The sequence below is a fragment of the Pelophylax lessonae genome, assembly GCF_965119305.1.
Source record: "Pelophylax lessonae genome assembly, chromosome: 3".
NCBI lineage: Eukaryota > Metazoa > Chordata > Amphibia > Anura > Ranidae > Pelophylax > Pelophylax lessonae.
In genome coordinates, this window is record NC_138770.1 from 90,119,305 (window position 1) to 90,263,483 (window position 144,179).

Consider the following 144,179-nt stretch of genomic DNA (forward strand, 5'->3'; position numbering starts at 1 on the left):
ATATGTGGTGTGGGAGGGTTTTGGAGAGATTTTACCCTTCGGGTGATCAGCCGAATTCCGCCTTGCAAGCCATTACACAGAACTATATTGAAAAAGCCTGAAATCTTTCCTAGGTGTAAATAATATACTAATATTTATAGGCAAAGTTGATCCAGGGAATATCTGATTGCCTCTTGGGGATCAGGAAGGAAGTTTTTCCCCAACTGTAGTAAATTGGATCATGCTTTGCTGGGGTTTTTCGCCTTCCTCTGGATCAACTGCTGGTACAGGATTGTGTATATGAGATTGTATGGTTGTGTTTTCTTAACTGGTTTTTGTTTTTTATAGGTTGCGCCAGATGAACTTGTGTCTTTTTTCAACCCGACTAACTATGTAACTCTGTAAATATTAGTGAATCTGCCCCTTTCAACATTACTTATTTACATGTACATACTGTGCTCCTCTAAGATCTCCAGTCTTCTTGCTGATTTTTTTTTTCAGTAAGAGAAATTTCTGGTAGGCATTCAACCTATTAGTTACCTTATGATTGTCATATTGAGGTAGATGACTGAAATTGGGGCAGGTGTAACGTTAAAAAACCATACCTCTTGAAAATTCCCTACCCTCGTCACTTCCTGTCACATACGTCATGGAACAGTTGAGCAGCTTAGCAGTGCGCATGCTCAGAGCTCCGGAGGCTAGGGAATTTTTACGGTAGTGTGTTGTAACGTTACACCGCATCAGCTGTTGCCGCGGTTACTTTAAAACATATCGGCTGCAACATGAAATCATCTCCGCTCCTACCCCTGTCACTTCCCTGATCTCGGCTCCTAAATGTAAAATCGGCGGGTGTATGAAAATGTAAATCACGGAGATCTTGGCTCCGTGATTTATATTTTCATAGACCTGCCGCCGCTTTTAAATTTAGTAGCCTAGATCAGGGAAGTGACAGGGGTAGGAGCGGAGATGATTTCATGTTGCAGCCGAGATGTTTTAATGTAACCGCGGCAACAGCTGATGCGGTGTAACGTTACAACACACTACCGTAAAAATTCCCTAGCCTCCGGAGCTGTGAGCATGTGCACTGCTAAGCTGCTCAGCTGTTCAATGACGTAGGTGCACCGGAAGTGACGAGGGTAGGGAATTTTCACGGGTATGGTTTTTTCACGGAACACAGGCAATATTTAGGATGGTGGGCAAACAGGGGAATTCAGAAGATAGGGTGAGGTGGAAGGAAAAATGACATACTGTGTGACATTGGAAAAAAGGTTTAACCTTCATGTATGGAAAAACTTCTTCACATGAAGAGCTTTGAAATAGTGCAATAGGTTCCTTCAAGAACTAGTTCTGGCCAGCTAAGTAGAATGTTGTATAAAAGAACAGGATGCATTACTAATGCACAAAATATAACTGGATATTAACAATAATAGATAATATCACTTTGATTGTTGATCCAGGAACATTTGAATGCCTTCAAGAGGTGAAAGTTGGACCAGGCTTCATAGTGTTTTTTTGCCTGTCTTTGGATCACCTGTGAATATAGGATTGATAGGAGGTTTTTTTATTTCTTATTTTTTTTCTATTGCCTGAACAAGATGGACTTGTGTCTTTTTTAAACCTGACTAACTATGTAACTATATGTATAGTTATATACAGTACATATTTTCTATATCTTGTATATATACTATATTATTGTGATTTTTCTTTCTTGTTTTTGCTAAGTTTGTAAAGATGACATAGCCATTTGTTCCTGATGAAGCAGCTATTGGTTACACCAATATTGCGAAACGCGTTGAAACTGGCTTTTTCTACGTCATCATCTACAGCTCATATCAGTCTGTAATTATAATGTCATCTTCAATGATGCATATAGTACTGTAATTATGATGTTATTTTCAATGTCATTAATGCACACTGTTTTTAAGCAATTTGTACCTTAATAAAATGTATTCTTTTATATACATGCTCACCTTTTTTGACAGTCCCATACCCTTAAAAGTCCTATAACTAGGCAAAATCACGATTGGGTCTTAGGCAGTGTTGCTCATCTTACTTTAAAAAAGTAATTAGTTACAGTTACAAATTACTTCTCCCAAAAAGTAATTGAGTTACTGACTCAGTTACCACATTGAAAAAGTAATTAGTTACTCAGCAAAGTAACTGCGACTTTTTTTACTATTCTATAATGCAATTACGTTCTATAAGATCTTTAATAGTGGTGGCGGTGTGGCACACTGTGGGGGTCTGAGTCCTGAGTCCTCCTAACTGTGAGTAACTGTATTTTGTTTTTATTTTTGGTACCTGCTGCCTGAAATGGTGGTGGCGGTGTGGCACACTGGTGGTGGTGGCGGTGTGGAACACTGGTGGTGGCGGTGTGGCACACTGGTACTGGGACACTAGAGCAGGGTCCCCATAGATCCCACTTTAGAGCAGGCCAGGGTCATCATCAATCCCCCTTTAGAGCAGGGTCCCCATAAATCCCCCTTTAGAGCAGGGTCCCCCAAAGATCCCCTTTAGAGCAAGCCATGCTTCCCATAGATCCCCCTTTAGGGAGGGGTCCCCATAGATCCCTGTTTAGAGCAGGGTCCCCATAGATCTATGGGGACCCTGCTCTAAAGGGGGATTTATGAGGACCATTTTCTAAGGGTGGATCTATGGGGACCCTTCTTTAAAGGGGGATCTATGGGGACCCTGCTCTAAAGGGGATTTATTAGGACCCCGCTCTCAAGGGGGGTATATGAGGAACCCTTTATAAGGGGGGTCTATGGGAACCCTTCTCTAAAGGGGGATCTATGGGGACCCTGCTCTAAAGGGGGATCTATGGGGACCCTGCTCTAAAGGGGGATTTATGAGGACCCTGCTCTAAAGTGGGATATATGGGGGACCCTGCTCCAAAGGGGGATCTATAGGGCCCAAGGGCCCGTTCTAAAGGGGATCTAGGGGGACCGAGTTCTAAAGGGGATCTATAAGGGACCCTGCTCTAAAGGGGGATCTATGGCACAGATACCTTTTTAGAACAGGGTCGCCCTAGATCCATCTTTAGAGCAGGCCAGCGTCCCCAAAGCTCCCCCATAGATTCCCCTTTAGAGCAGGCCAGGCAGGGTCCCCCATATATCCCACTTTAGAGCAGGCCAGGCAGGGTCCCCCATATATCCCACTTTAGAGCAGGCAAGGCAGGGTTCCCCATATATCCCACTTTAGAGCAGACAAGGCAGAGTCCCCCATATATCCCACTTTAGAGCAGACAAGGCAGAGTCCCCCATATATCCCACTTTAGAGCAGGCAAGGCAGAGTCCCCCACAGATCTCCTTTAATGATCTTTTTTAAAGTTCTGGTTTTGCTGTTATAGGAGGACACACACTCACAGTGCAGAACGAATGAAGAGTTGACTTACATCTCTCATGAGAAGCTGGGACCCGGGCGGGGTGGACACACTGTGCAATGCTGAGACCGGCGGCGGGCATGGCAGGCACGGGCAGCAGGTTAGAGGAAGAACTTGGAAGTTGCTTCCATTCTTCCTTCAGAGCGGAGGACTCAGAGCCTGGGGGGCAGGGCAACCAATGCGCAAGGTGCAACTTGAGCAGTAGTGCACCTTATTGGCTAGGATACCGGCCGCGGCACGGTCCTACCAACCGACCTTGTCTGAGTCTCCTCCTCTTCTCTTTCCTGTACCACAGACAGCGGTCATAGAGGAGAGGGGGAATTACAATTACATCTACTGCCATCTAGTGGCGGTAGATATAATTGTGGTAACGCAGCCGAAAGTAGCGGCAACGGCGTTACAGGGAGGGAACGAGTAATCAGATAGATTACTCGTTACCCTCAAAAGTAACTGCGTTAAGTAACGCCGTTTACTTAAACGCAGTTACTACCATCACTGGTCTCAGGACCATGTGATTACATGCCTGTGTCATTTCTCTAATCTGTATGTAACTATTTAATTTGTAGATGCTTTTCGAGCATCAAACCTCCATGAAGGACTGAGAGAAATCATTTTGGTTAGATGTGTTACCAGTGCACTCAATCCCCAATAGCTGGCAGTCAGATTCCTCTTGTACTTACTGTACATACCTAACGTGCAAGTCCTTATTTCAGACACTTTAGGATAAGATGTGAATACAAATAATATTAAAACCCGCGCTTAATAAATGAGTGTAAGTGATACCTGCAGCTGCTGTGCACTTAGACAAAAACTAAGGATACAAGGGAATACAATATTAAACAGCGCCACCAGGCATATAGATAAAATGCTTTCATGTAGCCAGGGGGCCCTGTCCCATGCCTATATAAGAAATGTCAAAGCGCAAAGTGGGCACACAGGGAGAGGCCTCCTAGGAGGGGAGAGCATTTTTTTTTGTGGGGAAAATTGATTGATGATTGATGATTGATTGATTGATTGATGGGACACAATTTTTTTATTTTTAGTTTGTAATAAAGGATTTGTCAAAAACCACTATGTACTCGATACCCATTTACAAAGGGGCGGGGACAGAATCTGGGGGCTTCCAGAGCCCCCCCTGCCCCAAAGCACTCATCCCCCATGTGGCCTGGTATAGTTCAGGAGGAGGGGAGGGGGCTTGCTTGTCACCCCCCCTTCCTGACCTTCCTGACCATTCCTGATAAGGGTATGGTATGGATTTTGGGGTGACCCCATTTTTTTTAAATCTTTGACGAAGGGTTCCCCTCTAAATCCATATCAGACCTGAAGGGCCTGGTATAGACTAGGGGGGACCCCATGCCTTTTTTCTCTTTATTTTTTCAATAGCAGGGTCCTGGCAATTGTAACCATGAGTAATTTTAAATGTGATTTGACTCATTTTTTTTTGTTTGGAAATGTAATTTTTGCTGTAGCATGTTTTTTGTAGGCTGCAGATGCGCCACTTTACAGGTACATTAAGGGGACCCCCAGGCACTATTTTTAAAGGAATGTTTCATTTTAATTGTTGCACTTTAGGCATAATTAAAATCACTGCTCCAGATAAAAAGATTGTTTTTATTTATTTTATTTTTTTATTGATACATGTCTCCCAGGGCAGTACCCAGATCCCCATACCCCTTTTATGGGCAATTACTTGCATATAAGTCTTAAAAACGGGCACTGTTGATTTTTCCCATTGAGCTCCCATAGACTTCAATGGGGTTCGCCGTTCCGGTTAGAACATTTCTCCTGTTTGGGAGTTCTGCTGCCAACTTAACGGGGGGGGGGGGGGGGGGGCGTTTGGCTCATTCCTAGCGGTAAGCTCTAAAAAAAGGTATGACAGGCCATACTTCTTTTCAATGCAGTTCAGTGGTTGTTGTTTTGGTCTGTTCAGAATTCCTAGGTTGATATTTGATTATTTCCCCCTGCCTCTGGGAGAGGATTTCAGAGCATAGGGAGACGGATTCAAATGACTAGCTGAATATTTATCATGACCTTGCCAATCCCTGCAAGGGGGCACCCAGAGGGTAGCTGGGGAAGTGAAGAATGTATAAAATCCCTGAGCAGAATGTTCTTTCCTCATCAGGGAGGGTTCTGGCACTCCTGGGGCTGCTGCCCCTAGGAGAAGAATTGCTAAAACAAGAAACCACAGTTTGGGCCTCAGCATTTGCTGCACTAAGGGCCTGCAGTGGACAGCTAAGAGGGATATACCTGTTGAAGGACACTGTTTCAGAGTCCAGGTCTGAAGAAGGACTTTGTAATTTCCTTTATTAAAGATCTATCTGTGGAGATAGGGGTGGCAGACAGCTCTGGGGCTATTTTGAGCAAAGATCTTACTGGGATCTGATTGTTGCACAGAGGCAAAAAGAGAGTAATTTGCTAATGAATGCCTTGTGATCTACAGCTGTGGGACCTTAGATATACTGAAACCCCTAGTTACCTCCAGAGAAGCTGCTATTGGGATATTAGAGGTACAGTAAGCTTGTTATTTTGCTTGTGTTTCTGATCGTTTTTGTAGTATCCAATGATCCTAAATTCTGTCCTCCTGTTAAAGTTCTTTAGCAATAAATCTTAAAAAGACAACCCCTTGACTGATTTTTCATTGTCAGTGTTGTGGTGTGGTTGGCGGCCTGTGTACTATTTGGGAGAACTTGTCTGTTTCCAGTGGCCCCTGCAGGGTTGAGTGCTTCATGTGGGGGCTCGTCCTTGGTATATTCCTGTGTTGCATGCAGTTGTTGCCAATAGCAACCGACAGAAGGCTAGGTATTGGGGTGTTTCCATAGACTTTCTGGTGTGAATGCGCACAGGAGAGGGTCATTGCAGTGTTTATTTTCTGTGAAGAACAGAGTTTGCCCGTCAAGGTATCTGTCTGTACAGGATGCATTTTCTAGTGGGCAAGAAAGAGTTTACTCTCTGTGAGGGAAAAGCTTGCCAAGAATAGAGAGAAGAGAACTTCAGAGCTTTAGCACTGCACAGTGTGGGAGCAAAGGCCAGTGCAGAAGAGAGACAGAGGGGTTGATTTACTAAAGGCAAAAACACTGTGAACTTTGCAAAGTGAAGTTGCACTCTGAAAGTGCAGTTGCTCCAGAGCTTAGTAAATGAAATAAAGTTTCACTTTACAAAGAATACCCAATCATATGCAAGAACAATTTAAAAAAAAAACAGCATTTTTGCTTGCAGACGATTGGATGATGAAAGTCAGCAGAGCTTCTGCTCATTTACTAAGCTCTGGAGCAACTGCTTTTTGCAAATTGCAGTCTATTTGCCTTTAGTAAATTAACCCCAAAGCTTCCATATGGAGTACTGTGCTATTGTTGCGCACTCTTGGTTCTTTTGATGATGGCATTGGAGAGTGTCATATCCCCAAGGAAGTTGACCTGGCTGCCGAGACTCAAGATTGTGCACCAACCACACACCTGTGTCTGTCAAACAGAGGCTTTTTTTGCATGGGGTCCAATGAAGGGATCTATGCCTTGTGTGGCAAACTGCCAAAAGTCCACAACATGTGGACATTGCAGGGAGCTGCTCCTAGAGTTGACACCCAGCTGTTTGCCACTCACCACCTACACAGTGACCTGGAGTACGGGGTCCCCTTTATGGACTGGGCTGTGGTAAGAAATTTTGGGTGCCTCAACCACTGGTAGGCAGGAGGGAGCCAAATCATCTTCAGGGCCAGGACGGAAGACAAGAGGCTAAGCTTGCAGTCATGGACAGAACATTAGAGGCACCTTCATCTGCCAGCAAGGCCAAGGCTGCAGTGGAGTCAGTAACAGATATGCTGGCTGCTGCTGTGATCCTTGTGTCCTGCATTAAAGAAGATCCAGCTGTAACTGCTGAAAAAGGTGAGCCACTTAGGAGGCGAGTGACATAGAGACTGATCCTAGGTCACCAAAGTTTGATCCAGAGCAGAGTGAGGGGGACATATTAAAGGGGGACACCTCAGAAGGTTTGTAATCAGAGTGGTCATGGAGAGATAGAGTGGAGTAGCATAAGGCAGCACACACTCCTGCACCTGACCCTAAAGTGGCAGAAAAAAAACATGCCAGCCAACTTATGCAACATACCAAGTGGTTGCAACTAAATGAGGCTTACTGAGAGCGCACAGCAGATATGTCTCCTCTTCACATCTCTGCCAGAGCTCTAGCTCAGGATAAAGTGCATAGGGAATTGATAAGGGGGCTGAGAATCCCTGTGTTCTTCCAGGAAGAGGGAATGTAGAGCACTTTCCCAGATTCTCCAGGCTTCAAAGAATAGCCCAGAGTCAGGTAGCATTGGAGCACGGGTATGAATAGTTTTATGTTCCCAGCCAATTGATAGAAGAGATCGAGGAACATCATCAGGAATGATGTGACAAAGAGGTTTGGGAATACCACTGTGTCCCCAAGCCTAGCAGGAGCCATAACTTTCCTGCTTTCTGGTGGAAGTTTCTAAATGTCAGAGGCAGCAGAAGCTTGGGGAGATTTATGTTCAAGGACAAACTTGTTATCAAGAAAGCTGGTTGCTGGGATCAGGAGTGGTTTGTCAATACAGTATTTGGGGCCTTGATGGGAGAATGGTGCAGGTCCCTGATCCAGAATTTCATAGACCGAATGTTGCATTCCTTTGTTACTGTTGTTGCGGTCTATACCCCAAAGGGCTTTGTCAGTTTTCTGGCCACCAGAAGGTTGAATTGAAGGACTGAAGAGTTGCTCAAGACAGGGGGCAACCTCCATCTGAACATGTGCTACTTTAAATTACTCATGTTGGAACCTGCAGAGGGGATCATCTGCCTTTCTTACAGTTCCCTGACCCTAGATGGACCATATGATTAATTAAAGTTTTTTTTTTTTTAAAGTTTTATGTGTTAAAGTGCCAGTGCAAAGTACAGTAACTATTATCTATAATTGATGTGAAAAAGTATACTATAAACGAACAGAAGAAAATACCAGCTAGTTAACCTAGCCTGATATAGTACAAAAATGAGGACAGGGTTGCAAAAAATGGAAAATATATGTTGCGTGTAAAAAATGTGATAAAGTGCAAAATATGACAACTGGCCTGCACGCTGGAAAATATATGCTAAAGTGCAAAAATATGTGCTAAAGTGCAAAAATATATTATGAACTGAAACCATAAGGATGACTATCTTCCGCTAGCGTCTATTGTGTGAATAATGTATAATAATATATATATATTGAGGAGTAATGCATAAACAATAGCCAAATTTTAAATATACAGTATATGCCTTGTGTTGTAAACAAACCGACCACTAGATAGCAGTCTAATCACAAAATGAATTAAAGTGACTGCAGTGCATAAAAACTATAAAGGAACTTGTATAAAAATAAATTAATGTGCGTGACCAAATGCAAAGGTGCTGGTGCTGATGCTGAATTAGAGAGCCAAAGGTAGTGTTGTGGGTCAATGTTGTCCTGTAGTTCGTTTGTATTGACTGTCATTTCTCATCAGACTCTAGTATCATCAGACAAAGGCAATCTTATGGGCCAATATTGGTGTCTAATTCATTTATATTGACTGTCATTTCCCATCAAACTATAGTATTATATTCCTTCAAAACATGTTGTTTAGTAGTTACTAAGGAAGTATTTTAAATCAATGTCGATGTTGAGTCCCTGTGGGTGCAGAGTGTCCATCTTATATACCCACTCTGTCTCTTTCAGTGAAATGTATTTTGTTTTGTGTGTTCCCCTCCAATTCTCTTTTATTTTATCTATAGCATAGAATGACAGTAGACTGGGATTTCTGTTATGTTTAAGTTGAAAATGTCTCGAAGCGCTTTGCTTGTCGAACCCATTTTTAATGTTATTGCAGTGTTGTGCAGTGAAGGTTAGAATCGCAGAACACTGCAATAACATTAAAAATGGGTTAGACAAGCATAGCGTTTTGAGACATTTTAAACTTAAACATAACAGAAATCCAGAGCCCATTTAGGGAGAAAGCATGCACGGATGGTGGGATTTCCACGCGTGGACACCAAGAGCACTTTATGATTTATATTGTCACCGTTTTGCACATTTGAACAATTTATCACTTGAAAAAAACTTTCTGTACAAGCATCATATGGACTGATTATTGAAATGTATTGATTCTGATAATAGCTTACGCAATTTTTATATATTTTGATATTATAATTTTTTTGATTGAAGATTGGGCTAAGTGTCTTTTAGGACACATTGTTGTAAAGTTGCATCAGCACCAGCACCTTTGCATTTGGTCACGCACATTAATTTATTTTTATACAAGTTACTTTATAGTTTTTATGCACTGCAGTCACTTTAATTCATTTTGTGATTAGACTGCCATCTATCTAGTGGTCAGTTTGTTTACAACACAAGGCATATACTGTATATTTAAAAATTGGCTATTGTTTACACATTACACCTCAATATATATATTATACATTATTCACACAATAGATGCTAGTGGAAGAAAATCATCCTTATGGTTTCAGTTCATAATATATTTTTCCACTTTAGCACATATTTTTGCACTTTAGCATATATTTTCCAGCGTGCAGGCCTGTTGTCATATTTTGCACTTTAGCACATTTTTTGCATGTAACATATATTTTCCAGCATGCAGGTCTGTTCTCATTTTTGTACTATATCAGGCTAGGTTAACTAGCTGGTCGTTTTTTCAGTTAGTCTATAGTATACTTTTTCACATCAATTATAGATAATAGTTACTATACCTTGCACTGGCACTTTAACACATAAAATTGTAATTAATTATTTGGTCCATCTAAAGAGTTTAAGTAGTCTATTTCTGCTAGATTGGGGTGTAATAGAATTTGCGCTAGTTTTTTCTTCCCTTCATATATATATATATATATATATACCGTAAATACATATCTATCTATCTATCTATCTATCTATCTATCTATCTATCTATCTATCTATCTATCTATCTATCTATCTATCTATCTATCTATCTATCTATCTATCTATCTATCTATCTATCTATCTATCTATCTATCTATCTATCTATCTATCTATCTATATATAAAATGTGTGTGTGTGTATATATATATATATATATATATATATATTGTATATACAGTATCTCGCAAAAGTGAGTACACCCCTCACATTTATGTAAATATTTTATTATATCTTTTCATGTGACAACACTGAAGAAATGACACTTTGCTACTATATAAAGTAGTGAGTGTACAGCTTGTATAACAGTGTAAATTTGCTGTCCCCTCAAAATAACTCAACCCACAGCCATTAATGTCTAAACTGCTGGCAACAAAAGTGAGTACACCCCTAAGTGAAAATGTCCAAATTGGCCCCAAATTGTTACTATTTTGAGTGGCCACCAATATTTTCCAGCACTGCCTTAACCCTCTTGGGCATGGAGTTCACCAGAGCTTAACAGATTAAAGTGATGGAGTGATGGTTACTGGAAATGGGCCTTTGTACACCTATGTAGATATTCCATTAAAAATCTGTCGTTTCCAGCTAGAATAGTCATTTACCACATTAACAACGTCTAGACTGTAGTTCTGATAATTTAATGTTATCTTCATCTTCAATCAATCAATTATCTTCAAAAATAAGGACATTTTAAAGTGACCCCAAACTTTTGAACGGTAGTGTGTGTGTGTGTGTATATATATATATATATATATATATATATATATATATATATATATATATACTGTGTATATATATATTTTTTCTTTCTATTGGTTGAACTAGATGGACTCATGTTCTTTTGCAGCCAGACTAGTTATGTATCTATGTAACTATGTAGGGCTGTATGGCAGATGGGATGTTATAAAATGCCACTTTGTAAGAGTATTTGTTGCATGGTGGCACATTGCATACCAACAGTCTCCTTCCTTATCCATTATTGTAAAGGGATACTCCATGGATGGGGTTTCCAGTGGCGTAATTTAAGATATCTGCAGCGCGTGCCACGACAGCGTTTCCTGGTTACACTCGATCTGCTTTATCAGAATACACGATAAGAATATCGGACGAAAATTTCCGTTCAGCCAGCGATCGGCCGATATTCTACTTGTTAATGTCCAGCCATCAATGAGCGATATCGATATTATGAACGAAAAATACCGTTTGAAAAACCCGAAAAATTCTGTTGTCTCGTTTGCGAAAGAACGATATTCTATACGTTGATGTTGAGGTCGTTCAATTCAACCTCATCACGCATGTCCGAAATATTTCCCCGGAAATGTTTGTTGACCCGGAAGCATTGTACCATGTCAAGAAGTTTCGTAAACACGAATGAAAAAGCTAAAGAAGTCCTCTCAGCCAAGATATAGCATGAAATGTCAAATAGACATATGTCATGTATTTTTTTTAGCAAATCTATTGGTAAGGTATTCCCTATTTAAATTGTTAAATGGACTTTTTAAAATAAAGCATTAATCAACATTGTCCGATATATATTAAATGCATGATAAATTCCCAAAAGAAAATGTAAAGAAGACACCGTAAATGCGTAAACAAATTTTTTTATTGATTTTGTAATCAAATAAAAATATATATTTATATATCATAAAAAACATAAAGATGTGTGTTTTGTATAAATAATACAAAAAGATATTTGACAGATGTTCACAGTGCCAATGGAGATACAGAAGATATGTAGAGGGTTTGACAGTAGGTTAATATCATAAATGTGTATTACCTTTATGTAATCCTTTCGCACGTGTGTGATATAGAGATATATATGTATATATACACACGGCTATATTAAATTATGCCTTTTAACGTTGGTCCCACGCTCGTTCGTGCTAGGCAGTCGTTGGTGCTCGGAGGAAGTGCGTGTCTCTAAAAAGGTCACACGCACATTACATCACTTCCGCTTTAACGTGCAACGTGCGGATTACGTATCTAATCGATTGGTCTGTAACGTTTTTTTTTGGATCGTTGATGTTGGCAACGTTTTCGACCGACGAACGCTGTTTCGATAGTCGGCGGGCACCGGTCGGGCGATATTCGGGCCGTGTATGTTGGCAACGTTTTCGACCGACAAATACTTTTTCAAAAGTCGGTGGTCGAATGATCGGGCGATATTCTAATCGTGTATTCACACCATAAGTGTATTTATTTTGGCTTTTATCAACAATAAACCATATTTCACCATGGGAAGCTTTATCCTGTTTTCTCTTTGAGCCTAGTACACATAACTCAGATTGTTATATGAGCACATTGGAGTTGTCTAGGTAAAGGATTGAAGGACAAAGGATTTAAGAGACTATTCACCCCTGGGAGATAAAGGTGCACTGCTGACTCACTTGTTTGTGCAGGGGGGGGGGGGAGTATGGGAGAAACCAGGGGGTAGTGAACACTATACATGAATACAGAGTATTATCATTTAGAATATCTTCACCCACCCAACAGTGAGCACTAGAAGTATGGACTTTTATGGGAACTTTAAATGTATTTATTAACAATTCTAAATTATTATTTTTTTGCAGTGGTGGAGTTCTTATGTTTATGCTTTAATGGAGTTATATTAGCATATTGTTTTTAAATGGGTGGATAAGCGTTGTTCCTGTTGAACGTTATTTGTGCAATCTTCAAGTTGCTTTTTGTATCTTGTATCAGTGGCTGTCCAAAATATTCATGTGGTATGTGTTACCTTACTTTACATCATTATGCAGCCAAGTAGGTTCTATGTACAACACTACATACAGTGCCTTGAAAAAGTATTCATACCCCTTGAAATTTCCACATTTTGTCATGTTACAACCAAAAATGTAAATGTATTTTATTGGGATTTTTATGTGATAGACCAACACAGAGTGCCAGATAATTGTGAAGTGGAAGGAAAATGATAAATGGTTTTCAATTTTTTTTTACAAATACATTTGTATTCAGCCCCCTTTACTCTGATATAACTAAAATCTAGTGGAACCAATTGCCTTCAGAATTCACCTTATTAGTAAATAGAGTCCACCTGTGTGTAATTGAATCTCAGTATAAATACAGCTGTTCTGTGAAGCCCTCAGAGATTTGTTAGAGAACCTTAGTGAACAAACAGTATCATGAAGTCCAAGGAACACACCAGACAGGTCAGGGATAAAGTTGTGGAGAAGTTTAAGGCAGGGTTAGGTTATAAAAAAAAATATCCCAAGCTTTGAACATCTCAAAGAACACTGTTTAATCCATCATTCGAAAATGGAAAGAGTATGGCACAACTGGAAAAATACCAAGACATGGCCATCCACCTAAACTCACAGGCCAGGCAAAGAGAGCATTAATCAGAGAAGCCGTGGTAACTCTGGAGGAGCTGCAGAGATCCACAGCTCAGGTAGGAGAATCTTTCCACAGGACACATTAGTCCTGCACTCCACAAATCTGGCCCTTATGGAAGAGTGGAAGGAAGCTAAAGGAAGTCCTGTTTGCAGTTTGCGAGAAGCCATGTGGGGGCACAGCAAACATTATGAAGATGGTGCTCTGGTCAGATGAGACCAAAATAAACATTTTGGCCTAAAAGCAAAACGCTATATGTGGCAGAAAACTAACACCGCACATCACCTTAAACGCACCATCCCCACTGTGAAATAGGTGGTGGCAGCATCATGTTGTGGGGATGCTTTTCTTCAGCAGGGGAAGGAAAGCTGGTCAGTGTTGATTGGAAGATGGATAGAGCCAAATACACTGCAATTTTAGAAGAAAACCTTTTAGAATCTGCAAAAGACTTGAGACTTGGGCAGAGGTTTACCTTCCAGCAGGACAATGACCCCAAACATACAACCAGAGTTATAGTACAATGGAATGGTTTAGATCAAAGCATATTCATGTGTTAGAATGGCCCAGTCAAGTCCAGACTTAAATCCAATTGAGAATCTGTGGCAATACTTAAAAACTGCTGTTCACATACGCTCGCCATCCAATCTGACGGAGCTTGAGATATTTTGCAAAGAAGAATGGGCAAAGAGCTATTTTGCAAAGAAGAATGTGCAAAGCTGGTAGAGACATACCCAAAAAGACTTGCAGCTGTAATTGCAGTGAAAGGTGGTTCTACAAAGTATCTCAAGGGGGCTTAATACAAATGCACACCATACTTTCACATATTTATTTGTAAGCAATTTTAAAAAAAAATTTATCATTTTCCTTCCACTTCACAATTATGTGCCACGTTGTGTTGGTGTATCATATAAAATCCCAATAAAATACATTTACTTTTTTGGGTTATAACATGACAGAATGTGGAAAATGTCAAGGGGTATGAATACTTTTTCAATGCACTGTAGTATAGAGCTAATTAAATGAATATGACAGCACACCAGTGCATTTTTACCTGCGTATATAAATTTTTCTATAGATCCATTACTAATGATACCAGTCCACTTGAGCGCTCCAATTTTGCCCTGGACATCTCTTAACATCTTCGACTAGCTGATGTAAATTTTGCTCTATCTGAGCTAGTATGCATTAGTGGACTACTCCTTGCTAATTTCTAGCTATTTTGAGTGAGTTTGTTCCTTTAAATATTTACTAATATATCTAGAGCCTACATTCAAGTATCACATGCATTCATTTTAATACACTCTATATTTAGAATTTCAGGTTCTAACGCATTTTGTCATTGAGTAGACATTGTCAGAGACGCCTCTGATGATGGCTACTTGATGACGAAACGTGTTAGAAGAAACCTGACGGATGACGCAAGCATGCTACAAGTCACGGCCTTTTTGATTGATCTTATTCTGATGCTTTTATTGGATGTTTGTAAATACAATTTTAATAAAATATTTGCCATTCATGAACGTGCTTCACTATGCGACCTTTCATGTTTATTACATTGCTGAATGTCATGTGATAGGGAAGCTGAATGCATACATGGTCGTGGTACCAGCTGTGTGAATTGGGAATTCCTACATACAGCTCTAGAAATTTTGATTGGAGCTACTTCACCTGCCGCTTGATGCTGTGGATTGGGACAGTCTTGTGGTATACGCTTATTTGACCACTCTATTACACAGTGTTTCTAAAATTGTGTCCTGAGAATTGCGGTTTTGCCGTGGGATCAGTGGTGTCAGGAGGGGGGGCTCTCATAGTCAGTGGCATTAGGAGGAGGGGCTAACCCAGGCTATAGCCCTGAGTGGGCCCTTAAAAAGCCCCAAGTCTCAAAGTGCTTGTTTTACATTATTAGCCCCGAGTCCAGGGTGGCAGGCAGATCCTCCAGTGGCCGTACTGGTTGCTAGGATCACCTGGCATCTAGCAACCAGACACCAACCACATCGTCACAAGGAAAGAGAGCAAGGTGAGGCCCCAGCATTTAGAGCGGAGGATGATTTAAATTTATCCTCCTCTGTTCCACACCTAGTTACAAAGTATTGGCTCCAGCTCCACCCACCTCTTCCCTCCATCTTCTCCAGTGCTGTGCGACTCAGAGCCTGAGGGAAGGGAGCACCGCACCGCACGTCTGAGAGAGGAGCCTGTCCAGTGTCCACCTGCACCTGCCTGAGGTGAGGCAGTCGCGCTGGCCTGTAAGAAGTTCTGCGGGAGAGGGAGGAGTAAACAACCCTTATCCCAACTCTGCCCCATGCTGCTAACTACTTTGGTAGGGGTCATGTCCAGGCTTTTGGATAGGCTGTACAATTTATAGATGTGTGACATAAGATTTCAGAAAGTGCTGATGGGAGTAGAATGAAATATATTTTTAGGATTTGACTTGCTGTGACTTGATTTTCAGATTATCTGTATGTATATGTACTGATCCGGGTGTCAGGGGCATTCTTTGGATGGGGAGGGGCCCTCAGTACACCTGGATGCTAAATAAGTTATTCACCACAAAAATTGTAAAAGGGTAACTCCACTTTCGTGGGGAAAAAAAAATAGCAAATAAAGGAAAAACAATATAGCGTATACAATTACGACACAAATCATATTGTGATTGAATGTTATTAAAAATGACCTTTCCTTTTCAACCTACAGCTGTTGTAATTTTCTGAAAATGCAATGCAATTTGGCTACCTGGAGCTGTTCTGTACACAGAATGTATACTGACCACACCCCAGAAACATCATTTCCTGCTTGTGTGATTGGCTCACCAATTTTCCTAGAAGTCTGCACTAAGATACAAGTCAGATTTCTGGCATCCCCTGCAACAAAAATGTCATTTTTGGTGAGATACTCCCAATAGGAACACGTCTAAATGGAAGCAGGCCCAGGAGATTTCCTCATTAATGCTCTGCAGCTGCCACAGCTGATAGATAATTGGGAAACCACTCCAATTTGACCCACTCAGCACAGAGGAACAAACAAAGATTTCTTCGGAATAACAAAAGGTAGGAATCTGAAACAAAGTTTGTTACCATCCTTGTAATGTACATAAATCACGCAGAGGGGAATTGTTTTTTCTCAACAAAAGTGGAGTTAAGCTTTAAATCTTTTCATGTGTGCCGCAAAACATTTTTTAGATCGTTTTGGTGCGCCGCAAGACAAAAAAAGTTTGAGAAGCACTGCTAAAAAATGAGGGCCCAAGTCCTCTGGTAAGGAGACTTGCTGGAAACACCGTGGCGTGGTGTGTTTCAATCTTCATACTGAAACCGTTGCGGAACTTTCATCTGTTCTCGCTATTATCTACCATATGGACTCTATTCACCCATATTAGATTAGCGCTGCATATTGATATTAAAAGTTTTTTTTTATGTAAGAAATAAAGTTGAGCCTATGTGGTGCCTTTCAAGTCAAACTATAAGCTCAGTATATGTTGAAATAATGTACGGATGTGGCACAATTTGAGTGTCTAACTTTTGTTGTTCATCCTTTTTGCATCTTAGTGCTGCTAATCTTGTGCAGCTTCTTTGCAGTGGCTTCCTCTCTATATACAATCCATGTATGGCAACAGTGGGCTATAGGTGTAAGTTGTAGTGAAATGGCAGTCTCCATTGGAAGCCAGTGTGGTGACAAAGCAGGAGCACAATTGGGGATGGGGAACAGAAACAGAGCATTGCAACCCTGCAACAGTAAGTTGCGCTAAATTGTGATATAGTGACAAAGAATGTCAAAAACACAAATAGTTGATGATGTAACCATAAATGAATAGTAATGAACACAAATAAATGTCCACACGAATTGTCCAAAAATTAATTGTCCATATATCAAAGGTGATCCAAAGATCCGGAATCCCCAAATCAAAGGTAGGATACGCCACCAGATAAGTAGTCTCCTTACCAGATAGATGAAAGGGATTCACCAATTGGGGATTCCGGATCTTTGGATCACTTTTGATATATGGACAATTCATTTTTGGACAAATCGTGTGGACATTTATTTGTGTTCATTACTATTCATTTATGGTTACATCATCAACTATTTGTGTTTTTGACATTCTTTGTCACTATATCACAATTTAGCGCAACTTACTTATCTTTATGTTATCTAGTTGCTTGTCACAATTTAAGTTGCTGCTTGGTCTGAGTAGTTAGCGCAGTTATTCTCTTCTTTTTACTGCAACAGTAAGTGCCTAAACAAGGACATTCATTTATGGCAGGGTTATTGAGTATTCTTTTTATTGAAAGCTGCAGATTTTTAAAAAAATTTAAAACTGATTTTGAAATGACATAAACATGTTACCGATTAAATGAGATTCTAGCATTTAGTGTTGCATATACTTTAATCACATCACATACTAAAGGCAAAACAATCACACAAATTGAATCTGACATTGAACTTTATTTTTATTTTTTTATTTCCCATGTAAATTTTATTGCCTTCTGCTTTGACCGTAAGATATGTCTAATCCTTTTTCCTATTGCAGCTACAAGTTTCTTTACATATATTAACCACTCTGAGCTCCTCCTCCATGCTTTCTTCTGGATGATCACACATATCCTCTAATTCTTCACACTGATCGTAATCATCCTCATAAGGGCAGTAATTGGCTGAAATCATTGAAGCACAGTTTTATTTCTGATGTACATTTGAAGCAGAACTAAACTCTCTTAATAAACATTAACTATTTGTAACCTATTTGTAGCCAGCATTAGTAAATAAATGTTACTAATTATATATTTTGTTTTATATAATTATATTTACTCGTGTTAACCTTTTTTCTTTTAGATTTCTTTGGTTGCTTACTGCTTTCTTGGCCTAGGCCAAAATGATGTCATACACCCCTGGAGTCTACATGGCTATTTTGTCTTTCATCTGGAGGAGGGGCTTTCATAGCTAAACACACCCTCATGCCTGCATGCCTGAGCTAAGGGCAGCTGGATTCCAGGAAGTAAATGCCAGGAAGGTTTGGGACTCCATAATGCCCTGTCTTAGTGCATGCGTGGGTAAAACTCACTCATGCACAGGTGTTCCATAGGGCTCACTCGTGTCTCGCAAACATCATTCTCACTTAGGCGAGAAATACAGAAGTGCTGCTTTGCAGCACAAATAACTTTTCCTAAATAAAAATAAATACATAAATAGGTATACTGGGATGAAGGAGGAGGCAGGGCACTATGAATAGACACCAGGGATGAAGTTCCGCTTTAAAGCGGAGTTTTGGCCTCAGATACGTTTTTTCACTAAAAATACCCCCAGGACAGTCAGGGCTAGTGCATTCCACAATGGATAGCCTCTGAACTGTCCCAGGTCGCAGTTACCTTTTAGAAGAAATATTTACCTTGAAAATTTCTTCTCCAGCGCTGCCATCTCAGGTGTGGGCAGCTGAAGCCAGCGCGTCCTCTTCTGTGTCCTCTTCGGTGACGTTGGAGTCCCAGAATGCCCTGCACCGGCCCTGCTCGTCACTTCCGGAGCAGGCATGCCCAGAAGCTGTTTAGCACGGAATGACGCGCCTGCACCGGAAGTGATGAGCGGGGTCGGTGCAGGCGCATTGACTCCTGGGAGCGATGAAATTCAGCTCCCAGGAGTCATCGCAAGCCGTAAGAGACGGCGCGGGCGGCAGCCACAGAGGGAGGAAGTGGAAGGAAGTTAAGTATATTTTTTTCTATAACAAGGTAAGTGAACAAAACAAAAAAAATCGGGAGTATTCAGTTGTTTTTTAGATGACACTCAGCAAGCGGATGGCCCAAAGTGGATTTTGTGGCCGGAACTCCGCTTTAATTACTTCCACGCAGACATGGGAGTAAGTCACACATGTGCAAGTCACAAGCAAGTCTCAAGTCTTAACCTTCATGTCTCAAGCAAGTCCCAAGTTACTGTGGCAAAAAAGCAAGCAAGTCAAGTCGAGTCCCTGCTAGAGGTCAAGCAAGTCAAGTCAAGTAATTTATTTTGGTCAAGTCACAAATCAAGTCAAAATACTGATCTACCCCAATTTTCACCTTTAAATCAGTTAAGAGTCAGTGGTCAGGAAAGGTATTGTTTTATTTTCAACATTAAAGCGGTTGTATCCCGCTTTTTGACACTTTTACCTACAGGTAAGCCTATAATAAGGCTTACCTGTAGGTACAAATAATATCTCCTAAACCGGCACGGTTTAGGAGATATTTACAGTGCATGCAGCCGCTCGCGCGAGCGGCGCATGTGCTCTGAAGGTCCGGGGGGACCTTCAATTAAGTTGCCCGGGAGCTTGCCGGAAAAATCACTCCCGCGCGCATGCGCGGGAGTGACGTCATCGCGGCTCCGGCCAATCAGCACGCTGGAGCTGTCTCTTCCGGCCAATCAGCGCGCCGGAGCCGCCGAACCCGGAAGAGACGACGAGGGATCATGGCAGCGCCTGCATCGATGTCCGGGGGTCCGTGTCGGGGCTTCGTTTTAAGGTAAGTTACACATAATGGGCTAGTATGCGATGCATACTAGCTCATTATGCCTTTGACTTGTAGGTTTTTTTCTTTTATTTTTTTTTTTATAGGGTTTACAACCGCTTTAACAAAACTGCTTAGTGCTTTTTTCTTGGCATATTAAAGAAACACTTTGAATGCCCAAACAGCCTAAAATCCTTCGTCCGGTCATGTTTCAACACCACAGTCACTAAAAACATGTTTAGTATTTCCATTGTTAAACATCCAGTGTCCTAAAAATCCGAACACACTGAGGTGTTTTAAGTGACTGTGGTGTCAGAAACATAACAGGCACATTCATTTTGCTTTAACACATCTTGAGAAAATGCAAATATTTAATAACTTGAAAAAGTAAAGTCATTTCGAGTCATATGTCTCAAGTCTAAGTCAAGTCATGAATACCAAGTGAAAGTCAAGTCGAGTCTTTTATTAATTTTAGTCAAGCAAGTCTCAAGTCCTCAAACTGGTGACTTAAGTCTGACTCAAGTCAAGTCATGTGACTCAAGTCCCCCACCTCTGCTTCCACATTCCTTCTTAACAATATGACAGTATTTCCTCATGAATTTGCTGTAGTCGTTGCGACATAATGTAGAAGTGTCGCTAATAAGCGCTACCTGGATGTGCTGCCTTTGTCGGTAACAGCAATAACAACTGTATCACAGCCTTTATGAATTTGGCCCAGGGCTTTCTTAGACAACCACAATGGCAGAAATGTATTGCAAATGTTACATTGAATTGTCCCCATTATCTCTAGTGAAGAAAAATGACTTACTGCATAAACCTTCAGCTGTACAGTCACCTGTACAGTTGGCACATCTTTGTCCTGGAGTATAAGGAATATTGATACGTTTCTGTTCATTTCCTCTGTAATAAAAGAAAATAAAAAAAAACTTCAAACAACATATGTAACAATTTGTTGCACTGGGTTTTCTTATTTCCTCTCTGTAACCAGTAGCTACATTACACGTTAGCACCTATCATTATTATATTGATCTCATCACTTTTAATATATTTGACATATAGATTCCTAGAGGGACCACTAGATATACCATCACACAGCTCACAACAGACATGCACAATTATCCTGAGGTCCTTTCATGTGATGCGTGACATCCACGGTGCAGACATCCTCACACCATCCCCACCTTGCAGCACCACAGGTTGATCCTAGTCAACCATGAGTATAATCAGGTTAGGGAATCCCACCAATTTTATGTTTTTTTTTTCTCCTTTTTGCCCTACCCTGCTCCTTTTGTCTAATAATGTTATGATCTATTGTTTGTTTCCACATTTCCTGTAGATAAGCATGCATTTGCTCCTGATGAAGTGGAGTGAAGTCCATGAAACGCGTTGAGACTGTTGATGAAAATTTGCCATACAAATATGCGTTTCTATATTTTTTGTGTACATATTTTTGTTTAACATGTACTCCTGTTTGTGGATATCTATAATACACATATGTTCAATATGTTATGATCGGGTCATAGCCTAGGGAAACCAATCTATCTGGGATTCATTTCTCAACTATGTGATCATTTTACTATTTGTTGATGAATTTTTTTTTTAATAAATTTGCTCTCAGTATTAACATCCCCTATATTTTATTATATGGTATCATTCCTCTTACATGGATATATGAATAATCTTATGTCACGCATCTCATTTAAAGTCACAATTTCCCTTCTCTTCCAAAAGAAAAAAAAGGCGATTTTACTTTGGATTCATTACAAAAGTATAACACACAAACACAGATTAAGAGAAATATCACCCCAAGCATGGCAACGAGGGCTAAATAATAATTAGTCAACTCAAAACAAAAAGTGCCCACAATTAGCTGCACTACTATAATCAAATCTCATAATTTGTTATTGGTCTTGGTCTGTGAAGGTTCTCATTTATCCAGGTCATGGTATACAGTATGTAGGAATAGAGGGTTTCATTCGAATAGATTTGTTCTGTAATGCTGAATAGAGATAAGATTGGGCGTGTTCAAGTTCTCACATGCCTGAACCCACCAAGGAGCCAACACTGCACACGGCTAATCACAGGCTGTGAGACATTTCCTGGTCTGTGAAGGAATCCTTATCCTCCATTTTGTTCCCTCTGCTCCATTTTGTGATTACAACTCTAGACTCAGCTTAATTTAAAAAAACCTATCCAAGCAAATGCCCTTGAAGGTGATTCAACAAGAACATTCTGCTTTTGTGGTCAAAACTACCCTGAGAACACACTTGATATAGTGTCAATTATATTTTATATTTTTTTGGCTTGCATACAAGTACATGACTTGAACCGCATGATGAAGAGTCAATAAAAACTATTTATAATTGTATGTATAATACTGAAAAAGAGACTTCCCCTTTTTTCCTTCTATAAAAACCATTTCATCTTTTGAATAAAACCGAGCATTCTGTGACATCGTACCTGCCATCTCTGTGTCTCATTAAGTTCTCCCAGATATCTGAAGGCACTTTTGTGCCTAGGGACATGCGAGTCTAAATTATTGCCAACAGTCTGCAGTTGCACAGATCGGGAAATTTCTCACTGCTTGTGATTAGTGGTGTGAAGTGTTGGCTTCCTGGGGGTTCGGACACAAGGGAACTCGAACACGCCCGAGCCCATCTCTAATGCTGAAAGCATATTGCAGCTTGTCTAAGCAGCTTGTGCAGTTTTTAGTGTCAGGAACGTTCCCCATTTATAGCAACACATGCAACACAGTCTCCTCATGCTGTATGTAAAGATAAAACTTTCTGTCCTCATCATACAGTACAGGATACAGGAATCAATTCCTAGATGACAGGTCATAGGCCGCTACCTTCAGGGGAATGGACACTGGCAAAATCTTTTGCTGGGTCTGCGTCATAGTATATCCAAATAACCCTTCCCACTCCGCTAGGCTTCATTTTTTTTTGCTAGGTTTCTTAGGTGATGGACCTCTTCTTCTCTTGGAGAAGACTTTATTCCAATTTTTTTTTACCAGATTTCTTTTACTATACTTTGACTGACACTTCTTTCAAAATCTAACTGCTTAGGGCTCATGCACACAGGGTAGCTGAAAACCTTTTCTGAACGCTGGAAAGTTGACAGGTGGAAACCTATAGTGACAAAAGTCCATTTTACAGCTTTTACATATTGAATTTATGCAAGTTTAGCAGCGGTTATGAGCATTTGAGGTTAGAAGCGTTTTTTTAAAGATAACCTCAGGAGACCCTCCCAAATGCTCACAATGCATGCAGAACAAGTAAATGACCTATTTCAGCCAGTCTGTGAAAGAAGGGAGAGCAGCAGCAGGGAGAGCAGTGTGCTTGTAGATAGCTGTCTGATTTTTTTGTGTTTTCACTATGGATCTGATCATGATGAACATGTGTGATGAAATGTTCCCGATGTTGCTGTTGCTGAGGCTTCAAAGACATAGAAAATTGCATAAGAGGACCAGATTTTGTCGCTGCTAGACTCATCCATTGATGTAGGCAACAGCATGTGGTGAAATTTGTGTTTTTTCAACATTTTTATATGTTCAAAAAGTATCAGAAATTTTTCCCCTTTAAAAACGTTTATAAACCCAAATGCTCATACATGCAGTTTACCGCAGTTACACACCTTTACAAGCATTTGAAATGCCAGTAAACTACAGTCCTGAATGCGATTTTTCTGCTTTCAAAAAATGCCAGTAACTTTAACTGCTTCTAAACTGATATAAACGACTGAGTGTACATGTACACGTAAGATAACATAGAGGAGAGTTCAGGGGCTGCTGAAAAAAACTGCATTTAGCAGCTGTAGTGCACATGAGGCCTTATACTTTTATGGCTCTTCAGCTGTTAACAGATTGGTTCTCCCTAATTATACCTTGAAAACCATACCCGGAACTCCCAATAGGTTATTTTTTACTGCACGTGTCCTACAGAGAAGATTGCCCTTTGATTCCTGTCCTGGAGAGGCAACAGGAAATTAAAGGATATCTCCCTAGCCACTTGCCGACTGCCTAACGCCGATCTACGTCGGCAGTCAGCCCCTCACAGGCAAAGTGACGTAGGGCTACGTCACTAGCTTGTGAGGGTCTAGGGAGCGAGCGTGCGCCCCCGGAGGCGCGCTCCTGCTCCCGTGTGGTCACGGACCCCCCCGAGCGTGTGACCGGCGGACCCGATGTCCGCCGGTCACTCGGCGATCGGCGGGGGAGAGGGAGAAAGTCAGGCGGCCTGTGTAAACAAGCTGCCTGTCATTCTTCCCTGTGTATGAAGGATGATCATACGGTTCTACTATGTAGAACCGTCGATCACTCTTCATACATCTGAAGCCACAGCCAATCACAGTAGAAAGCACGCCCCTAGGGACACACACAGCCCCTCCCTCTCAAATAAAGTTAACCCCTTCACTACCAGTGTATTTTTACAGTAACAGTGCATATGTATAGCACTGATTACTGTAGAAATGTCACTGGTAACCCCAAAAGTGTCAAAAATGTCAGTCAAGGGTCCGATCTGTCCGCCGCAATGTCGCAGTACCGCAAAAAAAATCGCAGATCGCCGCCATTACGCGTTAAAAAAAAAAAACAACAAAAATTACAAAAATCTTTCCCTTTGTTAGTAAACGCGATAACTTTTGCGCAAACCAATCAAAATACGCTTTTTGCGATTTTTTTTACCAAACATAGGTAGCATAAAACAAATTGGCCGAAAATGTTAAAAAATTTTGATTTTTACATTTTTTTGGGGGGAATTTCATATAAAAAAATGTGAAAAATATTGCTATTTTTGCAAAATTTACGCTCTTTTTTTGTTTATAGCGCGTGATCAAAAAATCGCACAGGTGATCAAATACCACCAAAAGCTCTGTTTGTGGGAAAAAAAGGACGCCAAATTCGTTTAGGTACAGCGTCGCACGACCGCGCAATTGTCCATTAAAGTCACGCAGTGCCGAATCGCAAAATACCCCCTGGTCAGGAAGGGGGTAAAATCTTCCGGGGCTTAAGTGGCTAGAGTAAGAGGAAATTTCCATCTTAGACATTTGTGACCAGAGCATTTATGTCCATTGGAAGATTTCCCCTTACCTGTTGTTCTGGTGACAATTTAAATTTTTTTATTTCTGTTCACTTTCTGTCCCACTGACAATGGTCACCAGGACAAATAGAGAGGTGAATCTCCCCAGCTAGAAAACAGAAAGCAAAAAGAGGATCCAACTCTTTCCTTTTCCAACCAAAATGCATTTAAAAGGTTTTGCCTCTTCCTCTTCTTCTCCTCTTTTGCCTCTTCTACACTTTAACCCGATTACCATGGAATGAGTCACTGTAACTGTTGATTGTCCAAGAACATTAATTAAAGGAAGTGTAAAAGATTGAATAAACATTCTAGAAAATTCTAGAACAGTGTGGTTTCACAAACTTTCATGCCTCATGTTGTTTTTGGACAACAGCATATGTTTTATCACATTTTATGATGAGAATGTGTTACCCATGTTACTATAAATACTAAGGTATGCACCTGTCACTCATTAGACCTGAAAAGGTTGCTTGGACAAACAGCAAAACAATTTCAAAATTAGAGAACCAGTTCATACTGATCCAATGGGAATTAATGTACAAATACATGACAAAAAGATGAAACAAGAGAGCTCCAAAACATTGTGGACATCTGACCATCACACCTATATGAGATTGTTGGACATCCCATTCCAAAACCATTGGCATTAATATGAAATTGGCCTCTACTTGTCTGGGACGGCTTGCCAGAAGATTCTGGGGAATGTAGAAATGTGTGCCCATTAAAAGCGAAAGAACATTTGTGAGGTCAATTACTAATGTGGAATACGAAAATCTCCTGCTCCTGTTCATCCCTATGCTGTTCAGTGGGTTGAAGTCAGGGCTATGTGTGGGCAACTTGAGTTCCTCCTTGCTAAGCTAGGTATACAATTGAAAGATTGTATTAACATGCCTTATTATATTTCATATATATTTCAGCTTATGCTCATTCTATGATGGAATGTGGGCCCTTGCATTTACATAGTAACGAGCCAGACTGACACTCATTCATACAACCCTGGACATCAGACAGCTGCATTTTGCATTTAGATGACATGTTAAACACCTTTCCATTCATTCATTTGAACACTTGACAGTTGGATATTTTGCATTTTGACAACAAGTCATTGATAGGAGTTTACATGTCAAACATCTTTTCATTCATTCATTTGGACACTTGACAAAGTTAAGTCTGCGCATAGAGATTACTGACACCACCTAAACACATTTGACAATTGCTTACATTAACACATGACAGCTAAACACAGACGGAGCGGCTGCCCCACAGACACAATCTCCAACACACGACACCCCACACATACACAGGTGTATAGGAAACAAAAGCCTTTTATGTACTGTTTCTGTGAGACATGTTCTATTGTCAAATTGACCGGTAAATTGTAAACCAGTTTAAAGCAGTTTTTTCCCGCTCAAACTTGCCTTAAATACGAGCTAAACTTGCAATAAAATCAGTTGTGTCTGCGCTAAGTTTGAGTGCTATGTGTCGTCACAATTCCTGGCCGGATGAGGGAAAATTCACTATCTAGGGGGGGTTAGCAACTGAAGGGCCGTATATCATCATGAAATTGCCTCCTGATGTGATTTGAGCTAACAGTTTGGTGTCAGAAAAGTGGGATCTGCCATAACACAGTATGGGGTAAGTAATTATATTTTTTTATTATTATTATTACCACCCTATACTGTCAAGAGCAGATAAACGGTACCCAGTTAACCACTATTTTTAGCGCCTCCCGGGAATCTGATATTCCCAAAGATAAGATGGGGTCTGATACTCCAGGGCCTGAAGTCCCGAAGATAAGATGGGGTCTGATATCCCAGGGTCTGAAACCCGTTTACAAAGCGGTACTGTGTGTGATAGTGAATTCTCCCTCTAAAAACTTGTATATTTGTATAGACATTTAGGTGTATTTTTAGTCGTTATATAAGATTGCATGCCATTGTATAGATGTATGTGGAGATTGTATGTGATATTAAGATGAGCTTGAAGGTATAAACTTGCCCACCCAGGATAGTTAACAGAAAACCATACATCGGGTGTATATAAATCTGGTTAGAAAGACGCAGGAAACCACATAAGTTGGGAAACTAGGTTTTCCAATAAAGTCTAAATACTGACCTCACCATCCCTATATATATATGTATAAACCTTCAAACTCAGCTGATCTCACTTTGTATTCTGAGCTTAGATAATGGGCAATTCTCAAGGTAAGGAGAATCTCAAAGGAAAAAAAAAATGATGAAATTTACGTTTGGGAAAATTGTATGAAAATTGTATCGTGTATGGGCAACCTTAGATCCATGAATTGTTATGTGTTCGTTTTAACACTGTTCCTAAAGGTGCTGTATCAGAAAAGCATTTCATAACACTGAATGAATACTGGTTGCATAATAATTTGTTTTGTGTTTATTACTTATGTTTTAAAGTGATGTGATGTTGCCACGAGTACAACAAAAAAAAAAGGTAACAAATCCGTACTATGATGGTCATGGCAGCTTTTAGAAGCAAGAAAATATATTTGGTGTGTAAAGTGTGACCTTAAGGACTAAAATTGTATTTCTATCCTTAAAAATCGTAAGCAATTTTGAATTTTTATCATTGAGGTTTGTGTCACCGACTTTTCTTTCTTTATCACTGACTTTTTAAAAAAATATATATATATTTTCTGGTGCCTTTTTAGCAAACAAACCCCCCCTCCCCCCTCTCCTGTCTGTGACACAGGTAACTGCAAAAGGGATTGTAAAGAGTTGCATTGTCATACAGATTGACTGAGCTGGGTGAACTTGAAGAGGAAGTACAAAATAATCTGTTAATTGTATATGCAAATGTATATTAACTATCAGTGTTGCTTTTGTAGAAAAAAAAACAGTTTTGAAGGATGTTCCAAATGGTTGAGAAGAATGGTGATGGTGACGTATGGGTTCTTGTATCCAAATGGGAAATTGCTAATGTTTATTTTTGAGCTGCTCATTTTTTAACCATGGTGAACAATAATAATTTTTTCTTTAAGTTTATGGTATACCATAACATAAAAAAATATATAGAAATCCACGTAGTATTAATTAATTTGACGTCAACAATTTTGGTATTAGAGAAGTGCACTGTTAGGAAGGAAAATGTTTGACATGCTTACTGTATGCTAAATTCCTCTAACCGTTGGTTTATTTTTAGGAGAAAAAGTAAAATGTTTTGTTACTAAACCTTTCTTGATGCTTATTCCTCAGATAAGTTTAATTTGAGACTTTCAGAGCGAAGGACGTAGATATGCCTTAGATAATTAAGCATCTCTTATAAAGTTTTCTTTTATTATATTGAAAAAAAAAAATAGGATGGATAACTTGTTGATAGTGTGCTAAGAATTATAACGAATTTATGCCAGCGTTACTACTTTGAGATGTTACTATTTGGTATTGAAAGATTTAAACTTTAAAGGCAAGGTAACCTCCTGCGGTGAATTCAATTAGTTGTCAAGCCATCTATTTTCATTCTAAGGTCATTGCCCAGGTTTTGAATATAAATGGTCCTTGAAGTCAGATCCTGTGTCTCCAAGGCTATTTGGTTTCAATTTCCTGTTCGGTGTCACCGAGCAATTGTGCAAACCCGTATAAATTTATGTTTGCATGAGTACTTACTTCTAGCTGTTTTGTGTGTCTCTATGTGTCCATGTACACAAGACAGCTTGAATTTTACTCCCTGCTGCTCAGTGATCACAGCATCTTAGCCATGCAAGGGATTCTCAGTTCTAGGTAGCTGCCTGCTTGGGTGAGTCAGAGGACTGCAAGTTAACCCATCTCCACCTTTGGAGGAATACAAGGCAGTTCAACCCCTCCAAGGGCCCTCACCATTGTTGCATGCGTAGACATGCTGTGTTCTCCCAAAACAGTGCCATTAGGTATCCTTCCTGTCTTAAAATTACCTGCCTTCTGTAAGATTCTGGTACCTCTGGTACCCTTATTTTCCACTTTTCTTTCAAATATGCGTTCCACCTTTCTAATTAGGTGGTACGCATACACCTTTAAGACGCATGACGTCATCGCCGAGCGCAGCAGAGCGGCTATTTCAACCGCCGGCGTTCTCTCTCACATCGTTCGTTCAACCTGACGTGTGTCCACATGCTTACAAGCTTACCTTGCTACCGGAACCTCCAGCTATTCCCTTTTACTTGGAAACAGACCGGAACCTCGCTACAGATCCCTGTATCTCGCTACTGGATCACTCCCTTACTACTGGACCCTGCTACTACTAACTTTACTAGTGATAAGTACCCCACAGGGGAATCCTCCATAACCTTACTTACACTATCTACCTCTGCACATAAGGACTGTTACTATCTATGCATACTAATTCTATCATCTGCACTGTTACATAGATTGCTAGCTCTTGAGTCTACTACCATCTATCCTTGCACTGGGTTAGTCTATCCTGTATTTGTCATCTGCTGTCCTTACCACCTGTTACCATACTCGATTACTAACCTATCTGCATTCTACCTAATACCATCTAATACTCTCCTGAACATTTCTATCAAGTGCTTGCCATCTCTGTCACTGTTCACACCTGTCCCTTCAGCACATCATCTCCATACTGTTATATACATCCTATCACTCCAGGAACATCTTATTGAGTGTGTATATCTGTATGCTGAAGCTGACAAGCCCACAGTGATGAGTCTGGAGAGTTGGATCTGGTTATTCAACACATCTCTACATGACTACTGAGTGGAGATTCTGCAGCTGCAAATCCAGCCTACTACAAAAACGCAGGAGCGTTACACCTTCCTGTAGGCCCTAAACCCCAGTGCTGCGAGTAGTTTTTACTAGCATTTATTTTTGCTGCCTGCCTGTAGGCCAGAAGCCCAGTGCTGCAATATACTCCTGCCATTCTTGTAAAACTTGCATTCTTGTCTCTGTACTTACCTGCTATTCTTGCTGAAGTCAGAATGACTCCAGACCAAGTACCAAGCGATCTCCCTTTGAAATTTTGATGGGGAGACCCGTCCCAACCCCATAAGTCCATTTATTCTCATATCTAGAGATTTTGCAAGAGGAATATGTGGCAGAATTAATTGAAAAAAATTAAACAGTGATTATGGTGATATTTCGCTCTCGTTTCGTTTGCCAACAGGTGCACCAACCCACCCATTCAAGCCTGGAGACAGACGGAAGTCCCACCCCTGGACCCCACAACTGCGGACCGGAGATTGTGACAAGCACCAGACGAATTCCAGTTGAATCCAGACAGACGGAAGCCCCACCCCTGGACCCCACAACTGCGGACCGGAGATTGTGACAAGCACCAGACGAATTCCAGTTGGATCCAGACAGACGGAAGCCCCACCCCTGGACCCCACAACTGCGGACCGGAGATTGTGACGAGCACTAGACGAATTCCAGTTGGATCCAGACAGACGCATTGGTACAATACCAAAGGACACCCCTACTACTGGAAGACTTCGCATTCGTGCGACAGTGGTACTCTTTGTAGCAAGCTTAGCACTAGTAGCCACTGTCTGGTTACTTGCATCATGTGCTCACCACCCCGAGAACCTCTCCTCATTTTGCCCTTGCTCACCCCAGCAAAAGAGAGAGACACGAGACATTCATGTCTCCACTTTACAGTCGAAGTCAAGCCTATTGGACACAAAGGACATTTTTTTTACGTTGTAGCCGCCAGGGACTTAGTCTGACCGCTCTGATGACACGAGGGTCGAAAGGGAATTTTTTCCTCCCATTTGAACGTGGGGGTTTATTTTTGCCCTTTCCTGGCAAAGGCTTTAGGAGATGTTGAAAATTCACATGCTATAGTCAACAGGTGGTATGTGCTGCCATGGTCTATTTGTAGTGACTTTATTGCCATAATATGGAGTTGGATTTTTCAGGCCATGGATTCTTCCAAGCTATGACCCTCCCCATTGAACATGTCTGTTTTTGATTTGATAGAATTCTAAGAAGTTATATCCCTATGTGCACACAACCAAGTCACCAGCCTACATACACTTTAGAATATAATATCACCTGTTCTATGCAAGTCAGTTACCAATAATATGACATGCACTCATACAAGAACACAACCCAGGTATGTCAAGAATGTCCAGCTCATTCATAGTTGGACATATATCCCAGGAGGGTACATAGTGCTATTCACAGACTCTAAGTGATCCCACCGTTATGAATAAAGTTGGGATCAAAGGTTGGGTTGAAAGATTGTATTAACATACCTTATTATATTTCATATATATTTCAGCTTATGCTCATTCTATGATGGAATGTGGGCCCTTGCATTTACATAGTAACGAGCCAGACTGACACTCATTCATACAACCCTGGACATCAGACAGCTGCATTTTGCATTTAGATGACATGTTAAACACCTTTCCATTCATTCATTTGAACACTTGACAGTTGGATATTTTGCATTTAGACGACAAGACATTGATAGGAGTTTACATGTCAAACATCTTTTCATTCATTCATTTGGACACTTGACAAAGTTAAGTCTGCGCATAGAGATTACTGACACCACCTAAACACATTTGACAATTGCTTACATTAACACATGACAGCTAAACACAGACGGAGCGGCTGCCCCACAGACACAATCTCCAACACACGACACCCCACACATACACAGGTGTATAGGAAACAAAAGCCTTTTATGTACTGTTTCTGTGAGACATGTTCTATTGTCAAATTGACCGGTAAATTGTAAACCAGTTTAAAGCAGTTTTTTCCCGCTCAAACTTGCCTTAAATACGAGCTAAACTTGCAATAAAATCAGTTGTGTCTGCGCTAAGTTTGAGTGCTATGTGTCGTCACAATTCCTGGCCGGATGAGGGAAAATTCACTATCTAGGGGGGGTTAGCAACTGAAGGGCCGTATATCATCATGAAATTGCCTCCTGATGTGATTTGAGCTAACAGTTTGGTGTCAGAAAAGTGGGATCTGCCATAACACAGTATGGGGTAAGTAATTATATTTTTTTATTATTATTATTACCACCCTATACTGTCAAGAGCAGATAAACGGTACCCAGTTAACCACTATTTTTAGCGCCTCCCGGGAATCTGATATTCCCAAAGATAAGATGGGGTCTGATACTCCAGGGCCTGAAGTCCCGAAGATAAGATGGGGTCTGATATCCCAGGGTCTGAAACCCGTTTACAAAGCGGTACTGTGTGTGATAGTGAATTCTCCCTCTAAAAACTTGTATATTTGTATAGACATTTAGGTGTATTTTTAGTCGTTATATAAGATTGCATGCCATTGTATAGATGTATGTGGAGATTGTATGTGATATTAAGATGAGCTTGAAGGTATAAACTTGCCCACCCAGGATAGTTAACAGAAAACCATACATCGGGTGTATATAAATCTGGTTAGAAAGACGCAGGAAACCACATAAGTTGGGAAACTAGGTTTTCCAATAAAGTCTAAATACTGACCTCACCATCCCTATATATATATGTATAAACCTTCAAACTCAGCTGATCTCACTTTGTATTCTGAGCTTAGATAATGGGCAATTCTCAAGGTAAGGAGAATCTCAAAGGAAAAAAAAAATGATGAAATTTACGTTTGGGAAAATTGTATGAAAATTGTATCGTGTATGGGCAACCTTAGATCCATGAATTGTTATGTGTTCGTTTTAACACTGTTCCTAAAGGTGCTGTATCAGAAAAGCATTTCATAACACTGAATGAATACTGGTTGCATAATAATTTGTTTTGTGTTTATTACTTATGTTTTAAAGTGATGTGATGTTGCCACGAGTACAACAAAAAAAAAAGGTAACAAATCCGTACTATGATGGTCATGGCAGCTTTTAGAAGCAAGAAAATATATTTGGTGTGTAAAGTGTGACCTTAAGGACTAAAATTGTATTTCTATCCTTAAAAATCGTAAGCAATTTTGAATTTTTATCATTGAGGTTTGTGTCACCGACTTTTCTTTCTTTATCACTGACTTTTTAAAAAAATATATATATATTTTCTGGTGCCTTTTTAGCAAACAAACCCCCCCTCCCCCCTCTCCTGTCTGTGACACAGGTAACTGCAAAAGGGATTGTAAAGAGTTGCATTGTCATACAGATTGACTGAGCTGGGTGAACTTGAAGAGGAAGTACAAAATAATCTGTTAATTGTATATGCAAATGTATATTAACTATCAGTGTTGCTTTTGTAGAAAAAAAAACAGTTTTGAAGGATGTTCCAAATGGTTGAGAAGAATGGTGATGGTGACGTATGGGTTCTTGTATCCAAATGGGAAATTGCTAATGTTTATTTTTGAGCTGCTCATTTTTTAACCATGGTGAACAATAATAATTTTTTCTTTAAGTTTATGGTATACCATAACATAAAAAAATATATAGAAATCCACGTAGTATTAATTAATTTGACGTCAACAATTTTGGTATTAGAGAAGTGCACTGTTAGGAAGGAAAATGTTTGACATGCTTACTGTATGCTAAATTCCTCTAACCGTTGGTTTATTTTTAGGAGAAAAAGTAAAATGTTTTGTTACTAAACCTTTCTTGATGCTTATTCCTCAGATAAGTTTAATTTGAGACTTTCAGAGCGAAGGACGTAGATATGCCTTAGATAATTAAGCATCTCTTATAAAGTTTTCTTTTATTATATTGAAAAAAAAAAATAGGATGGATAACTTGTTGATAGTGTGCTAAGAATTATAACGAATTTATGCCAGCGTTACTACTTTGAGATGTTACTATTTGGTATTGAAAGATTTAAACTTTAAAGGCAAGGTAACCTCCTGCGGTGAATTCAATTAGTTGTCAAGCCATCTATTTTCATTCTAAGGTGACTCATTGCCCAGGTTTTGAATATAAATGGTCCTTGAAGTCAGATCCTGTGTCTCCAAGGCTATTTGGTTTCAATTTCCTGTTCGGTGTCACCGAGCAATTGTGCAAACCCGTATAAATTTATGTTTGCATGAGTACTTACTTCTAGCTGTTTTGTGTGTCTCTATGTGTCCATGTACACAAGACAGCTTGAATTTTACTCCCTGCTGCTCAGTGATCACAGCATCTTAGCCATGCAAGGGATTCTCAGTTCTAGGTAGCTGCCTGCTTGGGTGAGTCAGAGGACTGCAAGTTAACCCATCTCCACCTTTGGAGGAATACAAGGCAGTTCAACCCCTCCAAGGGCCCTCACCATTGTTGCATGCGTAGACATGCTGTGTTCTCCCAAAACAGTGCCATTAGGTATCCTTCCTGTCTTAAAATTACCTGCCTTCTGTAAGATTCTGGTACCTCTGGTACCCTTATTTTCCACTTTTCTTTCAAATATGCGTTCCACCTTTCTAATTAGGTGGTACGCATACACCTTTAAGACGCATGACGTCATCGCCGAGCGCAGCAGAGCGGCTATTTCAACCGCCGGCGTTCTCTCTCACATCGTTCGTTCAACCTGACGTGTGTCCACATGCTTACAAGCTTACCTTGCTACCGGAACCTCCAGCTATTCCCTTTTACTTGGAAACAGACCGGAACCTCGCTACAGATCCCTGTATCTCGCTACTGGATCACTCCCTTACTACTGGACCCTGCTACTACTAACTTTACTAGTGATAAGTACCCCACAGGGGAATCCTCCATAACCTTACTTACACTATCTACCTCTGCACATAAGGACTGTTACTATCTATGCATACTAATTCTATCATCTGCACTGTTACATAGATTGCTAGCTCTTGAGTCTACTACCATCTATCCTTGCACTGGGTTAGTCTATCCTGTATTTGTCATCTGCTGTCCTTACCACCTGTTACCATACTCGATTACTAACCTATCTGCATTCTACCTAATACCATCTAATACTCTCCTGAACATTTCTATCAAGTGCTTGCCATCTCTGTCACTGTTCACACCTGTCCCTTCAGCACATCATCTCCATACTGTTATATACATCCTATCACTCCAGGAACATCTTATTGAGTGTGTATATCTGTATGCTGAAGCTGACAAGCCCACAGTGATGAGTCTGGAGAGTTGGATCTGGTTATTCAACACATCTCTACATGACTACTGAGTGGAGATTCTGCAGCTGCAAATCCAGCCTACTACAAAAACGCAGGAGCGTTACACCTTCCTGTAGGCCCTAAACCCCAGTGCTGCGAGTAGTTTTTACTAGCATTTATTTTTGCTGCCTGCCTGTAGGCCAGAAGCCCAGTGCTGCAATATACTCCTGCCATTCTTGTAAAACTTGCATTCTTGTCTCTGTACTTACCTGCTATTCTTGCTGAAGTCAGAATGACTCCAGACCAAGTACCAAGCGATCTCCCTTTGAAATTTTGATGGGGAGACCCGTCCCAACCCCATAAGTCCATTTATTCTCATATCTAGAGATTTTGCAAGAGGAATATGTGGCAGAATTAATTGAAAAAAATTAAACAGTGATTATGGTGATATTTCGCTCTCGTTTCGTTTGCCAACAGGTGCACCAACCCACCCATTCAAGCCTGGAGACAGACGGAAGTCCCACCCCTGGACCCCACAACTGCGGACCGGAGATTGTGACAAGCACCAGACGAATTCCAGTTGAATCCAGACAGACGGAAGCCCCACCCCTGGACCCCACAACTGCGGACCGGAGATTGTGACAAGCACCAGACGAATTCCAGTTGGATCCAGACAGACGGAAGCCCCACCCCTGGACCCCACAACTGCGGACCGGAGATTGTGACGAGCACTAGACGAATTCCAGTTGGATCCAGACAGACGCATTGGTACAATACCAAAGGACACCCCTACTACTGGAAGACTTCGCATTCGTGCGACAGTGGTACTCTTTGTAGCAAGCTTAGCACTAGTAGCCACTGTCTGGTTACTTGCATCATGTGCTCACCACCCCGAGAACCTCTCCTCATTTTGCCCTTGCTCACCCCAGCAAAAGAGAGAGACACGAGACATTCATGTCTCCACTTTACAGTCGAAGTCAAGCCTATTGGACACAAAGGACATTTTTTTTACGTTGTAGCCGCCAGGGACTTAGTCTGACCGCTCTGATGACACGAGGGTCGAAAGGGAATTTTTTCCTCCCATTTGAACGTGGGGGTTTATTTTTGCCCTTTCCTGGCAAAGGCTTTAGGAGATGTTGAAAATTCACATGCTATAGTCAACAGGTGGTATGTGCTGCCATGGTCTATTTGTAGTGACTTTATTGCCATAATATGGAGTTGGATTTTTCAGGCCATGGATTCTTCCAAGCTATGACCCTCCCCATTGAACATGTCTGTTTTTGATTTGATAGAATTCTAAGAAGTTATATCCCTATGTGCACACAACCAAGTCACCAGCCTACATACACTTTAGAATATAATATCACCTGTTCTATGCAAGTCAGTTACCAATAATATGACATGCACTCATACAAGAACACAACCCAGGTATGTCAAGAATGTCCAGCTCATTCATAGTTGGACATATATCCCAGGAGGGTACATAGTGCTATTCACAGACTCTAAGTGATCCCACCGTTATGAATAAAGTTGGGATCAAAGGTTGGGTTGAAAGATTGTATTAACATACCTTATTATATTTCATATATATTTCAGCTTATGCTCATTCTATGATGGAATGTGGGCCCTTGCATTTACATAGTAACGAGCCAGACTGACACTCATTCATACAACCCTGGACATCAGACAGCTGCATTTTGCATTTAGATGACATGTTAAACACCTTTCCATTCATTCATTTGAACACTTGACAGTTGGATATTTTGCATTTAGACGACAAGACATTGATAGGAGTTTACATGTCAAACATCTTTTCATTCATTCATTTGGACACTTGACAAAGTTAAGTCTGCGCATAGAGATTACTGACACCACCTAAACACATTTGACAATTGCTTACATTAACACATGACAGCTAAACACAGACGGAGCGGCTGCCCCACAGACACAATCTCCAACACACGACACCCCACACATACACAGGTGTATAGGAAACAAAAGCCTTTTATGTACTGTTTCTGTGAGACATGTTCTATTGTCAAATTGACCGGTAAATTGTAAACCAGTTTAAAGCAGTTTTTTCCCGCTCAAACTTGCCTTAAATACGAGCTAAACTTGCAATAAAATCAGTTGTGTCTGCGCTAAGTTTGAGTGCTATGTGTCGTCACAATTCCTGGCCGGATGAGGGAAAATTCACTATCTAGGGGGGGTTAGCAACTGAAGGGCCGTATATCATCATGAAATTGCCTCCTGACGTGATTTGAGCTAACAACAATGTTTTTATGGAGCTGGCTTTATGCACAGTGACACAGACATGCAGTAACAGAAAAAGGCTCTCCCCAAACTGGTGCCACAGGTGTGAAGACAAAAAATAGTCTAAACCAGCCTTTCTCAACCTTTTTCTGCAGTGGAACCCTTGAAATATTTTTCAGATGTCAGGGAACCTCTACTAGAATCAATTCATTGAGGGCCAATAGAAAAATGCCCCTCTTTTAGTGATGGTCCGAGTTCCCCCTTATAGATAACTAAAAAGATCATTTGGGTCATGCATCTGTCTTTGCCAAGTGGCATTTATCCTGGAAGTATGCACCATCAAATAGGAGGTCAATCAGCCACAACCTGGGGAACCCCTATTAACCTCTAGAGCAGTGGTTCTTAACCAGGGGTTCGGTGAGTCAGGCTCAGGGGTTCGGCGGCGGGGCAACAGGGCAATTGCTCCCCCCGAGAAAATATTACTGATTGTGAGGCCAACAACCCCCCCCCCCCCGGGAAATCAGAGCTGCGGTCGGGACGACTCACAGCCATTACACATAGACACTTGACGCTCTGCCCCCTGTACCTCCCCCAGCAGGTTTCCAGTCCATCTCCTGCAGGCTGCTTGCTGCTTGAGTCGGCGGGATGGGGATGTACCTGACCACGGAGATCGCGTCCCCCTGGAGGAGGGAAGTGTGAGCAGCTGAGCAGAGGGAGCCGAGTGAATGTTCCTGGAGGTAGGCTCAGCTAGCTGTACATGGTTGATTAGTTTACAAGCACCTCTATGCTAAGTCTGCTGAGTTACTGCAGCTTAGCATAGAGGTGCTGTTAGATGACAAATGGAAATGCATGTCCTTTTCATTTAGCTCAATAAGCATTGTGAATGCCCCCTAGTGTGCCCTCCTGATACCCCATGGTATGCCCTCCCAACACCTCCCCCCCAGTGTGTGTCCTCCTGACACCCCATGGTATGCCCTCCCAACCCCCCCCCAGTGTGTGCCCCCCTGACACCCCATAGTATGCCCTCCCAACACCTCCCCCCAGTGTGTACCCTCCTGACACCCCATGGTATGCCCTCCCAACCCCCCACCCCAGTGTGTGCCCTCCAGACACCCCATGGTATGCCCTCCAACCCCCCCAAGTGTGTGCCCCCCTGACACCCCATGGTATGCCCTCCCAACCCCACCCCAGTGTGCCCTCCTGACACCCCATGGTATGCCCTCCCACCCCCCCCCCCAGTGTGTGCCCTCCTGATACCCCATGGTATGCCTTCCCAACTCCCCCCCCCATTCTTCTGGCAGTGCCCCTCCCGAGACTAGACTCATAAAATCATATTTTATTTTTCCAATTAAGAAGGGTTCGGTGAATGCGCATATGAAGCTGGTGGGGTTCAGTACCTCCAACAAGGTTAAGAACCACTGCTCTAGAGGAACCCTAGTTATGAATGGCTGTTCTAAACTGTCTCTGTACTCTGCAACATTATCAGTCCCCTTTACTGGATACTCTCGACCTCAATAATTTGGAGCGGTGTCTACATACTTTTCATCATATAGTAGAAGTAATTGTCAGGTGTTTCTCTCCCATCTATCCATTTATCATGAACATATATTATATATAATTAGACATTGGGACTTTTTTTCCCACAGTAGCCAGTCTGCTTCTCCCTTTAAGCACCTGGTTATGAAAAAAAACCCCTCAGACCTGTTGTCATAAAATATTATGTTAACATCATTCAGGTAGAAGACAAAATGAGTTTCACTTACGCAGGGCAGTAGTGGCACACGTAGACATAGCTTAAAGCATTCTGGGGGCAAAAATGTAAAGCACAACCCAATTGCCAAGATTTGTGCCAGACAAACTGCAATGGATAGAAAAAAAAAAAAAAAACATATTATCATAATAAACAGATCACCATCACTCTCACCCTAAAGAATCAATTGACCCTTGTCAATTTAACATAGGATGTTTCTTACATCTGTCAGGGACTCATGGTGGTGAAATGTCTTGGCCTGAGTTTCCAGAACCTTCTCCGCTACTTGGTGGTCCCACTTTCCCTCTTTGCTGAACACCTTATGAAAATCGTTATTGTTCAGCTATTATGCGGACCCACTGGCGTTAAAGTGGTAATGAAGTCAAAAGTTTAACTTTGCCCTGGAGGCAAGCTTTTAAAAAGTCTTACCTGTAGGTGCCTTTGAAAAGACCTAATTGGCTCCGTCTGATTATTTTACTGGCACGTGTACACTACTCTCTGCATTCATGGAATACTGAGTGTGCTGGGAATGCAGAGAGCATTGTGTCGCAATGGTGACTCCTGTGCACATGTGTAGGAGTGACATCATAAAAGGCCGGCCATTCAAACACCTGGAGAGCGAGTACCTGGATCGAAGACCAGGGGAAGATGGAAGTGCTGGGAGTAAGCACATTTAAATGGTAAGTCTGTCAAATTGTGCTAGTACTGTATACAGCATTTTAATATACAGATATTCCTTTTGTGTAGAGTTTACTACCGCTTTAATACTTAAACAGGAACAAGCATGTAAATTTGGAAAATCAGTCTTTTGCCTTTGTACCACTAGGACCTATGGCAGAAAACCCTTACTGGAGTCCCCAACAGATTTAAGAAGTTAGCAAGTGGAGACATATAGAAAAAGTCTTTAGAAAACCAAAGGCTACCAAATCTGCATCTAGGCCAGAACAGCCACAGTAAAAAAATATATTTCACAGTTTTTGCTTAAGTTTTAGGTTTTTCTTGACCACACTTTCAGTTTGAAAAAGCATATCTTCATCATTTGAATAATCTTTATTGATCCAGAACTAACACATTGTTGCACCATTCCTGCCTCCAGGGCTTACTCGTAGAGGTAGGAGAAAATGAAGGGATAGCATTAGACAGGAAGGCAGGGACTAGTGCCCCTTTAACTGAGTTCCCCTCTCTGGGTAATGCTAGTGGGTGGAGTATGTGCCCCTTTATAAAATAGGGTGGATGGATTCTTGGTCAGAAGGAGGATGGAAACAGGCTACTCCTGATATACACTATGTAAGCCTGTAGCCTAGATGGGAGACACACTGCAGGGGGGCTCAGTGAATATGTGGGAAGATGGGTTGACTTTTGGATTTCATGTTTTTTTGTGCTGTTGTCAACTGTACTACTAGGCTTAAATGTGGAAATTAAGAAGCTGCTGTACAGAGTTGTTAATATGTTTCACAGTAAAATCTTTAAAGGTTACTAGTGTGGACAGCTCATGAAGATAGGCTTCAAGTGAGTAGAATGTGAGTGCATCATGGTGGAGAATCTCCCTTGACAGATGGATGTGTGCCCTATTCCAAGAACAAGGGAGGTGTCCTTAGCCCTTGGAACTGGCAGCAAATTAGGGCAGCTCGAAAAACAGTTTTGAGTAGAAATGGGTTTAGGTTTTATCTGTAATACGCTTTAAGGTTCTGCTTATATATTGGTTATTGCATTTAGACATGGGAGAACTCATTTGTCCAGACTGGGCTAGTATATATAGTACTGAGAATGTTCACTCAAACTAAGGGAAGGTTCACTTGAATAATCAAACCATGTGTAGATGAAATAAAAAAAAAGCAGCAATTTGCTTTTTAGATTGGCCTCATTATTATTCATTATTTTCATCCACCTTACACAGTATTGTAAGCTCCAATTAGGGGTATGGTTTTAGCCCTCGAAATGCATTGGTTTGTTTTTATGATGGAATAAAGGATTTTGGAATTTAGGACTACTGGGGTGATGTCCTTACTTCTCCTTAGGTTTCTACTGCTGCTTACCTCTTGGGTAGATTTTCGCATTTCCTGTTCTAGCAACACATCCTTTAGCAGAAAGGTTAAAGGTCGGAAAGTGGGGTCTGCACAAAACTGCTCATTGTTCACTGACAGTGAGGATGTCAGCAACGCATTACACCCATTTGGACCAGCTTTTGGAAGTGGGATATAAACTCCAAATAGGTACATGTATATTTTCACAGGTTACCCACTGACTTACTGAAACATTAGTCATTATTCTTTAAAGTAATTGCAATGACGTTTTTGAGAAAGTTAATAATAGATCAATGATTGCATGAAGATGTGAAGATGTTCAAAAGTGTGTTCATAATGAAGTGAAAAAAATTGTAGAAGATACTATATATACCTGGGTATAATGGCCAATAACTTTGTTGCTTGCTATTGCTCCTTTTCCATATTCAAAGTCATTCTTTTCATCCCACCAGCCTAGCAAAACTCTAAGCCAGCTGATCAGTCTGCTAGAAAAGTATAGGTTCTCTCCGCATCCCCAAGCTGAAAAGAAAAAGTATAATATGGATATAAAATTATTTATGTATCATTTGTTTATTACAGTATGTTAGTATCCACCACGCCCCAGCAGTTTAGGGGTCACACAAGCCGGTCATTCTCAGATACTATCTACATGGCCCCAAGCAGCTTTCTTTTAGCAGGTATTTAGGTGCATGTCTGAAGGTTTGCTTTATTATGCGCAGTGATGAGCTGATTTTAAGAAATTCAACTCAGTGAAAGTTTGATAGTGTGTAGACCAGCCTTTCTCAATCTTTTTAATATGGAGGAAATCTTGAAATAACTTTCCGGTCTCAGGGAAACCTTGCTAATAATTGCTCTATCTAGTGTTGACAGCAAAGTCGTGTCATGGTCACTGGGAAGTAGTGTTGGGCGAGCAGTTCGGACCAAACATAGGTTTTGCCTGAACATAACCTAACAATAAGCGGGTGCTTGGTGGGTTTGTCGCCCGCTGGCCCCACAATGCACTACATGCTGCACGGTGCATTCTTTTTTTTTTTTTTTTTTTAAACAAGATTTTTTTTTTTTTTTGAATAATAAAAAAATGCTTTATTGATAAGAAGTCTCGTATTTTGTTTTTAAATATAAGCATATTTTTGTGTACATCATCCATACAATATTCACTACAAGGGGTCAGAAAGTGTCCTCATGTATTTGTGACATGCTGACACCTATCTAAAGTGTGTCCCCATGTAGCCTTTTTCTTGTTCAAAAATTTTATTTAGAATAAAGGGTGTACAATCAAGTGTGGCATTGAGCACTACATATGGCAGTAGGTACCAAAGATATGGAATCAACAACAATGAAGCGTTCAACTGTGGTATGAAAATAAAAAGTGGAACAAAATCGTTAATAGTAACATCGTTTAATAGGGATGTAGATTAACAAGCAGGAGGAAGAGTGCAAGTCATTGGTGAGATTAATTTGCGATGTCGTCCCCCACTAGAGACGCGAAACAACAACAAAAACAAAGCCCCTTGGCACCCCAACGGGGGACAATGCCAAAGAGCATGAGGAGTCTGGGAGACCATGATGCATGGGTGGGTGGGAATAATCAAGGACAACCTAAAAGGCGGGAAGGGAAAAGCAGAAGGGAGAGGGGGTTTAAACAAGATTTTATTGAGGTTCATATTGAAATAAACAAAGTATGCAAAACAGTGTTTCGGGTCATATACATCAAGTAGGTAGACCATAAAAACAATTCACTAGGCTGAGTGAAAAGAGCACAGATAAACTTTAGGGTTTAACGAGTAACCAGTACTGAACTCGAGAAATACAATAAATACATAACATTTTTTTTTTTTTTTTTTAAACTGAAGACAGGGGGAGGAGAGAAGGGAATCGGGGAGGGAGAAGGGAAGAGGGGGAGGGTGCAGATGCATTTTCGGAAGAAATCAAGCAGTTAACAAACCAAAGCAAGGTTGCTGAGCTAGGAAAATGACAGCAATCAAAATAGAGTAAGGGACACATTGCGGTATTGACAGCCCATAACATAGTATGCAAAAGTATGGAAAGTAAAATCTTGCTGGGGGGTAACCGTAGAGGAAGTCTGTTGGTTCTCAGGTACGCTGCATAGGGCAGTGTTTCTCAACTCCGGTCCTCAGGGCACACTAACAGGCCAAATTTTAAGTATTACCTTGGGGAGATGCAGACTAGAATACTGCAATCACTGTGCAGTAAATGATATCACCTGTGATGTATTTCAGTTTTCTTGCAAACCTGGCCTGTTAGTGTGCCCTGAGGACTGGAGTTGAGAAACACTGGCATAGGGGATAAATTAACAGTGCTGATAAAGCAGTTCCATTTTCGAAGGAAGGCCTCTGGGCGAGGATGTGGGTGTAGGGTGAGACCTGTTTGTTCCTTCTGCAGAAGAGCATGAAGATCAGACCGTAGTTCTGCAATTGAGGGGGGGGGGTGGATGTAGGAAAGGGCCTGTATAACCCAGTTTTGCGAGGACCAGATCCAGTCACTGAAAGCTGACATTGTCAAACGCATTTTCGGCATCGAGAGTAATAATCGCGACGTCAGTGGCGGGATCTGCCATCGCAACCTCCAGTGCCACAAGTACCTTGTGGATATTAGAGGTCGCTGACCTACCCTGGGTAAAGCATGTCTGAGCCGGGTGAATGAGAGATGGAAGAATAGAGGCCAGCCTGTTCGCCATGATCTTAGAGAGTATTTTGGAATTAATGTTGAGTAGTGAAATCGGGTGATATGATCCCGGATCAGTGGGGTCTTTCCCCTTTTTCGGTATGAGCTTTACATGTGCTTGGAAACCTGTGGGCAGGTAAGGGTTACCTGAAAGAATATGATTGAAAATGGTGAGCATAGTGGGGGCAATCGATTCTGATGCTAGTTTGTAAAATTCTGGGGTGTAAGCATCAGGGCCGGGGGCCTTGCTTGAGGTTAGTGATTTGATAGTGTCAGTGACTTCCTTTAAGGGTATAGGGGCATTCAAAGGGTTAAGTTGGTCCTCCGCAACCATAGGGAGCGGAATAGACAACAAGAGGGAAGAGGCAACTGAATTGTCTATGGGGTCAGGGCCATACAATGATTTGATGCCGGTATAATCAGTAGCAGTAACCGATGAAGCACAGTACTTTGTAGGTTGAGCAAAAAAGTGGATAAAGGTTTAGGTCACAAAAAAGGAATACGAGATGTTACAACCAGAGGGACTAGTCGGTGATTGAACATTCCGATCAGGGAATGGTCGAGTACCCCTCATGTAGGGGCCTGGTGCCCAGATGATATAGTATAGTAGCAGTCATAGGGCAAGGCGAAGAAGGCTCAGATGTGTTTAGAAAAGTGGACCATTTCCTGAGAAATGTGACCGGGCGTGTCAGCCTATTTTGGTATAGTTCCACCAAGTCCCTACGCAGTAGGATGTTTAATTTGCCAATAACCTCAGTGAGGGTGGGGGGATTTGTCGCTGTCCATTGTTTCAGGATAGCTCTCCTGGAAATCAATAGGCAGTTCAGGAGCCAGGGTTTGTAGTGTATCAAGAGTTTCTTTTGAGACTTAGGCATGTGAGGAGCTATGGATTGTATCTCTCTCCGAATAATAGAACAAAGATGTCCTTAGGGAGTACAAGACCTGTGGAGTGCGAGATGAATCTGATGAGCTTGTCCCAGAACAAAGAGATTTTCTTGCATGACCAGAACTTGTGCAGCAGGGATGGTTGACTGTGACCACAGAGGGAACGATGGAGTTGAGCAGGATCTGTGGACCACTTCAGGCATGGTAAATAAGCACCATGTAATATTTTAAACTGCTGTTCTCACCAAAATTCATTTTGTACGAATAAACATGTATCATTATATCCTTTAAATGCACGGATGTGAGCTGTTGGAGAGGAGAGAGCGGTATTCCATCATACTGCGACTTGTGCAGCAGTAGGTAAGTAAAGTTTCTGGCATAGGGAAGAGTAAATATAGAAGATTCTGTGCATGTCCCTTGTCACCCATAAGTCCATTATTGAATGTTTGAAACTCACAGCTTTCTCTTTAGCAAAGGATTTAACAAAACTGAGATATTGTTGTACGTATAAGTGATGTGATATAGTGCATAGAGCAGGGATCTCCCTAGGGGAGCCCGTGAGTGGGTCATACAATTGGGAAAAAGTTGTCAGACCATGGATGGCCCAACAGGCAAACATGGCTCTGCTGCCCCTGGGGGAACAAAGGGTGATGGCAAATAGGTATATATCGCGAGATCCACTGGGGAACCCCCAGTTTCTTACGCACCTCCCTCCATCCTAGAATCATGTCCCTGATCAGGATGTTAGTCCTCAGATCGGGGGGGGTCTCTGTTCCCACAGAGCAGCAGGGCCACCAGGTCAAATGGAAGCGCCATATGTGATTCTAGTGTATAATTAATATATCTGGACTGTTGTGATATCCAGTCTAGCCCGCCCCTGAGAAGACAGGATAGATTGTACATTCGTATGTCAGGGGGAGCCACTCCCCCTTCCCGTTTGGGGAGGTATAATTTACAAAGGGCGATACGCTGGCAACGTCCCTGCCATTTGAATGTAGATAATGCCTTATTAAGACGTTGGATATCCTTGTGCTTTAGGAGGAGGGGTATGGTTTTAAGAGGATAAAGAAGTTTGGGGAAAATTGACATTTTAAAAAGATGACATCTGCCTCTGAAGGAAATTGGGAGTTTCTGCCAGTTGTGTAATTGGGTAATCATTTTGTCCAGGATAGGGGAGAGATTTAGATTGTATAAAGAAGACGGGTGTCTGCCCACCTTGATACCAAGGTAAGTTATGTGTGAGTGTACTACCTTTAAATTAGAACAGTAGGCCCATCGTGGATGATGCAGATGATGTAGCGGGAGGATTTCATTTTTAGCGAAGTTGATGCGAAGCTCCAAGCAAGTGAATAGGTCCTGAATGATAGGTAAATCTTGAGCAGGGTCAGAAGTAAAAATAAGTACATAATCTGCAAATAATGCAGTGCGTACTTCCTGTGTGCCTATCGGGATCCCATGGAGGTGTGGGTGATCAGTCAGATCAGTCACGGTTATGAGTAAGCGGCTGTGTGTGCCGTGAAACGCGTTAACCTTGGATTACCTGTTCCCTGCACTGTCTGTCCATATATGATTTGAAGAATAAAAAGTATTTCTTTTACTTTCATTTACCTGAGTGCGGTTCCACTACTTCCTTGCACTTTATCCGGATGACGGGTCTTACCAGCACCAGGTCGGACTGATACACCTGAGCGGCTCTGTCTTTCCTATTACCCTTGATCAGTCAGCGTCCTCAACAGAGGTTCTAAGGCCAATTTGAAGATGGGGGAAAGAGGACATCCCTGCCTCATGCCTTTGTAAAGTCGGATGACATCAGATGTGTGGCCTGCCACCACTACCTGGGCCGTGGGGGCCAGATACATTGCCAGGATCAAGTGGAGGAAGGCACCTGAGAAGCCCAATTTAGTGAGAACCATATCCAGCCAGCGGAAATTTACGCTGTCAAATTCTTTTTCAGCGTTAAGCGTGACTATGGTTGTGTTCGCCACTGGATTGGTTCTTGCATATTCGAGTGCTGTAATGACCTTCCTTATATTAGAGGTGGCTGATCTCCCCTGGGTAAAGCCAGCTTGAGCTGGGTGAAGTAGAGATGGGAGAATTATAGCCAGGCGGTTGGCTACAATCTTGGAGAGGATTTTTGCATATAGGTTGAGCAGGGATATTGGGCGCTATGAGCCGGGGTTTGTGGGGTCCTTGCCTTGTTTATATATCAGTTTATTAAAAGCCTGGTAGCCGGTAGGCAAATAGTTTCCACCTTGATATATGAGATTGTACATGTCAAGAAGGGCGGGCGCTACCGTGTCCATGGCTAATTTGTAAAATTCTGCAGGGTATCCATCTGGGCCTGGGGCTTTTCCCAGGCCCAGCGTTTTGATTGTGGTGGTAAGTTCCTTGTAAGTGATCGGGGCGTTAAGATTCGCTAACTGTTCCTCCGTAACAACAGGGATGGTGACTGAGTTCAATAGAGACTCAGCTATAGGTTCGTCGATAGGTTCTGGGCCATAAAGTGATTCATAAAAATGTTCAAAAGTGTGCACTATGTCTTGTGGGGAGTCCACCAGAGTGCCCTGGGAGTTTGTCAAGGCTGCTACATGTGTAGGGGTATAAGGGGGTTTGCATAAAGAGGTGAGCAGTTTTCCTGGTTTATTTCCAAATTTGTGGTACCTCCAGTGCTGGACAGTAGCATGCATGTTCTCCTGTGCCGCAGCCCATGAATCAAAGTTAGATTTTGCCTGTTTCCAGCGGTCCCTAGCAGCAGGGGTATTTGAGAGATTTAAAAGCCGCTGCACCTCCCTGAGCGACACGCTGGCTACCACATATGCTTTAGCTACTTTCTTCTTATGGGCTGAGGCATAGGAGATGATCTCACCTCTAACGACAGCTTTACCCGTTTCCCAGAGAAGTGTAGGGGAGCAGTCAGGGGAAGAGTTAATTTGCAAGAAATCCGTCCATGTGTCGCGTATGAGTTTTTGAAGGGCTGTATCTTTGGCCAAGTATAAAGGAAAGCACCAAGAAGATTTCATAGTCGGGGGTGAAAATTTTAGGAGATCGATCGATACTGGTGAATGGTCAGATACTGCAATATCATGTATATGGGGGTGGGTCGTACGAGAAAGCAAATTATCATTGGGAAAAATATAGTTTATTCTCGTCAGAGAATTGTGAGGGTGAGAGTAGAAGGTAAATTCCCATGCAGAGGGGTGAGCGAGGTGCCCTCAGTGAACGCCAGGAGTGGAGAGTTGGCCATAGGAGGGCGAGAGAGAGAGGGCACTTGTCACCCCCTGACTTGTCCTCCTCCATGTTCATAGTGGTATTGAAATCACCTGCTACTAGAAGTGGGAGATGTGCGGAGTGAGCTAGGTGGGAGGTGAGCGTTTGGAAGAATGCCTTTGTAGGATCATTTGGGGCGTATATGCCGCCAGGGCCCATGCCTTTGCCATAGTGGCCAGATGGAGAATTAGAATGCGGCCATTTTCATCAGAGTAAGAGTTATTTAGGGTACACGCCAGTTTTTTGTGTATGTGTATAGCTACTCCTGCTTTACCTTTTACTGCGGAAGATCCAAACACCTGGCCCACCCAGAGCCTGCGCAGGCAAGCAAGATCTGGTTCGGCCAAGTGAGTCTCCTGTAGGACAGCAATGTCCGCCCTCAAGCGGCGCAGGTGCCTGAGGACAGCCATTCTTTTATGAGGAGATCTAAGGCCCTATACATTCCAGCTGACTACTTTTAGTGTCGTGGCGTATACCAGGGGGGTAAAGAGGCTCAAATAACAACAGTGCCTTTGTATAATGGATAGTAGTGTGACTCAACTGGAGATTAAGTACCTTCCAATATGGATATAGAGGTTCAGGGGAGTGCATCCTTTGGGATGGGGGAGGAAGAATCTGCTGAGACGGGAGCATGGTCTGAGATGGCAATGTCGTGGATGCTGGAGTGTACGGTGAAGGGTAGCATTTTATCATTGGGAAGAATATAATCAATTCTGGTAAGGGTATTGTGTGGGTGTGGGAAGAAAGAGTACTCTTTCGCATCAGGGTGGGCCAGTCGCCATACGTCGAGTTAGCGCAAGCCTTCTGCAAAGGTGGGGAGGAGTAGGGATCGGTGAGGTGGAAGAGGGATCCCTTCCACCGAACCTGTCCTCACAGAAGTTCATAATCTGATTGAAGTCTCCGGTCACTAACAGAGGTGAATGTATGAATGGGGCTAAGAGGGAGGTGAGGCGTGGATAGAAAGGTTTAGATGGTGAGTTGGGAGCGTATACCCCTGCTATCGTCCAGTCTCGAGCCAGGGTTTTAAGATTGAGGATGGCTATACGACCCTCGTCATCGAGGCTCGACGAGCGCAGGTCACTTGGACAGCATTTGTGTATTAGGATCAGGACACCTTCTTTACCTCTTACTGCGGGAGTGCCAAAGACTTGCAATGACCTCGCTATAGTGAGTAGAATGTCATGTTGAAGGTTTCAGCGGGGTTTGGAACGAGAGGTAGGGCCAGAAAGGCGCAGCTTTTTGGCTGGATCTTTTCTGGGTCTACGTTGTTCCCTCGGGCCCTGGGAACGGTGAGGTGAGGGACCGGGAGAGACATCTAGGGAAATGTGGAGCTGGTTTTGGAGATAGTGGCTGGCCTCTTCTGGATGCGTGAAAGATTTTCGCTCACCAGAGGTGTCAGTAAGGCGCAATACAGCCGGGTAAGCGAGGGTAAACTTGACAGCCTTGTGGTACAGGGCCTGCCAAATGGGTTGGAAAGCCTTCCTACGTCTAGATGCTTCCTGCAAATAGTCTGCAAATACTAAGAGCTTGCGGCCATCAAGCTGCAATGATTTGGAATTCCTAAAGGACTTAAGAACATTTTGTCTGTCCATGTAGTTCAAATATTGGACTATAACGGGGTGAGGAGAGTGTCTTTCATTAGAAGGGGCCCCCAGTCAGTGTGCCCGCTCAACCATGCAGGCAGTAGTGATCCCCAGGGCTGAGGGGATACGTGACATGCAGAGATCAATCAGTGTGTTAGCGCTATAAGTCTCTGGGAGTCGTATGATCTGGAGATTATTTCTCCTGGAGCGATTCCCCAGGTCATCCAGTTTGTACAGAATATACATCTGTGTTTGCCTGGCTGGTTGGTCCATGGAGAATGAGCCTTGTAGCTCATCCTCCAAGTCAGACATTCTATGCTCCAGCTCTGTCAGCCTGCCAGAGTGTTCGCCCAGCTCCCTCCTCAGCTGTGCAATGCCCTGTGAAATGGCCTTGTCCACGGCATCTGTGATTGTGGGTGACAATAGGGCAGCTACCGCCTGGGCTAGTGAGGTGACCTGAGCCTCTGGAATCACTGAGGCAGTCTGTCCCTGTATGGCTGCGGCAGGTGGGGGAGTCGCATCCTCCATGTCTGCCTCATGTGAGGCCTGGTCAGCAGGAGCGCCTCTGGGTGGTGGATTGTCACAACCCACCTGGGGTCTTGCAGTGGAGAGGGAACCCAGTTGCAGTGGAACAGCACTCCCTTACAATCACGACCCTTAGGAGTCCCTGGAAGTGGGAACAGGGCCCCGTAGGGACTGTGGTGGCACGGGGACCTTTAATGAAGAGGAGGAGGTAAGGTCGACAACTCTGGAGTCAGGTCTGGCAGGCAATCAAGGAGTATCCACCTGAGGGAGAAAGGATCAGGAACACAGACAATGCAATTAGCAGACACACAGGAGCAAGGAAAATAACCAAGCACTGACTGGAAGGTGTGCTTGGTTTATATAGGGAGCCAGGATCACATGACCCGCCACCTCCCACCAGTAGTTGGGGCTGCCAGGGGCTATAAAGGGAGGTCACAGACCCAGCGCCATCTTGGTTTGCTTCATAGAACCTGATCTTACCAGATCTTCAACTCTCCTCTCTCCCTCTGTGTAAAACACTAACTGCATGGCGGCCGCCATCTTGCCATGACAGTGTGCTGCTGCAGTCCTCAGAGGTGAGGGGAGGAGAAGGAGCCACCGCAGACCCGGAGGGGGTGTCTCTGTGACCGGCAAGCACCGAGACTCTGTTGCGAGAACGCCGCAGGCGCCCAGACGCAGGTGAGTACGCGGCAGTGCCGTGACAGAGCCCCCTTCCTAAACGCGACCTCAGGGCGCGAAATAGGGTTGGTCGGCCAGGGTGTCTTCTGTGGAAAGCTCTAATCTTGGCAGGTGCATGAACATTCTTAGCTGGCTCCCAGGATCTCTCCTCTGGGTCATACCCTTTCCAGTGGATGAGATACTCCAGATTTCCCCTACGACATCTGGAATCAAGAATCTCTTGGACTTCAAACTCTTCAGAGCCATCCACCACCACTGGAGAGGGTGGAGCCACAATACGGGAAGGAAATCTGTTGGGTTTCCAAGGTTTTAGGAGGGATACATGAAAAACCGGATGTAACCTGTAGGTGGAAGGGAGGTCCAGGCGGACGGCCACAGGAGATAGGATCTCGGTTATAGTGAAAGGCCCTATGTAACGTGGTCCCAACTTCCGTGAGGGGCAAGACAAACGCATATGTTGTGTGGACAGCCAGACTTTGTCTCCTGGCACATAGGTGGGTGCTGGTGACCTTTTTTTGTCTGCATATCCTTTGTAGCGTTGTTGTGCTATTTTTAGGGTCTGGTACAACATAGGCTTAAGATGTCTAAGTTTGTTCAGTTGTGAGGCTACATCAGGCACTGTGTTTGGACAAGGTAGCTCTGGAAGGGCACATGGATGGAAACCATAGTTGGCATAAAAAGGTGTCATCTTGCTGGAGTGGTGCATGTGGTTGTTGTAGGAGAACTCTGCTGTGGGAAGCAGAGATAACCAGTCGTCTTGCAGATGTGTAGTGAAACAACAAAGATATTGTTCCAGAATCTGGTTGGTACGTTCTGTTTGGCCGTTGGTCTGAGGATGGTAAGCCGAGGATAAACATCGTTGGATCCTTAGATGACGACAAAAATGGGACCAGAAACGGGAGGTGAACTGGGACCCACGGTCAGTGATGATGGTTTGGGGTAATCCATGTATATGAAAGATGTTTTGCAGGAACAAGGAGGCAGTCTTTGAAGCAGATGGAAGTCCTACAGAAGGAATGAAATGTGCCATTTTTGTGAATCTATCCACTACCACCATGATGGTGTTGTGTTTGTGTGATAAGGGTAGATCCACAATAAAGTCCATGGCTATGTCGGTCCATGGCCCTTGAGGAACTGCAGGAGGTTGGAGAAGACCCACAGATTTTATCTTTGGGGTCTTTGATCGAGCACATATATCACAAGAAAGGACATAATCCCTGACGTCCGATTTAATAGAAGGCCACCAATAATAACGGCTAATGTTTTCAAATGTCTGGGTAATTCCTCCGTGACCTGCTGAAAGGGTATCATGGAACTGGCCAATTACCTCAGACTGGAGTGAAGGTGGTATATACAGTTGTTCACCATGGTACCATAAGCCTTGTTTCTGGATCAGAGGAGGTATCATCACCGGTGGTTGGACCGATGAATTGCGTATACGGTCTAGGAGTGATACCTGTATTGCTAGGAATTGGTTTGGAGGTAGGATGGTGTCTTGGGTTTGATCTGTTGGGTTTGTCTTTTCATACATGCGTGATAGAGCATCTGCCTTTTGATTTTTTGAGCCAGGGCGGTAGGTGATCTGCAAATTAAATCTGGAAAAGAATAAAGCCCAGCGGGCTTGACGGGGACGCAGTCTCTTAGCAGTACATAGGTACTCTAGATTACGGTGGTCTGTATTTACAGGTAAGGGTGCTCCTTCAAGGAGATGGCGCCATTCCTCTAGAGTGTTTTTGACAGCAAGAAGTTCCCTTTCGCCCACGTCATAGTTAATTTCAGCGGGCAGGAGTTTTCGTGAGTAGAATGCCACGGGGTGAAGTCGATCATCCCTCTCACCTCTTTGGGACAGGATACCCCCAATGGCAATATCGGAGGCATCAACTTCAAGGAAAAAGGCCTTTGTAGAATCGGGCTGGATGAGAATAGGAGCCTGGGTAAACAGTTCTTTTAGTTTCTCAAAGGCCTCTTGAGCTTGGTTGGTCCATGTGAACAGGTTGTGGCTTTTTGTCAGGGCTGTAATGGGGGAGCATACCTGGGAAAAACCTCTGATAAAACGTCTATAGAAATTGGCAAACCCAATGAAGCGCTGTACAGACTTCTTGTCCTTAGGGATAGGCCATTCCAGGATAGCTGTGATCTTACGAGGGTCCATTTGTATTTGCCCCGGAGAGATCAAGTACCCCAGGAATTCCACGGATTCTGTATCAAAAACACATTTCTCCAACTTGGCATAGAGTCTGTGCTCACGGAGACGGAGAAGTACCCTTCTCATATGCTCGGTATGTTCAGCAGAAGAAGAGGAGAAGATCAGTGGCCAGGGCATTGCAGAGCCCGAAGGGCATGACGAGATATTCAAAATGTCCGTAGCGTGTCCTGAATGCTGTCTTCCACTCATCCCCCTTGCGTATGCGGACCAGGTTATATGCCCCTCGTAGGTCTAGTTTCGAGAAAATCTTTGCTTTCCTTAATCGATCTAGGAGCTCGGGTATCAGAGGTAAGGGGTATCGATTCTTAATAGTGATGTTATTCAAGGCACGGTAGTCAATACATGGGCGAAGACCTCCATCTTTCTTACCAAAAATATACCTGCTCCTGCTGGTGACGTGGAAGGTCTGATGAAATCTTTGGCGAGGCTGTCAGAAATGTACCCCTTAAGGTGCGCGAGTTCAGTTTCCGACAGAGGGAATACACGTCCATAGGGGATAGGGGCACCTGGGAGCAAATCGATTGGACAATCATATGGACGTCTTGGGGGCAACTGATCTGCATTCTGTTTGTTGAAGACATCCTGGAATTCCTTGTATTTGTCTGGCAAGATAACTGGAGGGTCAAGGTTTATCGTGAGTAGATGCGTGGGTGCCTCTTTTAAGCAAGTGGTGGTGCAAAAGGTGGAAGAGAAGGTGAGAGTACCCTTAATCCAGTCTATCGCTGTATTGTGGGTGCGAAGCCAGGGAAGGCCGAGGATGAGTGGGAATATTGGTGAGGGTACAATATCCAAATTGATAGTCTCTTTATGGTGACCAAGGAGGAGACAGATGGGACCGGTTTCATGTAGTACGGGTCCAGTTTTGATAGGAGTCCCATCTACCACGAATAGGGATAACGGCCGTGACTTAAGTTGCATAGGCAGATGATGTGATCGGACCAAGGTCTGGTCTATGAAACACCCGCTGGCTCCGGAGTCGATGATGGCCGTAATCTGGAGATCTCTACTTCCCCACTGGAGAGAAAGAGAAACAGATAAGTAAGAAGAGGTGGATGGAACAGTAGAAGTCCAGGAAGAAGGGGCTAAGGAACCCTTACCAGGTGAGGTTGTGGGTCGGACGGGGCATGACCGGAGTTGGTGATCGGCTTTCCCACAATAGAGACAAAGTCCTTGAGAACGGCGTCTCTTGCGTTCTTCTTCCGTTAGTGGACGGCGAACCATGCCTATTTGCATAGGTTCTTCAGATGAGGAAGAGGATGGAGAAGCAGAAGGCATAGGCCCTGGGGAATCCAAGGACCGGAGATAAGCTGGAGCCTGTCTCTCACTTCTTCGTTCACGGAAGCGTCGGTCTAATTGGGTGACTAGGAGGATCAGACCCTCCAAGGAAGGGGGTACCCCAACTCTGGCTAATTCATCTTTTAAGGCCTCGGATAGTCCTAGTCGGTACTGTTCTATCAGGCCAGTTTCATTATAACCAGTGTCAGACGCCAACTCCCGGACATCCGTGGTGTAGTCCTCCACAGGTCTTCTTCCTTGCCGGAGGGAACGGAGGGCTGAGCGAGCAGCGGAGGGTCTCAAAGGGTCATCATATAATGTACGCATAGCTGCGGCAAAAGAGTCCCAGGTCTCCAGTATTGGACTCTTTGAGTGCAGGAGTTGGTGTGCCCAGGTTTGTGGTTGACCTGACAGCAAGGCAATGGTTGTGCGGACCTTCACGTAATCATTGGGGTAGGTGCGTGGTTTTAGGACGAAGAGTAGTTCACAAGCTGTGATGAATGATCGCAGTTCAGACTTCTTTCCAGTAAACTTGTCAGGCATAGGAATGGCTGGTCCTGGGAATGCAGTTAGTACCGGACCAGTGGCTGGGGGTGAGTCTGGAAGGGGTACAGACTGAGCCCTTCTTTGTTCATGTTGAAGAAGCATAGCGTTACTGGCTTGTAGATCTTGGACGGCTTGAGCCAAGGCTGTCATCTGTTGGGTGAGAGCAGTAATAGCTTCGGCTGTTCCTGCGGGTTCCATTTTTGCGGCTTGGTTATTATGTCACAACCCACCTGGGGTCTTGCAGTGGAGAGGGAACCCAGTTGCAGTGGAACAGCACTCCCTTACAATCACGACCCTTAGGAGTCCCTGGAAGTGGGAACAGGGCCCCGTAGGGACTGTGGTGGCACGGGGGCCTTTAATGAAGAGGAGGAGGTAAGGTCGACAACTCTGGAGTCAGGTCTGGCAGGCAATCAAGGAGTATCCACCTGAGGGAGAAAGGATCAGGAACACAGACAATGCAATTAGCAGACACACAGGAGCAAGGAAAATAACCAAGCACTGACTGGAAGGTGTGCTTGGTTTATATAGGGAGCCAGGATCACATGACCCGCCACCTCCCACCAGTAGGTGGGGCTGCCAGGGGCTATAAAGGGAGGTCACAGACCCAGCGCCATCTTGGTTTGCTTCATAGAACCTGATCTTACCAGATCTTCAACTCTCCTCTCTCCCTCTGTGTAAAACACTAACCGCATGGCGGCCGCCATCTTGCCATGACAGTGTGCTGCTGCAGTCCTCAGAGGTGAGGGGAGGAGAAGGAGCCACCGCAGACCCAGAGGGGGTGTCTCTGTGACCGGCAAGCACCGAGACTCTGTTGCGAGAACGCCGCAGGCGCCCAGACACAAGTGAGTACGCGGCAGTGCCGTGACATGGATTGGCTGGTAAATGGCTATGGAGGACAAACTTGTCCATAGTTACCGGGTCCCCAGAGTGCGTAGATGGTGTCCGCCAGGTCGGATGGCTCAGATGGGCTGCTGGATCATTTTTTAAGCTGGTGAAGATGGAGCCGCCGTTCCACGCTGCAGCTCACATGGGCGCCGGAACCTGAAGTTTTTCTGCACGGTGCATTCTAAGCCATTACTGGCTGAAGCAATGAACCTGACCACTGGCCTGGTTCAAGGCTTTGCCCAATCAGGGCACAATGAATAGTTGGTTTTTAAGGAGTGGGCTGGGATGAGTTGTCACATGTCAATTGGCTTCCCCGCTGACAGCTAAATGAAAAAAAAAAAAATTGCCAGCAATGCAAAAATGTTAGAAAAAAAAAAAAAGGCGTGCCCCCCTGCCCCCCCCCCCCCAATCCATATTAGGCCCTTAGGTCTGGTAGGAATATTAAGGGGAATATCATGCCAAAATGAAAAAAAGAAAAACTGTGTGGGCCCCCCCCCCCCAAAAAATTCATACCAGACCCTTTTCCGAGCATGCAGCTTGAAAGGCCAGGAAGGGGGGGGGGCAAGCAATGGCCCCCCCTCCTGAACCATATCAGGCCACATGCCCTCAACATGGGGGGTGATTTAGGGTGGGGGTGATCTGCCCCCCTCCCCAAAGCACCTTGTTTCTCTGTGGTTGTGGGTCTCTGTGGGCAGGGGGCTTATCCAAATCCAAAAGCTCTCTTTAACAAGAGGGCCCCCGGATCCTGGCCCATCCTATGTGAATGAGTATGGGGTACATAGATCCCCTACCCATTCACCAAAAAAGGCATCAAAACAAAATAAAAAAACACACACACAATTTTTGACAATTCCTTTATTAAAAATAAAAAATGTCTCCCGATGTAGATCTATCATCAATAACGATGCCTGCTGACCCGAAAGAAAAAATATTTCAGATAAGGGTCTGGTATGGATTCTGAGAGGGACACCACACTGTTTTTTTTTTTTGCATTTTGGCATTAGGTTTCCATTAAAACCCATACCAGACCCAAAGGGCTTGGTATGGATTGGGAGGGGACCCCCACACTGTTTTTTTTTTTTACATTTTCCTATTGCTGGCATTGGCTTGCAGCCGGAAAAATTTATTTAAATGTCATTTTTTTCCCTTTATATATGTCAGTTTTGCTGCAACAGGTTATACACGATACATATGTGCCACTTTACAGGCAGACAAAGGGGACCCCCCATTCACTATATTTAAAAGAATTTCTAATTTTTATTGTTTCACTTTAAGCATCATTAAAATCACTGCTCCTTTTTTTAAAAAAAAAGTTTGCATTGATACATGTCGCTCAGGGCAGTACCTGGGCCCCCGTACTATTTTGGAGGAAGCCGAGGGTGCCATGGGACCCTGGCTGAGAAAGGCTGGTGCAGGCTGCAGAGGGATTGGCTCAGCTGGGAGGATATTTATAATCTGGAGTATAGTGAGCTAGTAAAGGGGCCCATTGAATCTCTTACTACATCTCTCAGGAGCCCATACCCTTCTAAACAAGCCCCAATGCCCTCTGCAACAAAAACAAAGCAGGATCTCATTAGATTCTGCACATTCATGGACTGCCAAGAGGTCTACATGATTTGAACAATTCCCAGTGTGGATAGTTGGATGTTTCTCTTGCAGAGCCAATCAGCAATCCATAATGAACATCTAATCAACCCTGCATGCTGTAAATTTGGGATCGGCCAAAAATAAAAAAAATTAAATTGATATAGTTGATATTGTACTGCTACTACTAAACATGGGGCACCGTCCCTTACTTTGCAAAGTTGTTTTTTTTATATCTGTCTGTCTTTATTCATTGTAACCTTCTTTTCTAAATAAAAATTATAATTTAAAAAAAAAATTAAATATTCTATTACTATTAAATCGAGTGGGGGCTTCCAGTTTTTTAATATACTTTACAAACATTAGCAAACAAAGACATTTTAGATAATTGTATTATTCCAACCTTGTGGCAGCTTTTTGAGGAAGGACTTCATCTCAAGTCTTCAAACACAATAGCCTTGCATTGTACATATGGAGGCAAAGGAGCTGCCCACACACCAGAGCATCAGAAAGAAGAGGATAGCAAGGGATAAAGTAAAGCCTGGTAAACACGTCAGAACAAACTTGTCAGCGCTTGCAGCCATTAGTTGCCAGTGCTGATCAGATGTTGATGCTAATCGGATATTGGTTCCATGTGTACCAGGCTTAAAGGATGAACTCACTTTTTAGAAAAAAAATGTGTATTTATTTATTTTATTTTATTTCGTTTTTTTGAGCACGTAAAGCATTGCACCAGCTATAAGAAGATTGCTGGTGCCATACAAGACTGTATCTGTGTGCCCGTACATCATGTATGAGCACAGAGATACAATCTGACAGGATGTATACAACATTTTTTGTTGCACTAGTAATAGATATTATAAAGTATGACAACTTCCAGAAAAAAGTCTAGTGAATATAATCCAGAAAGTGAATGTCATGGGATAAGACAATCTATTGTATCACAATATGAAAATTCCAAGTTTAAAAGTTTCAAATTCGTTCAAGCTCAGCAGATGTGTCCAAAATAGAAATGGCAATTGACCCCTTTTTGGAAAGTAGACAGTCCAAGGTATTTAGTAAGAGGCATGCAGTCTTTATCATTAAGACCGCATTCACATTGATCCGACTTGGACCGCGACTTGTCAGCCTGACAAGTCGCGGTCCGTCACGCTCCCATTGTGTAGTACAGGAGCCATTCTAATAGGAGCGACACAAGTCGCTCCGACTTAGAAAAAGGGTCCTGTACTACTACGGGGTGACCTGGAGGCGACTTGCATAGACATTCATTTTATGAAGTCCGTGCAAGTCGCGCCGAAGTCGCGCTGCACGCGACTTCACAGGTCGCCCCCTAAGTCGGAGCGACCTAGTGTGAACCGAGACTAAACCGTAGCGTAGAGGATGGAGAAGAGCATTACGTTTCCATCTCAGAAGATATTTTATTGAGGGAGCATGTTTAAACCTTTGCATGAGTCCACGATTCCTCGAGTCCACAATTTCTTGTAAGAAGACATTTTTTACCCTGTGGTGGAAGCACACTTGGGTGATTCACCTTTCGGATTGACATTTCTATTGTGAACACATCTGCTGGGCTTGAAGGAATTTGGAACTTTTACACTTGGAATTTTTATATTGTGTTACAATATATTGTCTTATCACATGACGTTTGCCTTCTGAATTATATTTACTAGACTTTTTCTGGAAGTTGTTATTCTTTAGAATATCTATTACTAGCATGGCAAGAAATTCTGTATACATTGTTTACAATTCAATCTGATTCTTTCTTTACCAGCTGCTTTTTTTGTTTGATCTGCCAGTACAATATTTACTTGTTTTATATTATTATTATAGAGAAAATGAACTACCACAGCGCTCCACAACGCCTTGGTAGTTCATTGAAAACTACAAGCTGACAGCTGCAAAGGCTGCTGGACCTTGTCGTTTTCCATCCACAGCACACAGAGTGATTCGGGGCCAGGCGTGCGGCCACATTTTTTTTTTAAATTGTGACAGTTATGCCAATGCCAGTTATCCCAATGGAGGATATTGGTGTGGAAGGTTTTATATGCCAGTTTACTATCTGATTGGTGTGCGGAAACTGTAGCTATAGGTGGGTAAATGTGTAATGCTTTTGGTGCACACTAATTACTGTACTGCAATGAGTGGCAATCTGTATACAATAGATATCTCCAACAATTGTTCATTCAGAAAAAAATTCCTAAACAGGAAAATTGGGTCTATGAACAAAGGAGGGTACACAAGGGTATTTAGCCCACCATATTTATTTATTAAAGGCATTTAAATAGCACAGGTATCCTGTACATACAAATCAGTCCTAGCATTCACATTGCTTACAATCTAAGGTGCATATCTCACATGCACACATACTTGGGCCAGTTAATCTACCACCATTTTTTTTGGAAGGTACCAAGACAAGGACAGGGAGAACATGCAAACTCCATCCATATACTGTAGCATCCTGACTTGGAGTTAAACCAGGTGCCCCAGTGCTGCAAGGCAGATGTGCTAATCACTAATCCACTATGCTTCTGCGACTGCTGGGATCTCCCCCTTTTATAGTGATTGGGCTAGCCTGCCCATTCCCTAAAATTATGGGTATGGGTGTAAATTTAAATCAATTCCAATTTTTCCGAACCTCAAAACTGAGAGATTCACTTCGAAAACCAAGGCAGCTCTGAACCCAATCCCCAGTAGTTACTTACCACTAGTTCTCCGAAGTTCTTGTTTGCTGTGGCCAGTAGGACATGCTTTAGCCCACCGCATTGCATTCTCTGCTGCTATCTCATGCCATTTCTTTAAAAAAAAAAAAGACAAACATTAATGGGCCATACACACTATAAGATTTTCTGAAGACTTTTTCCTTTAGACTTACCAAAACCATATAATATGAGGTCAAACCTAAACACTTTCAATTTGTATGCAATCTGGCAGGCCCTTGCAATACATAGAAAAGGTAAATCCGAAGGAAATCTAACCAGAAAAGTTGGATAGTGTGTATCCAGCTTAAGGGTTAATTTATGACCTGCTGCTTCAGACCTGGAAGTGCAGCCCTAAACATTTATATGGTCACTGACTCACTACACTATCTTTTTATAACACAGGGTACAATATTGTTAGAATGCTGTTCATACAGACAATGGTGGAACAACCTTTCTCATATTTTATACTGCAATTGTTAGTTCTACTTAAGTGGTAGTGTTCTTGTATAATTTATTGTAGAGCTTGATGTAATGTAATTTCACATCTCTGTGTTTCTCTTGTTTTCCAATAAAACAAGAAAGACTCAATGTCCCAAATGTCCAGCAATATCTTTAGTGGTAGGAGTCGTATCCTCCAAGAACAACCTCAGCCCCTTTGACACACCTGGGGTTGAGTGAAAGTTACTGCAAGCACTTAAAGGAACACAAGTATGGTCAGTTCCTTAAGGGCTCAGTCTTTATAGCAGCCGATAGTAAATGCCCACAGCAGCAGCTCACCAGTCCTAGCAATATTGCAGATCACCATCTGGCCACACATAGAGATTAGTGCACTCTCTGCACCCAGGTGATTTGGCTGTCGACACATCTGGACTCCGCACTACAGATCCTGCTTAGGCCTTCAATGTGCAGCAATGGTTTGCAATCTCTGTAACAAACAGGACTCTAGGCTACTCAGGCAATTACAGGAAACCAGGTTCTCTTGTAGTATAGAGTGCCATCCCCAGATGAAGTCTTCTTTCGTCTTATGAAATAACCTCTGGTATGGCCCTTACTTGGTCTTGTGGTGTCCCCACTGACATATCCCTTACTTGGGCTTCTGGAGTCCTACTTTCAGCATATGCTGTTGGCCTTTTGTTTAGAAAGTTTGGATAGCCATACTTTCATGGGCATATACCTTTTGTACCTCTTCTTTTCTTCCTATGTTTCTATGAGAGAAGCATTTTCTAACTCCAAGCTCTAGAAGACAATGTAGTATCATACATGCCATGAGTCAAATATTTCAAAATATGTTAATTTCTATTGACAAAGCTTTGGGTCCAATGTTCTACAGAAGCTCCTCTAAGACAATGGCAATATCTAAAAATGTTCCCACAAGATGTTTCCTCCTATGAACTTAAATGTGCTTATATCTGAAAAAAAAATCACATGACCTTCAACACACATGGTTACGACCCATACTCAAATGCCTTGCTTTACAATATTAGGAGACAACTATTTCTCTACAAAATACACAACAGAACATTCTAAGGACATTGTTTTAATAAAATGTCTACAAAATCTTCTTAGCAAACGAATATGGTATATAAAAAACCTAACTTTAGCATATAAGCACCTAATATTGTCATTTAATCATTACTAAAGCATGCATTTATTATTTTTATTTATCACTAGTATGTGGCTTCCTTTTGTGATAACAAAGCTGTTCCCTCTGAATGTCACTACATTTCCTTGCTCGATGAGCACCAGGTGCAAAAGGAGTCCTCTCTTTCTTGTCTATATATATATATATATATATATATATATATATATATATACAGTATCTCACAAAAGTACATCTCATGAGTACATCCCTCACATTTTTGTAAATATTTTGTTATATCATTTCATGTGACAACACTGGAGAAGTGACACTTTGCTACAATGTAAAGTATACAGCTTGTATAACAGTGTAAATTTGCTGTCCCTTCAAAATAACTCAACACACAGCCAATAATGTCTAAACCACTGGCAAAAAATGTCAGTACACCCCTAAGTGAAAATGTCCAAATTCGGCCCAATTAGCCATTTTCCCTCCCCAGTGTCATGTGACTCATTAGTGTTACAAGGTCTCAGGTGTAAATGGGGAGCAGGTGTGTTAAATTTGGTCGCTCTCACTCTCTCATACTGGTCACTGGAAGTTCAAAATGGCACCTCATGGCAAAGAACTCTGTGAGGATTTGAAAAAAAGAATTGTTGCTCTACATAAAGATGGCCTAGGCTCCAAGAAGATTGCCAAGACCCTGAAACTGAGCTGCAGCACGCTGGCCAAGACCATACAGCGCTTGAACAGGACAGGTTCCACTCAGAACAGGCCTCACCATGATCGACCAAAGGAGTTGAGTGCACGTGCTCAGCGTCATATCCAGAAGTTGTCTTTATGAAATAGACTTATGAGTGCTGCCAGCATTGCTGCAGAGGTTGAAGGGGTGGGGGGTCATCCTGTTGGTGCTCAAGCCATACGCTGCACACTGCATCAAATTGGTCTGCATGGCTTTCGTCCCAGAAGGAAGCCTCTTCTAAAAGTGATGCACAAGAAAGCCCACAAACAGTTTGCTGAAGACAAGCAGACTAAGGACATGAATTATTGGAACCATATCCTGTGGTCTGATGAGACCAAGATAAACTTATTTGGTTCAGATGGTGTCATGCGTGTGGAGAGGCAACCAGGTGAGGAGTACAAAGACAAGTGTGTCTTACCTACAGTCAAGCATGGTGGAGGGAGTTTCATTGTCTGGGGCTGCATGAGTGCTGCTGGCACTGGGGAGCTACAGTTCATTGAGGGAACCATGAATGCCAACATGTACTGTGACATACTTAAGCAGAGCATGATCCCCTCCATTCGGAGACTGGGCCGCAAGGCAGTATTCCAACATGATAATGACCCAAAACACACCTCCACACTCCTCTCTTGCACATACTGCCCTCTGTCATACCCTCCACACTCTTCTCTTGCACATACTGCCCTCTGTCATACCCTCCACACTCCTCTCCTGTACATACTGCCCACTTTCATACCCTCCACACTCCTCACTTGCACATACTGCCCACTGTCATACCCTCCACACTCCTTTCCTGTACATACTGCCCACTTTCATACCCTCCACACTCCTCACTTGCACATACTGCCCACTGTCATACCCTCCTCACTCCTCTCCTGCACATACTGCCAACTGTCATGCCATCTACACTCCTCCCCAGCACATACTGGCCACTGTTATATCCTCCACACACCTCCCCAGCACATATCCAATGCGCTCCTCTCCTGCCCATATAGCCCTGTCATACCCTCCTCTCCTCTCCTGCACATACAGCCCTGTCATACCCTCCACACTCCTCTCCTGCACATACCGTCCCTGTCATACCCTCTGATCTCCTCTCCTGCTCATGCCATCCCTGTCATACCCTTCAAACTCCTCTGCTGCACATACTGGTCCTGTCATACCTAATGCGCTCCTCTTCTGCACATACAGCCCTGTGATACCTTCCATGCTTCTCTCTGTACATACTACCCCATCATACCCGCCACACTCTTCTAATGCACATATGGTCCCTGTCAAATCCAATGCACTCCTCTCCTGCCCATACTGCCCTGTCATACCCTGTGCACTCCTCTCCTGCACATACAGCCATGTCATACACTCACAACTTCTCTTTGCACATACCATCCCTGTCATACCCTCCTCTCCTGCATATGTTCCCTGCTGTCAGATTTGGTCAGCACTACTTAGGACCACCAACTGATTGCAAGAATACAAGACAGCAGTTACAGTTTTTAAAATATTCTAGTAAAGTAACAGGTCAGTGTCTTTGATCTAAAAAGTAACTCATAGAAGTTTTCATAATTAGCATATCATTCCAAGAAATTGAGGTACTAAATTGAAAGGAATCCTTTACAAAGAAAAATACTTAAACTGTGCTCATTGACCACTTTCTGAAAAAGAAGGTCGTCTGGTTGTCTCTGGCTTGAATACTTTCTGAGGCATTGGCCTGGAACAAGCAGCAGATCAGAAATGTAAGAATAATGTCAATGTTTGATTTGCTTGCTTGTTCTAAGCCATTTATTTGGTTCGGAAGTTCTTAAGTCAATGAAGCAGCAGAATGACAGCCAGGCAATTCAAATTTTCAGAAGGAGAGGTCAGCAATGGCAGTCTTCTATACTTCCTCTGTAGAGATTGTTTTAAAGGGAATCTGTTATAATAGAAACAGTGTATAATGGTGCTTACCTCTGTCTCAAAATGCTAGTTGCACGGTTGTCATTTGGACATATCTTTTACTAAAATATGTCCTAAATCACTTACCCAAAAAACCTTTGCAGATCAGGAATTTGTATTCCTTTTTGTATACATGTTTCTGGTCAGTAATGGCAGCCAGACAACAAACACATTTACAGTGGTGATCAAAAGTTTGGGCACCCCAGGTAAAAATTTGTAATAATATGCATAAAGAAGCCAAGGAAAGATGGAAAAATCTCCAAAAGGCATCAAATTACAGATTAGACATTCTTATAATATGTCAACAAAAGTTAGATTTTATTTCCATCATTTACACTTTCAAAATTACAGAAAACAAAAAAATGGCGTCTGCAAAAGTTTGAGCACCCTGCAGAATTTATAGCATGCACTGCCCCCTCTGCAAGGCTGAGACCTGCCAGTATCATGGATTGTTCTCAATCATCGTCTGGGAAGGCCAGGTGATGTCAATCTCAAAGGTTTTAAATGCCTAGACTCATCTGACCTTGCCCCAACAGCCAACAATCAGCACCATGGGATCTTCTAAGCAGTTGTCTAGAAAACTGAAACTGAAAATAGTTGACGCTCACAAAGCTGGAGAAGGCTATAAGAAGATAGCAAAGCGTGTTCAGATGTCAATATCCTCTGTTCAGAATGTAATTAAGAAATGGCAGTCATCAGGAACAGTGGAAGTTAAAGCAAGATCTGGAAGACCAAGAAAAATATCAGACAGAACAGCTCGCAGGATTGTGAGAAAAGCAATTCAAAACCCACGTTTGACTGCACGATCCCTCCAGAAAGATCTGGCCGACACTGGAGTTGTGGTACACTATTCCACTATAAAGAGATACTTGTACAAATATGATCTTCATGGAAGAGTCATCAGAAGAAAACCTCTTCTACGTCCTCACCACAAAAATCAGCATTTGAACTTTGCAAATGAATATATAGACAAGCCTGATGCATTTTGGAAACAAGTTCTGTGGACCGATGAGGTTAAAATTGAACTTTTTGGCCAGAATGAGCAAAGGTACGTTTGAAGAAGAAGGGGCACAGAATTTAATGAAAAGAACCTCTGTCCGTCTGTTAAGCATGGGGGTGGATCAATCATGGTTTGGGGTTGTATTGCAGCCAGTGGCACAGGGAACATCTCACGAGTAGAAGGAAAAATGGATTCAATAAAATTTCAGCAAATTTTGGATGGTAACTTGATGCCATCTGTGAAAAAGCTGAAGTTAAAGAGAGGATGGCTTCTACAAATGGATAATGATCCTAAACACACCTCGAAATCCTAAATGAAGGTTTAGCCATGGCCTTCACAATCTCCTGACCTCAACATAATTGAAAATCTATGGATAGACCCTAAAAGAGCAGTGCGTGACAGACAGCCCAGAAATCTCAAAGAACTGGGAGACTTTTGTAAGGAAGAATGGGCAAAGATACATCAAACAAGAATTGAAAGACTCTTGGCTGGCTACAAAAAGCATTTACAAGCTATGATACTTGCCAAAGGGGGCAGTACAAGATATTAACTCTGCAGGGTGCCCAAACTTTTGCAGACGCCATTTTTTTGTTTTCTGTTATTTTGAAAGTGTAAATGATGGAAATAAAATCTAACTTTTGTTGACATATTATAAGAATGTCTAATCTGTAATTTGATGCCTTTTGTAGACTTTTCCATCTTTCCTTGGCTTCTTTATGCATATTAATACAAATTTTTACCTGGGGTGCCCAAACTTTCGATCACCGCTGTATGTAGAGAACAAACATAGCCACCCTAGAACAGAAAGTCCAAAAACAGCAGTAAAAAGATTGCATTTGAGAGATGAAACAAAGAAAGAAGGTATATTCTATTTGTATTGAAACAAGTTGCTTTTTTTTTTATTTTATAAAAAAAATGTGTGTTTAATGTCACTTTAAGCCAACAGTGCCTTGAAAAAGTATTCATACCCCCTGAAATTTTCCACATTTTGTCATGTTACAACCAAAAACGTAAATGTATTTTATTGGGATTTTGTGTGATAGACCAACACAAAGTGGCACATAATTGTGAAGTGGAAGAAAAATGATAAATGGCTTTCACATTTTTGTTACAAATAAATATGTGAAAAGTGTGGCGTGCATTTGTATTCAGCCCCCCTGAGTCTATACTTTGTAGAACCACCTTTCGCTGCAATTACAGTTGCAAGTCTTTTTGGGGAGGTCTCTACCAGCTTTGCACATCTAGAGAGTGACATTTTTGACCATTCTTCTTTGTAAAATAGCAAAAAACGCATTGGATTGGAGCTAGCAAAGTGACGTCAACTACCACGGACCACACTGCAGGCGACCGTGCAAGATTTTATCTCATATCACAAAAATTCATTGTCCTTGATGTAAGTGCAATTTTTATTTAACCACTTGCCGACAGCTACAGCGGAGTTGGCTTATTCTGGGAGGGCATACTATGACGTCCTCCCAGAATCGCTCTTACTGTGCGCCCCTGGGGCATGCGCACAGAAGTGTCCGTGCAAACCAGCGCATGTCCGGTTCAGTTCTCTCCTCTCCTCTCCTCTCCTCGCACGCTGTACACATTGATTGGTACAGCATGAGAGAAGAGGAGGAAGGCTGCAGCTGCACTCATCCCCTGTCTCCTCCATACCTCAATTATGCCCATCCATGCTTCATCCATGCCCATCCGAGCCACATCCATGCCTCATCTGTGCCACATTCATGCCTCATCCATGCCCACCCATGCCACATCCATGCCTCATCCGTGCCACATCCATGCCCATCCAGGCCACATCCATGCCTCATCCATGCTACATCAATGCCCATCCATGTCACATCCATGCCTCATCTGTGCCCACCCATTCCACCTCAGTGCTCATCCGTGGCTCATCCATGCCACATCTGGGCTCATCCATACCACATCAGTGCTCATCCATGCCACCTCAGTGCTCATCCGTGGCTCATCCATGCCACATCTGGGCTCATCCATACCACATCAGTGCTCATCCATGCCACATCAGTGCTCATCCGTGCCATATCCATGCCACGTCAGTGCTCATCCATGCCACATCCATGCCACATCAGTGCTCATCCATGCCACATCAGTGCTCATCCGTGCCACATCCATGCCATGTCAGTGCTCATCCATGCCACATCGGGCTCATCTGTGCCACATCCATGCCACACCATTGCTCATCCATGCCACATCAGGGCCACTACAGTGCTTATCAGTCCCTTATCACATAATTGTAATGGGAAGTCAGGAAATTATGGTGCTCCCTGCATGTTGGGCCTCTGTATGTGGATAGGCTGTATAAAAGTCTCACACATGTGGTAACGCAATACTCAGGAGGAGTAGCAAAATGTATTTTGGGGTGTCATTTTTGTTATGTACATGCTATGTGTTAAAAATATCTTATAAATGGTCAAACTTTATGTATAAAAAATGGGTTTTCATTTTCTTTCCACATTTTCCAAAAACTTGCCACGTTAGTGCTCATCCATGCCACGTCAGTGCTCATCAATGCCACATCAGTGCTCATCCATGCCACATCCATGTCACATCAGTGCTCATCCATGCCACATCTATGCCACATCAGTGCTCATCCGTGCCATATCCATGCCACGTCAGTGCTCATCCATGCCACATCCATGCCACATCAGTGCTCATCCATGCCAAATCGGGCTCATCTGTGCCACATCCATGCCACACCATTGCTCATCCATGCCACATCAGTGCCACTACAGTACTTATCAGTCCCTTATCACATAATTGTAATGGGAAGTCAGGAAATTATGGTGCTCTTTGCATGTTGGGCCTCTGTATGTGGATAGGCTGTATAAAAGTCTCACACATGTGGTAACGCAATACTCAGGAGGAGTAGCAAAATGTATTTTGGGGTGTCATTTTTGTTATGTACATGCTATGTGTTAAAAATATCTTATAAATGGTCAAACTTTATGTATAAAAAAATGGGTTTTCATTTTCTTTCCACATTTTCCAAAAACTTGCCACGTTAGTGCTCATCCATGCCACGTCAGTGCTCATCAATGCCACATCAGTGCTCATCCATGCCACATCCATGTCACATCAATGCTCATCCATGCCACATTCATGCCATGTCAGTGCTCATCCATGCCACATCCATGTCACATCAGTGCTCATCCATGCCACATCCATGCCACGTCAGTGCTCATCCATGCCACAGCAATGCCACGTCAGTGCTTATCCATGCCTCATCTATGCGAATAGAAGAAGAAGGGGGGCGCAGAAGGGGAGGGGACTTTCTAGAGGGGTACTGTCCTTAGACCAATATATTAGTCAAAATTGTATAAAAAAATATTCTTTTATACAATTTTTGACTAATATATTGGTCTAAGGATGGTACCCCTCTAGAAAGTCCCCTCCCCTTCTGCGCCCCCCTTCTTCTTCTATTCGCATATTCATATATAGGGACGTGGGTGCCTTTATTCTATAGTACCCCCTAATGTACCTTTTTTTGAGCTTATCCTTACTTTCATGCCTCATCTATGCCACATCAGTGCTCATCCATGCCATATCCATGCCACATCAGTGCTCATCCATGCCACATCAGTGCTCATCCGTGCCACATCCATCCAAGAGGGAACAACGGTCTGCTGTGTGTACAACAGCAGACCGTCGTTCTTTCTCAGCGGGGAGGGATCGTGGGTGCCTGGTGGCAATCGCGGCCACCGGTCCCGTGGATCAGCTTCCTCGTTTCCTAATGGGGGCGGTGCACGCTCCCAAGAACTGACATACCCATACGTCTATTCGCGCAGCCAAGCCACCCTGCCGCAGTATATCTGTGGTAAGCGTTCGGCAAGTGGTTATAAAGATAATAAAGTGTTTAAGGGTACCTGCACATGGTATTGATGTATGAAACATCAGATTCCTGGGAGAAAGTTCCTGCATAAAAGTGCGAGGATAGTCTGCATAGTAAATGGGTGTAAAAATGATTGTAGCTTTTCTTGGATTGTGTTGTACATATGTATGCACGTATTTGTGTGTGAACACATGTATGCTTGAAAATTACTGTTCAGCAATGTCGATTTTTGGAATTGTTTTACTGATCCATATGCAGCAGAGGAGAGGTTTGCGTATCTGTGTGTACAGGCGCATTAAAAACAATAGGCTGCATTTAGATCAGTAAAAAAAAAAAAAATGACGGAATGGCTAGAAACCTGCTATTTTTAGGCATCCATTTGCAAGAGACCCTAATTATGCTGATATGTGCCCTAGTGAGTCATATGAAGTTGGACATTTAATGGAAGGTCCACTTTATATTATAAATTGGACTTATTGTCATTTTTTTCTCCAGTCATTACATATTTGCATTATGTATTATATAATGTATTGTATTCTAATATGTATAGATTTGGTATCTTTCCACCATTATACATTTTTGTACATATATTCCAATTATGTGCTAAGTTTATGGTCATTTACAATATTCAGAAAACAAGAACAACAAAAATAATTACCATCTTTAACATATTTGCAGGAGGTGGTTGGACAGAGCTCCTCAGTTCATTGTGTTTGTCTACAATAAAGGACCGGATGTCCACATTGTCACATGAGTACTTTGCATAGAATTCTTCCTGGAAGACATATAATAAGAAATGCTTAATTGTTTGTGATCCCTAATATATTCTTGATTTGATTTTTGGATATATATTATCTAAATGTTTCATAATTTAAATCAACATCACTTTCTAAGTCACATGTTAAAAGTTTTTTTCAGTTTGTGATTGTAAATTAGTACATCATGTTCTATCTCCAATGTCGACTTATGCAAAAGAAATACCGTCTAAGCCTAGTTTGTGCAGACAGTATGGCAACTTGCTGGTTGGACAAGATCCACAGGCAGTGTGAACTCACTAAGAAGACTCAGAAGTAGTATCCAGTATAGTTTTATTATAACTTAGCAGTACATATTATGATATTTTTCACTGATTTTCTTGTAGGGGAAAAGACATTCCTTTCAAAAACCTTCAAAGGCTAAGTTCACATTGGTAATAAAAGCAGGTGTTTGAGTGGCATTAAAAACCCCCCTCAAACACCAATGCAAATGATACAATGGACAGCACACAGTGCTGTTCACATTATCAAAACATGAAGCGTAAGCATCATTTCATTTCAAAGTTGAAAGCCTCATGTCGAGTCAGGAAGTGTTTGAAGCCTTTCTACGCCTCCCACTCAAGTCTATGATAACGCTTTGCAAATTCTCAAGCCAATGGAAGGAGCTGTGAGCCCCGAGCACCTAGCCTGCATTCCTCAGTTTTAGTCCCGACTTGCATCCCCTCCGGTCACGTAATTTTGGCCCGTGTGTTCCACACTGGTCAACGTGAGACCTCCTGGACTCAAAGATGTGTTTGTGCCTCCATCCATCTCCTCCCAGCAACGTGGAATATACTAACGGAGCCTGCAGGGCGATGGGACCTCTTAGGGCTGAATACTTATGAAGAACGCATTTATTACCTACACTTTGCGAGTATTTTTAATCCTGTGATAATAAAGGCTGTATATTAATACTACACTCAGATGGCGCCTCCCCCCCATCTCTTCTCTTTTCCCATGCCATTTCAAAGTTGGACACACTCCCAGGATGGCTGCCACTAATAGTTACTCTATCCATGATTGATGGACTTTTGGACTGAGCTTGTTTCCTTATAATTATAGCCATTAAGAGACTTGCTCTATTTTGGGCATACATCCTCTTTGCACCAGATTTCTTTTGTTTCATTGTAAATCTTTTTTGCAAATGCTCTGGCGTCTGTTTGCAGCGTGGTTGCAGTGTGATTGCAGGGTAATAAAATTTGTTGATTTTCTGTAATATAACTTTCCATTGTGGAGCAGTTTTAACATGTCTTAATGCTCATTAAGTGCTTCAGTACTTCCTTTGGGGAGTGTTTTTAACTCGTTATTAACGTTTGCAAAAGGCCAGTCTAACACCCATACTAAAGCTCATTGACGCCAGTTTAACGCCCATACTAATGCTATAGGAGCATTTGTTAAGTGTTAGAAATTTAGTCAAGTGTGAACTTAACTCAATAATGTTGACCAGAAACTAAACCAAAGGATGGAAACGCTGGGACTGCCTAACTAGGGGTTAGTCTATTGTAACAGCAAAACAAAGGAAGGTAGCGGAGGGTTTTCAGGAACATAGCACTACACAATAAATTCATAATATAGAACAGGCTGCTGTGTCAACACACCTCACATGCAGATTGGTGCGATTTTGCAAGAAAGTCAGTGTGTGTCATTGGGCTTTGTTTACCAAACCCAACTAATTAAGTTCTCAGTTCTCAATGGTGAGGAGATTGCACACACTGCTTATGAAGCAGCAATATAGTAATATATTGAAGTAACTATAAAGAAGAGGTAAATGTTCCTAACCAAATCAAACTCCAACCTATACCTTGTAGATAAAAAAAACTATGGGACACCTAACATTAGAAAGGTGTCATCGTAAAAATGAAGCTAAAGACCTTAACTTGTTCAAATTGGCCAGTGAAAAAAAACTGTTTGATAGTATGGTTTGTATGTAATAATATAGTAACATCCTCCCTTTTAGATTGTAAGCTCTAACAAGCTGGGCCCTCTGATTCCCCCTGTATTAAATTATATAGTAACTTTACACTTCTTAATGCTGCAAAGGCATGTATTCCAGCCATGTGGAGACAAACGCAACCTCCGGGAAGTAGATTATGGTACTCAAAAGTTAATGAGATTTATAAGATGGAGGAGTTAACTGCCACTTTAAAGAACTGGGAGGACCAGACTAGAGACCGATGGAGGCCTTGGGTGAATTTCACTGGTACAGAGGCTTATCAATTGGAAGTAATTTAACGTGGCTCCTTATGTAGTGCACTCGATTTTTGTATTGGGCTACCCTGGAGGCCCTATTTTGAACCGTTGTTTTTTTTTTTTTTTTGGGGGGGTTAGACTATAATAGGCATTTTTCCTAGGCACAGAGATAGGCACGATAAGTGCCTTTCTAACTCAGATGACGATGATAGGAAACTTATTAGGGGAAAAAATTTTTCTTTTTTTTTTTCTCTCTTCACTGATTTCTCACACCACAATTAAATAAGGTTTTTTTTTTTTTTTTTTTAGGGAGTTTGTATTCTTATCACGTTGTATTAAGATTGAATTTGCATTTTTAATATTTTTTGACACGAGGAGGAAATCACAATGTGTATGTGTATCATACGGTTTGAACACCCCTTTTTTTTTTTTCCCTATCACGATATTTAATATTCACATTTATTCACTGATCATGATGTGGGTTTTTATCCACATTTCTCCCTGAAAAGAACACTGTAGCACAACATTTAAAATATTGTCGGCAAACACTTATGGTGTAATTTATTTATTTTTTTTTCTCTCTTGATCTGTTTGTCTCCCTTTTCATGATCATTTCTGTATAAAGGGTAACTGTTCCATGGAAAATGTATATTTTGTTTTTTGTTATATTTTGATTGAAAAATTTATAAAAATTATTAAATTTAAAAAAAAAATACAGTAACTTTACTGTTTGCCCTCATGTTGTAAAGTGCTTTACAAACTTTTGGCACTATATAAATCCTTTATAAAAATGATAATAATAAAAAAAAATGAATGCACAAAAACACTTCATAACACCACTTTACAGTCTCTTCTGCTTAAATGCAAGTGGGCACTGGTAAATGAAGAATGCGTATGGTGGAGGCTTGGACACTTGAGAGTGAAAAATGTCTACAGAGGGGATGTGGACACAGAAGAATGGGAATTGTCTACAGAGGGAATGTGGACACAGAAGAATGAGCAATGTCTACAGAGTGGATATTGGAGGCATGGGCACTTGAGACTAAGCAATGTCTACAGAGGAAGTGTGGACACCAAAGAATGGGAATTGTCTACAGAGGGAATGTATTGTGGACACAGAAGAATGAGAAATGTCTACAGAGTGGATATTGGAGGCATGGGCATTTGAGAGTAAGAAATGTCTACAGAGGAAGTGTGGACACCAAAGAATGGGAATTCTCTACAGAGGGAATGTATTGTGGACGCAGAAGAATGAGAAATGTCTACAGAGTGGATGTTGACATTTGAGCAGTTTACAAAAGGGACCTGGATACTGGAGTATAAATAATGTCAATTGAGGTTGCATGGACACTTGAGAAAGCAAAATGTCTATGGAGGAGGGATGGGCACTAGAACATGAGAAACATATACAGAGTGTGGATACTGAAAAATGAGAACTGGTTACAGAGGGGACATGGACACTGGAATATGAGAAATATTGATCGAGGAGGCATAGACACTGGAGAATGAGGAATGTCTATGGAGCAGGGATGGATACTAGACCATGTGGAGCGTATACACTGGATAGTGTGGAATATCTATAGTGCGACCATGAAAATAGGAAATTGAGGAACACCAAAGGAGGATGAAATGACACTGGACCATGGATGAAAATAAAATAGGCAGTTAATGATAAATCCTGCCTTTCCTTTCTATTGGCAAATTTAAACAAGGCTGCATATGGTACTGCTGAGATAAGCAATATAGATTGATGATTGATGGTATTACAACATAAAGCCATTGTCAAATAATGTGACAATGTATATTGAGTAGTCATTTGGAGTGTTCTATGCATGATTAAACACATGCAATCACCCTATTTGAAGCTACAGCTACAAACCATCAATTAACTGTGGGATTACAAACAAGGAACTGCTTGCAAGATATTCCCCAACATAAACTTACCTGACAAACAGATTCTTGAAAGGATAGAATCAAAAGCAATGAGAAACACGGAAGGGATGTCAGCAAGTTCATCTGTAAGCAGAATAAATATAATAAAGGATTGCTTGAAAATAATCATTGATAAGTCTTGTATAGGCCATGTAGAGGCCAATTTAAAGATTACTGTGTACGTGTTTATAAGAGACAAATTCATTAAAAGGAAATTGGAGCAAACATCCCTAAATAGGGAAAGGGTTTCTTCAACGTCACCTATCACCCATATTAAATGTCATTTTTAAGTTTTTACCAAGGCAATTTGACAACAAATGACACCAGCAGTCACCTAAGGTCTACAGTATGTCCTTTGCTTATGGCAGCTCAGCAGAAACAACATTTTTTGAATAGAACACTCTCCAGCTTCTATGGTGTCGCTCCCTCACTGGCCAAAATGGTGCAAAATCTCACTTACTATTGAGGAATCAGGGTCAGAGATGTGTTTACTGTTGACTTTGCTGTCCTGGAGATGATGTCTTTGGTGACTTACCGCCAATGATAGGATGTATTGTCAAATATTGGCCACACTCAAATAATTAGCACTTGTCCTAGCCTTCAGGGCAACCAAGATGAGTTGATTAGGTAATTAGAACAGGTTGGTTTAAGGTTGATTGTCATGTGGCCACTGCAGAAGTTCAAAAAAGGCAAAATGGTCCTGATTGTGGACAGTAGTATCCTATAGAGGATGGAAAGGGGAGTGGACAACTTAATCCCTGAGTTGGCCATTAAATTTGTCTTTTCTTACCCCTGAACTACCTGAGGCTGAATGACATCACAGCGCAGAAAGAGTAATCTGCCTATTGTATGACAGTACTAGGCCTTCTGACCTAGTTCTTAGCAAAGAACTACTGCAGACACCAGGGCTTTTTTTCAGCAGGAACGCGGTGGAACGCAGTACCGGCACCTCCAGCAGTGAATGTATGTAATAGCAAGTGATGCTGGCTGCTTGGGGATCTATTGTTACTGGTAAGGATCTGGTATTGTGCGAGGGTCTATTGTTGCTGCTGGGGGATATATTGTTGCTTGGGGGGTCTTATGTTGTTTGTAGGGCTCTCCTGTTGAGGTAGAGGTCTATTTTTGGCTTATCTATTGATACTGGTTGCTGGGAGAGTTGTTGTTGCTGCTGGAGGGGGTCTAATGTTGCTGGGGTGGATCTTTTGTTTCTGGGTGAGCTATTTTGCTGCTGTGCGTGGGAGATGGGTAGGGGGTGGAACCAAGGGACAATGCTCAGAGGTGGGTAGTGGGTGGAGACAATGGGTGACTCAGAAGGGGTGAGTTCCTGCACCTATTCTCCAAGAAAAAAGCCCTGGCAGACACAGATATCCAAATGGGTTTACTTACAAAAACTGGAGAGTGCAAAATCTGGTACAGCTTGTTCAGCAGTGGTCATTTTGATGTCAAATTTCAATTAAGTTTTAGTCATAGTCTTTTGACCAAAATGCAATTTTAGTTTTAGACATATTTTTGTCATCTGAATTGTTTAGATTTTAGTCATATTTTAGTCTATTAAAATCTCCAGTACATTTTAGTCTACTAAAATTTACAGTACATTTTAGTAGACTAAAATCTCCTACATTTTAGTCTACTCAAATCATTTTAGTCAACTACAAATCGAATGAGATTGTAATTTAATTGTAATGCATTATTTAGGCATTTCTCTAGATTTTCCAAACTCATTATGGACAGCCGTGGCCAAACGTTTTGAGAATATTCATTTTCACAGAATCTGCTACTTCAGTGTTTTTGGGTCTTTTTGTCAGATGTTACTATGGTATACTGAAATATAATTACAAGCATTTCATAAGTGTCTTCACTTGACAATTACATGATGTTTATGCAGAGTCAATATTTGCAGTGTACCCTTCTTTTTCAAGACCTCTGCAATTTGCTCTGGCATGCTGTCAATCAACTTGTGGACCACGTTCTTACTGATGGCAGCCCATTCTTGCATAATAAATGCTTAGAGTGTGTCAGAATTTGTGTTTACCTGCCTCTTGAGGATTGACCACAAGTTCTCAATGGGATTAGGGTTAGGGGAGTTTCCTGACCATTGGCCCAAAATTTTGTTGTTTTGTTCCCCAAGCCATTTCGCTATCACATTTGCCTTATGGTAAGGTGCTCCACCATGCTGGAAAAGACACTGTTCATCACCACACTGTTCTTGGATTGTTGGGAGAAGTTGCTCTCGAAGGATGTTTTTGTTCCATTTTTTTATTTATGGCTGTGTTGTTCGGTGTTGTAAATTGTGAGGGAACCCACTCCCTTGGAGAAGCAATCCCACACATGAATGGTCCAAGGATACTTAACTGTTGGCATGGCAGTGCTCACCTTTTCTTTTCCGGACAAGTTTTTTTCCGGAAGCCCCAAACAATTAGAAAGCAGATTCATTAGAGAAAATGACCCTGATGTCCTTGATGTTTTTCCTGTAGAGAAGTGGCTTCCTTGCTTCCCTTCTCGACACCAGGCTATTCTCCAAAAGTCTTCGCCTCAATGTGTGTGTAGATGCACTCACACCTGCCTCTGCCATTCCTGAGCAAGCTCTGCATTGGTGGTGCCCGACCCCACAGCTGAATCAACTGTAGAATATGGCCCTGGTGCTTGCTGGACTTTCTTGGGCTCCTTGAAGCCTTCTTCACAAATGCAGTGGAAATTATTTTATGGGATTAAGTTTGTTTTTATGACAAGGTGGGACTTTGCAATTAATTGCAATTCTTCTGATCGCTCTTCATAAAATTCTGGAGTATATGAAAATTGCCATCATAAAAACTGAGGTAGCAGACTTTATGAAAATTAACATGTATTTCACTGTCAAAAATTTTGGCCACAGCTGTACTCCTGGAGTAAAAAGCTAATGCTATATAACATGTTATTATTTATGGTATCAGGGTTTGAAATTGTACCATAGACACAGATTTAGCCGTTGTGATATATAACCAGTGTTAATGTTGACGTCAAATTTATATTTAGTTTTGGTCATAGCGTTTTGACTAAAATGCCATTTTAGTTTTAGTCATAATTTATTGCTCTCATTTTTTTTAATTTTAGTCGTATTTTAGTAGACTAAAATAGGGTTAATTTTGTCAACAAACTTTAACACTGTTGTTCAGTTAAGCTTTGAAAAAAAACTGCACTAGATTTTGAACTCTCCTGTTTTAGTAAATCAACACTAAAGTGTCTTACACCACTTCAAATAAGTGGCGCCATACACCACTACCAATGTTCCCTTTAAACTGCGCGCCTGCGCGGCAGCGCAGTCTAAATGACGGTCCCGCGCAGTACAATGTCAGACGGCGCAGCCACGCAGTGCGCCGCGAGAGCCCGCCCATTGTGTTACAATAGCGAATGAAAATTCGCTATTGTCACACGGATCCTCCTCCTGGCCAATCAGGGAGCGGGTCCTCCCGCTTCCTGATTGGCCGAAAGGCATACCACCCCCATGCCATTGGCCGAGGTCCGAGGAGGAGGCGGGAGGACTGAGAAGATGTAGGGACGCGGGAGCCGGGACTAAAGAGAAGCTGCTGTGACTCGTCGACTCGTGAGGTAAGTGCACGGGTCGTAGGTGGAAGATTTTATCATTGTTTCCTCTTCTGTATATCCAATGCAAAATTATTTACAGGTTCTGGTAAACCTCACTTCCTTACTCAGGGTTCTTGGGTATCTGTAAGATCTGACACTGGTTAAAATATTTATACAGTGCATTCTTTACTAAGAGTTCATTAAACATTTCTGTGCATTGCTATGTTCAGTATATTATACACACTTGCTGTGTGGTGTTGCAAACGGTTTCTACACTGGTGGGTGAGCCAGTGCTCCCATCACCTTTTTTAACATTTGGGAATTAGCGAAGGCTTTTTTTTTTTTTTCTATGGTAAATACACCAGTGGTTTTCCAAAAATAGTTTGTTGCCAGCATGTGCTGCTGTGGCTGGAGCTTACACAAGGCTGCAAATTGTCTCCCCACCCCCTGGGAGGGCACTAGGCCGATTGCCAAGCTCCAGGGTTGTCACACGCACCTCCATACCCAGAAGTACTGCACTTATCTGATGTTCCAATACTCTTCTCCCATCTATCGATCTGTACACTTTTAAAGTCCATACATCAGTCCCCATAGTTTGAGTAGCAGCAAAATTCTGCCAATAGCTAGCAGTCATTGGTCAAAACTGTCATAGGATGGCACTAGACCAATCACCAGGGATGTCACCTGCACCTTCATACCCAGAATTACTAGGTTTTTTCTTCACTCCTGTCAGCTAAATGGAGCAGTGGGGATTCGGGGGGGGGGGGACGCTGGCATCTCTGCATTGATTGGGGGCAATGCTGTGGGCACTCTGCAATGTATTGGGGCATTGCTGTGGTACTCTGCAATGTATTGGGGCATTGCTGTGGTACTCTGCAATGTATTGGGGGCATTGCTGTGGTACTCTGCAATTTATTGGGGGCACGCTGGTCACTCTGCATTGACATCCCCCCATTGCTCAGTCTAAAGTTTGGCGCTCAGAAATTTTTTTATTTGCTCAGCACAGTAAAAATTTAGAGGGAACATTGACCACTACCTGGCTGTCATATTAGAGAAGGAATTCAAAGTAAATATGACATATCACCCAAAATGTCCTAAATTTTCAGGAGGCTAATTTGCACTAAAATCCACCTCATGGAGTAGTGTCATGGCTAGAACAAATTGCTGCACAAACACTTTAGACACTGGGGGAAAGCGTATTAAATATAACCTGTGTCCATGGCAAGCTAAGTTATTTTTTTCCTGGTTTATATCTATTGTGATGTACATAGGAGTAACAGGGGCCACACTCATGGCCTAAGATTTAAATTGTATTTCCAGGTATTACTCACATTCCTCCCAAACCTCCCTCTACCCCTCCAAAACATGTCCTGGTTATTATTTTTAATTTATTTTACCTTGTTCCTTGTAGCGAGAAAAAGCTTTTATTTCTCCGTGTGTAAAAGTCTTGTAGGATAGCTGATGGCCCTTGATACTGTTGACCATCCCCTCTTACTAGAAAAAACTCCACTGTCTTGGCCTTTAAGACTCTGCTTTTTCCTGGTTCTCCTCCTACCTATCACAGTGCAACTTCAGTATTACCTATAACTCTGTCTCCTCCTCTCTCTCCACTCCACTCCTCCTCTTTCTGTAGGGGTCCCCTAAGGTTCTGTCCTTGGACCCCTCCTCATTTTCTCCTTCTACATCTCCACCCTTGGTCACTCGATAAACTCCCACAGCTTCCAATACCATCTTTATGCTGATGACATCTAAATCTATCTCTTTACCCCCCACCTCACCTCTTCAGTCTCCTCTTGCATTACTAACTTATTACCTGACATATCAGTATTGATGTCGCATCACTTCCGTAAATTAAATTTTTCTAAAATTGAGCTCATAAGATTCCCTCATACCCATGCTCCCTCCTCTGACAGCTTCATCAAGATCAATAATAAAACTATCAGTCCTTCCCCTCATGCCAGGGTGCTAGGTGTACTCCTGGACTCTGACCTGTCCTTTCAGCCCTAAAATATAATTACTGTCCAAATCCTGTAGACTTCACCTCTGTAACATCTTTAAAATATGCCCCCTTTTAACCGTTAAAACCACTAAATAACTTATTTACTCCCTTGTTATTTCTCGCCTCCACAATAATTTGTTCTTGCCTCAACAACTGCCTTCTCATAGGCCTACCTCTTTGCAGGCTTTCCCTTTTTCAGTCTATCATGAATGTTGCTGCCAGACTCATCCACTTTCCCAACCACTCAGTGTCCACAACCCCTCTCTGCCAATCCCTCCACTGGCTTCCAATGGCCCAATAAATAAAATTCAATATATTAATAGCAACATACGAAGCCATTTACACTTCTGCCCTGAACTACATTACCAATCTTCTCTCCAAATCTCACCAAAGCCATCCTCTCCACTCCTTCCAAGTTCTCCAGCTCTCTAGCTCCCTTGTCTCTTCCTCCAACGCTTATCTCCAGGACTTCTCTGGAGCCTCTCTCATCCTTTGAAACTCCCTACCCCAATCTGTCCAGCTATCCCCCTATTCTGTCCACGTTTAGGTGATAGCTAAAAACTCATCTCTTCAGGGAAGCCTACCCTGCCTTCGGCTAACAACTGAATCTTTTATTTCTCCCATCAGTTCATCCCTAACAGTTATTACCTTTTGTTCCACCTGTCCCTACCTATTAGATTGCAAGCTTCCAGGGGCAGGGCTCTCCTAATTGTCTTGTAGTGAATTGTATTGTTGCTGTATTGTTTCTCTATATATTAGAAAGCACTGCGCAAACTGTTGGTGCTATATAAATCCTGAGTAATAATATTAATAATACAGTATCTTATTAACATATCTTCACCTCTGTCAATTAGAGGAAACCTTGTATTTAATGATGAAAATACAAAGCTTCCTGTGACTTGATTTGTTCTGGGAATGGGACAGGAAGTCCCTGAACCAAAACCAAAATACACCACTGATCCAACATTTTGAGGTAAAAGCTGATCCTACATACAATTTATACAGCACTGAAAGGTGGCACATATTTTAGTGAAAGGAAAAGGTTAATTTGGACCAGCTTGCTCTATTGAAGTTAAATGAAACCTGGAGTTAGGTTTAAATAGGTACATCTATTGATATCAAAGTCCAACAAATAAGTTGATCTGCTTTCTTATAGAAAAGATCAAATTGTTATAAAATATTTTATTGGTATGCAATGTGGTTCTTGCAGAATGCAGATACAAAAAAGTGGATTTTTGGTAATACTAGAAATAAATCAAGCTGTATGTTTTCTGGATTATATCAGCAAAATCCCTCCGCACCTTATACATCAATGTAGAATCTGTTTCATTAAGTCAAATATTGTTCTGGAAGAAGAGTTAGGTGAAGGCAAACAAAGGCATGCTCTGATTAGCTGATGACAGTTATTATAGCTAGAATGATTATGGGATTAGAGCATAGCGAGTCCATATCCTGGAGACACTCACTGTATTTGTTTTGATACACAATGAACACAGAAGTTAAATCCACAACTCTAGGTTCAAAATCTGACTAATCTTCACATTATGAAATTTTACCTATGCTACTAGTTTTAAAGCAAAATGGAGTATAATATGTGTACAAAATGTTCAAACATTAAATTACCCGGTCAACTTGTGAATTACTGGTTGGCACTCTAGCCTAGTTATGGTTGGGCCCAATATTCAGTGTCTTTTCTTGTTCTGTCTACATCATAGGTGTCCAACCTTTTGGCTTCTCTGGGCCACATTGAGTGTAGAGAAATTTTCTCGGGCCGCATATAAAATATATACTATAGTTAAGGTATATCAGTAATAAAACGCCACCGCGCCCTTCCCACACTGCCGCACCCCCCCCCCCGCACTAATTTAACACAACTAGAGGATGATCTCAAATGAAATGGAATCAGTATACAGAGGTTTACTTCTTCTGAGAGATATTAAAGGAACACTCCAAATCACTGAAGTGGTCATGGTGGTTAAAGTGGTCATGGTGGTAGGAGTCAGAAACACTGCACATGCTCGCCTCCCCCCCTCCCCTCCGAGGCAGCCTCTGCCTACAGTTAGTTGGAAGCTGCTGTGGCCATGCCCCCAACCCGACTTCCTTCCCCCCCCAGCAAAAAAAAAATTGTCAGGGGGCAGTGGGCCGCATTGCCTGGGGTTCCGGGCCACATGTGGCCCCCGGGCCGCAGGTTGGACATGCCTGGTCTACATGGAGCTTTGTATTTGTGTGTTTTCACCAAATGGCCTTGCTTTCCCAGTCTAAACCCAGCCCAACCTACTAAGTTCAAAACCAACTCCAGCTTTTTTTTTCTAAATTTGGATGGGATGGAAAAGGGAAAGAGGAATATCTTTGCTGTTTGTGACCCCTGTGGGGATAGTTTTCTTCATGGTCTGCATTGTCTCTGGGACAGGATGCATAAGCATGTTCTCCAATGAGGACCACGCCATCCTTTCATTTTTGTATTAATATCAGCATCAAATTAAACGATTTTCTGCATTGTTGCAGGGCCAGAAGTTACTTTATCTTCACTGTTCTACATATGAAAGGAAAGAACTGGCTCAATTGAAAGGACATTTCCTGAAACTTCTCTGAGTAACAAGCTCATTATTGCCTCCTAGAAGATCAGAAACAGCTCATAAACTGTACATCGAACCATAATCCCTACCCAAGTTGAGCTTAAAGTAGAACTAAAGGCAAAACTTTTTAATTTTTATTTTTATTTTTGATAGAGAGAACAGGAGGCTTAAGACCCATACGTTTTTTTTTGCCATCTGTGATCTTTTGGGGAGATTTCCCATCACTTCCTGTCCCATAGCTAAAGCAAGAAGTGAGAGAATGTCACTAATTGTCACCATAGTCACCAGCGCTACTGTCCCTATTGGAAAATTTCCCCTCTATTACTGTTCTGGGGACAACCCAAAATTTGCGATTTTCTCCTACTTTCACTTTTAGTGATAATGGTAAACATGAAAAATAGAGAGAGTGAATCTCCCTTACTGGGGTACTTTAAAGTGAACTTTAACTCCATCTTTCCTTGGCTTCTTTATGCACATTAATACACATTTTTACCTGGGGTGCCCTAACTTTGGATCCCCACTGTATCTATATGTATATATATATATATATATATATATATATATATATATATATATATATATACATATATATATATATATATATATATATATATATATATATATATATATATATACTTTAACTTATTTTTAGTTATTTATTATATTATAATTTATGATTTTGTGTTTCAAACTTTATCATACCCGAGATGTTATAAAGAAGAATGCACAGTAAAAAAAAAAATCATATGTAAATAGTTGGTTTGGGCTGCTCGTCCTTAAGAATTACATGCAAAATAACAAAATAATTGTACCGTTTTTTAGCACCTAAAATCAGAAACAATCATACCGCCAGGGAGGTTAATGAGGTCGTAAACTCTTGGGAAAAAAAAAGAAAAAAAGACCTGTAAGGTAAAGACATAATGAGCTAGTATGCATTGCATACTAGCTCATTATGTAATACTTACCTTAGAATGAAGCGGCGCTCGCACAACGGTGTCAGAGCTGACACTTTCCCCGGAGTTTCTTCCAGGTTCCCAGGCTCCGGTGCTGTGATTGGGGCTCATTGGATCATCTGGGGCTTTGCATTGCATTGCTGCAATTTTAATGTTACATGCTGAGTTTAATAGATAGCACCCCCTGTCCAATTCTCTGATGTAAGTGAATGGATGGGATCTCACCACAATCACAAGCCCCGAGATGATGTTCACGGCACGGGGCTCAGAAGGAACGACATCTGAGGCCGTTCCTTCAGAGAGCATGCGCCAGTGATGTCACTGGCTGCATGTCATGTAAATATCTCCTAAATGGTACAAGTTTAGGATATATTTACACTACCTATACGTAAGCCTTATCATAGGCTTACCTACAGTATAGGTAAGTGTTTGCAGAGGAAGTTTACTTCCTCTTTAAAGTGTTTGTCCAGCTTTTAATTTTAGTGTTGGATAGAATTGGGAGGCTCCTATTAAGTTTTTACTGCAATCCCAGGCTTTGTTACCAAAAGTATTGTGACTCCTGCCTTTACACACACATAAACTTTAATGGCATCCCGGTCTTAGTCTGTAGGGTTCAATATTGAGTTGGCCCACCCTTTACAGCTATAACAGCTTCAACTCTTCTGGGGCTGTCTACAAGGTTTAGGAATGCATCTATGGGAATATTTGACCGTTCTTCCAAAAGCGCATTTGTGAGGTTACTTACTGTGTTATTTACTTATAGTGAAAATACTTTTGCCAATATAGAGTATATATATATATATACATATTACATATAGAATATATAAATAATAATTTTAAAACTACATATTTGTAAGTACATTTAGGAGAAGTTTCAATAAAAAGATGCTTTAAAAATTTTTGAATAAATACTAGCTGTGGGTCCCGTATGTGACAGATATGTTGCAAGAAACCACTAATAGTGATTACTGATAGAAGATCCCTTAGAGAATTTTGTGACCTGTCCAACACTGTCTTTATAACATGAAAAATTGTAAGAAAGTATTTTGTTTTCACAACGACCATAACCAATAAGCAATTGCTGGTTCAATTTACTAGTCACTGACAATATATCATGCTCCATTGCAATCTTCCTATTAGTTAATGTAACCAAATTATAAAATCAATACATTTATTATAGAAGAAAATGTACCTTTGGTAGAAAGTCACCTTGAAAATGTGTTGCTGAGTACCAAACAAGAATTTCTTTAACTGAAATGGTTTATATACTACAACAAGGATCTAGATACAGTAATGGGTGTGGGCAATGAGCCTATTCATAGTAAGTACTGTAAAAAGAGATTGAATGAAATATCATGAATGTTTAGTGACATACACGTTAACATAAGAGATTAATGCTAAATCATTACTAAAACACACAGATTATAAATTAATCTGGTTGTAGCAAAATCTTTGTGTGAGGATTTGAAACGGTAAACCTATGTAGACTTTGTTTAACCACTTAAGCCCCGGAAGATTTTACCCCCTTGCTGACCAGGGGGTATTTTGCGATGCGGCACTGCGTAACTTTAACGGACAATTGCGCGGTCGTGCGATGCTGTACCTAAACGAATTTGTCCTTTTTTCCCACAAACAGAGCTTTCTTTTGGTGGTATTTGATCACCTGTGCGATTTTTTGATCATGCGCTATGAACAAAAAAAGAGCGACAATTTTGCAAAAATAACAATATTTTTCACATTTTTTTATATGAAATTCCAAAAAAAATTTAAAAATCTAAATTTTTTAACATTTTAGGCCAATTTTTTTTTTTACCATATGTTTGGTAAAAAAAAATCGCAAAAAGCGTATTTTGATTGGTTTGCGCAAAAGTTATTGTGTTTACTAACAAAGGGAAAGATTTTTGCAATTTTTGTTGTTTTTTTTTAACACGTAATGGCGGCGATCTGCGATTTTTTGGCTGTGGCTACATGTGTAAGAACAGTGATCAACGGTCCGACATAGTAGAACCGTTTGATCACCATTCTTACACAGGGAAGAATGACAGGCGGCGTTGTTTACATTAGCCGCCTGCCTTTCTTCCGATGTAACGGAAGATCGCGAGTGCCCGGCGGACATCGGGTCCGCCGGGCACACGCGCGCGGGGGGGGGGTCTGTGACAGCGCGGGAGCGGGAGCGTGCCTCCGGCGGCGCACACTCGCTCCCAAAACCCTTACAGACTAGCGACGTAGTACTACATCGCTTTGCCTGTGAGGGGCTGACCGCGGCAGTAAATAGTCGTGCGGCGGTCGGCAAGTGGTTAAGGCCTAACAGATGAACAATTTGGCAGAACTTTTTTTTAATTTACATAATATTTGAATACCCCTACTATTTTTTTTTTATCTTTGTACATTGTGTGTTGAACAAAACAACTGAAAATAGTAGAACTTCAACTTTTCTTTCTTTTTTTTTTTTTATTTTACATGGAACCCTTTGCAGGTTTTTACACATATTCGGAGAAGAGAGGTGAATTTGTGGGTGCAAAAAGTGGTCACCACCTCCACCTATAACTGGTCTTAATGGTAAGGAGCACTGGAAGGGCGGACGCAGATCAAGAAAAACGAAGAGATTTCCAGTCACAACTTACCAACCAGCCAGCGACCAACCGAATTGACCTGTCTAACAGTATGCATTAAAAACAGGGGTTTGGTTGCACACATTTGCAAATACATGCGTAAGCTGCAGGCCGCGGCAAGGCACCCTGTAATCTGCAGTCCCTAACTCTACAATTTAAAGAGTCTCTGCAATGAGAGCACATGCATTTAATGGGATAGATGGAGGACAGGTGACTAGAGGGAGCCCACCCCTCCTTAAAGGCACAGGGTCAATCTTTTGTGGGTGAATCTTTTCCTAATGATATTCTTTATCACTACATGGCCAAAGTTTGTGGACACCTGACCATCACACATACACTGAACAAAATGATAAACGCAACACTTTTGTTTTTGCCCCCATTTTTCATGAGCTGAACTCTAAGATCTAAGACTTTTTCTATGCACACAAAAGGCCTATTTCTCTCAAATATTGTTCACAAATCTGTCTAAATCTGTGTTAGTGAGCACTTCTCCTTTGCCGAGATAATCCATCCACCTCACAGGTGTGGCATATCAGGATTCTGATTAGACAGCATGATTATTGCACAGGTGTGCCTTAGGCTGCCCACAATAGAAGGCCACTCTAAAATGTGCAGTTTTATCACACAGCACAATGCCACAGATGTCGCCAGTTTAGAGGGAGCGTGCAATTGGTATGCTGACTGCAGGAATGTCCACCAGAGCTGTTGGCCGTGAATTAAATGTTCATTTCTCTACCATAAGCCGTCTCCAAAGGCGTTTCAGAGAATTTGGCAGTACATCCAACCGGTCTCACAACCGCAGACCACATGTAACCACACCAGCCCAGGACCTCCACATCCAGCATCTTCCCCTCCAAGATCGTCTGAGACCAGCCACCCGGATAGCTTCTGCAACAATTAATTTTCATAATCAAATAATTTCTGCACAAACTGTCAGAAACCATCTCAGGGAAGCTCATCTGCATGCTCGTCATCCTCATAGGGGTCTCAACCTGACTGCAGTTCGTTGTCGTAACCAACTTGAGTGGGCAAATGCTAAAATTTGATGGCGTTTGGCACTTTGGAGAGGTGTTCTCTTCATGGATTAATCCCTGTTTTCTTAGATCTTTGAGTTCAGCTCCTTAAAAATGGGGGCAAAAACAAGTGTTGCATTTATAATTTTGTTCAGTGTATTTGAGCTTGTTGAAAATCCTAACAAGCTTATATTGTATCCTCCTTTCCCCTAGCAAAGTATACTTACCCATCCATTCTTATTCTACCCCTCCTCAACTTACATGAGTCCATGTATGGAGAGCATGTGACCTCCCCCATATGACAGTGTGATTGGCTGTTCAAGCCTGAATTTATGAAGTTACAATGATATCACCCAACTGTGTAAGCACCATCAGACACTATTGCTTAAACAGGGTGGACTCTTTTAGTAAGAAGGATGTAAGGGAGCGTAAACCAATGATAGCCCCCAGGAGCAAACCAACAATTCCTGATACTTCTGGTTATGAAAGGGCATGCAACTTAATTGCCTTCTCCCCAGTATCAGAATGGTGCTTGTTGATTGGCCCAGTACTGAAAAAGGGGGGCACAGAGTGATTTCTCAGCCCTTTGTATGCTTTGACTACATCAACTCAAAGCTTTCTCAATAAATGTTTCTCTTTCCTAGCTTTCAGGAGCTAAATTGAGTGGCATGGGAAAGAAAGAAAGAAAGAAAGAAAGAAAGAAAGAAAGAAAGAAAGAAAGAAAGAAAGAAAGAAAGAAAGAAAGAAAGAAAGAAAGAAAGAAAGAAAGAAAGAAAGAAAGAAAGAAAGAAAGAAAGAGAAAGAAAGAAAGAAAGAAAGAAAGAAAGAAAGAAAGAAAGGTGAGTATGTATAATAATAGCTGTATGGGTACACCAAATCTCTATAAATAACTTGTTTTATCAGAGTATGAATGGGATTTTGCAGGTGCCATTTAAGTCTACCAAAAAGGTAAGTATAAAAGCATATATATTTCTCGTCTGACCTAGGACCCTCTACCTATTTTCCCTTTTTCCCTCCTCCTTTTTTCCTTCTTCTTTTACTCCTCTCTTTTTTGCTCAAGTATCGACCTTGTACACTGGATGGGGGCTCCTCCACTGGCCTCCCGCTCAGGGGGCTAATGTGTCGCCACCTTTTAGGGGCTTGTCCTCTGCTGCGGGCTGTCGGGGTGGGAGTACTCAGTCTGGACGGATATACTTCCCCTTCCCCTCAACCTGACTTGTATCCCCTCGGCATATGGCGAACTGCCGTTTCTAGAGTTCCCCGTCCTTTTTAGCATATGTTGGTATATGTTGGTACTCGCAAGGACAGATCTCGTTTCTTTGCACCCATGATTTTCATGGCAGTCTATGTAGTTATCATGTTATCTGCTCCTGTTTTATCAGACTGTACTTTTGCACTTATGCGGATGTTTCCTTGTTAATGTATTTCCTTATGTTTGAAAACTCAATAAAAACTATTGAAAGAAAAAAAAAAAAAAAAGCATATATATTTTATTTATACAAAGGTTATTATTGATCCATTCTTAGACCTTGGGGTGCCCCCTGCGCCCCACGGCCATCTGGGATTGTTTCTGGTTCTGGTTCTATCTGGGTGCATTTTCTGGGAAACCTGGTATGTGATTTGAATCTGCCATGTTATATACAGTAGGTTAATTTTGTATGTACTTTATGTATGCATTTTTTCTAGTCCTGATTATATTTTCTTATATAGTTATTGTTAGGAACACTCCCTGTGCACACTGAAGTGCTGTCATGAATCTGCCACTAAAGAGTTAACTTAGTGCAGACTAATTGCACTAATTGGCAAAAGGCTGGCCTATTTAAACACCTCAGGAACACTGAGCCTATGCTGTCTTGTCTGCAGCTTTACCTGTACTTCCTGATCCTGAACCTGCTGTTTCCTGTTGACTTCCTGATCGACCTCCCGGCTTGTCCACTACTTCGTCTGCTTGCTGCCCGCCCTGACCTTGGCTCGTTCCTGTGACCACTCTCCTGCCTTATCCTTGTCGGCTTATCTGCTTCAGATTCTGGACTTGTTCACCTCCTGGTGGGGCAACCCTGAGGACCGCGACCTGGTGTTCAGCAGGCAGCAAAATCCATCCTCACCATCAGAGGCCCTGGTGAAGACCTGCTGTCACTTAGACTCCGCACCTCAGACTAGCCCGTGTCTACCACCAGTGTGACCCATCCGTGTTCCTGTTGTACCAGATCCCACAAGGCTACCTCTGCACGTCAGGCTCAGCCACCATTACAGTACAAGACAGCCATGTCGGAGCCTGCAAGAGGGGCTTCTCCTCTGGACGAGATCTGCCAGCACTTGGCAGCATTGTCGCAAACAGTCAAGTCGCTCCAGGACGGCTATGTGCACTTGGAGGAACGGTTGCACTCTGTGACTAACCCGGGGAACCCTCCTGTTTCTTTGGTACCCCCAACTTCCATGACACCAACAGGTTCGGCCTCAGGACCCACAGTGGTGATGCTACCACCTGAACCCAGGGTTCCTACACCAGAGCGATTTTCAGGAGATCAGGGCAAATTTAGGGCGTTCCGTAACGCATGCGAACTTTATTTCTCACTGCAGCCCCGGACTTTCTCCTTGGAAGCCATCAAGGTTGGATTTGTCATCTCCCTACTCTTGGATGAGTCCTGGGCACACCGACTTCTTGAAGAGCGCAGCCCACACCTAGACTCCTTGTTTTCTTTTTTCCGTGCCATGGCTCAATTATACGATGATCCACAGCGCACTTCCACAGCGGAAGCTGCTCTTCATGCACTCCAGCAAGGCCGCAGAGCAGTAGAGGAGTACGTCACGGATTTTAGACGGTGGAGCACTGATACCCAGTGGAACGACGCAGCGCTACGTCACCAGTTCCGCTCAGGCCTATCTGAGGGTCTGAAGGACGAGCTAGCTCGAGTTGGCATTCCAGACTCCCTAGAGGCATTGATTTCACTGGCTATCCAGATAGATCGTCGTGCGGAAAGGTCTGCCCAGCACCCCCGCCCATTCTGGATAATGCCGCAGTTCACAACTCCGGCTCATGTCACCTCCGCCAGGCCCATTCCGGCCAACCCGGCTCATGCTAACTTCACACCAGATGCCCCAGAACCCATGCAGCTTGGAGTTATGCGGTCTACCCTAACCGCTGAAGAACGACACCGCCGGCAAAAGAATAACCTCTGCCTATACTGTGGTGAAGCCGGCCATTACGTACGTTCTTGCCCAGCAAAGTTACGCAAGTTTCTCTCCATCTCTCCTTCAAGTTATCCAGCATCCGCTGCCAGTGCTACTCACTTAGCGCTCCCTGTTTCGTTTCAACTCCTGGGAGGTACAATACAAGTCACCGCAATTATTGATTATGGAGCGTGCAGCTGTTTTATTGATCTCACGTTCGCCATCCAACACATCCCTCTTCAAACCAAGACTCAAGGACTTTCCATTTTTCTTGCAGATGGGTCTCATATTAAGTCTGGACTTGTGACTCAGGAGACCCCTCCACTTCATGGTCACTTCTTCAGGTCACAAAGAGCTACTCAGCCTGGATGCTATTGCTTCCCCTTTATTTCCGGTTATCCTGGGATTGCCATGGCTGCAGGCCCACAACCCGCAAATCGATTGGATGACAAGAACGATCAAATTTCAGTCTGATTACTGCATAAACTCCTGTTTACCGGTCTCTCTCAACCCTGCCAATACCCTGCTCTGTTTGGACTCTGACACAGATCTGCTTTCTGCTGTGCCTAAGCCTTATCATGGCTACCTAGACGTTTTTAGTAAACGGGGGGCCGAGACCCTTCCTCCTCATCGCACATACGACTGCCCGATCGAGTTACTTCCTGGGGCCGAGATTCCATTTGGTCGTATCTTCCCTTTGTCAGAACGGGAATTGGAGGCTCTGAAAGAATACGTGGATGAAAATCTAAAGGGGTTCATTCGTCCATCGACATCCCCAGCAGGGGCAGGAATCTTCTTCGTGGAAAAAAAGGACCACTCTCTCCGCCCCTGTGTGGACTACCGGGAACTAAATAAGATCACGGTCAAGAACCGTTACCCTGTTCCCCTGGTACCAGAACTTTTCCAAAGACTGAGGTCAGCCTCCATTTTCACTAAGTTAGACTTACGTGGGGCCTATAATTTGGTCCGTATTCGTGAGGGGGATGAGTGGAAAACAGCGTTTCGCACCAGGTTTGGGCATTTTGAATATCTGGTGATGCCCTTCGGCCTGTGCAACGCCCCAGCAACCTTTCAACATTTTGTAAATTATATTTTCAGAGACTGGTTAGATATCTTTGTTATTGTCTACCTGGACGATATCTTGATTTTCTCTGCATCCCTGGATCAACATCGGGGACATGTCAAAAATGTCCTCGGCAGACTCCGCCAACACGGATTATATGCCAAGCCTGAGAAGTGCGAATTTGAATGCCAGAGTATTCAGTTCCTAGGTCTCATAATTTCCACTGAAGGAATTAAGATGGATCCCCAAAAGGTCTCAGCCATCTTGGACTGGCCACCCCCGTCAGACAAGAAGGGGGTCCAGCGCTTCGTAGGTTTTGCCAATTTTTACAGGAGATTTATTAAGGGATTCTCTGACATCATTTCCCCCATTACACAGCTCATGAAGCAGAATACCCGGTTCAATTGGCCTCCTGAAGCCCAGACTGCCTTTCTAACCTTGAAAAGGCTCTTTACAACTGCTCCCATCCTGAGTCACCCGAATCCTGCCCTACCTTACCTTCTCGAAGTAGATGCATCAGAAGTGGCCGTTGGGGCAGTTATTTCGCAAAGGCAGGGTACTGAAGATCTCATACATCCTATAGCCTTCTTCTCTCGTAAACTTTCCCCAGCAGAAAGGAACTATGACGTTGGCGATCGAGAACTTCTGGCCATTAAGGCTGCCCTTGAGGAGTGGAGGTACTTGTTGGAAGGGGCAACGCATCCTATCCTCATCTTCACAGATCACAAGAATCTTGAGTATTTAAGAGCTGCTAAACGGCTGAGGCCACGTCAGGCACGTTGGGCATTGTTTTTCTCAAGATTTTCCTTCCATATTACCTACCGGCCGGAATCTAAAAATGTCAAGCCAGATGTGCTCTCCCGCATGTTTGATGATCCAAAGGAAGCGCCAGTACCCGACACCATCCTGACCGCAGGTAATTTCTTGTTATTACAGACCAACCTGATGGCCCAAATAAAGCAAGCTTATGCAAAGAATCTCTGTCTCCCTGAGGTGTCCCTGGTACCCAGAGATGGGTTATTATGGCTTGAAGACAAGATCTTTATCCCTGAAGGGTCCGAGTGACGGTTTTAGGGTTATGCCATGACCACCCTCTGGCGGGCCATTTTGGTACTCATAAGACCCTGGATCTATTACAACTAACATTTTGGTGGCCAGATCTGGAACAGAGTTGCAGGGAGTACGTGAAGTCTTGTACCGTCTGTAGCCGGAGCAAGTCTGTAAGAAACAAGGCGTGGGGCCTGCTCAGGCCACTACCAGTCCCTGACAGGCCTTGGAAGATGGTCGCCATGGACTTCATAGTGGAACTTCCCCCCTCAGAGGGCTGTTCCGCCATTTTTGTGGTCGTTGATCGTCTATCTAAGATGGCCCATTTCTTGCCACTCAGGAATATGCTCACGGCCAAGGAGACCGCAGAAGTTTTTATTAAAGAGATCGTTAGGCTTCATGGGGTTCCTGCAAATATTGTTTCAGATAGAGGGGTCCAGTTTACCTCCCGCTTCTGGAAAGCTTTGTGCGAAGCGTTGAAGATTGAGCTGTCCTTGTCTTCCGCCTACCATCCTCAGACTAATGGCCAAACCAGACGTTGGAACAGTATATCCGTTGTTTCACCACATTTGTCCAGGGTGACTGGGTGGCTCTACTACCATTGGCAGAGTTTGCATACAACAATGCTAAACATTCTGCTACAGGGCAAGCTCCGTTCTTCGCAAACTACGGTTTCCATCCGTCCTTCTTACCGGACGTTCCCGCTGAACCCACAGTTCCAGCAGTACAGGATATCATTAGTTTCCTCAACCGCAATTGTAAACTGCTGCAGGATGCTATAATAAGGGCACAAGCAGCCTCTAAAAAGATTTTTGACAGGAAGAGGAGAGGGGAACTAATCCTTCAACCAGGTGACCAAGTATGGCTATCTACATGCAACCTTCGCCTAGCCTGTCCCTCAAAGAAATTGGCACCCAAGTTTATTGGACCCTTCCCGGTCAAGAGGAAACTCAACGAGGTCTCATATGAATTACACTTACCTGATTCTCTTAAAATTCATCCGGTGTTTCATGTCTCCTTGTTAAAACCTACAGCCCCTAACTCCTTCCCAGGCAGAAGCTCGGAACCACCCGAACCTGTGATTGTCGATGGGGAGGAAGAATATGAGGTGGAGGCTATTTTGGATTGCAGGAGGAGGAGAGGTCAATTACAGTTTCTCATAAAGTGGAAAGGTTACGGCCTGGAAGAAAATTCCTGGGAACCGGAACGGAATATCCATGCTAAAGAACTGATCTACGCTTTCTTTCGCAGTCACCCACAAAAGAAAGACCTATTGGGCACCCGGAGGTTGCCCTTAAGGGGGGGGCAATGTTAGGAACACTCCCTGTGCACACTGAAGTGCTGTCATGAATCTGCCACTAAAGAGTTAACTTAGTGCAGACTAATTGCACTAATTGGCAAAAGGCTGGCCTATTTAAACACCTCAGGAACACTGAGCCTATGCTGTCTTGTCTGCAGCTTTACCTGTACTTCCTGATCCTGAACCTGCTGTTTCCTGTTGACTTCCTGATCGACCTCCCGTCTGCTTGCTGCCCGCCCTGACCTTGGCTCGTTCCTGTGACCACTCTCCTGCCTTATCCTTGTCGGCTTATCTGCTTCAGATTCTGGACTTGTTCACCTCCTGGTGGGACAACCCTGAGGACCGCGACCTGGTGTTCAGCAGGCAGCAAAATCCATCCTCACCATCAGAGGCCCTGGTGAAGACCTGCTGTCACTTAGACTCCGCACCTCAGACTAGCCCGTGTCCACCACCAGTGTGACCCATCCGTGTTCCTGTTGTACCAGATCCCACGAGGCTACCTCTGTACGTCAGGCTCAGCCACCAGCACCATTACAGTTATACTGTAGCATACTTCCTGAAGAAGCCAATGTGGTGAAACATGTAGAAGAAAAGGGTGCATGGGACTCAGGATAATGTAAAAATGTATTGTCCAGTTGTATACATGTTTATCATTTATTGTTTACTGATTTTTTTTATCTTTGTATGCATAAAATATATATTCTTTAATACTTATCTTTTTGGTGGATTTAAATGACACCTGCAAAATTCCATCCTATCTCTGTTAAAAAAAAAAGGTGAATATGTGCTGATGGAGAGTGGGATCAAAGCAAACGGGTTGCTTTGCCTGCATGATGTTACCTGGGAATTAGATATCATTCAGACCACTACAGTATCCTTGGAATAACATCAATGCTAGCAAACTCCATTAGCTTGTAGGCAGGTTCAGTCTGTACTCCCCACTCCAGGTGGTGACTGAAGCGGCAATGCAGAAGGGGAAGGAAGTTGTGAGGAACTTGGTTCCTCTAAAACATCCTGCGGGCACAGGGAGACAGCTGTCTGACTGGACACTGGTGCCCCATATTACTTCAGCAGCCATCTTGAGTCATGCAAGGTCTATTTAAAACTATTGCTCCCAGGTTTGCAGCACTTTATGCAAGTAGCTAACGTAGGGGCAGGTTCCCAGCCTGGCAGGAACCGTCTTTAGAGATAATGAAACATTCCAGAGGAGTAGAGACAGTGTAGGGATTACCTCTTCCTCTCTTCAGGAAGTCTCTCCCTTGGATGTGAACCGACCAGGCTGCATTCTGCTCATCATTGCAGACACTGTTGACATCTTCAAGTCTTCAGACCATTTTCACTGTTCATAAGTGACTCCGGACAGGTGTGCCTGAATAAGCCCACGGGGCCTGAAAAAGATATGTTTGAACATTTTCTACAACATAACTTTTTTGCCTGACTTGGACTCTGTGTGTTCACTATATCCACCACACCACGCTGCACCTTGATCACAAGCTGCATTCCTAAACGTATGCATTACCTTTTTCATTATACAGTATCTCACAAAAGTGAGTGCATCCCTCACATTTTTGTAAACTTTTTATTATATCTTTTCATGTGACAACACTGAAGAAATGACACTTTGCTACAATGTAAAGTAGTGAGTGTACTGCTTGTATAATAGGGTAATATTGCTGTCCCCTCAAAATAACTCAACGCACAGGCATTACTGTTTAAACCGCTAGCAACAAAAGTGAGTACACCCCTAAGTTAAAATGTCCAAATTGGCCCCAAAGTGTCAATATTTTGTGTGGCCACCACTATTTTCCAGCACTGCCTTAACCCTCTTGGGCACCTCTTTTTTTCCTTTTAAGAAAGGCAGAAGTAGTGACTTCTTTATTAAAAGCATTTGTTTGGAAAAAAACTGCAATAGTGAAGGAGGAGATGAAGCAAATGGCTGAATTTCACATGAGACTCTTCAAGCCCAAAGGAGTGAATGAAAAGGCAATGATGCAGTAGATACATCATTGTTCACTCAAAAGCTGTACATAGCATAAGTTACCAGTTACATTTTTGAATACCAAAGCATTGAGGGTTCTATTTATCAATATTTTCACCAACTAGTTATATACACCATTTACCCAAAATTCACACATTTTTCTAATTAGCTATTACACAAAAATTAGTAACTCTTGGGTGAATTTTGAGTAATTCTTGACAATTAGACCCCTATACTGCTTTAACCACTTGCCGACCGCCTGCCGGCTTTTTACTGCGGCAGGGCGGCTCGCTGCGTCCAGTAACATAGTACTACGTGACTGGAGTGCATGTGGTTTCGGCGGCACGCGCGCTGCCGGAACCGCACTCCCGCTGTGTTTAGACACAGCGAGAGGCGGGCCACGGGAGGAGAGGCGGCGGTTGCCGCCTTCCTCCCTCGATCATCCTAGAAACGGAGAGAAGACCCGCCTGCTTATGTTAAAAAAGCAGGCGGATCTTCTCTCAGACAGGCAGGGACAGATCAGCAGTTTCAGCTAAGCTGAAACTGCTATCTCTCTGTGTCTGTCACAGAACCCCCCCCCCCACACACACACACAGTCAGTAAGCATACAGGCATACATTTAACCCCTTTGATCACCCCCAGTATTAACCCCTTCCCTGCCAGTGTCATTTATACAGTAACAGTGCATATTATTTAGCACTGATTACTGTATTAGTGTCACTGGTCCCCAAAAAGTGTTAAAAATGTCAGTTAGCTGTCCAATCTGTCCTCCGCAATGCCGCAGTCCCGCTAAAAATTGCAGATCGCCGCCATTACTAATAAAAAAATAAATAAACAAAAAGTCCAAAAATCTGTCCCGTAGTTTGTAAACACTATAACATTTGCTCAAACCAATTAAAATATGCTTTTTGGGATTTATTTTTTACCAAAAATATGTAGCAGAATACAAATTGGCCTAAACTGATAAAAAAAAATTACATTTTTTATTGAGAATGTTTTATAGAAGAAAGTAAAAAATATGGTGTTTTTTTTTTTTAAATTGTTGCTCTTTTTTTGTTTATAGCGCAAAATCTAAAAACCAAAGAAGTGATCAAATACCACCAAAATAAAGCTCTATTTGTGGGGAAAAAAGGACATCAATTTTATTTGGATACAGTGTCGCACGGCCGTGCAATTGTCAGTTAAGGTAACGCAGTACCGAATCGCAAAAAATGGCCTTGTCATTAAGGGGGCAAATCCTTCCGGGGCTGAAGTGGTTAATAATGATCTTAAAATTGTATTCAGTTAGTTTTAAAATGACTTCATCTAAGTACAATTACATAAACAATCATACAATTCTTAACATAGTAACCGTTACAAAGCATGTCACTGTCCATAGAAAACAAACTGATGTCTGTATTTAACCTGAGATTACTGGAGAAAAATGCAGATCATGAACAGAACATCCCTACTGACAACACAGCTTTCCGATTCATGGATCAGGGCACACTGGAAATAATACATGCAAAACAAATACGGCTGGCATTTCAACATCTGCTTGGTATTAGTATGGCACTCATACTGAGGTGGATAAGCGAACTCAGAAGACACTTTTAATTCAGTATATGAGAATTTCCATTGATCTGGGTGCAGGGCCAGTATCCCCCCCCCATATAAAAACTTGAATTTTGTAACCATCACCATCGACGTTGGAATTTTTTGTTTAAAAAGTGTTTGAATGAGTGTATTTTAACATGCAATCTTAGAACGTCTACAGTGCCTTGCAAAAGTATTCACCCCCTTGGCATTTTTCGTGTTTTGTTGCCTCACAACCTGGAATTAACATGGATTGTTTGTGGATTTACATCATTTAATTTACAGAACATGCCCACAACTTGGAAGACGTTTTTTTTTTTTTTTTTTATTTGGAAGCAAACAACAAATGGGGCAAAATAACAGAAAAAGTCAATGTGCAGAACTATTCACCCAACTAAAGTCAATACTTTGTAGAGCCGTCGTTTGCAGCAATCATAGTCGCTTTGGATAAGTCTCTATGGGCTTGCCACATCTTACCACTGGGATTTTTGCTCATTCCTCCTTGCAAGTCTGCTCCAGCCCCTTCAGATTGGATGGTTTACGCTTGTGAACCGCAATCTTTAAGTCTGACCACAGATTTTCTATTGGATTGAGGTCTGTGCTTTGACTAGGCCATTCCAACACATTTTAAATGTTTCCCCTTAAACCACTCAAGTGTTGCTTTAGAAGTGTGTTTGGGGTCATTTTCCTGCTGGAAGGTGAACCTCCGTCCTAGCCTCAAATCACACACAGAGTGGTACAGGTTTTGCTCAAGAATGTTCCTGTATTTAGCACCATCCATCTTTCCCTCAACTCTGACCAGTTTCCCAGTCCCGGCTGCTGAAAAACATTCCCACAGCATGATACTGCCACCACCATGTTTCACTGTGGGGATGGTGTTCTTTGGGGTGATTTGATGTGTTGGGTTTGTGAAAGAAATAGCGTTTTCTTTGATGGCCAAAAAGTTAAATTTTAGTCTCATCAGACCAGAGCACCTTCCTCCATACAATTTGGGAGTCTCCCACATGCCTTTTCACAAACTAAAAATGTGCCATTTTGTTTTTTGCTGAAAGTATTGGCTTTCTTCTGGCCACTTTGCCATAAAGCCCAACTCTATGGAGCGTACGGCTTATTTTCCTCCTATGTACAGATACTCCAGTCTCTGCTGTGGAACTCCATCTCCACCAGGGTTACCTTAGGTCTCTGTGCTGCTTTTCTGATTAATGCCCTCCTTGCCCGGTTCATGAGTTTTGGTGGGCAGCCTTTTCTTGGCAGGTTTGCTGTTGTGCCATGTTCTTTTCATTTGGTTATGATAGATGGTATGGTACTCCTGGGGATCATCAAAGATTTGGATATTTTTTTATAACCTAACCCTGACTTGTACTTCTCAACAACATTGTCCCTTACTTGTTTGGTGAGTTCCTTGGTCTTCGTGGCAGTGTTTGGATAGTGGTGCCTCTTGCTTAGGTGTTGCAGCCTCTGGGGCCTTTCAAAAAAGGTGTTTATATGTAATGACAGATCATGTGACACTTAGATTGCACACAGGTGGACATCATTTCACTAGTTATGTGACTTTTGAAGGTAATTGGTTGCACCAGAGCTTTTTATGGGCTTCATAACAAAGGGGGTGAATACATACGCACATGCCAATTTCTAAAAAAATAGTTTTATGTATATATTTTTCTCATTTCACTTCACCAACTTAGACTATTGTGTTCTGATCCATCACATAAAATTCAGATTAACAAAACATTGAACTTAAGGCTATAATGTAACAAAATAGGTAAAAAATCATACGAGGTGAATACTTTTGCAAGGCACTGTAATACGTCCAGGCAAACCAAATAATTTTGAAAGCATAGCTTTAACAGTTACCATATAATGGCTAATTAATTCATCCAAATTGCCTTCAAAATTCTGAACTAGTATTATAAAAAAAGGCTTTCCTATACTTTTTTAAGGAACAAAATCATTTACACGGAGTTTTGCCTGCCCTTCTTTAACCACTTCGGGACCGCAAGGTTTTACCCCCTTAATGACTAGGTCATTGTTTGTAATTTGGCACTGCGTGACTTTAACTGGTAATTGCGCAGTCATGTAATGCTGGACCCAAACTAAATTGATGTCTTTTTTTCCCCAGAAATAGAGCTTTCTTTTGGTGGTATTTGATCACCTCTGCAATTTTTATTTTTTGCTACTATTTATATTTTTTTTCTAGTTTTTCTTATAAAAAATATTTATTAGATTCAATTTTTGTCATACATTTAGGCCAACATGTATTCAGTTACATGTCTTTGATAAAATAAAGATCTCAATAAGTGTATATTTATTGGTTTGCGCAAAAGTTATTCCCTCTACAAACTATGGTGTAAATACTGGAATTTAAGCAGCTTTTACTTGCTCACTGCCTATCTCATTTCCTGAAGTGCTAAAATGGCAGGGAAGTACCCCCCCCCCCCCCCAAATTACCAATTTTTGGAAAGTAGACACACCAAGGAATTTCCTAAGAGGCATGTTGAGCCCATTGAATGTTTTTTTTTTTTGTCACAGGTGTTTGAAAAATGACAAAAAAAAAAAAAATGTCATGTGTACATGTGGAATTACACCCCAACATACATTCTGCTGCTTCTCCCTGCATTTCTTTCTAGCAGAACTGTCCCTGGCCTGTTCCCATGATTCATTGGATTTTAGTTCTTTCAATTATGGAGGCTTAGCATCACATGTGGTCTTTATCAGGAATCTATGTGCAGCCCGTGGCACCAGCCATGATCTGCCTGCAGTGGCCCTTTCCTACTCTTTCCCTATTGGAGGCATTAGGTCAAAAGGACATGTATGGGTCATCTTTTTTTGCTAGGGAAAGTGACAGCAATAAAAATGAATTTTCTTAGTAGAATTTGAAGGGTTAGAACACCTGTCAGGTTTTTGTTGCTTTCGTTGGCTTTCTGTCCTGGTGGTACTTGCACCCACTCATTTATGGACTTGTGTCACCAGGATACAGGAAGGTAAGGAGTCTTCTACAATGAGGACACAGACAGCAATGTAAATCCTGACAGAAGTTCTAGTACACGCAATCAGAAAATTGTATGAAAAATACCGCTTTCGAAGCAATTGTACGATAATCTGATAGTTCCATGAGTCGATCACGCCAGTTCATCCGAAATTATCCCAAGTGATAAACATGGAAATTTTTCTCGTACGATACCAGATCGTACACTTTTCATTGAATCAGTACGGTTTTCATTCAAAAATACAATACGTTACAGTACATTGCATCACTTCTAAAGTTGTCTTCTGTCCTACGAGAATTTTCATAAATTGAGTACCTCTTCATTTTTGATATGGAGACTAGCATAAAAAAAATAAAAATACGGACGATCATTCGCCTGATATTTTCATGGTGTGTACGAGGCCTAACTCACTTTATTGAAGAAAAAAAAGTTTGGTATAACATTGGGCCTTACTTTTTGTTGGAAATAATACAGCTATGTCCTCACTTTAAATACCATACCTCAGAATGGCCCGAGCAAAAAGAAAAAGAACATTAGCATTGTGCCACATGACAGGGTTAAAGGTGTCCTTGGAAACTAGATGATTAAGGAAATAGAAACAGAAGAAAAGGTCTTCTGACCTAATAGATTAATGGGGTCTCAGGGAGAAGGGTCTTGTGAGCCAATCTGTAGGGAGAGGCAGGGTAGGGGCATTTTTAGCTTCACCAGTGTCCAAAGAGCTTCCCACTTGCCCACTTGTAATATTGTTTTTGTCATTTGGTTTTGTCTGTCATGGCAGTTTTTTGTGGTTTTGAGGGTCTTTGAAGGTGTCATTGGTTTAAAAGTGAGTGAGCACCCATCTAAGGTATGGCATTCTAATTTAGTGCAGCCCAGTTGTTGTGACCTAGGATTGTTCACATGGGTATTCTGCATCAGGTTTCTGTTATTATCCCAAAAAATGGTGTAGTGCAATATAAGAGCTAAAATTTTTGGCAACAGAAACAATGTTCTGGTTGGATAGCTTTAATTTAGGCGACTTTAAGTAACATCAACCAATCTCTTCTTATTTAGCAGCGTTTGGTATTATTTATTAATTATGTGCTGCAGACCATTTGCAGTTGTCAGCTATGTAGCTGTGTGTAGGCAGATTGAAATAGCCAGATAGGTGCTGTCCTGGCCAGGAGGGTCAAAGTTAATGCCTTTTCCAGTTCTTTGGTCTTTTGGCGGGTTCTTCTCTGGGTCTAGCCCACTAATCCTGTGATTTATAAATATGGGACAGTGGGTTCCGGAATCTTTCCCAAGGGAGAGCCAAAGTGAGAGATAAAGCTGAAACCTGGGTTGTAAGGGACAGAGATAGAGAATGATACCAACAGGGAGCAAAAGGAGGTCATCTATCACCTTCGGGATGTAAAGGCATCAGAGCCTGAGTTTCGCTCCAAAGACACCAGCCTGTAATTAGGAGTAGGAATGTAGTAAAAAACTGTTTTTATATGCTGGACTTTGAAATGTTAATTTTGCACTTTTCCTAAGTGAAGTATTAAACTGTTGTCTTTGCCTGGTCTGAAGCTACTAAGAGGTGTAATGGAAGTATCCAGCACACACAGTTTATCAAGTGGGTCTTAACATTCTGGGGTATGAAGCCATTGGTGTGAATTGGAGTAGTGTGAACAATAGTCTTGTACACTCTGCCTGAGAGTTTTTTAGACATTCAGGATACATACATATAATTTTTCATTGTCTGTATCAAAGTCTGTTCCGATGTTTTTAAATAAAGCGTTTTATACGGAATTCACTATGAGGATCTCGTTTTCCTTTACGTCTACATCCTAACCCACTGAGCTGCTCGAGATATGAGAGGAAGGAGCAGAGGGAGGACATATCATGGCACCACTGGCATATTGGTCAAGGAGACCACCTGAGCCTGAGTAATCCCCCTGCAGTAAGGCAAGAGAGGATACATTTCAACTGGTGAGTTTGTCTTACATCCCCCACACACTCGTGACTCTGGCTTCCACTCCCTGCATGACATAGTTTTCAACATCTCTTCTGGGACCAACACCACTCCTTCTTTCTTTACTTCACCAACCAGTCTTGGACTAATTTATGCTATTGGACTTTTTTGATTATGAATTTTTATTGCTAAAATTTCCACAATATTGTTTCTTGGAGGTGTTTTTCTGCTATTGCACTTTATTAATTGGACCATGGTGGCATACTTCATTTTTACTTCACTGATTTATAGATGTTGTGACGGTACTCGTCACCATCACTGGGAGTGAAAGACAGATACTTAATGGACACTGAGAATATGGTTTGGATAACTTAAAATGGTAGAGTAATATTTATCAACAATATCTCTGAAAAAATATGAAGATTTGATCCCACTTTACACTGTGAGATTTATGGCCTGTTGCCATGAAGTCTGTGACTCCTAAATACTCAAAGCAATGCTTTAGATGTGTATTCTATGTACTTCAATGTAGGAGATGGCCAGACTGTCACTGGCAGGCTCCCCCTATTGTCTATCTATTGAGGTGCGATGTGGATTGTGTTAAGTCTGTCTGTTCCATTGTTAAATGTTAATGACCTCACATTGTGTCTGTCCAGACGGCCAGATAGTTCAGGTTAATGATATTTCTGTATACAATTTCATCTGCATATGATAATGTAATCAGGCAACCCCTGACCTGTGTGTGGTAATCTGATCAGGAGGGGGAGGTCCATGCTGTATATAAATTCTGTGTGACTGTTCAATAAACTGAGATTCCAGTACAAGCTAAGTTGTCGGCTAGCTTTGTATGTAGGGCTACTGGGAAAATCTGGTAAATTTGTTCATGACTGTGAGGAAGCCGTATACTGATGGAAGTCCACAAGTATAGTATGGGTCTATGTTCCGTTACAGATGTATATTTATCAATTTGTATATATTGTATTTATTGGTATAGTCACTGCACTTTATACACATAGAGGTTTCTCTCACATATTCAACCTCCTATTTGCAAAGGGCTATTTATATGATAGCATTGCATCTAGCATCACTGGCTTGTTTGTTTTTCTAGTATCTACCAAGTTTTTGCACATGTTCAATTAAGAGCACCTACTTTGTAGCAAGCAAATTTAAAAAATAAATAAATAAATCATTACGTACTGCTGAGTCCTGACATGTTTGCATGCTTGTTTTTCTTTTAAGCCTGTGGTTGCTTTCAAATTATCCTCATAAAATTGTGGATTCCTTTGTTGCAGTTTTCTGGTTGCTTACTTTCATTACAGGTTCCATTGGTGCCCCCTTTGTGTTCAGGCTCTCAGCAGACAGTATGTATGAGTTTGCTTGGGTCCAGTGGTAAGTTACTACCCTGTTCCCTCTCCTTCCTCCTCTCGTCGCTGTCAGTTCTGAACAGTGCTGTGAAATACTTAGGGTGCACTCTCCACTATCAGGGTGTTTGGGGAACCAATGCCCTGAGAACTGTAATTGATGAAAAGAAAACCATACAAGTGCTTTGGTACAGATATTAATTTAAAAAAAAAAACTTACGAGATCGAGAGTCTTTAGGAGGGCAGCTCTGACGTAAGGAAGCAAACCACTGCTTCTCTGCCAAAATGGCTACCTCTACACATAGCAAACAAGGATTTAGCTCTCCCAATATATTAGCTACCCCCTTGATCTTGAGCTAAGCATTAGTAATACCTGTTTCCCCTGGATACGACCTATGCAGGACAGACCTTTTAAACTTGTACCTTACAAAGCCATCCACAAATCAGCTTCCAGCTACATCACTAACCTAGTCTTAAAAATACCAACCTAATTGTTCTCTTCATTCCTCCCAAGACCTCCTTCTCTCTAGCTCCATTGTCACCTCCTCCCATTCTCACCCTCAGGACTTTTACCAAGCCTCTCCCATCCTATGGAACTCCCTACCCCAATCTGTCTGATTATCTCCTACTCTATTTGCTTTTAGACAATCCCTGAAAACCCTCCTCTTCAGAGAAGCCTATCCTGCCTTCACCTAACAACTGTACTTTGCTTTTCTCCATCAGCTCCCCCCAACAGCTATTACCTTTTGTTTCACTTGACCCTCACTCCTAGATTGTAAGCTCTCTGATTCCTCCTGTATTGAATTGTATTGTAACTGTTCAGTCTGCCCCCATGTTGTAAAGCGCTGCGTAAACTGTTGGCACTATATAAATCCTGTATAAGGTTAATAATAATGTACAGTATGCGAATATATATGATTTTCATGTATGGAAATGTATACGATTTTTAATTGATCTACTAATACGGTTTTGTTATGTTTACTAAGTTGTCTAAGTTGTTTGTATATTGGGCAACTTGAAAATCCATTCTCAACCAAATTCCTGTTTGACAATGCATAAGGATGTGTTTCCATTTAATACATTACCCACATAACACCTGTGACAGGAGTCACTTTGGCTGGGGGGGGGGGGGGGGCTCGTGGAACCCAGATTACATTAGAGAGGTCAAGAAACTCCTTGTCCAGCCCCTCTTATGTGTAAGTCACCCTGTGTCTATTAGTGGCACAGGGTGACCAAGATACCCAGTCGCGTCTGCACTAATAAGACTCGCTGTACAACCACACCGGACTCAGCATTTCCTGTTACCCAGGTTATCCTGGTTTCTATATGTGTGGTTTGTGTTGAAAGAGTGAAGGGCCTATTTCACTTGGGACAATAATATTTCTGGACAATGTCCCTCAAGAGATATATAGAGATAGACAATTTGACTTTTCAGATTGCTAGAATATTGCAGGAGTGTCTAATAGACCCTTGCTAGATAGTGAGGTGGGGTTTGTTATTGTTAAGTGCCTGTATCCCATTGTTCTATTGTTTCTGTCCGCCTTAAGATCAACCTATTATGGGATTTATATGTGTATTTGGATCGGCTGCTAAGGGGGAGAGGGGGTTGTCCCATAGTCTATATCTCTTTGTGCCTGTGTTTGAATAAACAGCTGTTATCCAAGAAGGTTCCAAAACTTGTACAAGCTAAGTTGTTGGCTAGCTATGTATGGGGCGGCTGGGAAAATCTGGTATATATGTTCATGACTGCAAGGAAGCCGTATACTGACGGAAGACCACAAGTACAGTGTGGGTCGGCGGTTCCATTACATTGGTGGCAAGCGGTGGGATGCTTCCTGCAGTCTGGGACATCCAAACCTCCACCGGGATTCAAGGTTCGGATAGCAGAAGAGAAGAGATACAGATATCAGCCGCCATGGAAGAGGAATTCGGAAGGAGGTTGCGAGAGATGTGGATACAGCACAGGGGACCAGTGTCAGAGGAGGTCCTGCTATGATGGCAGGATTCTGTGCACTTGGATCCCTGGAAGGAAACGCTAGCCCGTGAGCAGCGCCACCAGGGAAAAATCCTCCACTCCATCCAGAAAAGGTACTGGTCGTGGTATAGATTGTGGGATTACAGAGAAAGGATTCTGAACATCTTGGAAGTGCTCTGTGTACTGGAAGATATGGAGTTTCTGGCCGTTCAGGAATGGGAGCTGGAGATCGCCTACAGACGGCTGCTAGACTCTGCTCAGCGCCAGGGCTGGGCTCTCCTTGCCTGGGAATATCCAGAAGTACCAGCTGACTGTCTGGAAATTCTGGCTGAAGAATCGACAATATGGCACAGTAATAGTGTGCTTTGCTCACCTGCACCCACGGTCTTGGATGCAGAGGTCTTATGGCGGATGCAGCAAGTGCTGACAACAGGGCAGAGTTCTGCTAACCTCTGTCCAGCACCAGTAACATCTTTTGGGTTCCACAGACAGGAGATGGTGAATCTTGATCCCCAGACACCACCAGAGACTGGGGATTTAATAGACTTTTCTGCTGAGGAGGAACAACCCGGTGAGCCTCCTGCAGAAGAGCTGACTTTAGTGCATGGCGCTGTTGACCCCTGCATACAACAATCGGTGGCCCTGAAGGATTTGTGTAAGGCCACCGATGTTTCAATTTACTTACCAGTGGAACAGCTGGCAACTGGGCAGAATGCTACTGGCCTCTGCCCACAACAATAAACTCTGCAGGAGCTCTAGGGAGAGAATGCACTCGGCACCTCACAACTGCGGCTTGAGCTGATATCAGTGGATAGGACTGCGGTATTCACTGACAGCAATCTAGCAGAAGAGCTGGCAACAAGGCAGAGTGCTGCTGGCCTCTGCCCACAACTAATAGAAGATGGATTTCCTGTGGTAGTGGATGGGACTTCAACCCGTTTGGGGTCTCCTTCTGTGTTAGTCTCCTGCCGAAAGGGGAGATATGTGACAGGAGTCACTTTGGCTGGGGGGCTCGTGGAACCCAGATTACTTTCGAGAGGTCAGGAAACTCCTTGTCCAGACAATTTGACTTTTCAGATTGCTAGAATATTGCAGAAGTCTCTTATAGACCCTTGTTAGATAGTGAGGTAGGGTGGGGCTTGTTATTGTTACTAAGTGCCTGTATCCCATTGTTCTATTGTTTTTGTCTGCCTTAAGATCAACCTATTATGAGATTTATATGTGTATGCGGATTGGCTGCTAAGGGGGAGGGGGGGGTTGTCCCATAGTGTATATCTCTTTGTGCCTGTTTTTGAATAAACAGTTCTTATCCGAGAAGGTTCCAAAACTTGTACAAGCTAAGTTGTTGGCTAGCTTTGTATGGGGCGGCTGGGAAAATCTGGTATATATGTTCATGATGACTGTAAGGAAGCCATATACTGACGGAAGACCACAAGTACAGTGTGTGTTGGCGGTTCGGTTACAACACCTTTATGTACCTCTACACATATTTTTTTAATAGAGTCTTGCTATATATATATATATATATACATATATATATATATATATATATATATATATATAAATATATTTTAGCTTTATAAATGTTCATGAATACTTTGTATGAAATAGTAATTCCACAACAGCGTGCAAGGAAAATATTGCCATTTTTTTTGTTTGTTTTTATCTCTTTATTAATTTTGGAATGTTTATAGACATTCATTCTAGTAATACAGCTACAGCGTATAGAAGAAAACAGCAGTTCTTATACAAGACAAAATTATATTATTTATATTTTACACATAACGCTTGCCTCTTTAACTCTACATTTACAGTATGCTCTACATGTGTAAGCCAGTATTTAACCTGTTATATTCTAGCTACAGAACTCAATGAAGAGGATGAGAGCAAATATTTTTCTTAATACAAATCCAGTATATGATCTTTTAATAGAGATGTAGGCATATGTAAGTGCATCCTTTTTGCTGCTTGCTATTTTTTCTTTGGTATTTCTATATCAATTGTAAGTGCAATGTCATATGTACCAGAAAAGTTGGTGCTTCTCTCTTTTTTTTTTTTAATTCATGATAGGATGTGGTACAATGGTGGTGGTGTTGTATACAATATTTCAATTGATGAGTAGAGAATTTGGAATTTCAAAAATATTCTAGATGAATACATCACCATAAAAGTTCACTCCATAAGTACATGTTCTATTCATAAGTACATGTTATATTGAGGGTTTTCTTAGAGTTTATTCATTTTGTTTGAACTTCTATTTTTTTTTATTTGCACAAACTCTTTGAAAAAGTTTCACAAGACATTTTTTTTCTTTGCTGGCTTGTATGCATACATTGAAAATTAGTTGTCGAAATCTGTAACCAAACTGATAAAGCTGAATCACTTTACAGCATCCTTCCAAATTGGTTCCATGACTTACCGAAGGTTTTAGAGACACTTTATAATTATTCAAAATATAGTCACTAATCAGTAAATTAATGGTTCTCAGTCATCAGGAAATAATTACTCTGTGTTTTCTAATAGCTGGTTCCTCACAGGTCTAATGGAGGCAATGTGGTTAATTTACTAATAAAAAAATAGGCCGTTTACTTTTCAAGGGTGTTTCCCCAGAGCTTAATGAATGATGTGAAAGTTCAATTTGCATAGAATACCCAATCAGTTAAAATACATTTTTGCTTCCCCATGATTAGATGATGGAAGTCAATAGAGCTTCACCTCCTTCACTGGGCTCTGTGAATGATTTCATGTGAACAGTCTCTTTGTTTTTAGTAAATCAACCCCAACGCCACACTGATGTCAACACTCGCAATTCACTATCTCCCAGTTCCAGTAGGGAGTTTGCATAGCGCTGTCATTGCCAATCAGGTCTTCCTACTCACACAAGCAGGAACTGTAGTTTTTCAGTAACTTGCTTCAACAGGTGCTGATGAAACATGGCAGTACAGGCATGCTAGCCAAGACTGTGAATTTACATTGTGTTTTGATGTTACCATTCAGCTTCATGAACATGTCAGCCATTTCATAGTATTCTTTGCCAGCTGCTACCATATTGTCGCCTATTAGCTTTTTTAGTTATCGCTGATCAAAGTTTTGCATTCCAATTTGGTTCCAAGGCCTTTCCACCTGCCTTTGTCTTAACTAATATGGCCAATAGTGAAGCTCTAATCCAATGAGGATGATAAGTAAAAGGGGCTTAGCTCTGAGGCTGGATTTTCAAAGTCCTGTTCAAGAGCAGGAAGCACAAAATACTTTTTGTCTATCACATTTATTAGCCAAAAGCCTTCTTCTGTGCTCTCTTCTGAAACTCAGTTAAGTTGACTTCTAAATCAAGTCAGCAAATTAAAGATCAGTTTGTAAAATCCGTAATTCTTGCATCTGTCCAGGAATGTTCGTTATGGACACGCAGACTGCATGTCCGTAATGGACATTTATGGACAGATGCAAAAATTACGGATTTTACAAACTATTTGTTAATTTACTGAGAGTTGGCAACCCTGCTGCTACGAACTTGACTTCTTTGACTTAAATAACCCAGCCCACCAATCTGCAATCCCCATCCAATGAAAGTGACTCATTTGCCAATAAGAGTGCTGTTGGTGGGTAAGGAATCGTGAATGGGTAGGGCCTAGAACTGTAACTCTAACCTGCAGAAAACGGTTTCAAAGGGTTTAATTTAGCTAATGCATTTAACAGCAGTAAAGTCTTGGTGCTCACTCCTAAACAATACTTTTAGAAGTTTAAGACACTGGACAAAGTTGGTTTAGGATGATACAGAGGGGAAATGGTTGGCTACCTTTAAAACTCATAAAAGCAGGGCTTTTTTTCAGCAGGAACGTGGGGGAACGCAGTTCCGGCACCTCCAAAACTGAATGTATGTAATGGCAAGGGGTGCTGGGGTATGCTGGAGGGTCTATTGATGCTGGCTGCTTGTGGATTTATTGTTGCTGGAGGAGATCTATTTTTGCGGTGGAAGGGGGTCCATTGTTGCTGGGGAGGTCTTCTGCTGCTCGTAGGGGATCTATTGTTGCTAGGGATGGGTCATGTGTTTCTGGGGGGGCTCAATAGTTGCTAGGAGGAATCTACCGTTGAGGGAAGGATCTTTGTTGCTGGCTGCTGGAGGGTCTATTGATGCTGGCTTTTGGGGAATCTATTGTTGCTGGAGAAGATCTATTTTTGCTGGGGGTCTATTGTTGCTGCTGGGGGATCTAGTGTTCCTAATTGTGGGTCTTATGTTGCAGGGGGTCAATTGTTGCTGGAAGGGGTCTACTGTGTGGGGACAATACTAATGTTGCTGCCTGCTGGAGGATCTATTGATGCTAGCTGCTGGGAGTCCATTGTTGCTAGATCTATTTTACTGCCTTTCTTGTTATCATTTAAAAATTCCATACAAAATACTTAACACCACAAAATGATACTTGGTTCTGTATTCTCTAAAAGGGGTGGTACTGGGAGGTGGGTTAGAGGTGGAACCAAGAAACGTTGCTCGGAGGAGGGTAGGGGGCGGAGTCGAGGGGTGACTCGGAAGGGAAGAGTTCCTACACCTATTCTCCGAGAAAAAAAGCCCTGTATAAAAGAATATAAAGAACAGTGTCTGGGTCCCTGTACATATTGGATGGGAAGTGTATGAAAGACCATAGTAGACTTTAGGTATCCTATTCGGTACTCCTAGGACTTGAAAGTGATTCAAATATGTATTTTGCATTATATTTGCTCTTGCAGAAATGTTAGCTATAAGGTTGCTAGAATTAAAACAAACTATTGAAAGAAAATCACTTGTTTTTAGAAATTTTTTGATTGTATACGTCTTATCTGAATCCTCTTCTCAATGTTAGGCCTATTTTTGCCAATTCTGCTGCTGATTATTCAACTAAAAGGGGCAGAGAGTTAATACAAAAAAAAGTTAGGATCGCAGTACATGAATATTCTTCACTTCTGAATTATATAGGTAATTGCCGGTATGCAGGTATAAAAAATTAAAGTTAAACTTCAGGCAACCTTCTAAATACACAGTACATATACAGTATAGGAGGAGAAAGAACAAAAGCAATCTTCTGCACTCAAGAGTGATGCAATTGTGGAAGATGCATCACAGTTCCTTGATAATTTTAATACAAGCACAGGCTCTGCTGCCCCATGAGGTTCGGGGGGGGGACAAAGTAGAGACACTGAAAAACAAAGAAGAGAGGGCGCACCAGCCTTGCGCATTACCCAAGTGGTATCTTTACTAATGTGATAAAGGAAATATACTCACAAACAACTCAAAGGTAAAAGCATATTAAAGTCCAAAGTATGCACAAAGCAATCTGGTCATCAAGGCTAGTCCCAGCAAGCCAGAGGGCCTTCCAGATGACTGATGCATTTTGAAGGGAGATCCACTTACTACTTTGGTAATGCGCAAGGCTGCTATGCCCTCTCTTCTTTGTTTTACATATATAGTAGCTGTTTAACCTTCAGACTTATTTCTGTGTCCCTATGAAGCCATATTGATTCCTGGTTGATCCCTGGCTCTGCATGGAGCCTACCCCTGTTGGCACTGAGGTCAACATCATGTCATACTGGGGTGGCATTTTTTAGCAATGTATAACTATCACACTTTTACCCTTCCTTTTTTTTCCTTCAAAGCTGACACTATAGCCACTTGTTACTCAGTACCACTATGGATGTTTCTTTACGTATATTAATTTTTTTACAGCAATTGGCTGGCATTTACTGTGGGTGTCACCATTTAGGCACATACAATTTTTAGCACCAGACCTGCCTTCCATTTGTCCCCTTGGTCAGGGCCGATGCTACCACTGGGCAAACTAGGCACATGCCTAGGGGGCACTACTGCCTAGGGTGCAGCCACGACTGTTGGTTTGTACTGTCTGACCTTGACCTACAGTAGTCCCTGTCATTGTATGTTTTTGGATGCATGGATCTTTAGGATCATGCAGACAGGTTGTCCTGCTTTCCCTGTTGGCTCCAGTGCCTGAAGCTCAGTATGCCACCGCCCTGCCCGCTTTCAAGATAGTGGTCAATGGTTCTGCTATGAATGTGTAATCGGCCATCTTGCACATACGTGGTTGAACTGTGGGTCTTTGACCGGGCGAGCATTGCACACCAGATAGGGGACTGGTGTGGGAGGTGCATTCTCTTCCATGGGGAGTATATAGGGTGGCTTGGCAGGTCATTTGGCCTCTTGTGGAGGCACTTTTGGTACTACCGTTTGTTTCTTTCCCTGGATGGGGCAGTTGGACTGGTAAGCCTGACACAGCCATGTGTTCATTTAGGGATTGCATTTCACTGCACACTATCTCTGTTACTCTGAGTTTTTTTTCTTCACAGATATTACATTGCTGACTGGATGAGGGGGGGGGGGTGGAGTTGCAAGTAGCTGGGCTTTCCTAGGGCACAAAATAGTCTAGTACCAGCCCTGCCCTTAGTCCATATGGGCCATGACGCAGCTCCCGGGACAGACATACTTGACAACCTTTTCCCAAGTGCTGCTATGTTTAGACTGATTTTGTAAGTATAGAGGCTAGGTGTTTGCCTCATTGAATATTTTTTTTGATTTCTGTGATACCATTATCTGGCTTAAAATATACATATTTCCTATACTGATATTTTACTTTATAGATATTTTATGCATTTACTCCTGAGGAAGTGACCAGTGATACACAAAACGCTCCAAGTTTATTAGATGCAGCTTGCTATATATGTCTACAAATAATATATGTCTGCTAACATCAAAACTGTGTATGAATTAAATATTACAAATCAGCTTAATATGATTTTATCCAGATTTTACCATGATGTAATTTAATTGTTTCAATAAATCTCTAATCATGTGAAATCCTGTATTTATCAGTGTATAATACGCACTTTATTCCCCTGAAAATAGAGTGCAAATAATGCATGCGTGTTATACACTGATATTCTTTTTACAAACAAGGGGGGTGATCCGCCCTGTGCCACACATTGGGGGGTGTCAGGCTGGCCATCCTGCCTCTCCTGACCCTGGATATATGGCCGTACACTAGGCAATAGCTCACGATGAAAGGCTTTATTGAACAAGGATGCAAGGTACAGCAAAATGTGAGTCATGTGAAACATGTCTACCATCCATTTTTCTGTACCTTGCATCCTTGTTCAATAAAGCCTTTCATTGTGAGCTATTGCCTGGTGTGCGGCCATTTCTCTTGTATCCTGTCTGCAGTCGCGATCCAAGGTCCTGCACCCAAGGCTGGCTGTGAAGTTCCAAACTGCCTGAGCAGTGTACATCTCTTTCTCTGTGTCTCCTGACCCTGGGATAGCCCTGCCAGCATAGTCTAAAGTTAAGAAAAAATTATTGCCAGCTCCTTTTTATAGACCCTTCCTACATTATGTCAGTGTCATTGTAAAGCGATGACTGTTAATACCTTTATTAGCTCCGATCTTTCCAGCTGCTATACTTCTCCTGCTTCTCCTCCTCCGAGAGTAGCTTTAGATTGGAGGAGGAGAGCAGTCACGTGATTGGCCATGAAAGAATTGAGCTAATAAGATATTTAGTGGCATTGGTTTACAATGACACTGACACAATGTAGGAAGGATCTATGAAAAGGGACTGGCGTTATTTTTTTTTTAAATTTGGAGTATGCTGGCAGGGCTGTCACAGGAGACTGGGGGTCTCCTGGTAGTGCAGGGGGGCTATGCGATATAAAGGGGTGCCATGTAATGTAAAGGGGGCTGTGTAATGTGCAGTGGGGCAGCATGATGTGTCGGGGGTCTGTGTAATGTGCAGAGGGTCTGTGTAATCTAAAGGGTTCTGTGTAATGTGCAGAGGGGCTGTGTAATGTCCAGGGGGTCTGTGTAGTTTAAAGGTTTATGTAATGTGCAGGGGGGCTGTTTAATATGCGTTAAAAATTACATTATTTACCTTATAAGTGGTATAAATATTAATTTTAAAAAGTTCAGAGCTACCCTAATTTTGCTTCAAAGTTCTTTACTCAAAATGTACGTTTTTTTTCCTGAATCTTCCCTCTTAAAATGAAGGTGTGTGTTAAATGGGGGTTCATGAGTGATATTCCTCAATTAAAGTCCCCAGGGCAAATGTAGCAATATTGTATATGTGTCAATCATTTCAAGTTAATAAATAAAATAATATTCTTATAACGCTTTTCTCCCTGGGGACTCAACTTCATCTGCTTCTGGGGCAGATTGTGATGCAGCCATCTTGGATGCGCTTAGAAGAATAACATACTGTACGAGGGCAAATTTTAGAAAGAAGCCAATTATTTTACTGAATATATTGAATACTACTATTACAGATATCAACTATATGTAGTTATCGGAATGCAAAATTTTTTGGCACATTAATTGGTTTGGCATTAATTCATTTCAGTGGCCAGAATAATAATTTATTTTGGCCATTGAAATGAATTAACACTTAAGTGATTGACGAGCCTAGCATTCTGTTCTTTTAGACGTGTGCCAAGCATTTTTTCTGCCAAAATGCTGCAGTTCATTTTTTTTTTTTTCTGCCTCAAAATGACCCCGGCTTTTAAACAGCTACGTGTGCATGGACACATAGGTTAACATGGAGGGGCATTTAGAAGCAGAAAAAAAAATGCTAGATGCCCCTGAAAGGGAAACTCTGTGGTTGATTGCTTTTCAGAGGTGGCTGACAGTGAGTCAGGAAGGAAGCGTTATGTTTTAATCCTGAAAATGCCAACCCACCATGGCTGCAGCGCCATGGGCGTCCGCAAGGGGGAGGGCAAGGGAGGGCAAGTGCCCCCCCCCCCTGGAAATTTCCTGGCCTGCTCTAAGAGGGGAATCTATGGGAACCCTGCTCTAAAAGGGGATGTATGGGGGACCCTGGCCTGGACTGCTCTAAAGGGAGATCTATGGGGATCTTGGCCTGCTCTAAAGGAGAACATATTGGCTATATATATATATATATATATATATATATATAGTGCCTTGCGAAAGTATTCGCCCCTCTTGAACTTTGCGACCTTTTGCCACATTTCAGGCTTCAAACATAAAAATATAAAACTGTAATTTTTTGTGAAGAATCAACAACAAGTGGGACACAATCATGAAGTGGAACGAAATTTATTGGATATTTCAAACTTTGTTAACAAATAAAAAACTGAAAAATTGGACGTGCAAAATTATTCAGCCCCTTTACTTTCAGTGCAGCAAACTCTCTCCAGAAGTTCAGTGAGGATCTCTGAATGATCCATTGTTGACCTAAATGACTAATGATGATAAATAGAATCCACTTGTGTGTAATCAAGTCTCCGAATAAATGCACCTGCACTGTGATAGTCTCAGAGGTCCGTTTAAAGCGCAGAGAGCATCATGAAGAACAAGGAACACACCAGGCAGGTCTGAGATACTGTTATGGAGAAGTTCAAAGCCGGATTTGGATACAAAAAGATTTCCCAAGCTTTAAACACCCCAAGGAGCACTGTGCAAACGATAATATTGAAATGGAAGGAGTATCAGACCATTGCAAATCTACAAAGACCTGGCCGTCCCTTTAAACTTTCAGCTCATACAAGGAGAAGACTGATCAGAGATGCAGCCAAGAGGCCCATGATCACTCTGGATGAACTGCAGAGATCTACAGCTGAGGTGGGAGACTCTGTCCATAGGACAACAATCAGTTGTATACTGCACAAATCTGGCCTTTATGGAAGAGTGGCAAGAAGAAAGCCATTTCTTAAAGATATCCATAAAAAGTGTCATTTAAAGTTTTCCACAAGCCACCTGGGAGACACACCAAACATGTGGAAGAACGTGCTCTGGTCAGATGAAACCAAAACCGAACTTTTTGGCAACAATGCAAAACGTTATGTTTGGCGTAAAAGCAACACAGCTCATCACCCTGAACACACCATCCCCACTGTCAAACATGGTGGTGGCAGCATCATGGTTTGGGCCTGCCTTTCTTCAGCAGGGACAGGGAAGATGGTTAAAATTGATGGGAAGATGGATGGAGCCAAATACAGGACCATTCTGGAAGAAAACCTGATGGAGTCTGCAAAAGACCTGAGACTTGGACGGAGATTTGTCTTCCAACAAGACAATGATCCAAAACATAAAGCAAAATCTACAATGGAATGGTTCACAAATAAACATATCCAGGTGTTAGAATGGCCAAGACAAAGTCCAGACCTGAATCCAATCGAGAATCTATGGAAAGAACTGAAAACTGCTGTTTACAAACGCTCTCCATCCAACCTCACTGAGCTCGAGCTGTTTTGCAAGGAGGAATGGGCAAAAATGTCAGTCTCTCGATGTGCAAAACTGATAGAGACATACCCAAAGCGACTTACAGCTCTAATTGCAGCAAAAGGTGGCGCTACAAAGTATTAACTTAAGGGTAGGGTTGAGCGAACACGGACTGTATTTTTCGTGTTCGTACCGAATAATTGGATTTTTGTTACCCGAACATGGACCCAAAAACTTTACTGTATGTTCGGGTAAAAATCCGTGTTCGGTCATTTTATTTCTGGGTTTTGTATGCATTGGCGCGCTTTTCATGGCGGGCTTTCAACAGCCAATCAACAAGCGTTTAACTGGTGTGCCTTAAGCCATCCCAGCCATGCCTACAAATGTATTAGTAGCTGTGATTGGCCATCTGAAGCATGTGACCAAGTCTTTATAAGTTTGAGACCGAGCGCAGCTGCGTCATTATGCTGTAGTTCAGGGACAGAGCACACATCGTGCTGGCTGCTGATTAGGGACAGACAGGCAAAAATCATTTGTGTCCGAATATAATTGAGGGACAGGTCGGAGTGTTTTAGGCAGGGCGAGTTGTAGGGCATTTTAGGGCGAGGCTGCTGATTTTTAGGGTCAGTGTTCTACAATCGATTTTGCTGTGTGGGGGGGGGGGGGGGTTTGCAGTGACCGATCTTATCAATCCTTTTGGAGAGAGGCTGGAGATAGGCAAGTGTCAGTGGTCCACATCGATTTTGCTGTGTGTGGAGTGCAGTGAACACAATCTTTTTGCCAAATGAGGAGGAGGGAGAAAAGTCTTTTCTATCCGTCACTGTGTGCAGCGTTTTTCCTTCAGTGCTGCTGTGCTGACTGTGATAATACACTGCTGTGTTCACATGTGCTATTATTGAGTGATTTCAAAAGTTATACACTTTTTTCTATTCCACTATTCAATATACACCCTTGGGTTAAAAAAATTTAATTGTGGCATAGTCTGTACTAATCTAGTTAAAAATTACAAACTTAAAAGGGGAATTTTTTTTTCCCTCCATAGCCTGCAGCAGAGCTGGTCCACATCGATTTTGCTGTGTGTGGGGTGCAGTGAAAACAATCTTTTTTGCCCACTGAGGAGGAGGGAGAAAAGTATTTTTCATCAGTCACTGTGTGCAGCGTTTTTCCTTCAGTGCTGCTGTGCTGACTGTGATAATACACTGCTGTGTTCACATGTGCTATTATTGAGTGATTTCAAAAGTTATACACTTTTTTCTATTCCACTATTCAATATACACCATTGGGTTAAAAAAATTAAATTTTGGCATAGCCTGTACTAATCTAGTTAAAAATTACAAACTTAAAAGGGGAATTTTTTTTTTCCCTCCATAGCCTGCAGCAGAGCTGACTGATATAAGACACTGCTGTTCACATGTGCTATTGATAAATAACACCAATTTTATATCATATTTTCTATTCCACTATTCAATAAAAACCTTTGGGTATAAGAAATTAAATTGTGGGATAGTCTGTGTTGGTACGTGTGAGATACACCTTTCCAATTTTTGGGGTGCATCTCATACTTCCGAGGATTTGAGGGTGCTGCCTGTTCCGAACTCCTCCTACTCCTCATCCTGCCTTTGGGGGTACAAAAAATAGTAATTGGGGCCTAGTCTGGTTCTGTACGTGTGAGATACATACACCTTTTTTTTGATAATATTTTCTATTCCGCTATTCAATAAAAACCTTTGGGTATAATCAATTAAATTGCGGGATAGTCTGTGTCGGTACGTGTGAGATACACCTTTCCAATTTTTGGGGAGCATCTCATACCTCTGAGAATTTGAGGGTGCTGCCTGTTCCGAACTCCTCCTACTCCTCATCCTGCCTTTGGGGGTACAAAAAATAGTAATTAGGGCCTAGTCTGGGTCTGTACATGTGAGATACATACACCTTTTTTTGATAATATTTTTTATTCCGCTATTCAATAAAAACTTTTGGGTATAAACAATTAAATTGTGGGATAGTCTGTGTTGGTACGTGTGAGATACACCTTTCCAATTTTTGGGGTGCATCTCATACTTCCGAGGATTTGAGGGTGCTGCCTGTTCCGAACTCCTCCTACTCCTCATCCTGCCTTTGGGGGTACAAAAAATAGTAATTGGGGCCTAGTCTGGTTCTGTACGTGTGAGATACATACACTTTTTTTTAAAATATTTTCTATTCCGCTATTCAATAAAAACCTTTGGGTATAAACAATTAAATTGCGGGATAGTCTGTGTCGGTACGTGTGAGATACACCTTTCCAATTTTTGGGGTGCATCTCATACTTCTGAGGATTTGAGGGTGCTGCCTGTTCCGAACTCCTCCTACTCCTCATCCTGCCTTTGTGGGTACAAAAAATAGTAATTGGGGCCTAGTCTGGTTCTGTACGTGTGAGATACATACACCTTTTTTTTTTTTTGATAATATTTTCTATTCCGCTATTCAATAAAAACCTTTGGGTATAAACAATTAAATTGCGGGATAGTCTGTGTTGGTACGTGTGAGATACACCTTTCCAATTTTTGGGGTACATCTCATACTTCCGAGGATTTGAGGGTACTGCCTTTTCCAAACTCCTCCTACTCCTCATCCTGCCTTTGGGGGTACAAAAAATAGTAATTGGGGCCTAGTCTGGTTCTGTACGTGTGAGATAGATACACCTTTCCAATTTTTGGGGTGCATCTCATACTTCCGAGGATTTGAGGGTGCTGCCTGTTCCGAACTCCTCCTACTCCTCATCCTGCCTTTGGGGGTACAAAAAATAGTAATTGGGGCCTAGTCTGGTTCTGTACGTGTGAGATACATACACCTTTTTTTTTTAATATTTTCTATTCCGCTATTCAATAAAAACCTTTGGGTATAAGCAATTAAATTGTGGGATAGTCTGTGTCGGTACGCGTGAGATACACCTTTCCAATTTTTGGGGTGCATCTCATACTTCTGAGAATTTGAGGGTGCTGCCTGTTCCGAACTCCTCCTACTCCTCATCCTGCCTTTGTGGGTACAAAAAATAGTAATTGGGGCCTAGTCTGGTTCTGTACGTGTGAGATACATACACCTTTTTTTTTTTGATAATATTTTCTATTCCGCTATTCAATAAAAACCTTTGGGTATAAACAATTAAATTGCGGGATAGTCTGTGTTGGTACGTGTGAGATACACCTTTTCAATTTTTGGGGTGCATCTCATACTTCCGAGGATTTGAGGGTGCTGCCTGTTCCGAACTCCTCCTACTCCTCATCCTGCCTTTGGGGGTACAAAAAATAGTAATTTGGGCCTAGTCTGGTTCTGTACGTGTGAGATAGATACACCTTTCCATTTTTTGGGGTGCATCTCATACTTCCGAGGATTTGAGGGTGCTGCCTGTTCCGAATTCCTCCTACTCCTCATTCTGCCTTTGGGGGTACAAAAAATAGTAATTGGGGCCTAGTCTGGTTCTGTACGTGTGAGATACATACACCTTTTTTTTTATAATATTTTCTATTCCGCTATTCAATAAAAACCTTTGGGTATAAACAATTAAATTGCGGGATAGTCTGTGTCGGTACGTGTGAGATACACCTTTCCAATTTTTGGGGTGCATCTCATACCTCCGAGGATTTGAGGGTGCTGCCTGTTCCGAACTCCTCCCACTCCTCATCCTGCCTTTGGGGGTACAAAAAATAGTAATTTGGGCCTAGTCTGGTTCTGTACGTGTGAGATACATACACCTTTTTTTTGATAATATTTTCTATTCCGCTATTCAATAGAAACCTTTGGGTATAAACAATTAAATTGCGGGATAGTCTGTGTTGGTACGTGTGAGATACACCTTTCCAATTTTTGGGGTGCATCTCATACTTCCGAGGATTTGAGGGTTCTGCCTGTTCCGAACTCCTCCTACTCCTCATCCTGCCTTTGGGGGTACAAAAAATAGTAATTTGGGCCTAGTCTGGTTCTGTACGTGTGAGATATATACACCTTTTTTTTGATAATATTTTCTATCCTGCTATTTAATCTACACCTTTGGGTAAAAACAATTAAATTGCGGGATAGTCTGTGTCGGTACATGTGAGATACATACACCTTTTGATATCATATTTTCTATTCCGCTATTCAATCTACACCTTTGGGTAAAAAACAATTAAATTGCGGGATAGTCTGTGTCGGTACGTGTGAGATACACCTTTCCAATTTTTGGGGCGCATCTCATAGTGCCAAGGATTTGAGGGTGCTTCAGTCTGCCTCCTGCCTGTTCCGAACTCCTCCTACTCCTCATCCTGCCTTTAGGGTACAAAAAATTGTAATTGGGGCCTAGTTTGTGTTTGTACGTGTGAGATACACCGTTTTGTAAAATTTCTCCTAATCCGCTATTCAATATACACCCTGTTTGAGTGTTAAAAATTAAATTGCGGGATAGTCTGTATCGGTACATGTGAGATACACTTTTTTAAATTTGTTTGGCGCATCTCCTTCTACCGCCGAGGATTGCAGGGCACTTCAGTTTGCCTCCTGTTCCCAACTCCTCCTACTCCTCTTCCTCATCCTGCCTTTAGGGTACAAAAAATTGTAATCGGGGCCTAGTTTGTGTTTGTACGTGTGAGATACACCATTTTGTAAAATTTGTCCTATTCCGCTATTCAATATACACCCTGTTTGAGTGTAAAAAAATTAAATTGTGGAATAGTCTGTATCGGTACATGTGAGATACACCTTTTTAAATTTGTTTGGCGCATCTCCTTCTACCGCCAAGGATTGCAGGGCGCTTCAGTTTAACTCCTGTTCCAAACTCCTCCTACTCCTCTTCCTCATCCTCCCTTTAGGGTACAAAAAATTTTAATCGGGCCTAGTCTGTGTTTGTACGTGTGAGATACACCGTTTTTTTATCCTTTTTCCTATTCCGCTATTCAATATACACCCTTTTGGGGTAAAAAACATTAAATTGCGGCATAGTTTGCATATTTGACTATGAGATACACCCGTGCGATACTGTTGTTGTTTTGTTCCGCTATTCAATAAACACCTTTCTAGGGCAAGATCATAAATTACAGAAATATGAGGAGACCGTCAAATAGGGGCCGTGGCCTGGGACGTGGTGCTGCTGGTAGAGCTCCTGTTGCAAGGAGAGGACGTGGTCGATCTGTGCCAGCTACACGCACAAGTGAAACACCTTCCTCAAGTGTGAGTAGGCGACAGAACCTGCATCAGTATTTGGTAGAGCATCATACGCCTCTAGAAGTGATGAGGCCAGAAGAAGTAGAGGCGATAGTAGATTGGTTTGCTGCTGACAGTGCCTCCAGTTCCTTCACATTGTCTCCCACCCAGTCTACTGCAGAAAGGTCAGAGTTGGCACCTGCAGCCGAGGTCCAACCGTCTTTCACCTCACCCCCTTGCAAATCAGGCAAGCAGTCTGAGCCCCAAGCCATACAGCAGTCTCTTCTTCTTTTTGAGGACTCTGTCAGCAGGGTTTCCCAGGGCCATCCACCTAGCCCTGCCCCAGAAGTGGAAGAGATTGAGTGCAGCGATGCCCAACCACTTATTTCTCAAGATGAGTACATGCAAGGACCATCGCAGCACGTCTCCGATGATGACGAAATGCAGGTGCCAACTGCTGCGGCGTTCAGAATTGTGGAGACCGACAAGGAGGGCAGGGGTAAAGACTGGGTGGAAGATGATGTGGAGGACGATGAGGTCCTCGACCCCACATGGAATGAAGGTCATGCAGGTGACCTGAGTAGTTTGGAGGAAGAGGCGGTGGTCGCACAGAGCCACCAGCACAGCAGAAGAGGGAGCAGGGTGCAGAACCGGAGCGGCCGTGCCCTAGACACTACGCCTGCTACTGCCCAACGCAGCAAGGGAACGAGCACAGCAAAGCCAGCTCAAAGGAGTTCTCTAGCGTGGAAGTTCTTTAGAAAATGTGCTGATGACATGATACGAGTGGTTTGCACCCTGTGCAATCAGAGCCTGAAGCGAGGCATAAACCTTCTCAACCTGAGCACAACCTGCATGATCAGGCATCTAAGTGAAAAGCACGAGCTGCAGTGGAGTAGACACCTTCAAAACCAAGAAACGTCTCTGGCTCATCCTGCTTCCTCTTCTGCTGCAGTCTCGGCCGCTCCATCCACATCTGTAGTGATACCGGCACCTGCCACCCCGCAAACAGATGATCTGTCAGCAACACCACCACCTGGGTCGCCAACCATCTCCACAATGTCCCGTGGAAGCGTTCAGCTTTCCATCTCCCAAACACTTGAGAGGAAGAGGAAGTACCCCCCTACCCACCCGCGATCCCTGGCCCTGAATGCCAGCATTTCAAAATTCTTGGTCTTTGAAATGCTGTCATTCCGTCTGGTGGAGAGGCACAGTTTTAAAAACCTTATGACGGTGGCTGTCCCACAGTATGTTGTGCCCAGCCGCCACTACTTTTCCAGGCAAGCCATCCCTTCCCTGCACAACCAAGTGGGGGAAAAAATCAGGTGTGCACTGTGCAACGCCATCTGTGGCAAGGTCCACCTAACTACCGATACGTGGACCAGTAAGCACGGCACACTGGGTAAATGCAGTGGCGGATGGGCCTGAGGCCGATAGCAATTTGGCGCATGTCCTTCCACCACCAAGGATTGCAGGGTGCTTCAGTTTGCCTCCTGTTCCTAACTCCTCCTACTCCGCTTCCTCATCCTCTACCGCCTCCTCATCCGGTCAGCGTAACACCTTCACCACCAACTTCAGCACGGCCAGGGGTAAACGACAGCAGGCAGTTTTAAAACTTGCCTGTTTGGGGGAAAAACAAAACACTGCGCAGGTGTTGTGGAGGAGAATGGAACAGCAGACAAATGAGTGGTTGCTGCCAGCGAGCCTCAAGCCTGCCTCACCACCTCATATGTGACGTGCCCACAAGGTGGAACTCCACCTTGCACATGCTGGAAAGACTGTGCAAGCAGCAGCAGGCCATAGTGGAGTTTCAGCTGCAGCACGCGCGCGTGAGTCGCTCTGCAGAACAGCACCACTTCACCACCAATAACTGGGCCTCCATGCGAGACCTGTGTGCCTTGTTGCGCTGTTTTGAGTACTCCACCAACATGGCCAGTGCCGATGACGCCGTTGTCAGCTTAACTATCCCACTTCTATGCCTCCTTCAAAAAATAATTTGGGCGATGATGGAAGAGGATGTGGCACAGGATGAGGAGGAGGAGGAGGAGGAGGATGAAGAGGTAACATTTCCAAGGCTTTCAGGGCAGTCATTCGCAAGGGGCTCCGAGGATGGGTTCCTGCACACACAAACACCAGGGACACAATTGTCCAGCAGGGGCACAGTTCTGGAGGATGAGGAGGATGAGGAGGAGGAGATGGAGGAGGAGATGGAAACATGTTCACAGCAGGGTGGCACCCAGGCCAACTTATGGCCATCACTGGTGCGTGGCTGGGGGGATACAGAGGACACAGACGATACACCTCCCACAGAGGACAGCCTTTCGTTGCCTCTGGGCAGCCTGGCACACATGAGCGATTACATGCTGCAGTGTCTCCACAACGACCGCCGAGTTGCCCACATTCTAACTTGTGCTGATTACTGGGTGGCCACGCTGCTGGATCCCCGTTACAAGGACAACGTACCGTCCTTAATTCACTCACTGGAGCGCGATCGCAAGATGCGCGAATACAAGCGCACGCTGGTAGACGCGATGCTGCTGGCATTCCCACCTGACAGCTGGGCCACAGTGGAAGCGCAAGGCAGAGGAGGAGGAGGAGGAAGAGGTCGCCAACGCAACCAGGGCACCGCCAGCACCTCAGAAGGCAGGGTTAGCATGGCCGAAATTTGGAAAAGCTTTGTCAGCACGCCACAACAAACAGCAGCACCAGCAGCTCATATGGAACGTCTTAGCAGGAGGCAGCATTTCACCAACATGGTGGAGCAGTATGTGTGCACACGCCTACATGTAGTGAATGACGGGTCTGCCCCCTTCAACTTCTGGGTCTCCAAATTGGGCACATGGCCTGAGCTTGCCCTTTACGCCTTGGAGGTTCTGGCGTGCCCTGCAGCCAGTGTATTATCTGAACGGGTATTTAGCATGTAGCATGGCTGGGGGGCGTTATCACAGACAAGCGCAGCCGCCTGTCCAGAGACAATGTGGACAAGCTCACGTTCATTAAAATGATCCCACGGGACTTTTCCGTACCTTGTGCAGAATAGCGATGGATACCGACCTTACCCAGCCATTGTTCTATTTTTGCTCTTTCTCACTCTTTTGGGGTGTACCCTCATTTAAAATTTCTGAAAAAAAGCAGTGTTGGCTACCTCGTCCTCCTCAGGGCCAGATTAACATAGGGGCTATTGGAGCTGCAGCTCCAGGCCCCTACCTTAATATAGGCCCCGGATTGGCCATATTCACTGTTACTGCTCTTCTGTCACTTGTAAACACAGAAGTCTGGCTTCTATGCTCGCTTCCCCAGGCAGCTCCCTCAGAACCTCCCCACACAGCACGAAGGCCGGACAAGGAGGGACAGTTGCCGATGCATGGATGTGTTTATGGGCTTCAGAGACAGCATCCCATGGTGAATTAGGCATGCATGGCTGCACCCTTCCTCCTCTGGGTGCATGCCAAGGCACGGCCCTTAAGGCCCTTCAAAATCCTCAGCACCAAGCCCATGATGCTCTTAATCCAGCCCTGGTCCTCCTCCACCGCCGCTTCCACCTACACCGCCCATAGGTGTGCGCAGCCTATTGTATTAGGGTGTGCACCCCAAAGTTTAAATACACATGCATGTGTTTGCCTACATGTACATAGCCCCGATACATTACTCTCCCTGCTGTCAAAGTGAAATAGAGCAGAGCAGGTCCGAGGGAGATCTTTCCATCTCCTCACTGGCAAACAGAGCGATAATGCTAATGTGCCCTAGGTGATTAGGGTGTGCCCAGGTACACTCGACACACCCTGTGCGCACACCTATGAAACCGCCACATCCACCACCACCTCAACCTCCCTCCTACTCCATATGGGCCTCGTCCTTCAGAGATGAAGAACATTGTTTTACTTTTTTTTTTAAGTTATTTCCCTATCCACATTTGTTTGCAGAGCACTTGCCATGCTCTTAACTACGTTTTGCTGCCATTTGCAGCACTCTAGCCCTTTCCATTGGTGTTTTAGAGCCATTTTAGTGCCTGAAAGTTCGGGTCCCCATTGACTTCAATGGGGTTCGGTGTCCGGGAAAAGTTCGGCAAAAGTCCGGGACACGGACCCGGACTTTTTTTTCAAGTTCAGTCGAACCCGCCAAACACGGACATCCAGGTGTCCGCTCAACTCTACTTAAGGGTGCTGAATAATTTTGCACACCCAATTTTTTTATTTTTTATTTGTTAAAATAGTTTGAAATATCCAATACATTTTGTTCCATTTCATGATTGTGTCCCACTTGTTGATTCTTCACAAAAAATTACAGTTTTATATCTTTATGTTTGAAGCCTGAAATGTGGCAAAAGGTCGCAAAGTTCAAGGGGGCCAAATACTTTCGCAAGATACTGTATATATATATATATATATATATATATATATATATATATATATATATATACAATATATTCTTTGCAGGGAGAGCCTGGAGTACCTGGTGGTACAGGAAAACCTGGTAGTACGGGGGAATATAGCTGAAAAAGGTAAGACTAAAGAGGGATCTATAGGGTTCCTGGCCTGCTCTAAAGGGAGATCTATGGGGGGCCCTGGCCTGGTCTAAAGGGGGATCTATGGGGGTGAAAATGGGCAGAGCATGGGTGACCTTAAAATGATGCCCCGCCTCTAAAAAAAGTACTGCAGATGCCCATGTGCAGTGCCACCCACTAAATGTGTCATACTATTAATTCTTTGACATGTTTACAGCCTGTGGCTGCATGCCCTTGTTTACGTGGACAGCCAGAAGGCAGTAAAACTGAGGCAAAACCACTTGCTTTTACTGCCCCCCTGGGCACATGTCTGAATGACCCATTTTCTTTAAAAGCCCCCTCAAAATAACATATACACGCACACACAATTCTTACCACATAATTTGTTTTCACATCTCCCTTTGCATTTGGAACATGGTTTTCCTTTTTGGTAGGGTGTTTTGATGTCATTCTCCGTATTTCCCCTAAAGAGAATAAAATAAATTACAATTAAAAATTGTTAATTTTGGTATCAATGAATACTAATATGCTAAAAAGTTAAAGTGGACCTTTTAGTAATTGTACAAGTTCACGGGAAAAGTAACTGACGTGTTACAATAGGCACACCGTCGTATTCTTTTTTCAGAAAAATTGCATAATTTATACTTATAGAAGAATTCCTGGTATCGCCTTGTCTTGGTGTCAGATGAGGTATATGTCACAGTGGGTTCTCACATATGCAGGTTGATAGACTGCAGGGTGGCTATTCTGAGTGGAGAAAACAGATTTTACAGTTTTCTCCAGGATTTGAAACTATTGGATTGGGTTCTGGAGTCCAGAGACTTCCAAGAGTCTTAGGAGGGATGAAGTTTCTAACTCTGTGTCCATGTATTAATGGAAACCATCAGCCTCATGGTGCAGCTGTGCACAGGCTTTATAATCAGGGGGCTATCTGTAAATCACACTTATCTTATAACCCTAATGCAGGCCTATATATGGGTCGAGTTCCGAACCAATTTACCTTAGAAAATCAGAAACTTCTTGCACTTTGTGATCCAATGGTGCCACCATTGATTTCAAAATTTGACCAAGCAAGCCTTCAATTTCACTTCATGTTGCTACGGAAAAGAACTTTCGTGGCTGGGAACCTTCTTTTCTTTCTGGCAATTTTCTTTTCTATCCAGGAATTTTATTTTCTTGTGTTCATACGCATTTGTTTTTTTATTATATTTCTCACACGATTTTCCCATCATTGGTATTTAAATCATTCATTTTTCAAAAATTTCCAACATGCCCGATTACTCAAATTCGATGGCTACACAAAAATCGGTCATTGCTGTACCCCACTAATGATGCAAAATTCGAATGAAAATTTCTAGATAAGATTTTCAAAAGAAAATTCTTTCAATATTTGACCCGTGTATGGCCGGCCTATACATGGGTCGAATTCCGAAATAATTTTTTTTTCGAAAATCTTATCTAAGTATTTTCATTCCCATTTCGCACCTTTTATGGGCCGCAGCAACAGTCGACTTGCGGGCGGCCATCATATTTGAGTGATCAGGCATGTTGGAAATTTTTTGAAAAACAAATAATTTTCTATTCAATGATGAGAGAATTGTGTGAAAAATAAAATCTAAAAATAAATATGCATGAGCACAAGAAAAGAAAATTCTTTACTTTTTTAAGTATTTAACCTGTTGTCGACCACCCACGACAATGTACCTGCCACAAGGTGGCTCGACTGCGTGAACTGACATAACTGTACACCAGTCACGCAGGGGTAGGGGGCGCCCACGCCCACCATATCCGTGTTGTGCTGATTTGATTCAGAACTGATCAGTCATTGGGTCCAGGCCAATAATGTTTGGTCAGGACATGGGGATCCGTTCTGACCAATTGCAGAATGTCCTGTGCCTGTGTAATGTAAACACAGGCACAGACAATGGTGTAATCTCCCCTCCTGGAGCCCTTTTTAGTTCCTTTTGTTTTTGAGGAGAGAGAACATCAACTGTGAGTACACAAACACTACACTGACACCAGTACACATAGGCACATTTTTAACCCCCTGATCACCCCACAGTTAACCCTTTCACTCCCTGTCACAGTGTCACTATATACAGTGTACAAATAATTTACTGATCACTGTATTAGTGTCACTTGTGACTTCAGTTAGTTTGAGAGGCAGTTAGTGGTAGTTTATCAGCAGTCCCAGATAGGTTTAGGGTACCCGCCATATATCCCCTAATAAAGATTTACCCCCTGGTCAGCCCCAGGTAACCCCTTCATTGCCCTGTCACAGTGTCACTATTATAGTGTACAGATCTTTTTTCTGATCACTGTATTCGCGTCACAGGTGACGTCAGTTAGCATTAACGTTAGTTAGTGTCAATACAGGATAGCATCAGATTGCCCACCGCATATTTAGTAATACATTTTAACTCTTTGATTGCCAGTGACACACACACACACACACGCACACTAAACACCTCTGAATGGATCAATATCTTTTATCAGATCAGAACAATATTGGTGTCCCCAATAGTTTAAAAGGGGGAGAGCTCTTGCGCTATTATGGGAAAGCGGTTTAATGGATACGCTAGCACTGATAGTTAATCCTAAAACTATAAGAGAAATGGAGTGGTAGAGTAGTGCTGCGATGCCTCTTAAAAGGTAAAAAAATGTGAAGAAAGACTAACAAAGAACTGTATTGGTCAAGCAAAGATGCGGATGGAGCAAGTAAAAACCAGCCAAGATACAAATTACAACAAGGATGGCAGCCTGTAATCCCAATAGGTCATACACATGACAAGCAATAAATGGTGCTGGTGGGATAGTACAGTGCTTCAAAATAGTGCAATTATTGATGAAAAAAGTGCTATGTGCTAATATAGCCACAAGTGCCTAGTGCAAGGGAAATGATACTAATTGAATCATAAATAAAGCATAGATATGTGCTACCAAGTAAAGTGCTCCCAAGTCCCAATAAATAAGATAGTCCTTCTTTGCTAGAAAATATAGATAAATAAGATAATAAACTCTTAGGTGATAATGGCTAGAACAGCTTAATACATTGAAGTAATAAATAATGATAAATAATCAATAATTCCTGAAGAAGTCATGAAGCCGCATGACGTAACGCGTAGGACATGGAGACACCGGAAGTGACATATGAGGATGTGACGCACGCTACCTTCATTGCGCATCTAACCGCAAATTTTAAATGTGAGTTGCTACTTTCTTACCTAATAAATGCTTTGAATACTACCGCATGAGAGGCTTCACTTTTGTACCCCATTACTGAGATCACGACCAGGAGTAGCGGAGTACCCCACCAGAGCCCTACCTATAGGATCCTAGGAAAGGCACATTCATAGGAACCCCGGAGAGACCCCTTACCTACAAGACTGTATTATTCTTGCCAGGAGTCAGGAAGGAGTCCCATCCCTGGAACCCTGCAGCCACTTACTACCCCTTGGCTTTATACAAGAAAGTGACAGGTGAGAGGCCATCCATATATTTAAGAGGCCCCCCACTGCCCATCACCTGCACTTTCTTCGGATATATTGGTATTATCTACCTGCATGTTTTCCTTGGATTGAGTAAAATCACCAAGCACCCAGCAATTTGACATATCACAAATCATCACCATCACAAGACCACAAGCAAAGAAATAAGAAATATATATATATATCGATTTTTCTACTATTATTGTATAGGATTACCTCACCATGCACTTTTATCTTAAGTATTGATTATTTATCATTATTTATTACTTCAATGTATTAAGCTGTACTAGCCACTATCACCCAAGAGTTTATTTATCTATATTTTCTAGCAAAGAAGGACTATCTTATTTATTGTGACTTGGGAGCACTTTACTTGGTAGCACATATCTATGCTTTATTTATGATTCAATTAGTGTCATTATTTCCCTTTGCACTAGGCACTTGTGGCTATATTAGCACATAGCACGTTTTCTCATCAATAATTGCACTATTTTGAAGCACTGTACTATCGCACCAGCACCATTTATTGCTTGTCATGTGTATAACATAATGGGATTACAGGCTGCCATCCTTGTTGTAATTTGTATCTGTTGGCTGGTTTTTACTTGCTCTATCCGCATCTGACCAATACAGTTTTTTGTTGGTCTTTCTTCACATTTTTTTACCTATAAGTGGTAGCACAGTCCCCAATAGTTTAGTATAGTGTTCCCAAAATGCAGTGTTAGCGGGATTAGCCCAGACAACTGCCAGCACATGTGTTTAGCCCCTCCACCCATCACCAAAGAAGTGTTGTATCAGCAGATCTCTGCTAGCACTAGTAGTTACATTTTTGGTAACGTATCAAACAGTCCTTGACAATTTGGGGCTTTTTACCTGTGAGTAACACTAGGTACCTATACATTTTTTGCCCACAATTGTCCAAACAGAGTTACATTAATGAAGAGGCCTACACGATGCTGAGCATGACAGATGAGAGCGATGGGAAAGACTCACTGTCAGAATCAGGCTCAGTATTCAAACCTGTAGAGAGCAGCGGCACCCTGACAGATCGCTCTCATGACGGAGTAGTGGTCCCTGCTAAGGTCAGGCATACCCGACCCCGTTCTTCTGTTGATGAGGTGCAAAAATTGAAGGGTTCTCGAATGCAGCAGAGTATAGGTACTAGTGCCGCTCAACCTTCTGGTGAACTGGCAAGCAGCAGGAGCCTAGTACATCCTGGTCATAGTCAAACCAGCACTGCAGTAACACTTGGTGACGTGGCGAGTCCCATAAGTGCAGTTCAAGCGGTGGCTAGCACAAGTAGTACCCCACAGCCACCAGGAATTCAAAGACAGGCCCGTAGAGCCCACTGTGTCCTTCCTCATGTGCTTGAAAATCCTGATTGGGAGCCCCCCACTTCTGCAGTGCCTGTACTTCCCCCATTCACTGGCCAACATTCAGGTGGAAACAACAGATTTTACTCCCTTTGATTTTTATGAGGTGTTTTTCACGGAAGATCTGTACAGATCTATTGTGGACTTAAGCAATTTATATGCCGATCAATTCATTGCCACAAATCCAAATTTGATCCTTGCCAGAGAATTTGCATGGAAACGTATCACGATTTCCCAATTTAAAACTTTTTTGGGCCTATCCCTCCTCATGTGCATTACTAAAAAGAGTGAGTTGCGGTCATATTGGTCCACTGACCCAATTCATCATATGCCCGTGTTCTCTGCTGCCATGGAAAAGATAAGACAAGGTGCCTCTAAGTGCAGTATTTATTAGGTTAAAAGTGTAAAAGCACTCACATTTGGTAAATGTGACATGGGCATAGCAAAGATCTCTCTGGAGTCTTCCTATCCACTTTGCTGAGTGGTTGCAATGAGGACATCCGGTGATCCGCTTCCTATAGATGCATCCTTTCGTCTGTGTCTCAGCTTAGTCGGCATGAGATTTCCTGAAGGCAGGGTGTGGACGCAGCGACTGGGGTACACTAGAGCGGGTGGTGGGCGGTTACATGTTTCGGAGCTCAGCTCCTTCGTCAGACAGCCACCCGCTGCCATGGCCAGGACAAGATAATCTTGCGGTTCATGCACTTCAGTGACAATTAATTCTAACGTCCTCAGGGTGACCCTGAATATGACCGGATCTACAAAACTTAGCCCCTCGTAAATCACTTCAACCAAAAGTTTGCAGCCTTGTATATGCCCCAACAACCTGTCTGTGTTGATGAGTCCCTGGTTACATTTTCTGGCCACCTTGCCTTCAAACAGTTTCTCCCCAGTAAGCATGTCAGATATGGGGTCAAGATGTATAAGCTCTGTGACAGGGCAACAGGCTATACATGTAGATTCCGGATTTACGAGGGAAAAGATAGCAATGTGGAGACCCCCAACTGCCCAGACTACATAGGGAGCAGCGGCAAGATTGTTTGGGATTAGGTGTCACCCTTATTCAGAAAGGGGTACCACTTATACGTTGACAATTATTACACAAGCGTGCCACTTTTTAGTCATCTTTTTGATTCTAGAATTGGCACATGTGGCACTGTGCGACCTAATCGCCGGGCTTCTTCCAACAGCTTTTAGATTCCCGACTTAGATGGAGGGAGAGAGCCTGTTTGAAGTGTAATTAATTGCTTGCAGTGAAGTGGAGGGACACACGGAATGTTTTCGTTCTGTCCTCCATTCACGCAGATACAACAGTCCAAATTGCAACGGCGACTGGTTCTGTTGAGAAGAGCCTCTGTGTCCACGAATACAACCTTAACATGGGAGGGGTGGACTTCAACGACCAGATGATGGTGCCGTACTTAATTGCCCGTATGGCCAGACGCTGGTACAAGAAAGTGTCTGTATACTTATTCCAATCGGCTCTGCTGAATGCTTATGATGGTTTATGATATTTAGGTAAGTATTTTGCAGCTCTTATTTGTTTTGGAAAATGAAGAAAGAAAGAAAATGTATTTATTTTTTTTATTTTTTCAATTGTCAAAGTTTTGTGACAAAAAGCAAGATCTGCAAAATACTCAACATGCTTTTCAGCAAATAGCTTAGGGTGTCTACTTTCGGAAAAGGGGTAATTTGGGTTTGGGGGGGGGGGGGGGGTTGTGCTGTCTTGGCATTTCATGGCCTCTGAAACTGTGATAGGTAGTGAGGAGTGAAATCAACAATTTACAGCCTTAGAAAGCCAGAAGGCAGTGATTTGATTTCGGGGTCCTGTAAGCGGCTAGACTGCCAAAAAGTCTGACACATGTCATATCCCCGTACTCAGGAGAAGCAGCAGAATGTATTTTGGGGTGTCATTTCACATATACACATGTCATGTTTTAGCAATATATTATTTAAATGACAACTTTGTGTAAAAAAAAAAAAAAATATTGTCATTTTCTCAAAACTTGCGGCAAAATATAAAATATTCCATGGACTCAACATGCCTCACATCTGTCACATGTATAGCCGCTGTTTATGTATTGAAATTGTCTTTTAATTAATCTTTTGTATTATTAAAGCTATTTCATTGTTTTTATCCATTAAATCGTTTTTTCAGCCTGTGTCTCCATAGTCTCACTCCAAGAGGATTTCTAGATTTAGTTTACTAAAAGTGGACGTGTCCCATAAAGTGTATTTCCAGGTTGCAGTCAAATGTGAGAAAACCCCACTATATGCTTGTTATGTGTTCCCATTTTCACAGTATACCTACATCACAACAGTTCATGTAAAATTATCTGAAGGAACATGCAGAAATTTTTTTCGCACGATACCAGAACAAATGAATGTTGTTTAATCAGTACAGTATTCGGCTGCAAAAAATTGAGTGACCAAGACCATACATGCTCGAGAATGAAAGATTACATTACATCATCGCGGGAAGTTGTATTCTGTCTTATGAGAGTTTCCGCAATTCTAGTAGCCTATTTGTTTGCGGTATAAGACTGGCAAGCAAAAAAATAGATGATCATTTGTCTGATTTTCTCATCGTGTGTACGAAGCTTAAAGTATAACTAAAGGCAAAACTTTTTTTTTAGTTTTAGATAGAGTGGAAATGGATTAGACCACCTGTCAGTTTTTATTGCTGCCTCTGTCCCCGTTAGTAAGATTCAGCCTCTCTATTTTTCCAGTTTACCATTATCATTGAAAGTGAAATTAAAAAAACAAAAACAAATTTTGGGTTGTTCCCAGAAAAGTAATAGAGGAGAAACCTTTCTATGGGGACACTAATTCTGGTGACCTGGGGGTCCCTAAGGTATTCCCTAATTTGTAGGAATTTCCTCTCACTTCCTGTTATGTTATGGGGCAGGAAGTAAAGGGAAATCTCCGCAATAGGACACAGATGGCGGAAAAAAATCTGTCAGGGGTAATTTCCCTCCCTTGCTTTCCAAAATGAAAAAAAGGTTTTGTCTATAAATCTGTAATAAATAAAATATCTGCGCTCAAAAATTTAAAAAGCAGCCAATTAGAAAACTGTTTATGCCAGTCAAATATTCATTATAAACAAAATAAAGCAGCGATAACGCACACACAATGCGCTAATTATATAGGAAAAGTTCAAAACAGTCCAAATAAATTAGTGTGTCCAATAATAAATCAACGATGTGATATTATTGAAGATCAAAGTGTAAATCACCATCGCCAGCCATCACCACCACACGCCTCTTACCAAATCACAAGACCATAAATTATATTGGTCAGATGCGCTCAAAACTGGCAGATGGATCTTATGTATGAAAAGGCAAGCTGCAGGTGTGGGAATCCTTATACTTGAACATAAATAAACAGATAGAATACCATATTAAAGTCCCAAAGTAAAGTCCATCAAAGAATATGGTGAGATGTTTATTAAAACAAATTGTGCAAATACCTTACATAGGTCAATATACAGCAATACAAGATACTGGCATGCTGTCGGCCAAAGCGAACACCGCTCCATGTTCGCGGTTGTGCATATGTAATGATGTCACCTCCGAGCCACTTCCGATGCATTTCATCACCAATGACGTCTACAGGGGACAGGCCAGATTGTCTATAGTTCTACTTAAAGAATTTCTGGAGAGTCTTAAACTCTATTATCACACATAGTGAGTTTATACCTCATTAACATACAATGCAGGAGGGTGATTTATACATTTTTAGTTCCTTGTTAGTCCTTTGTTAGGACAGACTGTGTCCAAACCTAGTTTACAGCTGATAATGAAGAACTGCACAAAGTACAGACAGAATTTACATTACTCCCCATCTCCCTCCTAAATATTACAAAGCGAGGAGAGCACCTAAGGAAGTAAAAAACACTTAAAAAGGTAACCAACAATTTTTTTTTTTTTTAAATAATGCTATGTTGATGGGAATGTGTAAGAAATATAAAGTAGGTGTTATCCCAATTTTGCTGCAAACGTAGAAATACACTTTAAGTCTTATCCAGAGGATGTGGAGTCCACATTTCTGCTACAACATCAAACATCAGACATTTTCATTTAGAACTCACGCTGGGCAGTAATGGCAGACATATAGGTTGGAATATTGCAGATTATCACAATGTTGATAAGCACATCCCATCATCCAAGAATCTGCCCAAACAACCTTATAAAAAAAAGATACGTTAGAAACAAAAGGAATAAATATCATTAGACAGCAGAACATTTGGTACTGTAAATGGATTAAACACAGTTGCGTGTAGGCTTATAAAGTGGGGTACACACTAGTAGAAAACCTGCCGAAAATTCAGATTCTTCCGATTGTGTGTACACAACTTTCAGCAGCTGATGCCGACATTTTCAACGAAAAAAAAACGGAGGGACAAACACCAAAATTTTTATCGTCCGTCCCCAGCATGACCAATTTTAGTTTATTGTGTATGAAGTACAACTGCGAAAAATCGGATACGAAAGACCGCGCATGATCTGAAGTTGCTGACGACCCAGAAGTCTAGGAACAAACGTCCCAAAAAAAAAAAAAAAAAAATCGGACGAGAAATTTCATGAGCATTATGCACTGTCAACTAAAAACGGTAATGAACGCTGAGCAAGAGAGAGAAAAATCAGAAGATATTTCGTCCGATTTTTGTCAAGTGTGTACGAGCCTTAAGCAAAAAATTCCAGTCTTATGATCTGGGCACCCCTGTAGAGCAGGCTCTGCACTCCCTTTGTCTTCCCTGAAGTCTGTACTGTAGAAGAACAATAGACCACAGTCTAGACCTGCCCTGGGCCGTGAAAGTACAGTTAAAGCTGAACTCCAGGGATGGATTTTTTTGCATGGTTACTAGCCATGTGCATACCGCAAATTTTTGTTTTGTTTCATTCCATTTCGGATGCATTCGTTAATTGAAGAACTTAGTTTTAGATGCATTCTTTAATTGAACCAATCAGTTTGCGGAATTTGTTTTGTATCTTCAGCATTCGTTTTGTTTTATTCGGAATAACTGGTCATTAAGGAGTGGGGAGCCACAGAGTCCTTACCAACCATAACTCATCTGCAGAATGCAAACAAACAAGTATGTAAAATGTATAAAGGATGCGCTAGCCCAGCTAATAGATGGCAGCACTTACAACTCCCTGAACCCTGGGAGAAATAATACGATTAAGAAAAACTGGTGCGCTATCTAAACCAATTGGATGACATAATAATTATGACAATAAAAAAATTGTGAAAAAACATACACAAAATTTGTAAAAATCTATACAGGTACATTAATATATTCCATATGAAAATAATGTGAAGTGACATAAACATGCACAAACGTGAAAATACCAATGGTGAAAAATAAAATAAATAAAAAATAAAAATATGTTACTTGTGAAAGTCCCGTAAAAATAACATTGTAGCTAAATGAAAATAATAGTAATGTCAAACAAACAGTCTCTTGAATAAAACTGAAAAATGTCGCCAAAGATAATTCTTTGCTGCATGCAACCCCAACGTGAGCAAAGAAAAGTGGGTTGCTGCTTACCAGAGACACAGAGTCTCATGGCCTTTGAAAGATATAGAGCGTAAGCTCTTAGGATGTCACTTGTCCAACAGGCAATGGTATCAACAGATGGAATTGCTCGACCACAGAGGGCTGGATGGATCATACCCACGCCCCGACATTCCAGAGATCTCAGTTCCGTATGAAAGGAGAGGCTAATAGTGCATTACCTCTTATAAAAAGCAAATTTATTTAAAAACTCTTACATAAAATCTTGGCAGAAAAAACATTACGAGTGGGCACTGCCGTCTGCAGCTGCGGTCTGTGCGTAGTGACGATGCGGTTGGCTCCACCCAACGACCGTTGTTCATGCGTGGGGACGACGTGGCGGGTGGAGCCAGTCACGCCGTCACCACGCACGGACTGCACTGCAGGCGGCCGTGCTCACTCATTAATTCTTATTATGTCATCCAGTTGGTTTAGATAGCGCACTAGTTTTTCTTATAAAAAAAAACAAACAGTGTCCCCCCCCAATTTATACCAGGCCCTTCAGGTCTGGTATAGATTTTGATGGGAACCCAACACCCAAAAAAATAAATAAAATGATGTGGGGTCCCCTAAAAAAAATTCACACCAGACCCTTAGGTCTGGTATGGGTTTTAAGGGAAACCCAATACCAAAATTGAATAAAAAATGGGGTGGCCCCCCCCACTCCAAAATCCATTCCCCCAAAGCACCCCCCATTTGGCCTGAAGGGGGAGCATTCTCTTGTCCCTCCCCTTTCCTGGCCTGCCGGGCTGCAGGCTCGGATAAAGGGTCTGGAATGAATTTTGAGGACCTCACGCCATTTTTTAAAAATCCCTACCAGACCAGAAGGGACTGGTATGCATTGGGGGGGGGGGAGGACCCCCACATAGTTTTTTTTTCTTTATTTTTTAATGTTGGCATTTGTTTTTTTACATTCTGCTATCAACGGGGAATCCCGCTGACAGGAGATGAGTCATGGTTGCTAAGGATGTGTCATCTGACAGCTCCTTAAAGCAAATATTTACTGCATCGGAGCACCACAAACCAAAAACTCAATTTATTCATTTTTAATATTCAAAGCAAAGTCCCTCATCCATCCATGTCTCCATTTCTTATTTTGTCGAGAAATCACTTCGAAAAACACCCCCCTGACATTTTTGGTGGTGGCCATTTTGAGTAAAGGCAGATGATTCATGTAGCATTTACTTCCTGTAACCCATCTGCCCTTAGCTTAGGCATGCAGGCAGGTGAGTGTGCTTAGCTGAGAAACCCCTCCTCCTTTCCTTCCCTCCTGAAGACTCTTGGGATGTATGACATAATTTGCCAAGGCAAAAAACCAGGAAGTAACTGAAGAAAAGTAAAAAAATGTGTAAAACTAGTATGTTATTCTTTCCTATCTATTTAATAATGCTAGCAGCATAAGGATTAAAAATAATCTATGTTGATTGGGAGAGTGAAGTTCCACTTTAACCACTTGCCAACCATCCACCATACTTATACTGTGGCAGGTCGGCTTTTTCCCACGAAACAACGTACCTGTACGTCGTTCCGTGGGACAGCTAGTGGGGGCACGCACGTGCCGATTGGCCACAGGGGGAGCCAATCAGCGGGCCTGGCAAGCTCAATGTCCGCCAGGCACCTGCGATCACTCACCGTGGAGACAGAGCAGTGGTCTGTGGGATCATTGAGAAAATGCAAAGCATTCCTTGAATGGCACTCATGTTGAGCGAGTGAGCGAGTTCAGTAAGCAACCGAGAATCCACTTAGCACAGACCCGGAAGCTAGTAGAGACCACTCTAGCAGCGGTGCCTTCTACAGTGATGTTCAGCTTTCATGGGGATCCCACTGGTATGGCACATGCATATTTCCATTTTGTGAATAAAACTTGTACTGAGCAAGCAACAGGTCCGTTTCACGGCACAAGACCTGGAAGACAGCAAGGATCACTTTAGTAGCGGAGGTTACTACACGATTCTCCATTTTCTCAGCAGTCCCACAGGAATGGCATCTACATACTTCTGTAGCACCCCCCTAGGTAGGTGCTAGTGAAAGTGTATAGTTTTGAGTTTTGTCTGCTTACCAGAGGAGCTGCAGGTAAATCTATATTACTCTTTGCCAATTAGGGAGCAAGATCTATTAGTGAGGACTGCTCAATGTGCTCAGTATGCGATTCATTCAGTCTGAAGAGTGTTTCACGTTGGTCAAATAAGGAGGCAATATAGGAGTCCTCAACATTGTCTATAGTTAAATTGGAGTATCCTACTATTTCCTTCTCCTATACCCATTTTACAATAAACCGCAAAACAACCAAATACCCCTGGACTGATTATTGGAGTGAGCCGAGTCAAGGAACTAAAAACTTGTATCTGTCAAGACTGTGTGCTGGTAACTCAGGGGGACCCGTAGAGTGAACAACTGGCAGTCTTTACGGGGGCAGTGCTACACTTCCATTGATCCAAGCCGGACACAAGTAACTATGTAATAAAATTCATGCCTTGAGTTCAGTTGGGTTACCTAGGCTTTTTGAGCAGGGTTCACTACCTGGAGCTTGAATGAAGCTAATAACATTTTTTTGGAAAAGCATCAGACTAGCCAGAAGGGATAAAATAAAAAATACACAATTTAATAGCTGACACAGTAAAATCTACCAACAAAATGCCTAACCTAACGATTAGTTTCATCTGGGTTCCCAATAATCGAAGGCTCCACGGAACTGCCAGCAAGGCAACACCTACCAACAAAGTTGCAACTGTGACCGAGTATCCACCTTCATTCAACCAGGAGACCAAAAAAAAAGTGCCTGCAGGGTGTCATGGCATTGCCCCTAAGCGCAGCATTCTGCACTCATGGTGTATTGGTACAGAGGGTAGCGCTGTTGTTTTCCCTGAGTATGTTCTCTTACCTGAGTATAGTGTCCGATTACAGCATTTCGTGTTTTAGCTCCAAAACCATGTTCAAAATCTTCTTTTTCACTGAACCAATCATCAACTGCATCTTTCCATGGATCCTTAGCTGATGAGAAATAGAGGTTTTCTCCACAAGTAGTGACAAATGGCTCTAATAAAAAAAAAAAAAAAAAAAAATTAAAATATACAAAAAACACAAATACTGTAACAGCTTCTTAAAAACAGAAAAGAAAGTAGACCTAAGATAACAAGCATCTCGGAATAGAATAAAAGGCACCGCATGCATGGAAGGGGTAAGTTATTGTCTCCCTGATAGTGGAACAATTCTTCAAATCCCCTAAAGCAGAGTAAAATGCAGCACCCTGCCCTAGGCTGGCAGGCTGGCTAAATTTAGTTTATGCCTCAGCTGTGCCCAGCTGAAAAGCTATTTATTTACTAGGTCTGGCCAAATGTCTCTAAGACAGTGGTCGCCAACCTTTCAGGTCTCATATACCACTAAACCCACAATTTTGAATCCCGTGGATCACTAACATAATTTTTACATACCTTATATACACAGTGCTCCAGCTCTCTGCCCCCCTCCCCCTGGATCATACTGGTGCCTTATACATACAATGCTCCAGCTCGCTGCCCCCCCCCCAGCACTCTACATCACACTGCTGTCTTACACAAACTGATAATTGGATCTCACCTCACTATCCAGCCATGTGCTGGAACTCCGTGCTCCCTCCCACAGTCTGATCAGCACTGCAATTAGAAGTCCCCTCCTTCTTCACCTCCCACTCATTGAACTACTCCCAGCACCTCCCTTTGAGTTCACAGGAGCCGAAACTACAGAGGATATATATGTATGACCAGAGCGTTAAAGACCTCCAACACAGGAGATGTGTATGATAAATCAAATGCAAAACAAGGAGGGGAGGGGAGGGGGGGGGGAGGACAAAAAAAGGAAACAAAGGACTAGACAATAAATGAAACTAATAAAAGGAAATTACTGTATTGTATGGGATCAGCGTGTTGGCAAGGGAGGATAGTCCATGTGCACTGAGCCGCTCTTCCACAGACCAAGAGGAAATTCTGTATGAGCAAAAGAAACAAAGAGGAGAAGCGCTCTAAGTGCAGACAGTTTATTATAGTATACAAGGCAATGTATGTGGTAACTCACAAGACATGAATGAAAGTCAAGCTGTGTAACACCATTAGATCTTGAGACATCCTCTGGGGGGAGGGGGGTGTGTGTACCATCCACTCCAAGGCGCCGTCCGTGGCTGAGTCAATGTTTGATCGGAGGGAAGAAAGCCGGCTGCCTCCCGCCTGAGTGCACGATAAGCGGTCAGATGGAGATGACCGGCGGCTATAAGGTTCCGTAGGTGGATGGGCGCTCTCCCGTCACCAGGGGTGGTGTACTCCAACAGCGAAAAAACGGCAGGCACGACGCGTTTCTGAGCATGCGCGGGGTCAGTTTACCCGGCGCGCTCTTTCTTCAGGTGCTGGAGCGCCGTAGACTCTACAAAGTTTATATATGGCTCAGTTGATTAGTGATTCACCACAGCTGGGAAAAGGGGGAAATGGCTCGAAGATAAAAGGATTTGGAACCAGAGCTAAAAAGCAACCAGTTCATTAAAAAACACGGCAATTTTAAAAACAATTATACATAATTGCACAGGATTAAAAACATATGTCAAAGGTGGAATTGTAATCGGTTGGCTGGCCACAATTTCACGTGTATGGGACTAGAGCGACAATTTCTCATAAGACTCAGATATATGCTATGATGGATAGTAGATGATGAAAAATGATAATAATCAAAAATGGAGGGGTGAACAAGAACTGATCATGACTCCTAAAAGTAACAAAAGTATAAATATATATATATATAAAAAACAAAAAAAAACAAAAAAAAAAAAAAAAAAATCATAAAAAGTCATAAACATTAATAAAATAGTGGATATCTTTGGGATGAAAAAATCTAAACCTATGGACAGCAGGTATATAGAAGGGGGAAAGGGGAAAAAATTATAATGTTGATATATTTAGGACTAATGGTCCAGGAGGACATAATGTAACATAATAAAATATTATAACATGATAGAACATGCATCACAATACTAAAATACTATTAATTATCTATAAAAACCCCATAAATGTAATATATATAAAATATACACATAAAATTATATATATGTATATAAACCGTCTAATTTGGAAGGTGTATAAAAAACTCGAAATAAGAAATAATATATATATAAAAAATATATACACATAACATACATGGGATGAAGAATGTATATAAAGATATACATAAAAAATATATAAGGTTTGTCAAAAAGGGATAATTAAAAGGAAACCTCTTGTATTAATTTGGAAAAGAGGAGGAGAGGAAGGAAAAGAACCTCAATTATAGGATGGTATGTACGTCTAGTTCCTCATTCAATCCTCGAGGGGCGAGAACATCTAGCGTGTATATTTTGGAACGTTTTTCCAAATTATGTATGCGTGAAACTTTTTGGATATACACGCTAGATGTTCTCGCCCCTCGAGGATTGAATGAGGAACTAGACGTACATACCATCCTATAATTGAGGTTCTTTTCCTTCCTCTCCTCCTCTTTTCCAAATTAATACAAGAGGTTTCCTTTTAATTATCCCTTTTTGACAAACCTTATATATTTTTTATGTATATCTTTATATACATTCTTCATCCCATGTATGTTATGTGTATATATTTTTTATATATATATTATTTCTTATTTCGAGTTTTTTATACACCTTCCAAATTAGACGGTTTATATACATATATATAATTTTATGTGTATATTTTATATATATTACATTTATGGGGTTTTTATAGATAATTAATAGTATTTTAGTATTGTGATGCATGTTCTATCATGTTATAATATTTTATTATGTTACATTATGTCCTCCTGGACCATTAGTCCTAAATATATCAACATTATAATTTTTTCCCCTTTCCCCCTTCTATATACCTGCTGTCCATAGGTTTAGATTTTTTCATCCCAAAGATATCCACTTTTTTATTAATGTTTATGACTTTTTATGATTTTTTTTTTTTTTTTTTTTGTTTTTTTTTTTTATATATATATATTTATACTTTTGTTACTTTTAGGAGTCATGATCAGTTCTTGTTCACCCCTCCATTTTTGATTATTATCATTTTTCATCATCTACTATCCATCATAGCATATATCTGAGTCTTATGAGAAATTGTCGCTCTAGTCCCATACACGTGAAATTGTGGCCAGCCAACCGATTACAATTCCACCTTTGACATATGTTTTTAATCCTGTGCAATTACGTATAATTGTTTTTAAAATTGCCGTGTTTTTTAATGAACTGGTTGCTTTTTAGCTCTGGTTCCAAATCCTTTTATCTTCGAGCCATTTCCCCCTTTTCCCAGCTGTGGTGAATCACTAATCAACTGAGCCATATATAAACTTTGTAGAGTCTACGGCGCTCCAGCACCTGAAGAAAGAGCGCGCCGGGTAAACTGACCCCGCGCATGCTCAGAAACGCGTCGTGCCTGCCGTTTTTTCGCTGTTGGAGTACACCACCCCTGGTGACGGGAGAGCGCCCATCCACCTACGGAACCTTATAGCCGCCGGTCATCTCCATCTGACCGCTTATCGTGCACTCAGGCGGGAGGCAGCCGGCTTTCTTCCCTCCGATCAAACACTGACTCAGCCACGGACGGCGCCTTGGAGTGGATGGTACACACACCCCCCTCCCCCCAGAGGATGTCTCAAGATCTAATGGTGTTACACAGCTTGACTTTCATTCATGTCTTGGGAGTTACCACATACATTGCCTTGTATACTATAATAAACTGTCTGCACTTAGAGCGCTTCTCCTCTTTGTTTCTGAAACTACAGAGGAGGCATTGGGTATCACTGTGCACTGATAGTATGAACTGTCAGCCTGCATTGAGAACAACACTGTAAACCAAATTGGGTGGTATACATCCACCACAATGTGTATTTGTGGCAAAACCCCTTGGGGACCCTCAACATTTTCCACTGGTGGTGCATAGACCCCGGTTGGCGACCGCTGCTCTAAGAGATTGCTCCTGTCTGCTTCCAGAAGAAGCTTACAGAAATAGAGTAAGAGGGTTAGCCACTGGGTTAAAAATATTTATCTGACCTCATCCAATCCCTGGGAGGCTCTACCAGAATGTGTAGCAAGGGAGAAGATAAATATTTGAGAGGGTCTGTTCAGAGCTCTCTCTTCTGGGGCCTCTGCCCCTGGGAGGCAGCCAGTGTTACTAAAGAGCTGTTGTTGTTAGGCCTCAGCATGAACTTGGACTGTTTGTTTGTTTGTTTGTTTGTTTGTTTGTTTGTTTGTTTGTTTTTTTAGCACTGCACTTTATTTATACATTATTTTCAGCAACTTTATGGCAGTTGATTGTGCTAGCAGCTTTTTTACAATTTTATATGTTAGCGCAGGTTGAATCTGTCACTTCACTCAGCATGAGCTTGGCTGAAGGCCTGGAGGAATCTGCACTTAAAGAAACCTGCTAGAAGATGCTACCTTAAGAAGCTGGGCTGGAGAAAGACCCCCTTTACTGAAGAATGTCACAAGGAAGCTGATTGTGAAGCTGTCTCTGGACATTGTGAGTAGAACCTTTTGCCTAGAGCTCTAGGTACAGTATGCCTGTACATTGATGGTTAGACACCAGAGGTTTCTACAAGGACTTACAGAGTCTCAAACTAGTTGGTTGTCCCCTCTTCCTCCATCAATACCTAAGGCTGCTACTGAAGGACTTTGTCTGAAAATCAATCCTCTAATGCCTATTTGTGTGTTTGGAGTATCCTGGACCTTCATCCCTCTTCTCACCTGTGTTCATGTACTGTCTTATAAAGACACTCCTAGACTGAGCCTGTGTTTCTTGGTGTGTTTTGGAACTGGTATCTGGGCCTGAAAGCCTCTGAACACCTAAGCAAAACCTGGGTTATTTCCAGTGGACCCTCAGGGGTTGAGCGCTTCTAAAAGATCAGAGGCGCGTGTGCATGCAATGGTCAGTATCATCTTAGTATCACAGTGAATCTTGGCATGTTACTGTTAAGGGAAATGCATTTGTTTTTTTGGAAATGCCTTTGTGGCATGACATGGGAGGTTGTTAAATGTGCAGACCCTGCTCCACTGTAAAAAGCCTCTGTCCCTATTACACAGGTAGTCAGGGTGGCCAGCAGTGCTGTGCTCAGTGTAGTGGCAAAGATGGCAACCTCGGGCTGTGGTAGCACACACAGGCAATCAGCCCAGTTATGCAGATCCTGTAAAAAGCACAAGTTCACTTTCACTGTTAGTTTCTGCCCGACCACTGTTTGTTGTCACACAGGCAGGTGCAGTGGCCATCAGTGCACCACTAAATAGAGTTGGAGGAATGGTTTGGCCTGAGCATGAGTTTGGGCCAAACATTGGCTGTTTGCCCATTCAATGAAAACCCGAAATATCAGGCGTTGAACCATTTCTTCTGCCCGCTAAATGACCACAATGCACTGCGCTGCCGCCCAGTGCATTGGAAGCCCTGATTGGGCAAAAAACTTTCATTGCTTCAGCCAATCAGGACACAGAGCACTGTCAGAGCCATGATTGGAGAAAGTAATGATGACTCTATCCAATCATGGCTCATTGCTCTTAGTCCTGCCCACACTATAAAAATATTCTCCCCATAGCGGGCATTTGCAGTGTGATATTGCCATGGAGAAAGATAGAACAGGGCTCTGTTCAGTGCCACTAGCGAGTTAGTGCACTATAGTGTGCTATTTTGATTCTATTGTCAGTGTAGAATATCAGTTTAGTGTGAATCTAGTGATAGTTCAGTCACTGTGAGTGTAGTGTGACCATTCATTTTTCCTTTAGTGTCAGTTTTTGTGAGTGTAACCATTAATTTTTACTTAAGTGTCAGTTTA

At 42.3% G+C, this 144,179-nt stretch overlaps 1 protein-coding gene across 1 annotated transcript; it reads right to left on the minus strand.

Moving 5' to 3' along the window:
- Positions 1-18,120: 18,120 nt before the first annotated feature.
- Positions 18,121-74,072, minus strand: LOC309550379 (serotriflin-like; the record flags this gene model as incomplete). The annotated part of the gene is made up of 7 exons (XM_082250774.1): positions 18,121-18,266; positions 20,887-20,978; positions 39,141-39,235; positions 41,525-41,670; positions 59,973-60,063; positions 69,731-69,847; positions 74,001-74,072. 7 exons carry the CDS (start codon positions 74,070-74,072, stop codon positions 18,121-18,123), a joined length of 759 nt encoding a protein of 252 aa, XP_082106900.1.
- Between the last annotated feature and the right edge of the window lie 70,107 nt (positions 74,073-144,179).